Raw genomic sequence first — 144,179 nt, forward strand, 5'->3', positions numbered from 1 at the left:
GCTCATGCAGGTTTTATTGTGAATATAAACCATTGTTTTTTTGTTTTTTTACCTCAAAATGTATTTGAGGGCATCTACAGTAATATCTAAATGGTCATAATAAACTAGCGAATAATTTGGAAGACTTCATGTTCAGAATATTGTTTTTAATCAGTCCTTGCATGTCATTTGAAAATAAAGGAATATATCTCGTCATTAGCCACAGAAACAAATTCAGATTTATGTCTGGCTGATGACACCTGAAGATGAAGTGTCACTTAAGGGATAGAGGCAACACCACTTACCTGTGATCCCGTTACCTTGAAAAGGTATCCTGCTAAAAGCTAGAATAATACCATTATCACTTAAAGGTGATTAAGTGTCCTGAATGGTTTGGAGTGATTGATTTCAGGATGATTTTGGGAGCAAATGCTTGGAATAAACCCTCTTCGTTTCCAATAATATTATGATAGTTTACAGGAAGGCCAGCATGAGTCTAATTATAATGTAACTTCTCTCTCTGTCACACAACATGTGCCTTAACAAATGAATAACCTTTTTTTTTGTGCATGTCACGTAGAGTAGGCCAGAAGGCTAAACTGGATAACCTAACCTCTATCAAAAATAAAAAGATGGCGGAGCCGCAAAAGTTCTGTGCAAAGGTGTTTATTTACAAGTGATTCCGGAACAAAAAACAACAGTACTGCCATTAACGTCTACCTTATGGGACAGCTTAAAAACAATGCTGCCCCATCCACAGCTCAATCCAAAATGCCTCTCCCCATGACTGAAAGAGAGGCTCCCTTTTGTAGGGCTAGCCCCTCCCCTCAGAACAATTAACCCTCATGAATTAATCAATGAACAATACAAACCTACATTTTCCATGAACTAAACATACTAAAGGATATACATTGCAACACGGTTTTAAACAATATCACAACATAACATTTACAACATTACATCACTACTGACAATATCTTTCAATATGCCCATATGCATTAATGAGCCATTTGGGACAGGCACTATAAAGCCAACCCAATTCCCTTAGCTCGGGTCCTTTTCCAGCATACCCGGAAGCTACAGAGATGGAGAGAGAGGAACAGAACAAACAAACAATGCGCTCATCCACAACATCGACAAGTATAATAATTATTGTATCTCTCAAATATGAACATTGACAAGTGTGAAATGCATGCACCAAGACAGAAGTTAATTTGTGTGTCGACCCACATTGTTAACTTATGGTATAATGGCGCAGGGAGGAGTGATGAATATGTGTGTGCGTTAAAGAACCAAATGCTGCCCGTGGCCAGTGACGGATTTCTACGTCACAGTGCATCTTGACTTCTTCTGGCTTTTTAATTACAACCAATACTGTGTAGATTCTGTAAACCTGCAAAATTACCAATATCACTCCCAGCAACGGAACATGGATTAGAATGCTGGTACCATGTTGCTGCTGTCAGGTCAATCAAGAAAGAAGCATAAGATTTGGGCAACAAGTCACATGTAGGCCCTTTACTGATATCAAGCAGGGTCGTAGCCAGAGGCCCTTTACTGATATCAAGCAGGGTCGTAGCCAGAGGCCCTTTACTAACATCAAGCAGGGTCGTAGCCAGAGGCCCTTTACTAACATCAAGCAGGGTCGTAGCCAGAGGCCCTTTACTAACATCAAGCAGGGTCGTAGCCAGAGGCCCTTTACTAATATCAAGCAGGGTCGTAGCCAGAGGCCCTTTGCTAACATCAAGCAGGGTCGTAGCCAGAGGCCCTTTACTAATATCAAGCAGGGTCGTAGCCAGAGGCCCTTTACTAATATCAACCAGGGTCGTAGCCAGAGGCCCTTTACTAACATCAAGCAGGGTCGTAGCCAGAGGCCCTTTACTAATATCAAGCAGGGTCGTAGCCAGAGGCCCTTTACTGATATCAAGCAGGGTCGTAGCCAGAGGCCCTTTACTAATATCAAGCAGGGTCGTAGCCAGAGGCCCTTTACTAACATCAAGCAGGGTCGTAGCCAGAGGCCCTTTACTAATATCAAGCAGGGTCGTAGCCAGAGGCCCCTTACTAATATCAAGCAGGGTCGTAGCCAGAGGCCCTTTACTAATATCAAGCAGGGTCGTAGCCAGAGGCCCTTTACTAACATCAAGCAGGGTCGTAGCCAGAGGCCCTTTACTAATATCAAGCAGGGTCGTAGCCAGAGCCTGATGATGAGATGCAACGAGGGTCGTAGCCAGAGGCCCTTTACTGATATCAAGCAGGGTCGTAGCCAGAGCCTGATGATGAGATGCAACGAGGGTGTGCCTGCAACACACCAGGGTCATGAACTTGTGACTCTGCTGGGACATCTGTACACATTCTCCCACTGCGACTCCAGCACTCTCCTTGATATCAAGCCTAATGGTATAAAACCTTGCTTGGTCCTCTCCTCTGAAAGAATTTGGCACGCAGACAGAATAGGAAGTCCCAAAGGAGAGAACCCTCCTCGGTTAGGGACGGACAAGCCTTTTTGTTCGGAGACTCCCCGCAACAAACCCCAAAATATTTGTGGACATCTGCCCTGGGCTCATCTACATGCATAGCCCCAGCCTGGGAGAGGGGGTGGGGGTGACCTGCTCAGGAGACAATGGTGCTGCAGTCTGATCTATAGCCACTACTGCCTTTATATTCCAGCTCAAAGAACAGACTCTAAAAACTGGAAAGAGAGGGGACTAAGGGAATGTCAGGACCTCTTTCCAGGGAGGATTGATACAACTCGCATTTTGGTTTCTCCTCCCTCCAAGCCTCCCAGGAACGATCATTTTTCACCATGCAGGCGACCAGACCTTTGTCCATAAGTTGCCATTCAGGGGAACTTGGCGTTGTGAAGGACAGTGGACACAGAAAACAGGATGGATCCATCTGGATGAAAGGTGGATTTGGTGGTCCCAAAATTATCCACCAAATAGTGATGCTTTCAGCAATGCATGTTGAATTTAGATACCTTTTTAACATGTCAAATGTAAAAATATTGATTTATACAAATATTGTTTTTTTTGTGAAAAGCGCAATTTCATTTAAGATTGCTACTTTTCCCAGTGACTTCACAAAGCAATCACAAGTAATCCTGAGAAAAACGATCATCCTTAGCCCTGTTGACTCGTGTGTGTATAGTAGGAACAATAACACCATCTGCTGGTCTCAACATGAACTGTGTGTGTAAAGTGCATGCTCACAATAAGAGGGGGCTCTCAACACATTTATTTGTACCCATTCTCCTCCAGTAACATGCCAATATACACTGAACAAAAATAGAAAACTCAACATGCAACAGTTCATACAAAAAAAAAAGGGAATTCAAATAAATAAATTAGGTCTTAAATGGATGGATTTCACATGACTGGGAATACAGATATGCATCTGTTGGTCACAGATAGCTTTTTAGAAAGAGGTAGGGGTGTGGATCAGAAAACCAGTCAGTGTCTGGTGATCACCATTTAACTCAAGCAGCAGAATTTCCCCCCTTCACATAGAGTTGTTCAGACTGTTTGTGGCCTGTAAACTGTTGTTCCACTCCTCTTCAATGGCTGTGCGAAGTTGCTGGATATTGGCAGGAACTGGAACACTGTCGTACACACCGATCCAGAGCATCCCAAACATGCTCAATGGGTGACATGTCTGGTGAGTATGCAGGCCATGGAAGAACTGGGACATTTTCAGCTTCCGGGAATTGTGTACAGATAATTGAGACATGTGGCTGTGCACTATCATGCTGAAACATGAGGTGATAGCGGCAGATGAATGACACAATGGGCCTCAGGATCTCGTCACAGTATCTCTGTGCATTCAAATTGCCATCGATAAAATGCAATTGTGTTCGTTGTCCGTAGTTTATGCCTGCCCATACCATAATCACCCAGGGGGACTCTGTTCACAACATTGACATCAGCAAACCACACGACGCCATACAAGTTGTTTGCCATCTGCCCGAAGAGCACACTTCTCCAGCGTGGCAGTGGCCATCGAAGGTGAACATTTTCCCACTGGAGTTGGTTACGACGCCAAACTGCAGTTGGGTCAAGAGCATGGTGAAGATGAAGAGCATGCAGGTGAGCTTCCCCGAGACGGTTTCTGAGTTTGTGCAGGAATTCTTTGGTTGTGCAGGAATTCTTTGGTTGTGCAAACCCGGTTTAATCAGCTGTCCAGTCAGCATACCAATTGAGACATCTGTGGCATTGTGTTTTGACAAAACAGCACATTTTAGTGGCCTTTTATGGTCCCCCCCAGCACAAGGTGCATCTGTGTAATGATCCTGCTGTTTAATCAGCTTCTTGATATGCCACACGTGGATGGATTATCTTGGCAAAGGAGAAAATGCTCACTGACAGGGAAGGAAACACATTTGTTCACAACATTTGAGAAATATGTTTTCAGATAAACAAAAAACTTTTCTGGGATCTTTTATTTCAACTCATGAAACGTGGGAACACATTACATGTTGAATTTATATTTTTGTTCATTATACATCCAAGCAATGCAATTATCTGAACATCTGCATGGGAGGCATTTATTAAAAATGATCAACCAAACTCCTTTCTTTAGACACTTGCCCTAATATAATTGGTTTACGTTATTTCTTGTCTCTGCATCACAACAGTCGGGGAACCAATCAAAAGACCAGCATCTGAGAGGGATGTCGTCCTATGACTTCAACACAAATCAAAAATGTGTCTTGCACTTAACAAATTTAGCAAGACGAGTTATCAGAAAATATTAAAAACAAAACCAGGCATACAAAACTCCCTACATTCTCCAGACCCATTTATGGTTGGTTCCTCCTGGTACAGTACATTGGTTAAAATAAAGAGTTACAAGACTGTATGACTAAACATGAAAGCTTTAAAAAAAGAAAAGACAAAAAAAAAAAAAATAGCTGAAACATCCACTCTTGCGTTACAAACGAACTCTATCCAAGCGTAAACATTTCCAACACTTGTCATCATTCCTAAACAGGAGTCTTCGTCCCTGTGGTACTTTGAGCTTTGGCCTTCTCCTTTTCCAGATGTTTCTGAAAAAGAAAGAAAGAAAAAAGGACAGCATCTAGATTTCAGAACAAAATGTTTTTTCTGGATGCTGACAACTGTTTGCTACAAAGTGAGAGACGTATTGGTGTGTTTTGTGTCAGAGCTTTAAATGACTGCTTAAATCATTTTGGTATATCTGCTAATTGACTAAAATATTGTGTATGTTTACCTTGAGTTTTTGGTAGTGAGATTGACTGCTACAGTGAACCTTCTTGGCCGTCTCCTCATTGGAATAGAACAGGAAACAGACTCTACAGTAGTACCCCATCTTCACATATTCAACACCTGCAATCAGACAGAGTCACTATGATGTTTGGTTGGAAGAATTTCACAAAAAAAGGTCTACACCTGTTCTATTCAGGGCATGTGACAAATAACATTTGATTTGATGTATGAAATATGATATAATCTACATGGTCAAAAGTATGTGGACACCTGCTCGTTGAACATTCCCAAAATCATGGGCATTATTATAAAGTTGCCCCGCCCCCCTTTCACTGCTATAACAGCCTCCAATCTTCTGGGAAGGCTTTCCACTAGATGTTGGAACATCCATTCAGCCACAAGAGCATTAGTGAGGACGGGCACTGATATTGGGCGATAAGGCCTGGCTCGTAGTCGGCGTTCCAATTCATCCCAAAGGTGTTCGATGGGGTTAAGGTCAGGGCTCTGTGCAGGCCAGTCAAGTTCTTCCACACCGATCTTAACAAACCATTTCTGTATGAAACTTGCTTTGTGCACATGGGGCATTGCCATGCTGAAACAGGAAAGGGCCTTCCCCAAACTGTTGCCACAAAGTTGGAAGCACAGAACTGTCTAGAAAGTCATTGTATGCTGTAAGGTTAAGATCTCCCTTCACTGTAACTAAGGGGCCTAGGCCGAACCATGAAAAACAGCCCCAGACCATTATTCCTCCTCCACCAAACGTTACAGTTGGCACTATGGATTGGGGCAGGTAGCGTTCTCCTGGCTTCCACCAAACCCATATTTGATGTCGGACTGCCAGATGGTGAAGCGTGATTCATCACTCCAGAGAACGCATTTCCACTGCTCCAGAGTCCAAAGGTGGCGAGCTTTACACCACTCCAGCCGACGCATCTTAGGCTCGTGTGAGGCTGTTCTGCCACGGAAACCCATTTCAAGGAGCTCCCGATGAACAGTTCCTGTGCTGACGATTCCAGAGGCCATTTTGAACTCACAACCGAGGACAGACAATTTCTACGTGCTTCCGAACTCGGCAGCCCCGTTCTGTGAGCTTGTGCGCCCTACCACTTCGTGGTTGAGAAGCTGTTGCTCCTAGACGTTTCCACTTCACAATAACACTTACAGTTGACCTTGGGCAGCTCTAGCAGGGCATAAATTGAAAGTCACTGAGCTCTTCAGTAAGGCCATTCTACTGCCAATGTTTGTCTATGGAGATTGCATGGCTGTTTGCATGATTTTATACACCTGTCTGCAACAAAAAAAATGACTGAATCCACTAAATGAAAGGGGTGTCCAGATACTCTTGTCTATGTAGTGCATATATTTTTAATGCGTTGGACAAGACAAAAGTGGTCTGACATTTTTTTTATTTATTTTTTATATATGTTATAAATAAAAAAATAAAAAAGTATTTCTAAACACATAGAAAACCCATTTCCCCCTCGAGTATTAATCTGAGCATGTCCTTACCCACTGGGTTGTTAGACTCATAAGGCCCCAGAGGAACCGGGCTGGTTGATGAAAGCTTCCCCTCAGCCTGGGATGGTGTGCTGGCAGTCTCTCCATTCTCCTCAACGCTCCTCACACTCACTATGGAAATGGCCGTCTCGTTTTCCTCCATTTTGATGTTCTACGGCACAGGACAATAGAGAGTCAGTTCCTTAAGATACTACTTTTGGTTGACAAACTAAAACCGCCTGGGGTTACATCTCAGAATGGCGTCATATTCCCCATCAGATCATCATAGAGGGATTGCTGATGATGACCGCGAACTACGTTTGACCAAAGCCCCATAGGACTGTGATCCGTAGTAATACACTACAGTGAATATGGTGACATTGTCAACAACCTAAGCCAGATACACTTACCATGTCAGTGTCAATCTTGTGTACAGCTGAGGTCTCAGAGGGTTGACCGTGCTCGTGCTCTCCCTGTACCTCCTCCTCCTTCCTAACCTCTACCTCACTCTGCTCAGTGGGCGTCTCCACCATCTCCTCTCTGGACTTCTTGACTGGAGGTTCTTCATCCTGTTTGGCTGAGCTTTTGGCTGCGGAGCTCCTGTGGGAGCTCGTTTCACTGCCTGATCGCTCCCTCTTCGACGACCTCTTCTTCTCCTCAGAGTCAGGGGCAGGTGGTCGGTGTCTAGTGTGGGAAAAGAGTATTTCATCTTTAGTGTCGCCATCTTAGTAGTGACAGAAATAAGTTGAAGTGTACAACGCTCACAGCAAATACACCAACTGTTGTTTAGTTTAACTCACCCGTATTTGAGCTGTTTGAACTTCCTGTTCACGTACACCGTTAGCCGCTTGCCTTCGAATTTAGGGGGCGTGTCCTTGTAGGTCTCAGACATTCTCTCAGCGTCCTCTCCACGTTCCATCTCAATGAAACACTAGAAATGAAATAATTAACATACAATAGAAATCCACGTTTGTTTTGTATCCCACTCTTTCCAAGAAGCTCTGTAGCCGAAGAGAGAACAAAATATTTCATTACCTCATTGCGAGATCTGTTCAGGAAATAGCGTCTCACTTTGCCGAACGGTTCAGCAATTTTCAGAAGAGAGGCATCTGAGGATTTGAAGTGGGGAATCTGACCCACGTATACCACTCTCCCACTCTGCAAGAAGAACAAACAAACATTACAAACAACTTCTACAGTAGAAGGCTGGCAAACTGAATCTGCAGGTACGGAGCTCACCTGAATGGTAGCGTATGTCTGTGAATGGTAGATTTTCACAGACTTCCCACACACAGTCGGTGTTACATTCCCACTGTAGAAATTGACCATTGCTTTGGCCTCTTCTTCCGAATTGAGTTGCAGAAAGGCCTAGGTTCACCAACAAAGAAAATATACACAATAGTTCAAAGTTGACTTCATTATTTATTTATTTATTCCCCCCGCTTTTTAACTGTCAAATGAATCTATCAACCAACTTTACCTCAGGTCTCACGTCAAGCACCAGGTGCTGAACTACAGTACCGAAGGGTTTGGCCAGGGCCAAGATCTTGTTCAGAAAACCATAGGCTCGTTTAAATCCCACAACGTTGACCACTCTCAATCCCCCAATTTTCTTAGAGCTTCCTGCAATGAGAGGATGAGAGCGACAATTACACAACTGTTTACTTTCACCCAACAACAGTTGCTGTAGCTTACTTTTCATGTGGGCCGACACTGTAGCAATGGTTTTCAATTCCACAGACGCTAATCAATCAATCATCCTAAATTAAATGATCATACATCATGCTAGATAGAGGTGAAGTTAATGTTGTTTACCTGAAGAGGAGTACTTTACTTTGGATGAGGAGTCCTGTCTCTCCAAGTCCTCGTCCTCTGCCAGCTCATCCAGAGTCACAAAGTCATCCATGTTCTCTGGGAAGTCCTGTTCCATGCTGCCCTCCTCCTGACGGAATCGAACAACATGTTAGTTACATATTCAACATAAAGCACCAGTCAAAGGTTTGGACACACCTACTCATTCAAGGGTTTTTTCCTTTATTTTTTACTATTTTCTACATTGTAGAATAATTACTATAATTACTATAATTACTATAATTACACAACTATGAAATAACACATGGAGTCATGTAGTAACCCCCAAAAAGTATTAAACAAATCAACATATATTTGAGATTCTTCAAATAGCCATCATTTGCCTTGATGACAGCTATGCACACTCTTGGCAATTCTCTCAACCAGCTTCACCTGGAATGCTTTTCCAACAGTCTTGAAGGAGTTTGCACTTATTGGCTGCTTTTCCTTCCCTCTGCGGTCCAACCCATCTCAAACCGTCTCTATTGGATTGAGGTCGGGTGACTAGGTCTGATGCAGCACTCCATCACTCTTCTTCTTGGTCAAATAACCCTTACACAGCCAGAAGGTGCGTTTTTGGTCATTGTGCTGTTGAAAAACAAATTATAGTGGAACTAAGCCCAAACCAGATGGGATGGCGTATCGCTGCAGAATGCTGTGGTAGTCATGCGAGTTAAATGTGCCTTGAACTCTAAATAAATCAATGACCAGCAAAGCACCCCCACACCTCTTCCTCCATGCTTCACTGTGGAAATTACACACGCGAAGATCCTCCGTTCACCTACTCAGCGTCTAACAAAGACACGGCGGTTGGAACCAAAAATCTCACATTTGTACCCATCAGACCAAAGGACAGATTTCCACAGGTCTAATGTCCATCTCTCGTGTTTCTTGGCCCAAGCAAGTCACTTCTTCTTATTGGTGTCCTTTAGTAGTGGTTTCTTTGCGGCAATTCAACCATGAAGGCCTGATTCACACAGTCCCCTCTGAACAGTTGATGTTGAGATATGTCTGTTACTTGAACTCGGCGAAACATTTATTTGGGCTACAATTTCTGAGGCTGGTAACTCTAATGACCTTAGCCTCTGCAGCAGAGGTAACTCTGGGACTTCCTTTCCTCTGGCGGCCCTCATGACAGCCAATTTCATCATTGCGCTTGATGGTTTTTGCGACTGCGCTTTAATTAAGAAACTTTCAAAGTTCTTGAAATGTTCTGTATTGACTGACCTTCATGTCTTAAAGTAATGAACTGTTGTTTATCTTTGTGTTTTTGAGCTGTTCTTGCCATAATATGGTCTTGGTCTTTTACCAAAAAGGGTTATCTTCTGTATACAACCCCTACCTTGTCACAACACAACTGATTGGCTGAAACACATTAAGACAGAAAGAAATTCCACAAATTAACAGGAACACCTGTTAATTGAAATGCATTTCAGGTGACTACCTCATGAAGCTGGTTGACAGAATGCCAAAAATGTGCAAAGCTGTCATCAAGGCAAAGGATGGCTACTTTGAAGAATCAAACAAAATATATTTAGATTTGTTTAACACTTTTTTTTGGTTAGTGCATGATTCTGTGTGTTATTTAATAGTTTTGATGTCTTCACTATTATTATTATACAATTTTGAAAATCGTAAAAATAAAAACCCTGGAATGAGTAGGTGTCCAAACTTCTGACTGGTACTTTATGTCAACATATTATTTATATATTAAAAATACATTTCTACCACTCTAAATTCCAAGCATCTGCCTCTAACCCTAGGAAGCTCTTTGCCACCTTCTCCTCCCTCCTGAATCCCCCCCCCCCCCTCTGCAGATGACTTCGTCAACCATTTTGAAAAGAAGGTCGACGACATCCGATCCTCGTTTGCTAAGTCAAATGACACCGCTGGTTCTGCTCACACTGCCCTACCCTGTGCTCTGACCTCTTTCTCCCCTCTCTCTCCAGATGAAATCTTGCGTCTTGTGACGGCCGGCCGCCCAACAACCTGCCCGCTTGACCCTATCCCCTCCTCTCTTCTCCAGACCATTTCCGGAGACCTTCTCCCTTACCTCACCTCGCTCATCAACTCATCCCTGACCGCTGGCTACGTCCCTTCCGTCTTCAAGAGAGCGAGAGTTGCACCCCTTCTGAAAAAACCTACACTCGATCCCTCCGATGTCAACAACTACAGACCAGTATCCCTTCTTTCTTTTCTCTCCAAAACTCTTGAACGTGCCGTCCTTGGCCAGCTCTCCCGCTATCTCTCTCAGAATGACCTTCTTGATCCAAATCAGTCAGGTTTCAAGACTAGTCATTCAACTGAGACTGCTCTTCTCTGTATCACGGAGGCGCTCCGCACTGCTAAAGCTAACTCTCTCTCCTCCGCTCTCATCCTTCTAGACCTATCGGCTGCCTTCGATACTGTGAACCATCAGATCCTCCTCTCCACCCTCTCCGAGTTGGGCATCTCCGGCGCGGCCCACGCTTGGATTGCGTCCTACCTGACAGGTCGCTCCTACCAGGTGGCGTGGCGAGAATCCGTCTCCTCACCACGTGCTCTCACCACTGGTGTCCCCCAGGGCTCTGTTCTAGGCCCTCTCCTATTCTCGCTATACACCAAGTCACTTGGCTCTGTCATAACCTCACATGGTCTCTCCTATCATTGCTATGCAGACGACACACAATTAATCTTCTCCTTTCCCCCTTCTGATGACCAGGTGGCGAATCGCATCTCTGCATGTCTGGCAGACATATCAGTGTGGATGACCGATCACCACCTCAAGCTGAACCTCGGCAAGACGGAGCTGCTCTTCCTCCCGGGGAAGGACTGCCCGTTCTATGATCTCGCCACCACGGTTGACAACTCCATTGTGTCCTCCTCCCAGAGCGCTAAGAACCTTGGCGTGATCCTGGACAACACCCTGTCGTTCTCAACTAACATCAAGGCGGTGGCCCGTTCCTGTAGGTTCATGCTCTACAACATCCGCAGAGTACGACCCTGCCTCACACAGGAAGCGGCGCAGGTCCTAATCCAGGCACTTGTCATCTCCCGTCTGGATTACTGCAACTCGCTGTTGGCTGGGCTCCCTGCCTGTGCCATTAAACCCCTACAACTCATCCAGAACGCCGCAGCCCGTCTGGTGTTCAACCTTCCCAAGTTCTCTCACGTCACCCCGCTCCTCCGCTCTCTCCACTGGCTTCCAGTTGGAGCTCGCATCCGCTACAAGACCATGGTGCTTGCCTACGGAGCTGTGAGGGGGAACGGCACCTCAGTACCTCCAGGCTCTGATCAGGCCCTACACCCAAACAAGGGCACTGCGTTCATCCACCTCTGGCCTGCTCGCCTCCCTACCACTGAGGAAGTACAGTTCCCGCTCAGCCCAGTCAAAACTGTTCGCTGCTCTGGCCCCCCAATGGTGGAACAAACTCCCTCACGACGCCAGGACAGCGGAGTCAATCACCACCTTCCGGAGACACCTGAAACCCCACCTCTTTAAGGAATACCTAGGATAGGATAAAGTAATCCTTCTCACCCCCCCCCCCTTAAAAGATTTAGATGCACTATTGTAAAGTGGCTGTTCCACTGGATGTCATAAGGTGAATGCACCAATTTGTAAGTCGCTCTGGATAAGAGCGTCTGCTAAATGACTTAAATGTAATGTAATGAGTGACTTGAGGTATTTCCTCGATACAACAGACAGGTAAAAAACTAATGAAAAAAATAGACAAATAAGGACAATATTCTATTATTACCTGAATCACCATGAGTTCCTTGGACAGATAACAAGTGATTTGTTTCCCATGCAACAGCGCTGGGTTCTGCTGGTAGTAGCTCACCACATCCCTAGCTTCCTTATGAGTCTCCATTTCTAAAAAGGCCTGTGGGAGTAGGAATACGCATCATGAACCCTGTGCTACAGGACCAGTCATCGGGTGCTCTAATACAACAACGTCATCCGTTTACTTCTGTTAAAATGGGTAATAGGAGCAAGTCAAGTGTTTGAAAGAGTTTGCGTTTCCAGTTGTACTGTAATACGTTAGTTAATAAAGCAGAATTGATTAATACGTTGTAATAAGAGGAAAGTGGTGTGAAAACACAAAAAGGGGGTGGTTTCCTGGACACGCCAATTAAGAATCTTTACAGTCAATGACTGTGTGTGTGGGCACAACACAACAACAACAAAAAGACAACCTTGCGTGTGCGACAGTTTCAAGTTTGAACTTGAGGGGGAAAGCGTGCGTATTTCCACTCACTTCTCAAGACCATGGATTTGCAGAACTTCTAGTGGTTGATCAATTGCATTGCAAGCAAATATAGGTTTTTTTTTTTTGGAGGGGGGGGGGTGTAATTGAAGTGTTTGAGGCACGGGAATTGTAATTATGGTCGGCCAATATAAACAGAATGTAGGTCTGGTGTGAAAACAGATGTATTTGCAGTTGGGGAAGGAGATTGCATAGCAGCAAATTGACGGATATATTTCTATCATTTTTTATTTGGTCAGAAATTTTAGTTTAAAAAGTCACTGCAAATTATTAAAACATTCAGCCCACACCTCTACAGAAAAAAACTGTCACGACCCAGTTCTAGCATTTCTGAATCACACAGCAAACGAGGGTGGTTTTATTGTTTACATAAAAGGGTGAACGGAGGCTGTTTTCCGGGCGGGGCTGTAACGCTTGTTCACGAGTGCAGAAATACAGTATGGCTCTGATTTATCAAGAAAAAAATAAATGTTTTATAAATCCCATTAGTTTGTTGCGCACGCAAATCCTAGAATCTCCACGTACGCCCAGAATTGAACATGCCCCTGGCAAGGTGGCACAAAGTGTCGTGCTTTACCTTGTTCTTCAGTACCAGGTGTTCACAGAGAGTTCCAAAAGGTTCAACCAGGGCGAACAGGGCTTTGTTAGACAGAGGACTCCTGTCATATTTGGCCACCACGACTTTGCTTCTGATCTGAGGAGGAGAACAGTTCAGAACGATACAAAAACAAGTTGAATCCATGACTCTCACACCTAAGACATACCAGTAAAAATACATGTGTTTTTGATGAGGAGTTACCTGGTCACTGCATTGCAGTAAAAAGATTGTATTTGATCAAGATAATATGACAAATAAAACACATTACCTGTTTAAGTGCCATAGAGTGTTGATGTGGCTTGCCTGATCCAACATTAGATCCAGCACCACCACCTAAACAGACATAAGAGGTTCTATTTATATACACATACACAAGGTTTTATATATACACACACACAGGTTTTAATAAAAAAAAATATATATATATAAAAATAAAAAAATTCAAGGACTTAAATTACAACATGGCAGTAGCCAGCTAAAACATGGATTACTGTCTTCCTTTGTCCCTAGACTGATTACAGGGTCAGGAAGCCAATATGTCATTTAGTAATTTGGGTGAACTAGGCCTATCCCTTTAATGACAATGATAACATGGTAATGAATACAGAAATTACTCAGTAAGGTGACAGGAATAAGTATACATTGGCGGCATCCGGGGAAAAAAAGGCACCCTATTCCCTATATAGTGCACTACTTTTGGCCAGAGCCCTATGGAACCCTAATCAAAAGTAGTGCACTAAAAGGGAATCAGATTCCATTTCAGACACAATCTTTCACACAAACACAGCATTACCCCAACCGGAGCTCATGCGCCCTCCTCCAGCCTGCTGCCTTTCAGCCATGGGGATTGGTCCCAGAAGACCGGCTGATTGATTGGTGGTCTCCAGTAGATGAGACCCACCGCTGAAAAAGGGACAAACATGAGATTCAGTCGAATTACATAAGACTGATTCAGCTACGTATTTTAAAGTGCAACTTCACTTCCTGATTTGGCCTCGTTTTATATTTGGTTCATTAAGAAATGCTATTGTCCATGACTTAATTCAAACTCGAGTTGGTTTTGGGGGTGTGGTTGTCTCATGTGTGTGTGTGTGTGTGTTCGCAGTTGACAAGAGTTTTAAAAAATGATTTAGACAATTAACTTTAGCTGACTGGTATGCGACAGTGGTAAATTTGGTTTGAATTTGGATAGCCTATGCCCGGGGCTAGTTAGGGGCCATCAATAAATTACACAATGTAAATTAGATAATATTCTCATTCTTTTTTAGTTCTAAATAAATGCTTTCAATATTTGTAAATTAATTTATACAATTTATAGTTGGTTTGAGTTTAAGTCACTGAAATGTCAACATATTGTCCCATTTTATCGATGGTCCCTAACGAGCCCCATAGGGATATCCAAAGTCAACCCAAATTTACAGAAGGGATTCCAATCGGGTCGAGAGCAGCTCTGGATGTATAATTTCTAGTGTGATGCCAGCTGTCGGCAGGATTAAAACAAAGCCAGCCTTCGTTTATGTTGTGATGCAGTCAAGGACCACAAGTCTCAAAAAAGAAAATAACTCTGTTTTGGACAAGACGGACTTTATGACCAAAATGACCGTGTTTATACTTTGTAGTCAATGTTGACGTTAGATTAAATGTTTCACACTCATAGATGCCACATAGGCTGTTCTCTAAATGAGAAGTTTTTTTCTCTTTTAAAAAAAAAAAGTGTGCAGTTACTCTTTAAATTCAAAACACCTGAAAGGTTTCTTGTTAACTGGTGTATGTTCTTTATCAACTCTTGGGACTAATATTTGCAAACATGTTATAACAACTGGCGTGTGTGTGCGTGTGTGAGAAAGAGAGAGCGAGTGTGCACGTGTGTGTGTGTGTGAGAAAGCGAGTGTGCACGTGTGTGTGTGCGAGAAAGAGAGAGCGAGTGTGTGTGTGCGTGCGTGAGAAAGCATGTGTGTGCGTGTGTGAGAAAGAGAGAGCGAGTGTGTGTGCGCGTGTGAGAAAGAGAGAGCGAGTGTGTGTGTGTGCGCGCGTGTGTGTGAGAAAGAGAGAGCGAGTGTGCACGTGTGTGTGTGAGTGAGAAAGAGAGAGCGAGTGTGTGTGTGTGTGTGTGTGTGAGAAAGAGAGAGCGAGTGTGTGTGTGTGTGTGAGAAAGAGAGAGCGAGTGTGTGTGAGAAAGAGAGAACGAGTGTGTGTGTGTGCGAGTGAGTGTGCACGTGTGGGAAAATGAGACACATACCTTCTGCTTGTGGCCATGTGTGGATCCCATTCTGGGTACCTAATGGTCATGGGAGAACATTGGCAAAAAATCATTGATGGTTCACACAATTTTATTTTAAAATATTTATTTTTCCCTCTCTTCATGCTTTTTTTCAAGCAGGCAGGGTAAACGTTGTACACAGACGTTTCAGTGGGTATCTGAACTTTAGTCAAAACAACCTTGTTTTGCGAAAAGGTCTTTACATAACGTAGTGTGTTTGAAGAGGAAATGTAACTTACATTTGCAAGAGGAGCCGCTGGTTTTCTGTATGGCGTAATCCATCACGGGAAAGATCTGAATACCACCCTGGATCTCTTCCGCCACTGCCGTGGCCATAGTCGAGTTCGTACCTTCCAGCTGAAGTGTCTTGGATGGAATTGTAGCCCAAGTCTCCTTGCTGAGCGTGGGCCGAAGCTTGCCCCATGGAACCACCCAGTTTGCCAACACGCATGTCATCCCAGTCGTCTCTGCTGGCTCTGTATGAGGGCTCAGAGGAGAGCCCGGACAGGTCCCCTCTAGAGTTGCCTGCCATGCGTCTGTCAGAATCCACCTTCCGGTTCTTAAGCTGCATTATAAGGTGAGGCAAGGTCTCCACACTAATGTTGTCTTCTGGGATCTGTGCCAGCACGTCCAGGTCAGCGGGCGACAGGCCCAAGCTGGAAAACAGCTTTATGGAGTTGCCAATGTGACTGCTGCCGCCACCACGACGGGACAGCTGCGGGTCACACTCACCACCACCCATACCCGAGGACATGCCGTGCAACTGTCTGGCGGTTGAGCCATGATGGAGACTGTCTGAACGCTGTTCATTCATGCTGAAGTTGAGGGTCTCAGCAGCAGCCAGAAGCCCGCGTCCCACAGCAAAGCCTTTCTGAGAGCTATCAGATGGAATCTTCTGGGACATGGCAATCCTCAAAATGGCTGACGAGCTCTAAACTAACTCAATGTGAGATTACACAGCACAAACAGAATAAGGAAGCAGTTAAAGCGAGGGCCAATTTAGAAGTCTTTGAACGAAGAGAAGATTCGGTCAATTCAAAAACTGACAACGACGTGGCAACAAGTCAACGTGGATGAGGAAAAAGGAAAACTCTCCTCTTCATCTGATGGAATATTTCTGCAGAAACATAATGGTGAAAGTGTAGGGTGTAAGTTCTTGTCTGCCACCCTCCTCCACAGTTAGCATGGGGATATGGAGGTGAAAAACAACACTGTCTGCAGACAGGTTCAGTTAGCCTACAATGTACATAGAGCAAGTGTAGAGAGGACAGCCCAATTTAAATAGTCAATTGAACTGTGTTCAGAATCAGAATGTTAGGTTTATATGAAAGAAACAGGAAGAACCATTTATTAAAGCAATGAAGAGAGACCACTCACAGAAAATGAGGGAAATGTACAGTAAAGATTCAGACGTGAATTGACCTCATACGAAAGTAGAGGAAGATATACAGTAGCATTAACTGTATGTCATAGCCAGAAGAGAAGATATATCAAACATGGCTTCATCTTCATAGAGAAAGGGTAATGCACCAAGTGACCAACAAATTGTCCTAACTGCAGTTTGGACACAACTTGAAGAGCTTTTAAAAATGTTTAGTTACAAGGTTACAATGATTTTAAAAAAGGGAATTTGAATCCAGTCTCTGGATCAGAACACTGTTAGATCCTGCTATAGCAAAGACAACAGTATAGACAATGTATCGCAACATTAGCTATTCAAGTTGCTAACTAACACGAGATGCAGTTAACCGCAAAGAGCTGATTTTTTCCGCTTTTTGTCTGTGCTGCCAAAAACATATGTACTCAGTATGTGAATATTTGCTGAATGTTGTGCGTACAAGATATAACTAAAAACGTTTAGTTTGAAGCTGATAGTAGCCAACTAAAATGTTAATAGATAACAGCAGCATAACATATATTTGATGTGAAAGGCAAGGCCTCTGGCCTAGTTAGCTTACGAAGCTAATTTGATGGCAACGAGCTTGCATGTTTTCATCATGAGGTGTAATATTATGCTCCAAAAAAAATAAAGGAGCTCAATATAAACAAGATATATTCGTAATATGTAACGTTAGTTATTTTACAGTCAAACGAAGATTTCCCGAATGTAGTGAACTGAGGTTTATTGTCCTTACCTGCGCAGGGTGGGCTCACACGGCGTTGAAGCTCTATAAACGAGAGTCGCAGAGAGGATGCGCCCTGGTCACATGGGAAGGTCATACGATTCGTCCAATCGCTGACGCTCAACGTGTAAACAGCCTCAGCGGCCATTATTGCTCACTTGTCTTGGAAATAAAGAGTTGGAGAACAAAACAAAAGCAACAACGGACAGCTTTGAACCTTCACCTGGTAAGTTGACTTTTATGAAATATATCGTCACGTTATATTAACATTGATGTGGTCCATATAAAACAGAAATGTGTGTGCCTAGTTGCTGCTTTAAGCCTTTATAGCGAGTCGTCTTATGAAAGGTAGACAAGTTTCTTTAAATAAATATAACCTTTATTTAAATAGGCAAGTCAGTTAATTAAGAAGAAATTCTTATTTACAATGACAGCCTACACCCCAAACCCGGACGACGCTGAGCCAATTGTGCGCCTATGGGACTCCCAATCACGGCCGGTTGTGTTACAGCCTGGATTCGAACCAGGGTGTCTGTAGTGACGCCTCGAGCACTTAGACCGCTGCGCCACTCGGAAGCCCGAAACTATAACCACAGTGTTGCTATCATTTTGAACTGTACTGAGTTTTTTTTCCCGAGTTGTTGATTGTTTATTGCTGTGTCTTATTATTACTGTGTTCTGAAATATTGTAATTGTTCTTCTGTTGGTCTATTTTGGAAGATACAACTAACTTACCTCATCTTTGTTACAGCCAAAATGAAAGACCCAAGTCGCATCAACAACACCCCAAGCCTCAGCAACAGCGAACTTATCCTACATGGACAGTTCATCAATGATGACAATCCTTTTGCTGAATACATGTGGATGGAGAACGAGGAGGAATTCAACAGACAGGTACTCTACTTATTCTGCCTATTGATCAGTTACTATATTAGGTAGCTAGTTGATTTAATATTTAATGCCTATTCCACATACAAAGAAATAGCTGTTTTTGTAATAGCAATGTATCATTATTTCAATAATTTAGTGTTTTGCGAAGAGTGGGTGTCTAAATGATTTTGAATGCTTTGTCCCCAGATTGAGGAGGAGCTGTGGGAGGAGGAGTTCATTGAGCAGTGTTTCCAGGAGATGTTGGAGGAAGAGGAGAACGAATGGTTCATCCCAGCAAGAGATCTCCCTCTAACCCTCGGTCAACTCCAGAACCAACTCAACCTACTGGTCCTCTGTGACACAGGCATCGTCGACGGCCTGGCGGTAAATGTTTCAGTGATTTTTGTTTGTCCAGGTTTCCTTAAAGTAAAGTCTGTGGAAAGTAGCCATTTTAGTTGGCCTAGTCCTATTCTTGTGTAGGGAACCATTCAGGATCAGGTGGCTTGCCAGGCTTGTCTCATGTGGCCATCCTTCAAAATCTTGTCTCCGACTCATGAAAAGCCTGTGTTTCTGAGGCTAGCCTAGTCCCAGATATGTATGTGCTTTCTTGCCACCACATTTCAAGGTTTATTAGTCGTATGTCCAAAGGATACACCGTCCAACAAAATGTTTACTTGCATGTTCCTTCTTGACAATGCAACAACAATAAGAAATAATAAAAGATAAGAATACAAAACAAAGTATATTTCTCAGTAGAATAGAAGAACATTTTGAGCATACGTATGAAGTATGATGTTTGTCTTGTTTGGCATGAGGAGTTGGCAAGATAACACAGGTTGGAACATACTTTACTAAGAGTAGGCCTATAATATCTCTATTTGTTTGGATTGAATCATCTTTGTAAGCTTTGATTACATTTTCCCTCATGTTTTTTTCCCCTCTTTAGATCAACAGCAATTTGAACCCTGAAGCACAGGAATTCGTACCAGGGTTGAAGCACTGAGACTAGTCCTCTGATGAACGAATCATCTGTCCACACTGAAGCCAGTGTAGGAAGATCTGTTGGAGTTCTGTTACTCTGTTGCACTTAATGTGTTGCCAAAGTTTTCCAGCTAGCCCTGCATGTTTAACGTTTGAATAATGTTGTGTATATAAATCATATGTTTGTTGTAACTCTTCTGAATGTAAAAACAGGGTAGGAACCAGAATACTTTTTACTTGTATTTCTTATTTGAATATTATAGGCCTATGTTATGTAGGTTGTTCTAACATACCTGCCCAATCAAATAATACTTTTCTGTTCAATCAAAACTAGTGGTTCATCTCAATCACAAGATGTATTTTTCATTAGAACTTTGTTTGCGTTATGAATTCAGTAAGAAAGTGCAGAGAACATATTTCTTTATACAGTCTCATTTTGTTGAAATACAGTTTGCTATGAGATTAATATGTAATATCTTAGCCGGGTTTAAAGCTGGATGTTATAAATTAGATTACCTACTTTATAATATGGCTCTTATTTGTTTGTGTTCTACATTTTACTTTCTTTTCAGAGTCTGAAATGCCAGGCTTATTTGAGATTTTATTTTCATTGCACCTCTTCTTCCTGACATTATCTTTCAGAGCCTGGAGCTTGAAATCCTACTGCCATGTCGATGTTGACTTTAGTTTTTTTCTAAATGCACCTAAAAGGAAAACTACTGTATAAAAACTTACCAAAACTATTGTACAAAAATCTAAATGTTTTTTTCTTTAAGTATTTGAAAATAAATGTTGGACTATATATTTTGTGATTTCACACAACAAATCATGGCCCCTGATCAATTCATACTCTTGTTTTATATATAGCAAACAAACTGCACTCGATTCTTATGGGTGCGTTTGTAAATTCGCGCTGGCTCTATACTCCGATTTCATAATACTCTCGTCTGAGAGTGACAGAGCGCAGAATGATTTGTGAATTCACGCTCAACACCGGTAGAAAATGGTCGGTGTCAGTAAAATGTTGCCAGCAGCACAGTTACAGCCACCAACGCTCTGGATAACATGAAAACAGCTCTGCTATGGCAAATAAAATAGTCATTGAGGTGTTCTCTCATTTGTGTCTGGAAGTAGTTAGCTTGACTGCGATTGTGAGGTCCGACCGCTCGGCTCAACCCCACTCCTCGGCCAGAGCGTCCAGTGTACGCTCTGAATTGACATCCTGACAACGCTTTGAATGTACGAACGGCCAGAGCGCACTCTGGAAATGCAGATACATTTTTACGAAAACACACTACTTAAAAAAAAGTGGTTATTTCCGGTTCCGGTTTAGACGCCTGGGAAGCTAGCTAGCTACTTCGATACATGTTTCAGTAAGATACTTAACGAATTAACGTATATGCCGACATTTTATGTTTGTATGTATTCACAAATTATCTTTTAAAAAAATGCTAACGTGAGAGGAAGGTAGCTAGTTGACGTTAGCTTTGCTAGCTCAGCCACTGTCCGTTTCAAGTAAATGTAAACAGCAACGTTATGCTTTTAATAATTTCGATGACCTTTCCCAATAGCCTAATATTGAATCCATATTCCCTAGATTGCTTCTTTGACCCATCATCTCTTCACTGGCAACTTTCTCAACAGAGATTAGATACGTTTACGTTCCAGCATGTCTCACAACTACTCCTACAGACGACCACCACCAGCTAAAGGTCTAAGACCCAGCTCTTTCGACTCTCCAGATCACCTGCACCCTGGAGACCACATTCACAATGTTTACAGATCGTGCCAGGAGTCACCATCTCATTCCACAATACCATCCTACCCATACTCCTCATCCAGAGCCTCCGCTGCCACCGAGTCCCCTTACTCCTCCTCACTAAGCCGGTCAGACCAAACTCTCCTGAGCAGCTGTGGGCTCAAGCCCAAAGACTTATCTCTACTAGCCGAGATGCCTGAGGATCTCATCACCGTGGAGAACCTACCACATCTGGTCCTGGAGATCAAGAAGAAGAGGGCGACACATCAGTCACCATATCCAGCTATGATCTCTTACCCTCCTGCTGCCACATCTCGTCCCCCCTCTGTCCAAGTTGTGGACTACCACTATGGTAAAGAAACTCTCAGAAGTTACCAAACTCCTAGGTCCACTTACAACATGGCCCAAGGAGGAAGCAGCAACACCTGGAAACCCCCCAACTCGTCCCAACCAGCAGTAGATTACAGGTACCCACCAACTACAGACTACAGACCACGCCCAGACCAAGATGTCCCAGTTGTCACAATCAAGATGGCCACCTCTGGCAACACTCCCACCAAGAAGTCTGCTCTTGACTTCCATGGAGAAATCCCCCAAAAGTTTCCTCATACTTGCTCTCTCTGTGATATTACCGTGCTCTCTGAAAAGGTATGTATCTTACTTCCTGTTATTTCTGAGTCTGCATTATCTGGATCTCAGGTAGGTTCATGTGTGTGAAAAGGTCCAAAGTGTATCAATCTTACGCCTATTTGTTCCACTGATAATATACAGTTAATGCATAGGCTGTGTTTTAACATGCGTAGCAGTATCTTAAATATGAACAACGAGAGAAAAAATGTGATTTGCTTTTTGTTGCAGTTCTGGTTCACACACGCCAATGGAACTCAACATGCAGACGGACAGCTCACATTTCTTAAAATGTGAGTAATCACATATTCAAGTTGTTTTCCAGTTTTCCACCCACCAGCATGACATTTGAAACTCGTACTGTCAGTATTGATATTGTAATAGGCCTAGCTTAAATCGATTAAGTTCCTAAATTGTCCAGCTTTTTATCATTCCATCTCTTCTTCTTGTGCCTGTGTTTTAGGTATCCTGATTGGGATTGCCGGATGCAGACCACCAGAAAGTGAGTGCACATCTCTCCTTGTTTACACTACCGTTCACATCTCTCCTTGTTTACACTACCGTTCACATCTCTCCTTGTTTACACTACCGTTCACATCTCTCCTTGTTTACACTACCGTTCACATCTTTCTGCGTGTACACTACCGTTCACATCTTTCCTTGTTTACACTACCGTTCACATCTTTCTGCGTTTACACTACCGTTCACATCTCTCCTTGTTTACACTACCGTTCACATCTCTCCTTGTTTACACTACCGTTCACATCTCTCCTTGTTTACACTACCGTTCACATCTTTCTGCGTGTACACTACCGTTCACATCTCTCTGCGTGTACACTACCGTTCACATCTCTCCTTGTTTACACTACCGTTCACATCTCTCCTTGTGTACACTACCGTTCACATCTCTCCTTGTTTACACTACCGTTCACATCTCTCCTTGTTTACACTACCGTTCACATCTCTCTGCGTGTACAGAAGCAGGTTGTTACATTTACACACAGGTTATTCCCCTAACAGGTTATTCCCCCTAACAGGTTGTTCCCCCTAACAGGTTATTCCCCCTAACAGGTTATTCCCCTAACAGGTTATTCCCCCAACAGGTTATTCCCCTAACAGCACAATAACTTGCATTACCAGAAACAGTTACAAGCAATACAATTTGTAAGTCGCTCTGGATAAGAGCGTCTGCTAAATGACTTAAATGTAAATGTAAAATACAAAAATAAAAATCCTCCAATAAATGTTTAAAATGGGCGACAAGGGGACAAGAGTCTCAAGTTTAAGTGTATTCTGCAGGCTATTCCACAGGCAAGGAGCGTAACAGGAAAAGGCAGGCATACCCAACCAATCACATGGGCCTCAAGTATAATCCATGCTTGTGACCTGGTTTTAGTAATTCTAATGTTGATGAGTGATGACAAATAAGAAGGTAGTTTATTCAGAAGTGCTTTATAGACAAACACGAGAGCATGTTGTTTTCGTCTCATGGATAGCGAAGTCCAACCCACATTTTGATATAAAACACAGTGATGAGTTCTGTAGCTAGGACCTGTAATAAACCTAAGTGCGCAATGATAAGTAGCATCCAGCCATTTAAGTGTTGATGCCGTAGCATGTAGATAATATCCCCATAATCTATAACAGACATAAAAGTAGCTTTCACAATTTGTCTTCTATTTGTAGAGGACAAACATGTCCTGTTTCTATAGAGGAAGCCTAGCTTGATTTTTTGTTGTTGTTGCCGTTTACAAAGTTCGTCAACATGCTTTTTAATAGGCTGTTTATCATCCAATCATATCCCTAAATATTTATATGCAGAGACCTGATTCATTCAAGAGCCATCTAAGCTCGTAAGTGCAAGTGTATTTTCAACCATCTTTTTGAATCTATTAAGAAATGTCCTTGTTTTTTAAAGAAAAGCAAACATTTTTTTGTCCATTTAAAATAACATCAAATTGATCAGAAATACAGTGTAGACATTTTTTATGTTGTAAATGACTATTGTAGCTGAAAATGGCAGTTTGTTTTTTATGGAATATCTACATAGGCCAGCAACCATCACTCTTGTGTTCCAATGGCACGTTGTGTTAGCTAATCCAAGTGTATCATTTTAAAAGGCTAATTGATCATTAGAAAAGCATTTTGCAATTATGTTAGCATAGCTGAAAACTGTTGTGCTGATTTAAAGTTATGGACAGAGGAATCTTAAGTTTGAGGTGTTCGGATCACAAAGAAGAACATTCGCAGAATGAGAAGCAAATGTGATGGTCTGGGGGTGCTTTGGTGGTGGTAAAGTGGGAGATTTGTACAGAGTAAACGGGATCTTGAAGAAGGAAGGCTATCACTCCATTTTGCAATGCCATTCCATACCCTGTGGACGGTGCTTAATTGGAGCCAATTTCCTCCTACAACAGGACAATGACCCAAAGCACAGCTCCAAACTATGCAATAACTATTTAGGGAAGAAGCAGTCAGCTGGTATTGGGCCAGCACAGTCACCGGATCTCAACCCTATTGAGCTGTTGTGGGAGCAGCTTGACCGTATGGTACGTAAGAAGTGACCATCAAGCCAATCCAACTTGTGGGAGGTGCTTCAGGAAGCATGGGGTGAAATCTCTTCAGATTACCTCAACAAATTGACAACTAGAATGCCAAAGGGCTGTAATAGCTGAAAATGGAGGATTCTTTGATGAAAGCAAAGTTTGAAGGACACAACTATTATTTAAATTTAAAAATCATTATTTATAACCTTGTCAATGTCTTGACTATATTTCCTATTCATTTTGCAACTCATTTCATGTATGTTTTCATGGGAAAACAAGGTCATTTCTAAGTGACCCCCAAACTTTTGAACGGTGCTTTAGTATTCATGTAGAAAAGATCTTAACAACAGGCCTTTTTAATCCCTTCAGTGGTGATGACCGCACAAAGAGACCGAACGTTGAAGAGAAGACTGCTGGACCTTCCCATAGGTTGATTAACTACTTGGGTAAACTCACTGCATTAGTGTGCCTATTACGGTGCACTGGGAAATTATTCAGACTTTGACTTTTTACACATGTTTTTACCTTACAGCTTTATTCTAAAATTGATGAGAGGGGGGGGGGTGATTTAATCCAGTTACACACAATACCCCATAATGACAAAGCAAAAACAGTTTTTTTTATTTTTATGTTGCTAATTTATAATAATAAAAATAAAAAAGTACATTTACATAAGTATTCAGACCCTTTTCTCAGTACTTTGTTGAAGCACCTTTGGCAACGATTACAGCCTCGAGTCTTCTTGGGTATGATTCTTCAAGCTTGGCACACCTGTATTTGGGGAGTTTCTCCTATTCTTCTCTGCAGATCCTCTCAATCTCTGTCAGGTTGGATGGGGAGCGTCGCTGCAGGGCTATTCTCACGTATCCTCTGAGATGTTCGATAGGGTTCAAGTCTGGGCTCTGGTTGGGCCACTCAAGGACATTCAGAGACTTATCTTGAAGCCACTCCTGCATTGTCTTGGCTGTGTGCTTAGGGTCATTGTCCTGTTGGAAGGGGAACCTTCGCCCCAGTCTAAGGTCCTGAGCGCTCTGGAGCAGGTTTTCATCAAGGATCTCTGTGTACTTTGCTCCGTTCATATTTCACTCGATCCTGACTAGTCTCCTAGTCCCTGCCGCTGAAAAACATCCCTAGAGCATGATGCTGCCACCACCATGCTTCACCGTACGGATGGTGCCAGGTTTTCTCCAGATGTGACACTTGGCATTCTTGGCACTTGGAACTCAACGAGTTCAATCTTGGTTTCATCAGACCAGAACATCTAGTTTTTCATGGTCTGAGAGTCCTTTAGGTGCCTTTAGGCAAACTTCAAGCAGGCTGTCGTGCCATCTACTGAGGAGTGGCTTCCTTCTGGCCACTCTTCCATAAAGGCCTGATTGGTGAAGTGCTGCAGAGATGGTGGTCCTTATGGAAGATTCTCCCATTTCCACAGAGGAACTCTGGAGCTCTTTCAGAATGACCATTGAGTTCTTGGTCACCTCCCTGACCAAGGCCCTTCTCCCTCGATTGCTCAGTTTGGCCGGGCGACCAGCTCTAGGAAGAGTCTTGGTGGTTCCAAACTTCTTCCATTTAAGAATGATGGCCACTGTGTTCTTTGGGGACCTTCAGTGCTGCAGAATGTTTTTGGTACCCTTCCCCAGATCTGTGCCTCGACACTATCCAATGCTCTGACATGCACTGTCAACTGTGGGACCATTATATAGACAGGTGTGTGCCTTTCCAAATCATGTCCAATCAATTGAATTTACCACAGGTGGACTCCAATCAAGTTGTAGAAACAGGATGATCAATGGAAACAGGATGCACCTGAGCTCCATTTCGAGTCTCAAGGCAAAGGGTATGAATACTTATGTAAATAAGGTTTTTCTGTTTTTTATTTGTAACCTGTTTTCGCTTTGTCATTGTGGGGTATTGTGATGTCATTATGGGGTATTGTGATGTCATTATGGGGTATTGTGTGTAGATTGAGGATTTTTATTTAATCCATTTTAGAATAATGTGGGAAAAGGGGTCTGAATACTTGTGCTAGAGAGATTTACATGGGTATCAAAATGTCACGCCAAAGTAAGCCTACATGAAATACAGCCCTTATTTTAGGTGAAAATCGCCCATGGGAAATTTTGGTGGAAAAACAATTGGAACCATTTCCCGGTTTGCTTTAAAAAAATATATTTGACCTTTATTTAACTAGGCAAGTCAGTTAAGAACAAATTCTTATTTTCAGTGACGGCCTAGGAACAGTGGGTTAGTTAACTGCCTGTTCAGGGGCAGAACGAGGGATTTGAACTTGCAACCTTTCGGTTACTAGTCCTACGCCCTAACCACTAGGCTACCCTGCCGCCCCCAAGGTTTTATGGGTATTATAACACCTTCCCTATGGGGCTTTATTGTGTATAGGCCAGTGACAAGATATCTGTTTAATCCATTTTAAATTCAGGCTGTAACACAACAAAATGTGGAAAAAGTCAAGGGGTGTGAATACTTTCTGAAGGCACTGTATATTTAGCAGACTCTTTTCATACATTTTTCTTATTTTGAATTGAACCCACAACTCTGGCATTGTTAGCGCCGTACTCGACTAACTAATCCACACAGGACCATTTGCTGCGATTTATATGTACAATATTTTTTTTAAATTATTATTATTATAACGTGCCATTAACTTAGCTTTTCTATTGTCCTGTAGGTAAACCGTCAAGTAGCGGCTCTAGAGAAAGCATAGACTCTAAGACAAAGGTTAGTACGGTATTGTTGTTCTTCTTGCTGTTCTGGTGAATTACTTTTTTAATAAACATTTTAAAAAGTTTTCACAATGTCTGTTTACTTGCCTTTTTGTTTTCCAGGGGAGTGGCAAAGTGGTTTGTGCCCAATTTACCGCCCGGTGTCTCAACGAAGATGGTTTGAAGGACCTGATTAATCCGTTTGGGGAAGTTGTGAAAATCATCATGTTCCCTGCTTTGGTAAGAAGACTAGTAGCCTATTCATCCTGCCATCTATAGAAATAGCTAATATATGTGTTTTCAATTCCTATGAAATAGACTGAATTACAATAATACAAATCTTATAGTGATTAAAAGTAATGTTGAAAGGATAGAAATAGAATCGCCACCCATCATGGCCTCATTGACCAATAGGGATATCCATTCTAGTAATAATGTTGTCATGGTTCTTGTAATGCTGCATCTTCAGGCGTTTGTGGAGTTGGGCTCAACTGACCAGGCCGCCGATATTGTGAGATACTACCTCAGTAACCCAGTGATGGTGAAAGGAGGACAAGTCACCTTCTCTGTCTCGTCAACATTTAATTTCCTGCAGGTACATTTTTACAAGATAAATGAATTGGCATATCATTATAGTTAAGTTTGTTTAAAAGGGTAATTGTTTAAAAGGGATTTTCTCTAAAACAACCACACACACACACAGAATATTATTCAATGACTTAAATAAATCCATTTACGTCCGTATAGAGTTCCCGGGTGTTGAGTTTTTCCCCGGTGCCTCCTGGTAAAGAGTCATCCGCGTGGAAGAGACAGTTACTGGCCGCAGCTAAAAGATTTGGACCTGTGGAGCACTCTCTATTCTTACCTACGCAGGTATTAAACTGCATTTCGCTTTGACATATTTTTTTTTGTTGGTCTGTGTTATAGTCTATTATTTGCTTACAGTGTTCTGTCCTTTGGTAGGCATTTGTGGAAATGACAAATCCACTGGATGCACAGAAGCTGGTTGGACACCATACGTCCAAACCCCTGAAAATAGATGAGATTCATATTAAAGTGGCCTTCTCGTCAGAGTATAATACACTTCCGTAAGTTGATGAGCCCCCCTTGTTGTGCCATTACCTTTTGTTTTCATTGATTATGGCTTCTGAGTTCAGACTGTCAGACACTGTCACCATTATAACCATTGTTATTGAAGGAGAAATAGTTCATTTAGACTCTGTAAAAGCCAGAAACGTGGGAATAAAAGTGTTATCTGTGAACTTTCTTTCCATCCCATCATGCAGGACCATATCTGACAGGAAGTCTTCAGTCAGGAAGTCTTCAGTCAGGAAGTCTTCAGACAGGAAGTCTTCAGACAGGAGCAGGAAGTCTGAAGATAGATCTAAGAGAAAGAGAAGCCCAAGCCCCAGAAGGCGGAACCTCAGCCCCAGGAGAGATTCCCCAACCACCTCAAAGAGGAGGAGGAGTAGAGAGAGGTATAGCGACCGTCACAAAGAACGAGTGAAATCAAACAGTGGTGGTAAAGGCAGTCCAAGGTCCCCCAGCAAACAGATCTCCAGCCGGAACTCCAGAAGCCCTCGCAGGCCAAGGTCCCCCAGCAAACAGATCTCCGGCCGGAACTCCAGAAGCCCTCGCTCACATACTAAAGAGAGGGTCTCCAGTGAGAAGAAGACCCCAGGTTCTTGTAAAACAGACCCCAAGAAGAACAAGGTATCTCCCACTTCCACTCGCTCACAACCTCCCACCAAGGAAAAGACCCCATCCCTGTCCTCCAATGTGATGGCGAAGTCTGAAGAGGCTGTCGTCACGACTGACCAGAGCAAGAAAAAAACTGAGACTCAGGAGGATGGAGCCACGGAGGCCTGTGATATGGACAGTGACATCGAGGGGATGGCCGTGTATGGGGAGGATGGGGAGGAGAACTCTGACATGGGAGAGGAGGAAGAGGAAGAGGGGCAAGTAGGGGAGAAAGAGGGAGAGGTAGGGGAGGCAGAGGGAGTGGGGGAGAGGAAGAGGAAGTAGTGGAGGTAGAGAAGGAAGAGGTAGAGGAGGAAGAGGTAGAAGAGGAAGAGAGTGAGGAGGAGGGAGAGGTAGGGGAGAAAGAGGTAGAGGAGGAAGAGGTAGAAGAGGAAGAGGTAGGGGAGGCAGAGGGAGTGGGGGGAGAGGAAGAGGAAGAAGTAGTGGAGGTAGAGGAGGAAGAGGTAGAGGAGGAAGAGGTAGAAGAGGAAGAGAGTGAGGAGGAGGGAGAGGTAGGGGAGAAAGAGGTAGGAGAGAAAGAGGTAGAGGAGGAAGAGGTAGAGGAGGAAGAGGTAGAGGAGGAAGAGAGTGAGGAGGAGGGAGAGGTAGGGGAGGAAGAGGTAGAGGAGGAAGAGAGTGAGGAGGAGGGAGAGGTAGGGGAGAAACAGGAAGAGGGGCAAGTAGGGGAGGAAGAGGAGGGAGAGAAACAGCAGGAGAGTGCTGAGGACATGATCCAAGAGCTCTCAGCTACTGGGTCAGAACAGGGGGAAAAGAGAGATGGTGAAGACCAGAAAGCAGATGCTTCATATGTTGATGAGGTAAAGTTCATGCTCTGTCAGGTCTTTAACATGTAGTTCATCAATACATGATCTGTCAGGTCTTTAACATGTAGTTCAGCTATTTAATAAGTCAAATAACATAGTTACAATTTGTAAAATACAAGGTGTCATGTTTAATACGTGTTGTGTGTTTCAGTAAATCCTAAATCCTTATGTTTAGATGTTTGTTCCCTTCATTGTCACACAGGAGGAGCATGATTTCCCAGAGGGCCATGAGAACCATATCACTTTGGGTGCCCTAAAGCAGGATTCATCAGCTGATGGCCAAGGTGATTACTACTCAACACCTAGCTACTGGACCACAGATTACATTCAAACTTCAGCACTTTCAAAGAAAGAGTTAGATTGCTATGAAGGTCATTAATTGTATGTTTATCTTACATTGCAGATAACCAGTCAATATATGAGCCCAGAAGAAGGTCCAAGAGAAAGGTGAGCAAATGGTCTTTAAAAAAAATTATTGTTATTGATGTGTTCTGTGAGTCAGTTAGAATGTGTTTATTGAACCTCGTGCTATAAGCCTGGGTTTAAAGCAAAAGGTTAGTCTAGCACCATATATTATCTGGGTTAAGTTAACGATTGTCAATAAGGTTGTCACAACCACACGTGTGTAAAATATATTTATTTCAGCCCTCAGGACGTGATCAGACACCTGGTAGAGTGATCTACGTCAAAAACCTTCCCAGAGGCTTCTATACAGATAATGACTTCCTGAAGATTGTTAAAGGCTTCGGGAGAGTGCATCGCTATTACCTCCATGGCAATGGTGAAGAGGTATGTTCCTCACAGAAGGACATCTAAAATGGAGTCCATCCTAATGATGTACTACAAGTCTGATCACATTTGTTGTTTCAGTAACCCTGGTCTCTCTCTCCTCTCTCATCAATCTTTCAGGGCTTCATTGAGATGGAGAGGTCTTCGGATGCAACAAAGGCTTTAAGAGAGCTGCGTTATGATGGCTGTAAATTATACGGCCAGAGGGTGACCATCCTGCGGTCTCAGAAATACAAGAGATTAATAACAGGGTAGGTGTATGCTCTGCTAAACAGACTTTTAACACACTCTGTCCCATCCCTTGTGGGAACCACTGATAATTGATGTTTCTCTGTCTCTTCTGATAGAAAATATCCCTGTCTGATCATATTTTATGTACAGTGATTCTGCCTATCTGTCTTACAAGGTAAATGTTTCTAAACTTATAGTTCTGGACTAAAAAGGAATGATCTTATTTTGTCAGGTGGAAACCTGAATCAGACTCTGATTCTGAAAGTGATCAGAAGAAAGATCACAGGAATAGTAGAAGCAGCAGCAGGATAAGGAGATGGATCAGCAGTCACTCAAAGTCAGCAGCTAAGGACAAGGAGACGAAAGAGGAGGACGAGGAAACGAAAGAGGAGGACAAGGAGACGAAAGAGGAGGACGAGGAAACGAAAGAGGAGGACGAGGAAACGAAAGAGGAGGACGAGGAGACGAAAGAGGAGGACGAGGAGACGAAAGAGGAGGACGAGGAGACGAAAGAGGAGGACGAGGAGACGAAAGAGGAGGACGAAGAGACGAAAGAGGAGGACGAGGAGACGGCACGACAAGTACACTCCGAACAGCGTAGTAAACAATCGTCTGATCCAGCCAAACACTTTCACATGGACAGAGGAGCGTCTAAATTGAATACTGACAAATTCTCCAACAGTGAAGACCAAAACAATGCCCCTGTCTCTGCTGCTGAGGATGAGAAGCGGGCCTGTAGCACCGAGGACAATGTCGAAACCAAGATGGAGGATAATGTGGAAAGAGGACCAGATTACGTGAAGACTGGTATGGAGTCATCATTCCAGCCCAACAACCCAGTGGGTAAGTGTTTTGATGTGATTTATAGCCTCACTGCATTCTCATGGTAGCCTGGTCCCAGATCTATCGCTCCTTTTATAGCCTGGTCCCAGATCTGTTGTCTCCTGCTATAGCCTGGTCCCAGATATTTTGTCTCCTTCTATAGCCTGGTCCCAGATCTATTGGCTCCTTCTATAGCCTGGTCCCAGATCTATTGTCTCCTTCTATAGCCTGGTCCCAGATCTGATGTCTCCTGCTATAGCCTGGTCCCAGATCTGTTGTCTCCTTCTATAGCCTGGTCTCAGATCTGTTGTCTCCTTCTATAGCCTGGTCTCAGATCTGATGTCTCCTGCTATAGCCTGGTCTCAGATCTGTTGTCTCCTTCTATAGCCTGGTCTCAGATCTGTTGTCTCCTTCTATAGCCTGGTCTCAGATCTGTTGTCTCCTTCTATAGCCTGGTCTCAGATCTGTTGTCTCCTTCTATAGCCTGGTCTCAGATCTGTTGTCTCCTTCTATTCTATAGCCTGGTCTCAGATCTGTTGTCTCCTTCTATAGCCTGGTCTCAGATCTGTTGTCTCCTTCTATAGCCTGGTCTCAGATCTGTTGTCTCCTTCTATAGCCTGGTCTCAGATCTGTTGTCTCCTTCTATAGCCTGGTCTCAGATCTGTTGTCTCCTTCTATAGCCTGGTCTCAGATCTGTTGTCTCCTTCTATAGCCTGGTCTCAGATCTGTTGTCTCCTTCTATAGCCTGGTCTCAGATCTGTTGTCTCCTTCTATAGCCTGGTCTCAGATCTGTTGTCTCCTTCTATAGCCTGGTCTCAGATCTGTTGTCTCCTTCTATAGCCTGGTCTCAGATCTGTTGTCTCCTTCTATAGCCTGGTCTCAGATCTGTTGTCTCCTTCTATAGCCTGGTCTCAGATCTGTTGTCTCCTTCTATAGCCTGGTCTCAGATCTGTTGTCTCCTTCTATAGCCTGGTCTCAGATCTGTTGTCTCCTTCTATAGCCTGGTCTCAGATCTGTTGTCTCCTGCTATAGCCTGGTCTCAGATCTGTTGTCTCCTTCTATAGCCTGGTCTCAGATCTGTTGTCTCCTTCTATAGCCTGGTCTCAGATCTGTTGTCTCCTGCTATAGCCTGGTCTCAGATCTGTTGTCTCCTGCTATAGCCTGGTCTCAGATCTGTTGTCTCCTTCTATAGCCAGGTCCCAGATCTGTTGTCTCCTTCTATAGCCTGGTCTCAGATCTGTTGTCTCCTGCTATAGCCTCGTCTGTTTGTGCTCTTGTCAACTCCATGGCATGACAATCCCATAAACAGTTGGCAAGAGTGTAGAAACCAACAGGCACCCTGGTTACTGTCTTGGCCCCTTTCAAGAATAATGACTAAATTACCTTTTTAGACTTGTCTGGGCCACTTTCATCACTGAAACAACTTTTATTTGTTTGCTTTGAAAACACTACCAAGTGCAACAATTAACCGTAGTAAGAAGCATTGTCTTTATGAAGTACAGTACTATGTTTTCTAACAAATTTTTGTGTTTTTTACAGGAAGGGAATTCATTACACCTGTCATGGGCTATTTCTGCAACCTGTGTCAAGTAGCCTATGTCAATGAGGATGAAGCAAAGAACCAACACTGCAGCAGCCTCTGTCACTATCTGAAGTTTATGGTAAGTCACCAGAATCCTGTTGAATCTCATCAGAATCATCTCACTTTTGAGGCGGCAAGTAGCCTAGTGGTTATAGCGTTGGGTCAGTAACCGAAAGGTTACTGGATCGAATCCCAGAGTTGACAAGGTAAAAATGGTTATAGCGTTGGGTCAGTAACCGAAAGGTTGCTGGATCGAATCCCCCGAGTTGACAAGGTAAAAATCTGTCACTCTGCCCGGTAGACCGTCATTGTAAATAAGAATTTGTTCTTAACCTGTTGCTTCTACTCGGGACGCTTGCGTCCCAACTAGAGCTCTGGAAATGCAAATGCGCTACGCTAAATGCTAATAGTATTAGTTAAAACTCAAAAGTTCATTAAAATACACATGCAGGGTATCGAATTAAAGCTACACTCGTTGTGAATCCAGGCAACAAGTCAGATTTTTAAAATGCTTTTCGGCGAAAGCATGAGAAGCTATTATCTGATAGCATGCAACACCCCAAAAGACCCACAGGGGACGTAAACAAAATAATTAGCATTTCGGCGTTACACAAACCGCACAATAAAATAGAAAACATTCATTACCTTTCACCATCTTCTTTGTTGGCACTCCTAGATGTCCCATAAACACTATTTGGGTCTTTATTTCGATTAAATCGGTCCATATAAAGCCTAGATATCGTTATATGTAGACTGTGTGATAAACGAAAAAAACATTGTTTCAAAACGTAACGTCATTTTTTAAAATTCAAAAAGTCGACGATAAACTTTCACAAAACACTTCGAAATACGTTTGTAATGCAACTTTAGGTATTAGTAAACGTTAATAAGCGATAAAATTCATCAGGAGGCGATGTAAAGATCATTAGCTGTCCGTCTGGAAAAATGTCCGGCTAGAAACTCAACGAAAATATCCGGTCCTAGACCTAAGGAAATACGGTGCCCTGCATGTGTTTGACCAAGAAAAAACTCGAAGGGAAATGACAAGACTCTAGACACCCTGTGGAAGCTGTAGGTACTGCAACCTCAGTCAATTAATTGTGGTTCACGTTTATCATTGGGTTCAAGTAGCGCATGGATATATTTTCCCCATTTTCAGTGATCAGTTTTTCCTGTGCTTTTCGATGTAAATGCCGTTCTGGTAAAGCCACAGCAGTGATTTAACCAGTTTTTTAAACGTCTGAGTGTTTTCTATCCACACAGACTAAGCAAATGCATATACTATATTCCTGGCATGAGTAGCAGGGCGCTGAAATGTTGCGCGATTTTTAACAGAATGTTCAAAAAAGTAGAGGGTCGACTTAAGAGGTTAACTGACTTGTCTGGTTAAATAAATAAATAAAAACTTAAAGAGTTTTCTATGCATCTTTACCATAAGCATAGAAACAATGGTTTGCTCACTGCTCTTTACCATATAATGTAAATCACAGGTGTTTTGGGTTTGAAAAAAGTGAAGATCATTGCGGGTATTCTTTACATTTTTCAACCACCATTTCTGTGCAGTTATTTGCTGTGTACGTTACATGTTTACCTGGACGGTTACTGAGCTGTATGATTTGTTATCTCACAGGAACATTCAGCTAAAGACACAGCCTCTAGCTAAAAGATGTCCATCTCTGGAGGAAGTTGACAAGATGACAGTCTTAGACCCAATTTAACAGGAAGTGTTACCAGCACTTCTGGAGGAGTGTGAAGAATTTGGGATTTTGCCATGTCTTAACGCTCAGAAGAAAGCCACAGGTTTTACCTAATCCACAAGAGGCTCTTTGTGAAACTCATCCTAGAACAATAAATGGGATTGCAGATTACGTTAATCTGTATTGGTTTATATGAACAAATGTACAGCACCTACCTATATATATATTGTTAAGTTTGTGTTGTAATAGCTCAGATCTACTTCCGGTAACTTGGTTTGTTTGTCCTATGCTTGGAATTAAAGCTATTAGAAAACCCTATCTCGTTTGTTTTCAAGATGAGTTGAAATATAATTTCATTCTAAAATATTATGTGAATTAATATGCATTCATTTTTTGCATTTTTGTAATTTTAACATAATTCAAGCAACGATAACATCACCACCTATACTGAACAAAAATATGAATGCAACATGCAACAATTTTACTGAGTTACAGTTCCTATAAGGAAATCAGTAGATTTAAATAAATTCATTTGGCTCTAATTTATGGCTTTCACATGATTGGGAAAGGAGTGCAGTCATGGGAGGGCAAAGGTCAACCTACCTGCGCAAAGGTCAACCCACCTGGGCATAGGCCAACCCACTTGGGAGCCAAGTCCACCCATTGTGGACCAAGGCCCAACCAATCAGAATTTGTTTTACCCCACAAAAGGGCTTTATTACAGACGGAAATACTTCTCAGTTTCATCAGGTGGCTGGTCTGGGTGTGGCTTTCGTGCTTACTTGTGGTCTGCGGTTGTGAGGCTGGTTGGACGTACTGACAAATTCTCTAAGATGACAGAGGTCGGCTTATGGTAGAGAAATTATCATTCAGTTATTCATGTAATAAGGAATTCTCCTTGACCACACCCACACATTGGGGGGAAAACAAACATTCTTTCCTTTTGACCCCCAGTGTAAAAGAGCCAACTTTGTAGTCGATTTGTTGTTATAAAGAAATGACAAAACATGCCGAAAACCTGCTGTGTTATTCAATGTATATGTAACCAGGTCAAACATCCTGACCTATGGTTTGCAATGCTCCCACTTTGGGAAATAGGCTACCACAGTAGCTATGTGTGTGGAAAACATTTCATCACAGAAAATCCATGTAACCTTGTTTAGTTTAGTCAGTTTGTAACTCTACTTACTACTTATAGTTGTGTAGTTAAATTGTTTGTGTTAGCTTAATGTTCTAGTTGCTAGCTAGCGTTCACTCATGTGGCCGCTTAGCACCCTCATGAAAAGGGCATTTTTTAAAAACGTTTTTATTGAACCCTTATTTCCTGGCGTGAGGGAGGGAGCCCTACAATAGTATGTTTTTCTAAGGAACGAGAACTCACAGGAGCAGGCAACGCTGACAAGTAATCTTTAGATATGTTGTACTTTTCTTTAAATATAGTTTAGCAATTGACTAAAACAAACAAGACAACAAGAAAATGCGTCTTTTGAAAAAGGTCAAGTTTGTGCTGTGAGGCAAATGGGGGTATCCACAGGTTGTTTTCCTTTACAGACGGCCTAGAGGCCTCTAATCTGTGCTAGAGTCCTCTATAATCTGTGATAGAGGCCTCTGTAATATGTGCTAGAGGCCTCTGTAATATGTGCTAGAGGCCTCTGTAATATGTGCTAGAGGCCTCTATAATCTGTGCTAGAGTCCTCTATAATCTGTGCTAGAGTCCTCTATAATCTGTGCTAGAGTCCTCTATAATATGTGCTAGAGGCCTCTATAATCTGTGCTAGGGGCCTCTATAATATGTGCTAGAGGCCTCTATAATCTGTGCTAGAGGCCTCTATAATCTGTGCTAGGGGCCTCTATAATCTGTGCTAGGGGCCTCTATAATATGTGCTATAGGCCTCTATAATCTGTGCTAGAGTCCTCTATAATCTGTGCTAGAGGCCTCTATAATATGTGCTAGAGTCCTCTATAATCTGTGCTAGAGTCCTCTATAATCTGTGCTAGAGGCCTCTATGTAGCTCTATGGTAAAACAAACATGGCAGTGTCTGGTGAGTGGGAAATAGTTTTCATTAATGTGTAGACAAGTTGAGAAATGTAAATGTCTATAGTTGTTCATAATCGTATGTCATAATATGATTTTGGATATTTTTTTGAGCTTTCAAGATAATTGACTGGAGTAGGCTACTGTAAGCACGGGAGAAGTAACGTTATCTACTAGCTAGCTACTAGCTAGCTATGCTATCTAGCTAACGTTAGCTAGCTACAGTGAGTGACATTATATCAGCAGCAGCAATGTTGACAAAGATGTTTCTATCTGTGATGTTGATGTTCAAGCAAGTGTGCCAATCAAGACATTTTGGAAAAAAATCACTGTAAGCCTGTAGATAATTGATATTTGGACTAGTAACCGGAAGGTTGCAAATTCAAACCCCGAGCTGACAAGGTACAAATCTGTCGTTCTGCCCCTGAACAGGCTAACCCACTGTTCCTAGGCCGTCATTGAAAATAAGAATTTGTTCTTAACTGACTTGCCTGGTTAAATAAAGGTAAAATAAATAAATAAAATTCTTGCAGGAAAACATCCCATTGTATCATTTTGTTTTTGCTGTAATGTCGAATCTGCATTTAATAGCTATCTAACGTTAACGCCAGCTATGTCTTTAGATAGCTTCTGTAGCAGGTAACCTTCGTGTGCACACCAAAATGGCAATATTATCCTTATAGGGGCTCCCGTGTGGCGCAGCGGTCCAAGACACAGCATCTCAGTACTAGAGGCTTCATTACAGACCCTGATTCGATTCCAGGCTGTATCACAACCGGCCGTGATTGGGAGTCCCATAGGGCGGCGCACAATTGGCCCAGCGTCGTTAGGGTTTGGCCGGGGAAGCGCCATTGTAAATAAGAATATGTTCTTAACTGACTTGTGTAGAGAAATGCTATTTCTTATGCAGGTGACCAACCTATTGCTAATACAGGGCTACAACTCAAAGTAAAGCCTGTGGGGTCCCCTACAGGATAGCTCCCGCATTACACTGACTGACAAACCAGCGCACGCACATAGTCCCCTTTCTAGCTGAACATTGTGCGCCCGAAGAGGATTCTACGATGACGGACAGACAACTGAGCCAATGGCGGAAGACTACAGACTACACCCCAGCTGAACCAATCCAAAGATCCGATCTTCCAGAATCAACCTACTTTCTGTTCTGTATATTAGTGGTGTACTGATTGTAACGGTCTCTTTGCCTGCTGTTCCATACGAACTAACGCACTAGATATCTTCACACTGAATAAACTGTTACTTGTCATACAATTTACCACTTTGTCTGAATCGATCCTTGACCGGCTCACCCATCTACATATCCAATTACTAACACTTGCCTAGTTAAATAAATATATATTTATTTAACCAGGTAGGCCAGTTGAGAACAAGTTCTCATTTACAACTGCGACCTGGGCAAGATAAAGCAAAGCAGTTCAACAAAAACAACAACACAGAGTTACACATAAACAAACGTACAGTCAATAACACAATAGAAACATCTGTGTACAGTGTGTGCAAATGTATTAGAGTAAGGAGGTATGCAATAAATAGGACATAGAGGTGAAAATAATTACAATGTAGCATTAATACTGGAGTGATATATGTGCAAGTAGAGATACTGGGGTGCAAAAGAGCAAGAGGGTAAGTAATAATTTGGGGATGAGGGAGTTGGGTGTGCTATTTACAGATTGGCTGTGTACAGGTACGGTGATCGAGCTGCTCTGACAGCTGATGCGTAAAGTTAGAGAGGGAGATATAAGACTCCAACTTCAGAGATTTTTGCAATTCTTGCAATTCGCACTACATCTGACCGGAGCCCTATGCTTCCTGGTCAAAAGTAATGCACTATAGGGAATAGGGTAACAATTTGGGACACAATATTAGAGACGTCAAAGCCAAGGTTCCTTCCCTGTGGTTGTCCTCATGAGAGCCAGTTTCATCATAGAGCTTGATGGTTTTTGCGACAGCACTTGAAGTGATGTAAAAAAAAAAAGAACACAAAAAATCTCCGATTCCGTGTGGCCTTTGAATAGTGTTCGTTTAAACAGTGTGTACACCTCAAACGTTTGCACCTTGTTCTACTGATTTCAACGTGATATAGATGGAAGTTATAAAAAACAAATTAATTGCGTTACATTTGCCGCGTTGTCGACCCACTGGAATCAAAATACAACACTTCAAAATGTAGCTAGGTGTCTTCTATAAGTTATCCACTAACCGGTGATGTACATATTATTCCATGTGGGATTTGAACTGTTAGTTTTAACAGGACGTGCAACCTCGTCTCCCGCGTCGAGCTATTGATTTCAACCTGATAATCGATAGGAGTGATTGACAAAACCGTGTTGCGTTTCTCTTTCTGTTGATGACCCCCGTATCAAAATGCAACATTCCAAAATGTAGCTGACTGTCTTCTGCAGATTGTTCTCTAACCAGTGTTGGAAAATGATCTCCTACTTCCGTGTGGTTTTTGAGTTGTGGTAGTTTCAACAGTGCATTCAACCTGATTCCCCCCACACACTAATCGATACTAGTGATTTATCGTCAAAACAGCAGGGGTTTTGGTGCGTGTGCAATTTATTACTATTGTTGCACATTTGTGTAGATAATACATGCTATGTTTAGGTTTTCAATTGAGTTTTAGGAATATAAATGTAACTTTCATAATTAATTTCCAATGGTATTGGACTTAATTAGGTAAAAACTGCTGAATGAGTCAAAAAAAGTGCTGTGATTGATTTATGACGAAATAGGCTACCAGAAATCACCAAAACGGCTTTACCCTGCCTACTCATGTCATAGACCCATGGGTATATCATCTGCCAGCGGGCTACCATTTGCAAGTCTTAGATATGACCTTAACGACACATCTCAGTTGTCTTCCACACCACTGCAGGTCCTGTTCTACCTCAGCGGCTGGTATTTTGCTGCCTGCTTCCTTGCTGAGGGTCTGATGTTTGTTTACAAAGGTTTGTAGTCTACTCAAATGACCACACAAGAGACAAAAACTAATGTTTAATCAATCGCTCACTGCCTGATGTTTTTGCAAACCCAGTGTCAGGCTGAAAGCAAAACTATTGATTTCTAAATATGCCTTTGTATTTCCATCCACCAGCTAGTCTCACGTTGGACGTTGGGCTACTACTGGTCTTCCTTGGCCCTGGAGTCCCTCTGAATATTTTACAGTTTGTGTTTTGTTCAGCTGTATTCTGGGCTACCAGTATGCCTCTGTATCATCACATGGTGGAGAATGATGGGATGGGATGGGGATGGGATGGGATGGTTTGTGTTTTGTTCAGCTGTATTCTGGGCTACCAGTATGCCTCTGCATCATCACATGGTGGAGAATGATGGGATGGGGATGGGGATGGGATGGTTTGTGTTTTGTTCAGCTGTATTCTGGGCTACCAGTATGCCTCTGCATCATTACATGATGTAGAATGATGGGATGGGGATGGGGATGGGATGGGATGGGGATGGGATGGGATGGTTTGTGTTTTGTTCAGCTGTATTCTGGGCTACCAGTATGCCTCTGCATCATCACATGGTGGAGAATGATGGGATGGGGATGGGGATGGGATGGGATGGTTTGTGTTTTGTTCAGCTGTATTCTGGGCTACCAGTATGCCTCTGTATCATCACATGGTGGAGAATGATGGGATGGGATGGGATGGGGCTTGGGCTGGGTATGGGGATGGGATGGGATGGTTTGTGTTTTGTTCAGCTGTATTCTGGGCTACCAGTATGCCTCTGCATCATCACATGGTGGAGAATGATGGGATGGGATGGGGATGGGATGGGATGGTTTGTGTTTTGTTCAGCTGTATTCTGGGCTACCAGTATGCCTCTGCATCATCACATGATGTAGAATGATGGGATGGGATGGGGATGGGATGGTTTGTGTTTTGTTCAGCTGTATTCTGGGCTACCAGTATGCCTCTGCATCATCACATGATGTAGAATGATGGGATGGGATGGGGATGGGATGGTTTGTGTTTTGTTCAGCTGTATTCTGGGCTACCAGTATGCCTCTGCATCATCACATGATGTAGAATGATACATGTGTTAATGAAAATGAGATTCTTCACATTATGTAGCCTACATTGTGCTTATCATTTCTAATATTTATGGCCTTTATGGCATCTGTTAGTTCTATTTGGCACCTACTGTAGGCCTATGCTATTTGTCCTTCCTTTTTCTGTCCACACTTGTTACAGGTTGGAAGGGGAACTTAACAGAGAGTTCTATGGCCATGTCAGTGAGTGTGCTGGTTCTGGTGCCGTGCACAGTGCTGTCTGGGTACTACCTGACGCTGCAGACCTTCGTCCTGCACCTGGAGTTCATCCTTAATGCTGTGTTACAGTGCTTCTACAGTCTGGAGATGCTGCTGGGAATCATGTACATATCTGCTTTCTCCAGGTAGGAGAAACATCTCATGGCATAGCCTGGGTACCAGTGTCTTTCTCCAGTAGGATAAACATCACATGACATAGCCTGGGGACCAGTCTCTTTCTCCAGTAGGAGAAACATGTCATGCCTAGCCTGGGTACCAGTCTGTTTCTACTCTCTTGACAACTACTTATGGAATTTACATTTAAAGGGTTGACAAGAGAGAAGAAACAAACTGGCTCCCAGGCTAGGCATGACATGTTTCTCCTACTGGAGAAAGAGACTGGCCCCCAGGCTAGGCATGACATGCTCTTCTTTCTGGACTGGGGAGATTCCTTGGTTTTAGGCCTCATCAATAGTTGATTATTGATTAATTTACATATTATGCTTTCCTCTTAAACTGTGACCTTGCATAACGTTTCACTGTAAATTACATTTCCTATATCAGTGATGCTGGGATGTGACCTTGCATAACGTTTCACTGTAAATCCTATATCAGTGATGCTGGATGTGACCTTGCGTAACGTTTCACTGTAAAGGTCCTATATCAGTGATGCTGGATGTGACTTTGCGTAACATTTCACTGTAAAGGTTCTATATCAGTGATGCTGGATGTGACCTTGCGTAGCGTTTCACTGTAAATCCTATATCAGTGATGCTAGAAGTGACCTTGCATAGCATTTCACTGTAAAGGTTCTATATCAGTGATGCTGGGCTGTGACCTTGCGTAACGTTTCACTGTAAAGATCCTATATCAGTGATGCTGGATGTGACCTGATCTGCTCAGTGTTTCACTGTAAAGATCCTATATCAGTGATGCTGGATGTGACCTTGCATAGCGTTTCACTGTAAAGGTTATATAACAGTGATGCTGGATGTGACCTTGCGTAACGTTTCACTGTAAAGGTCCTATATCAGTGATGCTGGATGTGACCTTGCGCAGCATTTCACTGTAAAGGTCCTATATCAGTGATGCTGGATGTGACCTTGCGTAGCGATTCACTGTAAAGGTTCTATATCAGTGATGCTGGATGTGACCTTGCGTAACATTTCACTGTAAAGATCCTATATCAGTGATGCTGGATGTGACCTTGCGTAACATTTCACTGTAAAGGTCCTATATCAGTGATGCTGGATGTGGCCTTGCGTAGCTTTTCACTGTAAAGGTTCTATATCAGTGATGCTGGATGTGACCTTGCATAGCTTTTCACTGTAACGGTCCTATATCGGTGATGCTGGATGTGGCCTTGCGTAGCTTTTCACTGTAAAGGTTCTATATCGGTGATTGTTCTGTGGGATTGTTCTGTGAACATATTTTAATCCCACATGATATTGTTTATGTGTGTTTTTATATGATCTGTTAATAGCCTAATTTATATTTTTGTAATGATGAAATGTTACCTTTTTTTTATTTGTGTTTGTGTCAACTGTCAATCTTGTGTGTTACTTTGTGTGTTACTAGTGGAATTGTTTTATGAGGGTATTCAATCTGCTGTACTTGATAATGGAATATATTTGTATGGTTTTTTGTGTGTGGGGGGATTCAGAACACTGTATTTAATGATTTTCTTAATTAAAACAAATCCTTATTCATTCACCATATAACTTTTTTCCACAAGCGTACTATATATTTCTGATTTGCTGAATCCCACCAGCAGCCTATGGTTAAACTCAGATCCTAATTCCATAGAACAGGGCTATTGACCAAATTTGTGTTGTTGAGCATTCTAAGCAAAGATGTGAAATGAGTGTCAGTCTGCAGACAGATGGGCAATTATTATTATTGTTATTATAATAATTGTTTTTACATTTAGCAGTGAAGACTTTGAATTAAACATTTTAGCCTAATTACAATGCACAATCAAACTGAAAGGGTGGAGCTTTCATGCTCATCAGCAAATGTAGACGAATACGAGATGAGGATGCATGCGCAATAAACCCTGAGTAGTGGGGCGAAGGGAGGGGGGGACCGGGGACCGGGGCAGGCGATGCTGTCAGCGAAAGGATTCACTGTGCCTGAATAGAAGTAGCGGTCTTATCCATCCCATATAGACATGAAATGCTTTTTCTAAGACATCTCAGCGGACTTGCCAGTTGCTAGAAGTAGCCTAGTTATTTATTTTATTTCTATAATACGATATTATAAAGTCCAAGATATTAGTTTAGTTATCGACCGGGGTCATAATGCTACCGTCTTCATCATCGGGGCTGGTGCAGATGGAAGGATGTGGGGCGGAGGCGCGAGATACCCAAAAAATGCAGGTAATAGATGCTCTTCCGTTACATATTTGAGACCTTTTTCAACGATTGCAGAAGTAACATACTAGACATAACGAGGTCAAGGTGAGACGTTTTTATTTTTCCCTGCACATATTTGTGCCGGCCGGTTTTGGTGTAGGTAGGCTATGCTGTGTGAAATCAAAGGGCCGACCCCTCCCAAAATCTCGCTATTCTTGCCATTGATAGGAAAGCCCAGTGTCGGTGAGATATTGGCAGCTAAAATAATGATTGGATCTCAGTTGAACAAACCTGATTAGAGGTTTGGTTATCTGGTACGTCATCTTAGATTGTATATGTCATTTTGTCACTTTTTTTGTATTTATTTCAGCGCTACGTTGTTTCTAGAAATTCAATAATCTATGCACTATACATGAATAAGATCAGGCCTTGACTAAAGGGTCCCACCAAGTATGCCTATTTCATAAACCTTGGCATATTTTTAAATATCTAGAAAGAAAATGTTATTTCAAGCAAGATGACACGTTGGGCCTGTTTAAAACAGTGGGACTGTTGTTTTTTTGTATCTTTGGCAGAGCGCAGGTAGAAAGTGGGTGAAAGTGGGACACGTGCTGTAACAATAGGCTAGTCAAGGCAATTTCAGATCAGAACGTCCCTGGCATTGCACGGACGTCAGGGAAGAGCTTCCTGTAGCCGTTATAGAATAATTGGTAAGAAAATCTAAGTCTATCCTGCCCTAACGGATAATGACCCAATATAGGCCACATACTACCTATTGAATGTACTCTGAATTGTAGATGGACCATTGTTTTCCATGTACGCTATTACCAATATAATAAACCATGTAGAAGCAGCTCCCTTGTCTGTCCAACAAACTGAAACTATGGGGAGATAATCCCACAGCAGACCATAGGAGACTGAAACTATAGGGAGATAGTCCTATTGCAGATCATAGGAGACTGAAACTATAGGGAGATAGTCCCACAGCAGATCATAGGAGACTGAAACTATGAGGAGATAGTCATATAGCAGATCATAGGAGACTGAAACTATGAGGAGATAGTCATATAGCAGATCACAGGAGACTGAAACTATAGGGAGATAGTCCCACAGCAGATCATATGAGACTGAAACTATAGGGAGATAGTCCCACAGCAGATCATAGGAGACTGAAACTATAGGGAGATAGTCCCACAGCAGATCATATGAGACTGAAACTATAGGGAGATAGTCCCACAGCAGATCATAGGAGACTGAAACTATAGGGAGATAGTCCCACAGCAGATCATAGGAGACTGAAACTATAGGGAGATAGTCCTACTGCAGATCACAGGAGACTGAAACTATAGCAGATCATAGGAGACTGAAACTATAGGGAGATAGTCCTACTGCAGATCACAGGAGACTGAAACTATGAGGAGATAGTCATATAGCAGATCATAGGAGACTGAAACTATGAGGAGATAGTCATATAGCAGATCATAGGAGACTGAAACTATGAGGAGATAGTCATATAGCAGATCATAGGAGACTGAAACTATGAGGAGATAGTCCTATAGCAGATCATAGGAGTCCCGTGTGTCTTAGTTGGTAGAGCACAGCTCTTGCAATGCCAGGGTTGTGGTTTTAATTCCCACGGGGGACCATTATGAGAATGTATGCACTCAATACTGTCTAGGTTGCTCTATATAACAGTGTATTCTAAATGAGTAACATCTGTGTTGGAACAGTGTATTGACTGAAGGAAACTGTCTTAGTGTAGTGAGTCCAGTGTCCTATCCTTTCATACCCTACAACAACGAAGGACCATGGATTACTGTCATCAATTAACTACACTTAAATGGATTGTGCTTGCAGGTTTATTTTTTGACCTGCATATGATTGTATTGTAGAACGTGAACCCATTCCTTCCCTGTTTCCTCAGTGCATGAAACTGACTGAAGAGAGAGATGAAGCAGAGAGCCAGCTGAAACACATCAAGAGAGGTGAGTTCCAGACACTAACACACACACACACACACACACACACACACACACACACACACACACACACACACACACACACACACACATTTGATCAAATAACATTTTATTAGTGACATGCACTGGATACAACAACCTTACAGTGAAACGTTTACTTACGAGCCCCAAACCAACAATGCAGTTGAAAAAAAATACAGATAAGAAATAAAAGTAACAAGTAATTAAAGAGCAGCAGTGAAATAACAATAGAGACTATATACAGGGAGCTACCGGTACAGAGTCAATGTGGAGACTATATACAGGGAGCTACCGGTACAGAGTCAATGTGGAGACTATATACAGGGAGCTACCGGTACAGAGTCAATGTGGAGACTATATACAGGGAGCTACCGGTACAGAGTCAATGTGGAGACTATATACAGGGAGCTACCGGTACAGAGTCAATGTGGAGGCTATATACAGGGAGCTACCGGTACAGAGTCAATGTGGAGACTATATACAGGAGCTACCGGTACAGAGTCAATGTGGAGGCTATATACAGGGAGCTACCGGTACAGAGTCAATGTGGAGACTATATACAGGGAGCTACCGGTACAGAGTCAATGTGGAGACTATATACAGGGAGCTACCGGTACAGAGTCAATGTGGAGACTATATACAGGGAGCTACCGGTACAGAGTCAATGTGGAGGCTATATACAGGGAGCTACCGGTACAGAGTCAATGTGGAGACTATATACAGGGAGCTACCGGTACAGAGTCAATGTGGAGACTATATACAGGGAGCTACCGGTACAGAGTCAATGTGGAGGCTATATACAGGGAGCTACCGGTACAGAGTCAATGTGGAGACTATATACAGGGAGCTACCGGTACAGAGTCAATGTGGAGACTATATACAGGGAGCTACCGGTACAGAGTCAATGTGGAGACTATATACAGGGAGCTACCGGTACAGAGTCAATGTGGAGACTATATACAGGGAGCTACCGGTACAGAGTCAATGTGGAGACTATATACAGGGAGCTACCGGTACAGAGTCAATGTGGAGACTATATACAGGGGGTACCGGTACAGAGTCAATGTGGAGACTATATACAGGGAGCTACCGGTACAGAGTCAATGTGGAGACTATATACAGGGAGCTACCGGTACAGAGTCAATGTGGAGACTATATACAGGGAGCTACCGGTACAGAGTCAATGTGCTGGGGCACCGGTTAGTTGAAGTAATATGTACATGTAGGTAGAGTTATTAAAGTGACTATGAGTAGATGATAACAACAGAGAGTAGCAGCGGTGTAAGAGATGGAGTGGGGGGGGGGGGGGGGGGGGTAGGACCGTTACACACATTACCTTTCCTCACACCTCTCTACACACCCCTCTGGTGATGACCGCCTCTCCAAACCGGCTCCTGAATGGGTGTGTGTAAGAAGGTATCTCAGTTTCCATGACTACTCAGACCTTCGGCCAACCATAGTCATGGATTTGTGTTTTGGCGACCCTGCCCAGTTCTTCCTAGCAACATGTAATAAAATACCACAGTAGCTCCATTAACAATTGATTTGGTAAGGAACAAGGTTACAGGGTTGAGTTCTGGAGCGCTGACAGACTGCCTGATTTCATTATGCGAGGTAAGAAAGATAATAATCGCTCAACGTTCACAGCTACAGTATACTGTAGGTTTAAAGTGTTAGTATGACAGGGGTTGTTGTGCTATGTTCTCACAGCTTTCAGCTAGCTGTCTTTTGGCAATGTTGTATTATAGGCTACGTCATCGGCATTTTGTTCAGATGGTTGGCTGGATCGTTACCAGTCAAGGTCCCGAAATGCTCCTCCTTGATTCTCGTAGGATCGGTAAATCATGTAAGAAATGCTCCTGCTTGATTCTCGTAGGATCGGTAAATCATGTAAGAAATGCTCCTGCTTGATTCTCGTAGGATCGGTAAATCATGTAAGAAATGCTCCTGCTTGATTCTCGTAGGATCGGTAAATCATGTAAGAAATGCTTGATTCCTGCGGTAAATTGATTCTGCTTGATTCTCGTAGGATCGGTAAATCATGTAAGAAATGCTCCTGCTTGATTCTCGTAGGATCGGTAAATCATGTAAGAAATGCTCCTGCTTGATTCTCGTAGGATCGGTAAATCATGTAAGAAATGTTTACCTTTTGATGTGCTGCATTAAAACATTTTTCTTACATAACCTAATAAAGTTAGATGTTAGATGTTTGTCTCTCTCCTCAACCAAGCTGGGACCAATTCCGCTGACCGGTTTCAGCTTCCCAGACAGGTACAGACAGACTTTAAACAGAGACGTAACCTATTTCGTTTTGCTGGCCTTTAACCTAAACAATAGCTCATCAAAGACAGGTTGCTCTGAATTATGACTGTACACACCTAGACACCATAGGAGCCTACAGCCAGGGCCACGAGAACAATAGTGTCTAAAACGTGTTATTACCAGGTCTTATTATAATCATCAGGGGGACTGTGTCTCTCCCCTGTCCCCTGCTGTGGTCGGCATTCATTCATCTCCGATGAGAACCACAAGTCACCACGCCAACACCTCGTGTTATTTCGCTGCATTATTCAAATCCTCAATTATGAATGATTCATTACTAGAGAAAGAGAGGGGCTGCTCCTGTGTTCCAGTCTGGCATCTATTCTATTGTGGCCCTTCACTCAGAGTGATACTGTATATTTTATAGGTACATTATACTCAAGTCAATATGATATGGGGAAATAAGCTTTTAAAATATAATTTCAAGTTGACATGCACTTAAAACAAGAGATATTAGTAACTACAATTGATCATACAATTACCATTGGCTATATAATCTCTGAAGATTGAGATTATGTTCTATAGTCCTGAAAGTATAGGCTATAGCTATTTGCTTTGCTAGGACCAAAAGTTGGCTGATTTACGTTCAAACAACAATAATACTTACAAGACCTCGTCGCTGACAAACAAGCAGACTCAGGCCTGCAGCATTGGTTCTGTACTTCTCTGAGGCAGCGAGCTAGCATGACGCTGCAAATGTCCCTGCTGATTGGCCTAGCTTACCTCCTCTCCCACCTGACAGCGGTAAGTGCTTGGTGTCTGTAGGGGAAACGGGAAGCAGGCTCATATTTCCCCTACAGTACAATGTCTATGATAAGATTATGTTCCCTCTGTAGAGAAGCTCTTGAGTAAGTCACTGTCTGTGTCCCAAATGGCATCCTATTCCCAGGGTCCTGATCAAAAGTAGTGCTCGTTGTAGGGAATAGGTCCTATCTAAAGTAGTGCTCATTGTAGGGAGTAGGGCCCTATCTAAAGTAGTGCTCTATGTAGGGAATAGGGCCCTATCTAAAGTAGTGATCTATGTAGGGAATAGGGCCCTATCTAAAGTAGTTGATCTATGTAGGGAATAGGGCCCTATCTAAAGTAGTGCTCTATGTAGGGAATAGGCCCTATCTAAAGTAGTGCCTATGTAGGGAATATATCTAAAGTAGTGCTCTATGTAGGGAATAGGGCCCTATCTAAAGTAGTTGATCTATGTAGGGAATAGGGCCCTATCTAAAGTAGTGCTCTATGTAGGGAATAGGGCCCTATCTAAAGTAGTGCTCTATGTAGGGAATAGGGCCCTATCTAAAGTAGTGCTCTATGTAGGGAATAGGGCCCTATCTAAAGTAGTGCTCTATGTAGGGAATAGGGCCCTATCTAAAGTAGTGCTCTATGTAGGGAATAGGGCCCTATCTAAAGTAGTTGATCTATGTAGGGAATAGGGCCCTATCTAAAGTAGTGCTCTATGTAGGGAATAGGGCCCTATCTAAAGTAGTGTTCTATGTAGGGAATAGGGCCCTATCTAAAGTAGTGCTCTATGTAGGGAATAGGGCCCTATCTAAAGTAGTGCTCTATGTAGGGAATAGGGCCCTATCTAAAGTAGTTGATCTATGTAGGGAATAGGGCCCTATCTAAAGTAGTGCTCTATGTAGGGAATAGGGCCCTATCTAAAGTAGTGCTCTATGTAGGGAATAGGGCCCTATCTAAAGTAGTGCTCTATGTAGGGAATAGGGCCCTATCTAAAGTAGTGCTCAATGTAGGGAATAGGGCACTATCTAAAGTAGTGCTCAATGTAGGGAATAGGGCCCTATCTAAAGTAGTGCTCTATGTAGGGAATAGGGCCCTATCTAAAGTAGTTGCTCTAAGTAGGGAATAGGGTGCCCTTTGGGACACGATTACTTGCTCAGCGCTCCTCCACAGAGTATATGACACCATGTTAAAGGCAGGTTTTTGGAGTCAACATTCAGTTCATGGAGCATTAAGCATAGAGGAGTTATTGACCTAGAATCTCTACCACAATACAGACACACAGCCCCTCCAGCTCTGCTCTTCCTCTAGTCTCATTACAGAAATACTGGACGTGGAGACTATCCAGGGAGTCAGAGAGGAGTAGTTTAACCACAGGACAGCTATAGAGATCAGCCTGTAGTCATGTGTGTGTGCTGCAGAACTTTCCTACTGCTCCTAAGCGTAATAACAAGCAGAATCTTCGATCCCCTTTCCCAGAATACTCAGGGACTCATGCATGCTCAGTGTCAGACATCAGGGTTAGGATCGACCTACTGCTTTGCAAATATGGTGTAATCAAGCTGGGTATAATATGCAGAGGCATGTGTGTTCAGAAGGCATTAGAGCAAATGGGGCGGCAGGGTAGCCTTGTGGTTAGAGCGTTGGACTAGTAACCGAAAGGTTGCAAGTTCAAATCCCCGAGCTGACAAGGTACAAAGCTGTCGTTCTGCCCCTGAACAGGCAGGTAACTCACTGTTCCTACGCCGTCATTGAAAATAAGAATTTGTTCTTAACTGACTTGCCTAGTTAAAATGAATGAAAAGCATGAACATTTTGAATATTGCGTTAAGATGTTTTTTTTTTGTTGCAACGGAACAATATAGTACATGAATAAACACAGAGGGGGAGTTTAGCGGACTAGGTAGCGGACTAGGTAGCGGACTAGGTAGCGGACTAGGTAGCGGAGTAGGTAGCGGACTAGGTAGCGGACTAGGTAGCGGACTAGGTAGCGGACTAGGTAGCGGAGTAGGTAGCGGACTAGGTAGCGGAGTAGGTAGCGGACTAGGTAGCGGAGTAGGTAGCGGACTAGGTAGCGGACTAGGTAGCGGACTAGGTAGCGGAGCGGAGGTAGCGGACTAGGTAGCGGAGGTAGGTAGCGGACTAGGTAGCGGAGTAGGTAGCGGACTAGGTAGCGGAGTAGGTAGCGGACTAGGTAGCTAGGGACTAGGTAGCGGAGTAGGTAGCGGACTAGGTAGCGGAGTAGGTAGCGGACTAGGTAGCGGACTAGGTAGCGGACTAGGAGTAGGTAGCGGACTAGGTAGCGGACTAGGTAGCGGACTAGGTAGCGGACTAGGAGCGGACTCGGTAGCGGAGTAGGTAGCGGAGTAGGTAGCGGACTAGGTAGCGGAGTAGGTAGCGGACTAGGTAGCGGACTAGGTAGCGGAGTAGGTAGCGGACTAGGTAGCGGAGTAGGTAGCGGACTAGGTAGCGGACTAGGTAGCGGGTAGGTAGCGGACTAGGTAGCGGAGTAGGTAGCGGACTAGGTAGCGGACTAGGTAGCGGACTAGGTAGCGGAGTAGGTAGCGGACTAGGTAGCGGACTAGGTAGCGGACTAGGTAGCGGAGTAGGTAGCGGAGTAGGTAGGTAGGTAGCGGACTAGGTAGCGGACTAGGTAGCGGACTCGGTAGCGGAGTAGGTAGCGGACTAGGTAGCGGAGTAGGTAGCGGACTAGGTAGCGGAGTAGGTAGCGGACTAGGTAGCGGAGTAGGTAGCGGACTAGGTAGCGGAGTAGGTAGCGGACTCGGTAGCGGAGTAGGTAGCGGACTAGGTAGCGGAGTAGGTAGCGGACTAGGTAGCGGAGTAGGTAGCGGACTAGGTAGCGGACTAGGTAGCGGAGTAGGTAGCGGAGTAGGTAGCGGACTAGGTAGCGGAGTAGGTAGCGGACTAGGTAGCGGAGTAGGTAGCGGACTAGGTAGCGGACTAGGTAGCGGACTAGGTAGCGGAGTAGGTAGCGGACTAGGTAGCGGACTAGGTAGCGGACTCGGTAGCGGACTCGGTAGCGGACTCGGTAGCGGACTAGGTAGCGGACTAGGTAGCGGACTAGGTAGCGGAGTAGGTAGCGGACTAGGTAGCGGAGTAGGTAGCGGACTAGGTAGCGGAGTAGCGGACTAGGTAGCGGAGTAGGTAGCGGACTAGGTAGCGGAGTAGGTAGCGGACTAGGTAGCGGACTAGGTAGCGGACTCGGTAGCGGACTAGGTAGCGGACTCGGTAGCGGACTCGGTAGCGGACTAGGTAGCGGACTAGGTAGCGGAGTAGGTAGCGGACTAGGTAGCGGAGTAGGTAGCGGACTAGGTAGCGGAGTAGGTAGCGGACTAGGTAGCGGACTAGGTAGCAGACTCGGTAGCAGACTAGGTAGGCTGTTGTATCCCTAGTTGGATTGGTGTCACGATGAAACGGATGAAACCAGATTCTCCCTTGAGGGGCCAGTTGTACTGTAGTAGTATAGACACTGTAAACTAAGGAGCATTTCAATAGTTAACAAATGATGGACATCTGGGTGTTCTGGGTGTGCCAATATGCAATGTGTATGTGCATATGGGAGAATGATTGCACCTCTTTTCCTGACAACAACAGCAACCCCCCCAAACAAATCTAAGAGCATTTTAAGCACTGTAGCCTTTGTTTTGAAACAAAAAATTACCACTGGCACAAATGCAGGATAAGCTTACATTTTCAATGGAACCACATGGACCTTAGTTAATCTGATTTAGAGTATTTAGTAGCCAAAGGAAATACTAATGATTTACAATGAAAAAAGAGCCGGAGCCTTCCTGGTCTCCAATGCAACACGATCTGGCTACATTAGCATGTCACATGGACCCTGTTACAGTTCTGTCTGTAGACAGAGGGAAACTGAATAGCTCAGTAGGGAGAAGGGGAAATAGAGGGAAACTGAATAGCTCAGTAGGGAGAAGGGGAAATAGAGGGAAACTGAATAGCTCAATAGGGAGAAGGGGAAATAGAGGGAAACTGAATAGCTCAGTAGGGAGAAGGGGAAATAGAGGGAACTGAATAGCTCAGTAGGGAGAAGGGGAAATAGAGGGAAACTGAATAGCTCAGTAGGGAGAAGGGGAAATAGAGGGAAACTGAATAGCTCAGTAGGGAGAAGGGGAAATAGAGGGAAACTGAATAGCTCAATAGGGAGAAGGGGAAATAGAGGGAAACTGAATAGCTCAATAGGGAGAAGGGGAAATAGAGGGAAACTGAATAGCTCAGTAGGGAGAAGGGGAATAGAGGGAAACTGAATAGCTCAGTAGGGAGAAGGGGAAATAGAGGGAAACTGAATAGATCAATAGGGAGAAGGGGAAATAGAGGGAAACTGAATAGCTCAATAGGGAGAAGGGGAAATAGAGGGAAACTGAATAGCTCAGTAGGGAGAAGGGGAAATAGAGGGAAACTGAATAGCTCAGTAGGGAGAAGGGGAAATAGAGGGAAACTGAATAGCTCAGTAGGGAGAAGGGGAAATAGAGGGAACTGAATAGCTCAGTAGGGAGAAGGGGAAATAGAGGGAAACTGAATAGCTCAGTAGGGAGAAGGGGAAATAGAGGGAACTGAATAGCTCAGTAGGGAGAAGGGGAAATAGAGGGAAACTGAATAGCTCAGTAGGGAGAAGGGGAAATAGAGTAACACAATAGACATGTTTCCTCTCATTCAGTCAGTCATTTATTCAGTCAGTCATTCATTCTTTAAAATAGGAGTCAAATCGTACCATAAAACAATAAAACTAACTGCAATGTAATGTTTTTTGTATTCCAGTTTCCCAAATGGTGATCGAGGAGGTGAGCGTTCTGCAGACTCAGCTGGAGATAGAAAAATCCTGCAGAGAAAATGCTGAGGCCCTTGCCACCAAGGTAAGAGACTGACACTGCTTGGCTTAGTAGTTGAGGCCCTTGCCACCAAGGTAAGAGACTGACACTGCTTGGCTTAGTAGTTGAGGCCCTTGCCACCAAGGTAAGAGACTGACACTGCTTGGCTTAGTAGTTGAGGCCCTTGCCACCAAGGTAAGAGACTGACACTGCTTGGCTTAGTAGTTGAGGCCCTTGCCACCAAGGTAAGAGACTGACACTGCTTGGCTTAGTAGTTGAGGCCCTTGCCACCAAGGTAAGAGACTGACACTGCTTGGCTTAGTAGTTGAGGCCCTTGCCACCAAGGTAAGAGACTGACACTGCTTGGCTTAGTAGTTGAGGCCCTTGCCACCAAGGTAAGAGACTGACACTGCTTGGCTTAGTAGTTGAGGCCCTTGCCACCAAGGTAAGAGACTGACACTGCTTGGCTTAGTAGTTGAGGCCCTTGCCACCAAGGTAAGAGACTGACACTGCTTGGCTTAGTAGTTGAGGCCCTTGCCACCAAGGTAAGAGACTGACACTGCTTGGCTTAGTAGTTGAGGCCCTTGCCACCAAGGTAAGAGACTGACACTGCTTGGCTTAGTAGTTGAGGCCCTTGCCACCAAGGTAAGAGACTGACACTGCTTGGCTTAGTAGTTGAGGCCCTTGCCACCAAAGAGACTGACACTGCTTGGCTTAGTAGTTGAGGCCCTTGCCACCAAGGTAAGACTGACACTGAGGCCCTTGCCACTGCTTGGCTTAGTAGTTGAGGCCCTTGCACACTTGGCAGGCCCTTGCCACCAAGAGACTGACACTGCTTGGCTTAGTAGTTGAGGCCCTTGCCACCAAGGTAAGAGACTGACACTGCTTGGCTTAGTAGTTGAGGCCCTTGCCACCAAGGTAAGAGACTGACACTGCTTGGCTTAGTAGTTGAGGCCCTTGCCACCAAGGTAAGAGACTGACACTGCTTGGCTTAGTAGTTGAGGCCCTTGCCACCAAGGTAAGAGACTGACACTGCTTGGCTTAGTAGTTGAGGCCCTTGCCACCAAGGTAAGAGACTGACACTGCTTGGCTTAGTAGTTGAGGCCCTTGCCACCAAGGTAAGAGACTGACACTGCTTGGCTTAGTAGTTGAGGCCCTTGCCACCAAGGTAAGAGACTGACACTGCTTGGCTTAGTAGTTGAGGCCCTTGCCACCAAGGTAAGAGACTGACACTGCTTGGCTTAGTAATTAAGTAGTGGTAAACCATTACTTCCTGGGCCCTGCCAAGAGGTGGTGATTCAAAAAGACAAGCATTTTTACATGTTTGTAGGTATAATGTTTATTTCCATAAGCCATTGACGTGTAGGCTACAGTACATACATATCTTACAATATAACAGTCAACATGCCAAATCAGTGTATGTTTCTGTGTGCTATTGGCCTCTGTTATCAGCTGTACATAATTTGTCTTTATCATATATAATCCAGTGTGTGTTGTTTGTCCCACAGTTGAACAGTGAGAACAGGAAGCTGAAGTATCTGAGCCTGTCGTCTCGACCCTGTCTGGATGAGATGCTACCTAGTATCACAGACTGCATACCTCTGGAAGAGGAGACGGACACACAGGACACCAGCCCTGACCCGTACAGCCAGTACCAACAGCAGGGTAAAGGTACCAGACCAGTACACAGACAGTACCGGGTAGCTACCAGACCAGTACACAGACAGTACCGGGTACCTACCAGACCCGTACACAGACAGTACCGGGTACCTACCAGACCAGTACACAGACAGTACCGGGTACCTACCAGACCAGTACACAGACAGTACCGGGTAGCTACCAGACCCGTACACAGACAGTACAGGGTAGCTACCAGACCAGTACACAGACAGTACCGGGTACCTACCAGACCAGTACACAAACAGTACCGGGTACCTACCAGACCAGTACACAGACAGTACCGGGTAGCTACCAGACCCGTACACAGACAGTACCGGGTAGCTACCAGACCAGTACACAGACAGTACCGGGTACCTACCAGACCCGTACACAGACAGTACCGGGTACCTACCAGACCCATACACAGACCGGAACACAGGACACCAGCCCCGTACACAGACAGTACCGGGTAGCTACCAGACCCGTACACAGACAGTACCGGGTAGCTACCAGACCCGTACACAGACAGTACCGGGTAGCTACCAGACCTGTACACAGACAGTACCGGGTAACTACCTGACCCGTACACAGACCGGAACACAGGACACCAGCCCTGACCCGTACACAGACAGTACCAACAGCAGGTCAACACTATATCCGACCCTTTGTCTCAATTTGTCTTGACGGGGTAATGGACTGAATGCAATGAAATTATGTTGTGCCTGTACAGCATATTAGGTTTCATCTTTCTGTTGTTGTTTTCTAATGGTATTTCCAGTAGCAAGATAAACCATGTTAAAATGTTAAAGTAACAGAGCTGTATGTCAGAATATTAGATGTAGTGAAGAGATGTCATCACATCGTGTCACCCAGGAACCTCTTTCTTCCCCTCCAGAGCTGCAGGAGACAGTGAGCACTCTGCTGGAGGAGAAGAAGTGGCTCGCCTGTCAGGTTCAGGAGCAGCAGAGACAGATTGAAGAGCTAACAGCCCTGGTGAGTATCCACTACCAGGCCTGGAAATCAATACCTCTCACAGGAGGACAGTCTCAGACAGGCACAGAAAGTGTCTCTGTCTGCTTGGGGCGGGATTCTGAGGGCTGCTGAGAGGTCTTGTATTATACTATGTAAGTTTGAATGCAGAATATCTGTCTAGATTTTTCATAATTTTGATATGTACACTGAACAAAAATATAAATGAGTTCATATAAGGAAATCAGTTAATTGAAATACATTATTTGGGCCTTAATGTATGGATTTCACATGACTGGGAATACAGATATGCATCTGTTGGTCACAGACACCTTAAAATAAAAGGTAGGAGCGTGGATCAGAAAACCAGTCAGTATCTGGTGTGACCACCATTAGCCTCATGCAGCGTGACACATCTGCTTCACTTAGAGTTGATCAGGCTGTTTATTGTGACATGTGGAATGTTGTCCCACTCCTCTTCAATGGCTGTGCAAAGTTGCTGGATATTGGCGGGAACCGGAACACGCTGTCGTACACGTCGATCCAGAGCATCCCAAACATGCTCAATGGGTGACATGTTTGGTGATTAAAATGCAAACCCACAGTTTCATCAGCTGTCCGGGTGGCTCGTGTCAGACCATCCCGCAGGCGAAGCTGGATGTGGAGGTCCTGGACTGATTTGGTTACACTTGGTCTGCAGTTGTGAGGCCGGTTGGACGTACTGCCAAATTCTTTAAAACGACATTGTAGGCGGCTTATGGTAGAGAAATTAACATTGAATTATCTGTCAACAGCTCTGGTGGACATTATTTTAGTCAGCATGCCAATTGCACGCTCCCTCAGATCTTGAGACATATGTGGCATTGTTGTGTGACAAAACAGCACATTTTAGAGTGGCCTTTTATTGTCCACAGCACAAGGTGCACCTGTGTAATGATCATGCTGTTTAATCCATTTCTTGAAGTCAGGTGGATGGATTATCTTCGCAAAGGAGAAAAATGCTCACTAACAGGGATGTAAACAAATTTGTGTACAAAATTTGAGAGAAATAAGCTTTTTGTGCAGTATGGAACATTTCTGGGATGTTTTATTTCAGCTCATGAAACATGGGACCAACACTTTACATGTTGTGTTTATATTTTTGTTCAGTGTATTATATTCTCAGTCGTGTTGAAGCACCATAAATCTGGATTTTTCTGTTTGACCAGCCTTTCTGCTTCACTCTGAATGTTTTTGTAGACTGAGAAGGAGCAGGCTGAAATGAAGGAGCTTCACAAAACCATGGAGCAGCAAAGCAAGACCATCAAGAGGTTCAATAGAGGTGAGTTACATGACGGTCTACCCACGACCCACTGTGTTCATATCAGTACATGACAGTCTACCCACGACCCACTGTGTTCATATCAGTACATGACAGTCTATACACGACCCACTGTGTTCATATCAGTACATGACAGTCTATACACAACCCACTGTGTTCATATCAGTACATGACAGTCTATACACGACCCACTGTGTTCATATCAATAGAGGTGAGTTACATGACAGTCTACCCACTACCCACTGTGTTCATATCAGTACATGACAGTCTACCCACGACCCACTGTGTTCATATCAGTACATGACAGTCTACCCACAACCCACTGTGTTCATATCAGTACATGACAGTCTACCCACGACCCACTGTGTTCATATCAGTACATGACAGTCTACCCACAACCCACTGTGTTCATATCAGTACATGACAGTCTACCCACGACCCACTGTGTTCATATCAGTACATGACAGTCTATACACGACACACTGTGTTCATATCAGTACATGACAGTCTATACACGACCCACTGTGTTCATATCAGTACATGACAGTCTACCCACAACCCACTGTGTTCATATCAGTACATGACAGTCTATACACGACCCACTGTGTTCATATCAGTACATGACAGTCTATACACGACCCACTGTGTTCATATCAGTACATGACAGTCTACCCACGACCCACTGTGTTCATATCAGTACATGACAGTCTACCCACAACCCACTGTGTTCATATCAGTACATGACAGTCTATACACGACCCACTGTGTTCATATCAGTACATGACAGTCTACCCACGACCCACTGTGTTCATATCAGTACATGACAGTCTATACACGACCCACTGTGTTCATATCAGTACATGACAGTCTATACACGACCCACTGTGTTCATATCAATAGAGGTGAGTTACATGACAGTCTATACACGACCCACTGTGTTCATATCAGTACATGACAGTCTACCCAAGACCCACTGTGTTCATATCAGTACATGACAGTCTATACACGACCCACTGTGTTCATATCAGTACATGACAGTCTACCCACGACCCACTGTGTTCATATCAGTACATGACAGTCTATACACGACCCACTGTGTTCATATCAGTACATGACAGTCTATACACGACCCACTGTGTTCATATCAGTACATGACAGTCTACCCACAACCCACTGTGTTCATATCAGTACATGACAGTCTATACACGACCCACTGTGTTCATATCAGTACATGACAGTCTACCCACTGTGTTCATATCAGTACATGACAGTCTACCCACGACCCACTGTGTTCATATCAGTACATGACAGTCTATACACGAACCACTGTGTTCATATCAGTACATGACAGTCTACCCACGACCCACTGTGTTCATATCAGTCCATGACAGACTATACACGACCCACTGTGTTCATATCAGTACATGCCAGTCTATACACGACCCACTGTGTTCATATCAGTACATGACAGTCTATACACGACCCACTGTGTTCATATCAGTACATGACAGTCTACCCACGACCCACTGTGTTCATATCAGTACATGACAGTCTATACACGACCCACTGTGTTCATATCAGTACATGACAGTCTATCCACGACCCACTGTGTTCACATCAGTACATGACAGACTATACACGACCCACTGTGTTCATATCAGTACATGACAGTCTATCCACGACCCACTGTGTTCACATCAGTACATGACAGTCTATACACGACCCACTGTGTTCATATCAGTACATGACAGTCTATACACGGCCCACTGTGTTCATATCAATAGAGGTGAGTTACATGACAGTCTACCCACGACCCACTGTGTTCATATCAGTACATGACAGTCTATACACGACCCACTGTGTTCATATCAGTACATGACAGTCTATACACGACCCACTGTGTTCATATGTTTCTGGTTGGCTGCTGTTCATCATATGTAGTGCAGAATGTATAGACCAGGGAATGTGGTGTAGTAGCCTTCGGGACAGTTACATTTAATACCAGTTATACTGTATATAGAGGGATACATTGTGTGCATTGATTTATATGCATCTGTGAGGCGCTGCCACAAGAGCTGTACTAAACTCCTGTCAGCTTTCTATAAGGTAATATATGTGGGGGTGGCTGTGTAGCTGGCAGCTGGCTGTCTTCCTGTAAAGACCAGGCCCTCCCAACACACACACACACACACACACACACACACACACACACACACACTGCTCACCATCCTTAATCAACTGTCGAGGGCATGCTACTGCTCCACGGTCTCCCCCTCAGAGACTTCATCCTGGTAGAGAGGGGGCTACACAGCAGATGGCCCTCTTCTTTCTCCTCTGCTGTTACTATATTACAGTGATCTGGGAACAGCTTCAGGCTTTCTATATTTTATTGTTTTACTGTGGTTATGCTTTAATCCCTATTTCTCTCTCTCATCTCTCTCCTCTCTCTCTCTCTCTCTCTTCAGTGTCTGTGATGGCTACTACAGAGTTTGAGGAGATGAAGGAGCAGCTGGATTTGGAGCAGAGCCTGAGGGTGAAGGCTGAGACGTATGCCCACGAGGTAGACAGACAGACAGACTGACTGACAGACAGACAGACAGACAGACAGACAGACAGACAGACAGACAGACAGACAGACAGACGGACAGACGGACAGACAGAGGGACAGACAGACAGAGGGACAGACAGACAGACAGACAGACAGACAGACAGACAGGCACAGGCAGGCAGGCAGGCAGGCAGACAGACAGACAGACAGACACACAGAGGGACAGACAGAGGGACAGACAGACAGGGACAGACAGACAGACAGATAGAGGGACAGACAGACAGGCAAGGGAAGGGAAGACTGGGACAATGACACTGTACTGTGCCATTATCTTAAATCACCATGTTAATAAATTACTTGTACAAATGTTTGTTGTCTTTGGCCACGTGTGATAGCTAACAACTCCAAATGTTTGTTGTCTTTGGCTACGTGTGATAGCTAACATCTCCAAATGTTTGGAGTCTTTGGCTACGTGTGATAGCTAACATCTCCAAATGTTTGGAGTCTTTGGCTACGTGTGATAGCTAACATCTCCAAATGTTTGTTGTCTTTAGCTACGTGTGATAGCTAACATCTCCAAATGTTTGTTGTCTTTGGCTACGTGTGATAGATAACATCTCCAAATGTTTGTTGTCTTTGGCTACGTGTGATAGCTAACATCTCCAAATGTTTGGAGTCCTAGTCTGGGGACTGACAGCAGCATCAACAGTATTAGTCCTAGTCTGGGGACTGACAGCAGCAACAGTTTTAGTCCTAGTCTGGGGACTGACAGCAGCATCAACAGTATTAGTCCTAGTCTGGGGACTGACAGCAGCAACAGTATTAGTCCTAGTCTGGGGACTAGCATCAACTCCTAGTCTGGGGACTGACAGCAGCATCAACAGTATTAGTCCTAGTCTGGGGACTGACAGCAGCAACAGTATTAGTCCTAGTCTGGGGACTGACAGCAGCATCAACAGTATTAGTCCTAGTCTGGGGACTGACAGCAGCATCAACAGTATTAGTCCTAGTCTGGGGACTGACAGCAGCAACAGTATTAGTCCTAGTCTGGGGACTGACAGCAGCATCAACAGTATTAGTCCTAGTCTGGGGACTGACAGCAGCATCAACAGTATTAGTCCTAGTCTGGGGACTGACAGCAGCAACAGTATTAGTCCTAGTCTGGGGACTGACAGCAGCATCAACAGTATTAGTCCTAGTCTGGGGACTGACAGCAGCAACAGTATTAGTCCTAGTCTGGGGACTGACAGCAGCAACAGTATTAGTCCTAGTCTGGGGACTGACAGCAGCAACAGTATTAGTCCTAGTCTGGGGACTGACAGCAGAAACAGTATTAGTCCTAGTCTGGGGACTGACAGCAGCATCAACAGTATTAGTCCTAGTCTGGGGACTGACAGCAGCAACAGTATTAGTCCTAGTCTGGGGACTGACAGCAGCATCAACAGTATTAGTCCTAGTCTGGGGACTGACAGCAGCAACAGTATTAGTCCTAGTCTGGGGACTGACAGCAGCAACAGTATTAGTCCTAGTCTGGGGACTGACAGCAGCAACAGTATTAGTCCTAGTCTGGGGACTGACAGCAGCAACAGTATTAGTCCTAGTCTGGGGACTGACAGCAGCAACAGTATTAGTCCTAGTCTGGGGACTGACAGCAGCAACAGTATTAGTCCTAGTCTGGGGACTGACAGCAGCAGCACAGACTCAGCAATGCTTTGAAGGACACACATTTTCTTGGGGGAACCACAGCCACAGTAGTGGTGTGTACTGATACGCTGCTTGGCCTGAGGCTGGAGAGGGGGGTTCTCTGGAGAATGCTGGCTGTGGTTGTTGACCATTTATATAAAAACAACGCATGCTTACTTCCTGCTTCATGCTACAGTCTACTGCTTCCATATCCTGTTTCATGCTACAGTCTAATGCTTCCATATCCTGCTTCATACTACAATCTAATGCTTCCATATCCTGCTTCATGCTACAGTCTAATGCTTCTATATCCTGCTTCATACTACAGTCTACTGCTTCCATATCCTGTTTCATGCTACAGTCTACTGCTTCCATATCCTGCTTCATGCTACAGTCTAACTCTTCCATATCCTGCTTTATGCTACAGTCTTATGCTTCTATATCCTGCTTCATGCTACAGTCTAATGCTTCCATATCCTGCTTCATGCTACAGTCTAATGCTTCTATATCCTGCTTCATACTACAGTCTACTGCTTCCATATCCTGTTTTATGCTACAGTCTACTGCTTCCATATCCTGCTTCATGCTACAGTCTAACTCTTCCATATCCTGCTTTATGCTACAGTCTAATGCTTCTTTATCCTGCTTCATGCTACAGTCTAATGCTTCTATATCCTGCTTCATGCTACAGTCTAACTCTTCAATATCCTGCTTCATGCTACAGTCTAATGCTTCTTTATCCTGCTTCATGCTTCAGTCTTATGCTTCTATATCCTGCTTCATGCTACAGTCTAACTCTTCCATATCCTGCTTCATGCTACAGTCTAATGCTTCTTTATCCTTCTTCATGCTACAGTCTAATGCTTCTATATCCTGCTTCATGCTACAGTCTAACTCTTCAATATCCTGCTTCATGCTACAGTCTTAACTCTTCTATATCCTGCTTCATGCTACAGTCTAATGCTTCTATATCCTGCTTCATGCTACAGTCTAATGCTTCTATATCCTGCGTCACACTACAGTCTAATGCTTCTTTATCCTGCTTCATGCTACAGTCTAATGCTTCTTTATCCTGCTTCACGCTACAGTCTAATGCTTTGATATCCTGCTTCATGCTACAGTCTAATGCTTCCATATCCTGCTTCATGCTACAGTCTAATGCTTCTATATCCTGCTTCATGCTACAGTCTAATGCTTCCATATCCTGCTTCATGCTACAGTCTAATACTTCCATATCCTGCTTCATGCTACAGTCTAATGCTTCCATATCCTGCTTCATGCTACAGTCTAATGCTTCTATATCCTGCTTCATGCTACAGTTTAATGCTTCTATATCCTGCTTCATGCTACAGTCTAACTCTTCAATATCCTGCTTCATGCTACAGTCTAATGCTTCTTTATCCTGCTTCATGCTACAGTCTTATGCTTCTATATCCTGCTTCATGCTACAGTCTAACTCTTCCATATCCTGCTTCATGCTACAGTCTAATGCTTCTTTATCCTGCTTCATGCTACAGTCTTATGCTTCTATATCCTGCTTCATGCTACAGTCTAACTCTTCCATATCCTGCTTCATGCTACAGTCTAATGCTTCTTTATCCTTCTTCATGCTACAGTCTAATGCTTCTATATCCTGCTTCATGCTACAGTCTTAACTCTTCTATATCCTGCTTCATGCTACAGTCTAATGCTTCTATATCCTGCTTCATGCTACAGTCTAATGCTTCTATATCCTGCTTCACACTACAGTCTAATGCTTCTTTATCCTGCTTCATGCTACAGTCTAATGCTTCGATATCCTGCTTCATGCTACAGTCTAATGCTTCCATATCCTGCTTCATGCTACAGTCTAATGCTTCTATATCCTGCTTCATGCTACAGTCTAATGCTTCCATATCCTGCTTCATGCTACAGTCTAATACTTCCATATCCTGCTTCATGCTACAGTCTAATGCTTCCATATCCTGCTTCATGCTACAGTCTAATGCTTCTATATCCTGCTTCATGCTACAGTCTAATGCTTCTATATCCTGCTTCATGCTACAGTCTAACTCTTCAATATCCTGCTTCATGCTACAGTCTAATGCTTCTTTATCCTGCTTCATGCTACAGTCTTATGCTTCTATATCCTGCTTCATGCTACAGTCTAACTCTTCCATATCCTGCTTCATGCTACAGTCTAATGCTTCTTTATCCTTCTTCATGCTACAGTCTAATGTTTCTATATCCTGCTTCATGCTACAGTCTAACTCTTCAATATCCTGCTTCATGCTACAGTCTTAACTCTTCTATATCCTGCTTCATGCTACAGTCTAATGCTTCTATATCCTGCTTCATGCTACAGTCTAATGCTTCTATATCCTGCTTCACACTACAGTCTAATGCTTCTTTATCCTGCTTCATGCTACAGTCTAATGCTTCGATATCCTGCTTCATGCTACAGTCTAATGCTTCCATATCCTGCTTCATGCTACATTCTAATGCTTCTATATCCTGCTTCATGCTACAGTCTAATGCTTCCATATCCTGCTTCATGCTACAGTCTAATACTTCCATATCCTGCTTCATGCTACAGTCTAATGCTTCCATATCCTGCTTCATGCTACAGTCTAATGCTTCTATATCCTGCTTCATGCTACAGTCTAATGCTTCTATATCCTGCTTCATGCTACAGTCTAACTCTTCAATATCCTGCTTCATGCTACAGTCTAATGCTTCTTTATCCTGCTTCATGCTACAGTCTTATGCTTCTATATCCTGCTTCATGCTACAGTCTAACTCTTCCATATCCTGCTTCATGCTACAGTCTAATGCTTCTTTATCCTGCTTCATGCTACAGTCTTATGCTTCTATATCCTGCTTCATGCTACAGTCTAACTCTTCCATATCCTGCTTCATGCTACAGTCTAATGCTTCTTTATCCTTCTTCATGCTACAGTCTAATGCTTCTATATCCTGCTTCATGCTACAGTCTAACTCTTCAATATCCTGCTTCATGCTACAGTCTTAACTCTTCCATATCCTGCTTCATGCTACAGTCTAATGCTTCTATATCCTGCTTCATGCTACAGTCTAATGCTTCCATATCCTGCTTCATGCTACAGTCTAATGCTTCCATATCCTGCTTCATGCTACAGTCTTAACTCTTCTATATCCTGCTTCATGCTACAGTCTAATACTGCCATATCCTGCTTCATGCTACAGTCTTAACTCTTCTATATCCTGCTTCATGCTACAGTCTAATACTTCCATATCCTGCTTCATGCTACAGTCTAATACTTCCATATCCTGCTTCATGCTACAGTCTTAACTCTTCTATATCCTGCTTCATGCTACAGTCTAATACGTCCATATCCTGCTTCATGCTACAGTCTAATGCTTCTTTATCCTTCTTCATGCTACAGTCTAATGCTTCTATATCCTGCTTCATGCTACAGTCTAACTCTTCAATATCCTGCTTCATGCTACAGTCTTAACTCTTCCATATCCTGCTTCATGCTACAGTCTAATGCTTCTATATCCTGCTTCATGCTACAGTCTAATGCTTCCATATCCTGCTTCATGCTACAGTCTAATGCTTCCATATCCTGCTTCATGCTACAGTCTTAACTCTTCTATATCCTGCTTCATGCTACAGTCTAATACTGCCATATCCTGCTTCATGCTACAGTCTTAACTCTTCTATATCCTGCTTCATGCTACAGTCTAATACTTCCATATCCTGCTTCATGCTACAGTCTAATACTTCCATATCCTGCTTCATGCTACAGTCTTAACTCTTCTATATCCTGCTTCATGCTACAGTCTAATACGTCCATATCCTGCTTCATGCTACAGTCTAATGCTTCCATATCCAGAGAACCTGGGTCTGTTGTCTTTTAAAACACCTGCTCATTCCCTCACTCCCTCCCCTCCTCCCTTCCTCACTCTCTCCCCTCCTCCCCTCCTCCCTCCCCCTCCTCCCCCTCCCTCCCTTCCTCACTCCCTCCCCTCCTCCCGTCCTCACTCTCTCCCCTCCTCCCTCCCTCCCCCTCTCTCCCTTCCTCACTCCCTCCCTTCCTCACTCCCTCCCCTCCTCCCTTCCTCCATCCCCTCCTCCTCCCCCCTCCCCTCCCTCGTCCCCTCCTTCTCTCTCCTCCTCCAGATGTTGGTGAAGCAGAAAGAGGCTAACAGACAGAGTATGATCCTGCTGCAGAACGCTGACCCCAGCCTTCAGCTGATCAAGGCTCTGGAGGACGTGGCTAATGTTACCAAGACTCTGGAGCAGGAGAGACTGCAGCATCACCAGAAGGTAGGTCTAGGTCCCACTGTCGCAGTATGACTATCCTACCCCCACTATGAGTCCCTGACTCACTCATAGAGATAGATACAGTATATATCTAATGTTACCAAGACTCTGGAGCAGGAGAGACTGCAGCATCACCAGAAGGTAGGTCATGGACGGACGGACTGTCTGTCTGTCTGTCTGTCTGACTGACTACCTCCCTCCCTCACAGGACTACTACAGTTATAGGTAGCATCACCAGACGGTAAGCCTCACAGTCCCAGTCTGACTCCTAGATAGATACAGTATATATCTCTATGGTCTGACTACCCTCACTGGTTTCCCATGCAGCAGTTGCTGTACTGCAGCTGTGGCCAAACCTGCAAAGTCATCACCTCTCAGATCTCCACCCCCAGTACCCACAACACGACATGGGGCTATGATGGGTGTTTGTTTGAAGCTGTCCAGCCCACAGGATTCCTCCCTAATTAATCTGGCAGCGATCATAAACTACCATCTTCCCCTCTCTGACAGTATATTATATTTTCCTACAGACCAACCAACAGACAGACAGACAGCAGGCTACATTACAGACATATGTCTGACAGATCTAGCTTCTGTAACTGATCTTTCTCAGCACCATGTAGACAAGCTGATCTTTATTACAAACAGAAACAGTCCTCGGCACTCCCCCTCAGACCATTCCGAAGGTGAAGAACACGGATATGGAAGTCCTGGGCTTATAGTGTAGAAATTAACGTTAAATTCTCTGGCAACAGCTCTGGTCGGCATTCCTGCAGTCAGAATGCCAATTGCATGCTCTCTCAGTGGCATTGTGTTGTGTGACAAAACTGGACATTTTAAAGTGGCCTTTTATTGTCCCCAGCACAAGGTGCACCTGTGTAATGATCATGCTGTTAAATCAGCTTCTTGATATGCCACACCTGTCAGGTGGATGGATTATCTTGCCAAAGGAGAAATGCTCACTAACAGGGATGTAAACACAATATTTGAGAGACAAGCTTTTTTTGGGTGCAAGGTGATTTTGTAAATCAGTGATTCTGCGCAGTCCAACTGACCGGGAGGTCCGTGGGGCAACGCACAATTGGCCCAGCGTCGTCCGGGTTAGGGAGGGCTTGGCCGGTAGGGATATCCTTGACTCATCGCGCACCAGCGACTCCTGTGGCGGGCCGGGCGCAGTGCACGCTAACCAAGGTTGCCAGGTGCACGGTTTTTCCTCCGACACATTGGTGCGGCTGGCTTCCGTGTTGGATGCATGCTGTGTTAAGAAGCACAGCTGGCGCTGCAGTACAGCGCCCTTAACCACTGCGCCACCCGGGAGGCCCCAACTGAAATATATTCAATCTGGATCTCCATTCATATCCATGTAGGTGAAGGCTCTGGAGGCTGAGCTACAGGAGTACTCTCTGAAACAGCAGATAGCAGAGCTGCAGAGCCAGCTGGAACTGATGGAGGAGGAGAAGAGAGAGACAGAGGGATGTCTGCAGGAAGTAGAGAAGAAGAACCGTGACCTAGAGAAAAGAGGTGAGGAAGACACCTACGGGCTGTCAATCACATCACACTGTGGGTTACCCACAGATTTGATTCCTATAGCTTTGTGAAAGAATACGTCTACAGCAGTACCAGTGGAATAGATAGTTGTCCATCTTCTCATGTTAAAAGACTGGTGACCCAGGCTTCATCTAACACTGTCTTTTATATCTTTAGTGCAAGAGCTGCTGCAGGTCCAGAAGAGCACTGAGCCCTCACCAGGCCCTGAACCAGGGATCGCCCCACCCCCCGCCCCTGTCCCCCAGCCGCCTCCACCCCCACCACCACCCCCTCCCCCTCCTCCACCCCTCCCCCATCGCGATGCAACCCCCTCAGGTAAGACAATAGGCTATTATTATGTTGTGTACAGGCTTGCATGGAGGGATGAATGCTCCAACCACCGATCTGTCTAATCATACTGAGTTTAATTGACTCTTTTCATTCAATAGCTCACTGATTGCAATCATGAGGAAATCATCCAAGGGTTCAAAGGGAGGATCCCCGAAGTTGGAACAAACTCCTGGTAGGTTTCAAATCACTGAGAATCAAATCTGCACATGCCAGAATAATATAGAACACAGAGAATCAAATCTGCACATGCCAGAATAATATAGAACACAGAGAATCAAATCTGCACATGACAGAATAATATAGAACACAGAGAATCAAATCTGCACATGACAGAATAATATAGAACACAGAGAATCAAATCTGCACATGACAGAATAATATAGAACACAGAGAATCAAATCTGCACATGACAGAATAATATAGAACACTGAGAATCAAATCTGCACATGACAGAATAATATAGAACACAGAGAATCAAATCTGCACATGCCAGAATAATATAGAACACAGAGAATCAAATCTGCACATGCCAGAATAATATAGAACACTGAGAATCAAATCTGCACATGACAGAATAATATAGAACACAGAGAATCAAATCTGCACATGACAGAATAATATAGAACACAGAGAATCAAATCTGCACATGACAGAATAATATAGAACACAGAGAATCAAATCTGCACATGACAGAATAATATAGAACACAGAGAATCAAATCTGCACATGACAGAATAATATAGAACACAGAGAATCAAATCTGCACATGACAGAATAATATAGAACACAGAGAATCAAATCTGCACATGACAGAATAATATAGAACACAGAGAATCAAATCTGCACATGACAGAATAATATAGAACACAGAGAATCAAATCTGCACATGACAGAATAATATAGAACACAGAGAATCAAATCTGCACATGACAGAATAATATAGAACACAGAGAATCAAATCTGCACATGCCAGAATAATATAGAACACAGAGAATCAAATCTGCACATGACAGAATAATATAGAACACAGAGAATCAAATCTGCACATGACAGAATAATATAGAACACAGAGAATCAAATCTGCACATGACAGAATAATATAGAACACAGAGAATCAAATCTGCACATGACAGAATAATATAGAACACAGAGAATCAAATCTGCACATGCCAGAATAATATAGAACACTGAGAATATGATTCAGATAATCATTCATAATTGAGGAATTTCTTATTTTAAAATCACACATCTTTACAATATTATCCATCTCTCCTTGTCTTGTAGAAGGAGGTGAAGGAGGTGCAGAAGGAGGTACAAATGACGTCAAAGTGAAGGCAGTCAATGAGATGATGGAGAGGATTAAACATGGAGTGGTTCTGAGGCCTGTCAAGGGAGGAGATACTAAGGTGAAGAGGTCAACAGTTCATGTTTTGTTTAAATAATTGTCTTGGAAAAGTGTGGAAATATAGACTCTACTTAATGTTCTCACACTGTGGAAATATAGACTACGTAATGTTCTAAAACTGTGGAAATATAGACTCTACTTAATGTCCTCAAACTGTGGAAATATAGACTCTACTTAATGTTCTCAAACTGTGGAAATATAGACTATGTAATGTTCTCAAACTGTGGAAATATAGACTACGTAATGTTCTCAAACTGTGGAAATATAGACTACTTAATGTTCTCAAACTGTGGAAATATAGACTACGTAATGTTCTCAAACTGTGGAAATATAGACTACGTAATGTTCTCAAACTGTGGAAATATAGACTCTACTTAATGTTCTCAAACTGATTACTCCCTTATTTCTCCAACCATGTCATGTTTTTTAATCAACTGACTGTCTCCCCAAAGAGAGTTGCCGTAAAAGTGAGTATATTGACTTTTACATCAATTTTGTGAAAGGGAAGTCTCTCGGGATCCTAAAATCACAACAAAACAGCATGCTAACCCCCACATCACAGGGATAATCCACATCATATGGTACTAGAGTGAGATGGATTATAGCAGTTCTGTTATTAATCTCTCACTAAAACCGGTCCTCATGTTTGGCTTTTGGCATGGGGCTATTTCTCTTTGTGTAACATTGTCCATGGATTACCTCACAGTGTAGACTGACAGACACCACATGGCTGCCGCTTTCATTTCATTTACCGGTATATTCTATTGATTGACAAAATCACCATGACAACTTGCAGGCTCCGAGGGGCTATGAGGGGAAAATCAATAAAAAATGGCCTCCAGCTTTCAAATATAGACCAGCTATGTGATAAAAGCTACCACCAGCTGCCAGGCCCGAGGTGTGCGTGAGCACCAATGTAAAATGTGTGTCCTGTTTATTAACTTAGTTGATGTATTAATAGCATTCTCTCAACCCCTAGCAACCTCCAGTAATGGAAGAAAAGTTGCCACAGGAGAGTGCCATGGAAGAACTGAAAGGCATTCTGGTATGTTATTATTATTTATTTTTTTGCCTTGTTATAAGACATTATAAAAGCTCATATATGCTTTTAATAAGTGACAACAACCTATATATCTGTTACCAACAGTAAAACATGTTGTATGTGTTTCTGGACCCCCAGGAGACGGTGAAGAAGAGTCCCAGTCGGGGGTCTCAGGAGTCGGTCCCACTCCCCCCAGGGAAGAGCCCTGTCAGCAGTGAGCTGGAGGTCATCCTCAGGAGGAGACGTAAACAGGCCTGTGACTCCAGAGATGGAGGTAGCACCACCATTCGTCTGTTTATTTACATTTCTTTCATTCTCCTAAAATAGCTATGAATAGACTATTTGAGTGGTGTGCCGAAATAGCCGTGACTATTCTACATATCCCCACCAGAGGGCTCAATACACTCTGTCGTGATCATTTGCATACAGTAGTCTAATGGTTCAACTATAGACCAGGGCATGCATGATGTCACTGTTCATTAGTGGTGAGCCACATTCACATGTTGTGAATTATATAATAATTATACAGTGTGGTCTTTGTAACCTGTTCTTAGACAATCAACAGTGTGTTATCTTTGCCTTTTGAATATTGTCCAGGGACAACCAAGTATCAGGAACCAGTTTAGATGTCAGGCCTACAGTGTGGTCTTTGTAACCTGTTCTTAGACAATCAACAGTGTGTTATCTTTGCTTTTTGAATATTGTCCAGGGACAACCAAGTATCAGGAACCAGTTTAGATGTCAGGCCTACAGTGTGGTCTTTGTAACCTGTTCTTAGACAATCAACAGTGTGTTATCTTTGCCTTTTGAATATTGTCCAGGGACAACCAAGTATCAGGAACCAGTTTAGATGTCAGGCCTACAGTGTGGTCTTTGTAACCTGTTCTTAGACAATCAACAGTGTGTTATCTTTGCTTTTTGAATATTGTCCAGGGACAACCAAGTATCAGGAACCAGTTTAGATGTCAGGCCTACAGTGTGGTCTTTGTAACCTGTTCTTAGACAATCAACAGTGTGTTATCTTTGCCTTTTGAATATTGTCCAGGGACAACCAAGTATCAGGAACCAGTTTAGATGTCAGGCCTACAGTGTGGTCTTTGTAACCTGTTCTTAGACAATCAACAGTGTGTTATCTTTGCTTTTTGAATATTGTCCAGGGACAACCAAGTATCAGGAACCAGTTTAGATGTCAGGCCTACAGTGTGGTCTTTGTAACCTGTTCTTAGACAATCAACAGTGTGTTATCTTTGCCTTTTGAATATTGTCCAGGGACAACCAAGTATCAGGAACCAGTTTAGATGTCAGGCCTACAGTGTGGTCTTTGTAACCTGTTCTTAGACAATCAACAGTGTGTTATCTTTGCCTTTTGAATATTGTCCAGGGACAACCAAGTATCAGGAACCAGTTTAGATGTCAGGCCTACAGTGTGGTCTTTGTAACCTGTTCTTAGACAATCAACAGTGTGATATCTTTGCTTTTTGAATATTGTCCAGGGACAACCAAGTATCAGGAACCAGTTTAGATGTCAGGCCTACAGTGTGGTCTTTGTAACCTGTTCTTAGACAATCAACAGTGTGTTATCTTTGCCTTTTGAATATTGTCCAGGGACAACCAAGTATCAGGAACCAGTTTAGATGTCAGGCCTACAGTGTGGTCTTTGTAACCTGTTCTTAGACAATCAACAGTGTGTTATCTTTGCCTTTTGAATATTGTCCAGGGACAACCAAGTATCAGGAACCAGTTTAGATGTCAGGCCTACAGTGTGGTTGGTAAAAAATCTGCATCACTGTTTACTTTGTAAAATGCCAGTCAAAATATGTTATTGTTTATGCTCCTAGATCATATAGTAATCTAGTGCAGATAATAACCCACAGAGAGAGTGAACATGCTGTTCTCTTACATCATGTCCCTACTAACCCCTTTGTCTCGCTCCCTCAGATGAGAGCAGGGATGGACAAATAAGCAAGGTCTCCTCCTCTGACAGCCTGAACGGGAGGCACAGCCAGAGCTCCCACAGCTCCGACAGCTCAGGCAAAGAGCCAGAGGGGCCTACAGGACCAGGGCCTGGGCAGAGCCCCAGAGAGCCAGCCTCCCCCAGCGGAAGAGGCCCTGGCCCAGCCGTAGCAGCCAGGCGCAGGTCAGACTCTGGCCAAGAGCCCCAAGCAGGGTCCTGGCAGGACAGGAGGTCCCGTACTTCTTTGTCTGAGAAAGAGGCCTACTCCGAGACGCCGGTAACCAATGGATGCATTGTCAGGTAATGTACATCCATTATGGTGACTATCATCATGTTAATTATTTCAGCTAAATTGGCTCACATATCATTGGCACAACTACGAAATGTCTCTGGTTTGAATACCCTAGACGACAAAGTGAAACACCTGTCGATGTGCCCTTGAGCAAGGCACTTAACCCAAATTTGCTCCAGGGGCGCAGGACTACTGTGGCAGACCCTTATAAACAACACATTTCACTGCACCTATCCGGTGTGTAACAATAAAACATATATATATATATATATTTTTTAAACGTTTTATTTTATTTTTTTAAACAAAATTATTCTATTAAATACTTTGTTGGGGTATCTTTTTGTTGGTGCAGAATACATGTATGAAAATAAGAAGGACTTTTGAAAGAGGGCTCACCCTTGTTGTTGTGTTCCAACAGTGGGGAGGAGCCTGAGAAGGAGAAGCCTGAGAAGGAGGAGCCTGAGAAGGAGAAGCCTGAGAAGGAGGAGCCTGAGAAGGAGAAGCCTGAGAAATGGGCACCACCACAGACCAACGGAATCAGCCACCTTAACCCTAGTCTGACTGTGGAGACAGACACGCATGCCACACTCTCTCCCAGCCTCTCCGCAGTGCCCAACCCACTCAGCGGGAATGGGAGTACAGATGCAGAGTGTTGAAGGTCGGCTCCAGAGGTCCCTGGGCAAACAGGAAGGCAGGCGTGCTGAGGAAAGCTGCACAATTTGCACAGAATCTCAGTTATCTGCAGTTAGAGACACTTCATAAAAAAAAAGTGTTAGGTTATTTTATTTGATGCGCAAACGATCTCAATCGGATGTGTCTTTGTGTCATCATCTGATGAAATGCACTGTTTTAGAATCCAACCTTTTTTGATCAGTTCTTTCTCTTCTTCCTCACATCCTGTTATAGTGAACAGGAATTGAATGATACTTCTAATCTACAGTATAGCACAAGCTTATTTGATGCAAGTTCTGCTTCTCCCTTACTTTTCCTGAATCTAAAGAAGACACTATCCGACAACCGTAAGACTTTCAGTACAGTCACTGCTTACTTTATGCAGTAGAACGGCCACCTAAACATCGATACAGAACTATGTTTACCATCTGGGTCATCATTAGCAAATAGGATACAGATATTGCACATTACGAAGGTACTTTTGCTATTTCAAACTGTTTCAGTTTGTGAACTATCTTTAATGTGTAATCGATGCAACTACAGCGTAGGGATGCAAATGAAAGCCGTGCACATGTTTCAATCAAAAATAGCCTGACGTCCTTGAGGAATTAGGTGCTTGTGTACTCAGTCTACCTCGTATTAGACACACTTGCCTCTTGACTATCCTAGCAATGGCACAACATTTGTAAATGACTTCCACCTACATTCCCAAGCTGTATAAGGTGCTTTGTTCATATTTGCTGGGATACTCCCATTGTTTCATTACGGCTGTAACCAGATTTCATCCTGTGTGTCTTATCCCACCTGTATTATGTTAGTAGGTCATGCTTTCAGATATATAGTACAACCTAAAACAACTGGATTAAACAGTATGCAAACTTAACTGATACAGCAACTTAATCTAAGAAATAAATACATTTGAAGGCTCATAGGACAGTCACTCTCACACCCATCATGACATTGTAAATGTTTTCTTAAAGATACAGAAACGACATTGAGAGCATTGACTCTATTTTAAGTCATTTCCTTCTTTCATGTTTTCCAGATGCAATTGTTTACTAAGTCTTAAACCTGTCACCATTTTCAAGCAGCTGACGAACAAGGAAATAACTGGACTGAGTTTGTGTGAATCTGTTTGGGATTTGAAAATGAAGTGTTTATGTTTTTGTTTTCTTAAACATTTACATTGATATTCATTTTTCAATTGTATGAAATAAAATGAGCCAATAAAAACAACAAGACTTGTACTTGTATCTATTTTTCCATCTGTATGTGTGTAATATATGACTCATGTTAGATCATTATTTGCCGAACTGAACTCCATTTCAAACATAACCTGAGATGGCATTATCGGCATAGAAACTGAACCACAGAGTGTTGTACTGTGCTGTGTTTGACTGAGCCTTTAATACCTAAATGTAAGGTGTGTAATTGTTAAGAGTGTTGAACCAATAAAGTTAGACAGCGTTTAAATGGATTGGTTCACTTTAATGCCCATTTCGTATTTTGTTCAATAAAAGTTTAAAAAAATTATTATAGCTAATTCAAAACCATTTAACTATTTAGACAATGATGATATATTTAAGCAATAAGGCCTGAGGAGGTGTGGTATATGGACAATATACCACGGCTAAGGGCTGTTCTTATGCACGACGCAACGTGGAGTACCTGGACACAGCCCTTAGTCGTGGTATATTGGCCATGTATCACAAACCCCCGAGGTGCTTACCAACGTAATTAGGACAGTAAAAATAAATGTTTCGCCATACCCGTGGTATGCAGTCTGATATACCATGGCTGTCAGCCAATCAGCATTCAGGGTTTGAACCACCCAGTTTATAATCTTTTATAATCCACGATTTATCCATGATAATACAAAAAACACAATACAGGACTGTAGCTAGATCCCACCCCTCAAGATATTGGAAGGCCAGCAATGTGTAATCGGGGCTAACAAGTTTTTGGCGGTGTTGTCAACCAGCCACTTTGGTGCTTTGGGCCAATGCCAAGTGAACTAGAGTGCAAGGCGCTATCAGAGTGTACCAAGAGAAAGCTCAAGGTCTTCCACTGTGACGAGGAATAGAACACAGTTGAGTTTGGTGGTCGTATTTTCTGTGTGTGGCTACTTCTCATGCTCTCAAAATGTTGGCGCCTGGAGACGACACGTTTTCCAAGGTGAGCAGAACAATTATGAGTTGGAGTCAGGAGAGCAGGAATATTAGGACAGGCCAGGGACACAGAAAGGTGGAGTCAGGAGAGCAGGAATATTAGGACAGGCCAGGGACACAGAAAGGTGGAGTCAGGAGAGCAGGAATATTAGGACAGGCAAGGGACACAGAAAGGTGGAGTCAGGAGAGCAGGAATATTAGGACAGGCCAGGGACACAGAAAGGTGGAGTCAGGAGAGCAGGAATATTAGGACAGGCCAGGGACACAGAAAGGTGGAGTCAGGAGAGCAGGAATATTAGGACAGGCCAGGGACACAGAAATGTGGATTTCTGAAGAGGAATGGAGAGGAAAGAGGAAGAAGAGGTCGAGTAGGAGTGACATTTTTGGAGAAAGTGGATCCTTGCCTTTTGGTAGATCCATTTGTGATTTCAGGGTGGGTAGGAAAGGAGTTGGGTACAGTTGAATCAGTGAAGGTAACCTGTACTGGACTTGTGATATTTGTTTGTGTTTCTTCTGACCAGAGGGAGCTGGCGCATGAGCATTTGAAGTTGAAGATTCCTGGTGTTTGTGATGTCCGTTGTTTGGTGAAAATCAGACCTGGTGGTGAGCGTGGTCCTCTTGAGTTTTGGGTCAGAGTCTCTACCAGACAAAATCATGTCAGGATATATCAGTTATCCTGTTAGAGGTTTTGTGCCGAATCCACTGCACTGTGTCAGGTGTAACGTTTATGGTCATGCCGTAGCAGTTTGTAGGAGAAAGATTCCAAGATGTGGGATGTGTGCAGGAGGGCATGGGATAGAGGATTGTGTAGTTTTGGTGAATAAAGTTGTCTGTGTCAACTGTAAGGGGGCTCCATGTTGCTGGGAGCAGTGCAGAAGGTGTTGTATGCTGAGGCAGTGAAGAAAGTAGAGGTGAATGGGTCGAGGGTGAAGGATCCTGAGAGTATCCCTGTGAGTAATAGATCTGTGCCAGCACAGAATGATAGGCCAATGAGTGATATATGCTTCAGTAAGGTTGTCTTCTTTAGCGTTCATAGCAATGGTTATCAACTGTATCACAGAAATGGAATGTAAATAACAGAAAATAGATGTTGTGGTGGCAGCTGCAGAGAAGTATTTGGGTATATGAGATTTGACTTCAGAAGAGTTACAGGGTGTGTTGAGTGGTGGTGTCTGGTCTTCCAAGGCTGTTGGCATGGTGCAGGAGGAGATAGGGACAAAGTAGTGGAATGGGGTAGTGGGTTTTTAATGACTATAGCGTTAGTTGAAGTGGGTTAATTTTTTTTTTGTTATCACAAAGTATAATGGATTTACATCATAGTCCAGTTGGGGGCGGTAATGCAACATATTGGATGCCAACCGCCGTTAAACTCCAAAGAAGAAGAAGAAGAAGACCCCCCCCACCCCCTGTAGCGACATAACGTGGTAGTATCTTCCAAAATGGCGTCCAAATATTATCAAGAGATGCAAGAGAGTTTTAGAAATAACAACAAAAGCAGGGAATTCCCTGCGCATAGCGCTAAAGTCCATTCAGTAGCATGGAGTTGCGACGGCAGGAGGTTGGCATCTGGATCTTTTGATAAAACAGCAAGCGTATTTGTCTTGGAAAAAGACCGTTTGGTACGTTGCTAGCATGTTAATAGACGCAAGTTAACATTACATAAATGAACCACGCATGCTAGTGCAAGGCTCATAACACAACTCTCAAGTCTTTTATTGTAATATTCAGGCACACCAAATTATACACTCACTTTTATATCTAGCAGATATCTATTAATTTGTTAACTATGATCAGATCGGGAAGAGCCTGCTAACTAGCTAGATGCTATGTTATGTGCTGAACCAGCTAGCCGAGACAACTGGCTAGTTAGTTACTATTTGTAGTAGCAACCTCCACTTTAGCACACAGCTAGCTATCTTGTTGTTTTTACCTATTTCTACCCCTTACAGGTGAAGGAGAACAACTACAGAGGCCACGGAGACAGTGTTGATCAGTTGTGTTGGCATCCTACCAACCCAGACGTGTTTGTCACTGCATCAGGGGACAAGACCATACGCATCTGGGACGTCAGAACAACAAAGTGCACGGCTACTGTCAACACTAAAGGTACCTTCCAATTAGAACAACAACGTGCACGGCTACTGTCAACACTAAAGGTACCTTCCAATTAGAACAACAACGTGCACGGCTACTGTCAACACTAAAGGTACCTTCCAATTAGAATAACAACGTGCACGGCTACTGTCAACACTAAAGTTAAACCCATTTTGTACAGCGATGCAAGCGATACATCTGCTGTGTCTTAAGCCAAAAACAATACATTAGCATTGTACTGAAGTGCAAGACTTTACAGAATGTGCCATTTGTAATGTTCTGTTGCATTCATTCTGATCTGTGCCGACCAAAAGTGCATGATCTACCTGCTATGTTTGTTTGCAGGGGAAAACATCAACATCTGCTGGAGTCCCGACGGCCAAACGATAGCCGTTGGGAACAAGGATGATGTGGTTACCTTCATCGACGTCAAATCACACCGGTCACGGGCTGAGGAGCAGTTTAAGTTCGAAGTCAACGAGATCTCGTGGAATAATGACAACAACATGTTCTTTCTCACCAATGGAAACGGGTGTATCAACATCTTGAGGTAAGATCTTGGTCCCTTCCAAAATAGAACCCTAGGTTATTCCCTATTTAGTGCACTACTTTTGGCTTGGACCCATATGGTGCTGGTATAAACCAGTGCACTATTTAGGGAATAGGGTGTCATTTCCCCCATACCCCATTACTCAAGTATTCACAATCCTGTCCAAACTAGAATGTGTAGTTTATGTCCTGTGATGTAGCTTATGCCTATTGCTGCTGCACATGAAAATGGATATGACTTGAAGTAGTAGATAGGTTCATAATTAGCCTAAGTTACGGCCTCCCTGACTTTGACATGTTGTTTTCAGTTACCCCGAGCTGAAGCCCATCCAGTCGATCAACGCCCATCCCTCCAACTGCATCTGCATCAAGTTTGACCCCACGGGGAAGTACTTTGCCACAGGAAGTGCAGATGCCCTGGTCAGTCTGTGGACCGTTGAAGAACTGGTCTGTGTTCGTTGTTTCTCCAGGTGAGTGAGTCTACATTGAACACAAGTAAATATGGACAGATAGTGCAAATCCCTCATCACCATCATCAGCTAAACCCTAGTAGCCCATTAAGCACCCAAACAACGATCTGTGTTTCTATCACTTGACATTCATGCTTTTGCAATGTATACATACATTGAGTCTGATTGTCTTGCTTCAGGTTGGACTGGCCAGTGAGAACATTGAGTTTCAGCCATGATGGGAAGATGCTGGCTTCAGCCTCAGAAGACCACTTCATAGACATAGCAGAGGTTGAAACAGGTTAGTTGGAGAGAAAAAAAAGTCAAACAAACTTTTTGTTGACACATAAGAAACACAATGAGCAAAAACACAAAATAGTTAAAATAATTTAATGTGCAAGAATAACCCCCCCACTCCCCGTGGACCGTACGGCCTACAAAACAAACCCACACTATGCCGCATAGTCCTTGGCAAGAATATAGTCCTCATTAATTTGAGTTCATCATTCAGAGTATCTTCTGTTTTGTGTTTTTGCAGGAGAGAAGCTGTGGGAGGTCCAGTGTGAGTCTCCTACGTTCACAGTAGCCTGGCATCCTAAGAGACCGCTGCTGGCATACGCATGTGATGACAAGGAAGGGAAGTACGACAACAATAGAGAGTCTGGCACAGTCAAACTGTTTGGATTACCTAATGATTCCTGAGTGGGATAGCAAGGCAGGCACAGTCAAACTGTTTGCATTACCTAATGATTCCTGAGTGGGATCTAACACACTGTATTTTGATTCACTCTTTAAACCGAGTTGATACGGATGATTGGCCCTACTTCGTGGAGTCATGTTACCTATCCCTGTGCTGTAACACTTCTTCTCTATGTTCAATACAACATCCTTGTCTTTTGGTCCATTAAAACATTGCCAGAAAGGAATGCCTGTTTAAATGGCTATATCATGTAAACTGATATTTGTCTTAAGTCGTATGCTCAACTTTCTTCTACTGTTTTTGTTTATAGAAAGTGTGCCGTCTTTGATGTAAAATGAGATGTTTATGAGATGATAAAACAAGATTTACTCTCCGTAGTGAGGGGGAAAAAACATTCAACAGTTCTTCCTCTTTACAACCACCAGATGGCACTGCATCCTAATTATCAACATGTTTCTTGTACAGTTTCTCCGTAAGGTTTGCATTACACACAGTGCAGTACCATATTTTTGTTAACTTTAAATTGATTTTTGTTTTTATATTAAAAGAACATTCTTGTTTACTTATTTGTCTTGGTTGGACATATCAAGGTGTAAAACGAATACGGTGCAGGGTATGCCTTCTGTCTAGATTTTAGTGGGTTATTTCAATACATTTAAAATATATATATATTTAACCAGGTAGGCCAGTTGAGAACACCTTTATTTAACCAGGTAGGCCAGTTGAGAACACCTTTATTTAACCAGGTAGGCCAGTTGAGAACACCTTTATTTAACCAGGTAGGCCAGTTGAGAACACCTTTATTTAACCAGGTAGGCCAGTTGAGAACACCTTTATTTAACCAGGTAGGCCAGTTGAGAACAAGTTCTCATTTACAACTGCGACCTGGTCAAGATAAAGCAAAGCAGTGCGACAAAAGACAGCAACACAGAGTTACACAAACAAACGTACAGTCAATAACACAATATCTCAGTATCTCAGCCAGAAAATGGTGATTCATTGCAGGCTATGGCATTAAGATGATGTGCAACTATGTAATGTACACAAGAAGTGACGATATGTGAGATTTTGGACTTGATATGGTAGACCTGCCTGCCCTCTGTAGCACAGCTCCCACACACCAACCACCACAAGAACATATGATGTTAAGTGTGTGAATATGACGCCCTGCCAACTAAGTACAGTATACAGTCAGGTCCAACATTATTGACACTATTGATAAAGATGAGCAAAAAAATACTGTAAAATCAATAACACAATGCTGAGCTATATTGCATGCAAAAAAAATATGAAATTATATTATTTTATACTAATACAGAGAAGGAGGAAGAGATTTGGTTTAATAAGTAATACTTAAAAATAAATAAATTAGGGGTCAAGTATTTGTGTGCGTGGCCAAAGAGCTCTATTTTTTTTTATGCCATCCAACAAATGAAAACGGCAGGTGTTTGCACTTGGATTGGAACTGATTTGATGACATGAAAATAGAGCTCTTTGGCCGTGCACACCAGTGGTGGGTTTGGTGTTGAAAAGAGGGATCATATGGAGTAAAGAACCCCACACTTACTGTAAAATATGGTGTTGAAAAGAGGAATCACATGTAGTAAAGAACCCCACACTTACTGTAAAATATGGTGTTGAAAAGAGGAATCGTATGTAGTAAAGAACCCCACACTTACTGTAAAATATGGTGTTGAAAAGAGGAATCACATGTAGTAAAGAACCCCACACTTACTGTAAAATATGGTGTTGAAAAGAGGAATCACATGTAGTAAAGAACCCCACACTTACTGTAAAATATGGTGTTGAAAAGAGGAATCGTATTAAAGAACCCCACACTTACTGTAAAATATGGTGTTGAAAAGAGGAATCGTATGTAGTAAAGAACCCCACACTTACTGTAAAATATGGTGTTGAAAAGAGGATTCGCATGTAGTAAAGAACCCCACACTTACTGTAAAATATGGTGTTGAAAAGAGGAATCGTATGTATTAAAGAACCCCACACTTACTGTAAAATATGGTGTTGAAAAGAGGAATCGTATGTAGTAAAGAACCCCACACTTACTGTAAAATATGGTGTTGAAAAGAGGAATCACATGTAGTAAAGAACCCCACACTTACTGTAAAATATGGTGTTGAAAAGAGGAATCGTATGTAGTAAAGAACCTCACACTTACTGTAAAATATGGTGTTGAAAAGAGGAATCACATGTAGTAAAGAACCCCACACTTACTGTAAAATATGGTGTTGAAAAGAGGAATCGTATTAAAGAACCCCACACTTACTGTAAAATATGGTGTTGAAAAGAGGAATCACATGTAGTAAAGAACCCCACACTTACTGTAAAATATGGTGTTGAAAAGAGGAATCGTATGTAGTAAAGAACCCCACACTTACTGTAAAATATGGTGTTGAAAAGAGAAATCATGTATTAAAGAACCCCACACTTACTGTAAAATATGGTGTTGAAAGAGGAATCGTATGTAGTAAAGAACCCCACACTTACTGTAAAATATGGTGTTGAAAAGAGGAATCGTATTAAAGAACCCCACACTTACTGTAAAATATGGTGTTGAAAAGAGGAATCGTATGTAGTAAAGAACCCCACACTTACTGTAAAATATGGTGTTGAAAAGAGGAATCACATGTAGTAAAGAACCCCACACTTACTGTAAAATATGGTGTTGAAAAGAAGAATCGTATGTATTAAAGAACCCCACACTTACTGTAAAATATGGTGTTGAAAAGAGGAATCGTATTAAAGAACCCCACACTTACTGTAAAATATGGTGTTGAAAAGAGGAATCGTATGTAGTAAAGAACCCCACACTTACTGTAAAATATGGTGTTGAAAAGAGGAATCATATGGAGTAAAGAACCCCACACTTACTGTAAAATATGGTGCTGAAAAGAGGAATCGTATGTAGTAAAGAACCCCACACTTACTGTAAAATATGGTGTTGAAAAGAGGAATCGCATGTAGTAAAGAACCCCACACTTACTGTAAAATATGGTGTTGAAAAGAGGAATCACATGTAGTAAAGAACCCCACACTTACTGTAAAATATGGTGTTGAAAAGAGGAATCACATGTAGTAAAGAACCCCACACTTACTGTAAAATATGGTGTTGAAAAGAGGAATCGTATGTAGTAAAGGACCCCACACTTACTGTAAAATATGGTGGTGTATTTTTTTAACACTATGGGGCTGTTTTTCTTCCACTGGTCCTTGGGGCCCTTGTTGAGGTCAACGGGCATCATGAACTTTACTCAGTACCAGGACATTTTAGCCCAAAACCTGGTTGCCTTTACCACGAGGCCTAAACTTGACCACAAGTGGATCTTCCAGCTAGACAATAAGCCTAAGCACACATCAAAATCCACAAAGAAATGGTTTATTAACCACAAAACTAACATTTTGTAATGGCCATTTCAATCTCCGGATACCCCAGGCTGTATCACATCTGGCTGTGATTGGGAGTCCCATAGGGCGGTGCACAATTGGCCCCTGCGTTGTCCAGGTTTGGCCGGGGTAGGCCGTCATTGTAAATAACAATTTGTTCTTAATTTACTTGCCTAGTTAAAGGTTACATTTAAATTAAACAATTGTAAACCTGCTGTTTGAGTTATAGGGCAGTCCATGAGTGCAGATAAAGGATATCAACAGTCTGGAAAGATTCTGTTTGGAGGAATAGTCTATTAACCCTTCTAATATGTTCTCCAATCTGATACAACTTTTTCCAAAAAAAGGCTCAGTGTTGGTATTGAAAAGTATTGACAGGTATTGAAAAGTATTGAAAGGTATTGACAGATATTAAAAGGTATTGACAGATGATGAAAGGTATTGAAAAGGCATTGACAGATATTAAAAGGTATTGACAGAGGTATTGACAGATATTAAAAGGCATTGACAGATATTGAAAGGCATTGACAGATATTAAAAGGTATTGACAGATATTAAAAGGCATTGACAGATATTGAAAGGCATTGACAGATATTAAAAGGTATTGACAGATATTAAAAGGTATTGACAGATATTAAAAGGTATTAAAAGGTATTGACAGATATGAAAAGGTATTGACAGATATTAAAAGGTATTGAAAGGTATTGACAGATGTTAAAAGGCATTGACAGATATGAAAAGGTATTGACAGATATTAAAAGGTATTGACAGATGTTAAAAGGCATTGACAGATATTAAAAGGTATTGACAGATATTAAAAGGTATTGACAGATATTAAAAGGTATTGACAGATATTAAAAGGTATTGACAGGTATTAAAAGGTATTGACAGATGTTAAAAGGTATTGAAAGTTTTATTACTTAAACTCTTTTCTTTCCATTTGTATAAAATATACTTTTTTGGAATATAGTGTGTTTTGGAACACGCTATAGCTCAGTATTCATATTTATTTTATACAGTCTTTTTTCCCCTCATCTTTAGCAAGAGTGCTAATCATTTTGGATCTGACTGTAAGTGTTTCATATGAATGTATGTAATGTGCACGTATGTTTGCAGTCATGTCATAGTGAAGATACGACGAAGTGGTTAATATATGATAAGTGATTAACTTAACTTCCAACTAAGCACTTATCACGATGAGTGATTATTGTATAAGACAACAGCTTCTGTAGCGTTTGTGCCTTAGCTGAGGAGGAGGTGGGAGACACAGCTTGTTTAGATGGAAGCACAGCCTGTTTTTTCATACGGTTCTAAGAACACCAGGAGCCTGTTTTTTCATACGGTTCTAAGAACACCAGGAGCCTGTTTTTTCATACGGTTCTAAGAACACCAGGAGCCTGTTTTTTCATACGGTTCTAAGAACACCAGGAGCCTGTTTTTTCATACGGTTCTAAGAACACCAGGAGCCTGTTTTTTGATACGGTTCTAAGAACACCAGGAGCCTGTTTTTTCATACGGTTCTAAGAACACCAGGAGCCTGTTTTTTCATACGGTTCTAAGAACACCAGGATGCTTCCAGAATGGAACAGTTTCCTTGTGTCTGACAACAAAGGAGAAGGTGAGCAATGGGTTGGAAAGAAAACAACAGTTGTCTTGTGTCTGATAACAAAGGAGAAGGTGAGCAATGGGTTGGAAAGAAAACAACAGTTTCCTTGTGTCTGACAACAAAGGAGAAGGTGAGCAATGGGTTGGAAAGAAAACAACAGTTTCCTTGTGTCTGATAACAAAGGAGAAGGTGAGCAATGGGTTGGAAAGAAAACAACAGTTTCCTTGTGTCTGATAACAAAGGAGAAGGTGAGCAATGGGTTGGAAAGAAAACAACAGTTGTCTTGAGATTGGGAGTGAGGGAGTGTGAGGCCAGTCACACTCCCTCTCGGGAATCACCCTGTGTGACTAGAGATTAGACATGGTGTCCATTCCTCGTTCATCTTCCCAGCGAGAGTCGTCTCGGTGCCCAGATCAGGAAACTTCTAACTGGGCCGGTGACAGCTGTCCTCTCCCATCTCTCATGCTTCTGAGCAGCGGGCTCCAGGATATCTCCTTTTGCAGCTTCCTATTCGTAGCAGGGATGGAACAGGCATCCCCTGACCACTCCCTAATTTCATTTATATCCTGGCATCCTGTTTCTGTTCTAGGATCTAAAATCTGCAGATCACAACATTGTTATCTACTGTATGTTTCTCTCTCCTTCCTGTCATTAACAAATGCACAGTTTTCATATTGTACTTCCATTGTAAGAAAATGTTTTGCATTGTCAGCCATCATCAATCATATGTTAATAAATTACTATTGTTATTTAGTGGGCTGGGCTTAAGGGGAAAAACCAAATTGATGTGAAATCCCCTTTAGAGGACAACAGGGTTTATGTCTTTCAATTGTTCCTTTAGGTAAATCACCATGCCACTAAAAAAAATAATTGTTCCTCTGTTTGATGAGCTCAGATCACAGAGCATGACATCTGCATAAGTATTGATCTATCATCTGCTACACCGATGTCCTTTTGAAAAAACACAAAAAAACATGTTCAATTCATAACGTCTGATCAACATTGTATTGCTTTCATTATTTAGTTACAGTACACTTCATATTTTTTGTTTTGTTTTTGCAGAGGGTATTAGAAATGAAATTCTGTAAGATAGAAACTAGAAACCCGTACAAAGGCCACATAACGGTTTGATAAACAACTTCACAAAATTTGAGACATGTCTTTTATATACATGGATGTGGTGATCTCAAGCTGTTGGTTAAAGAGGAGCTGCCAGCGTTTAGATCAAAGATGTGTATCGTTCCCTCAAGGTCCTATCTTATGTCTGATGAACAGGGCCAGGTCCAGACATCTAAACATCACTAGCAAGGTCAGCAGGAAAGGCTCGCTACCTCCATGTCAGCATGATGGCCATAGATATGAATGCTGATCACTCTATTGTGAGACGGTGCTACCAGTCATGGAGAATATGTGTGTGTGTGTCAGTTAAACATACACACAACAAGTAGAGATAAGATAGTCATTCAAAAATCATGTTAAACACTATTATTGCGCAGAGAGTCTGTGCAACTAATTATGTGACTTGTTAAGCAAATGTTTACACCTGAACTTATTTAGGGTTTCCATAACAAAGGGGTTGAATACTTATTGGCTCAAGACATTTCAGTTTTTCCTTTTTTAAATTAAATTGTAAACATTTAAAACAAATATTATTAATAATAATTCCACTTTGACATTATGGGGTATTGTGTGTAGACCAATGAGAAAACAAATCTAAATTTCAATCAATTTTAAATTCAGGCTGTAACACAACAAAATGTGGAAAAGGTCAAAGGTTGTGACTACTCTGAAGGCACAGTAGGAACATTTGGATTTAGGTTTACTATTTGAATTGACCGGAATTGAAATGTAATCGACCCCAACCATGCAACTCACGACTACCTACTGATCTCTGATAGTTAGGGTTATCTAATACCTTCAGCGTAGCCTTGGACACCATGCTCTTCACAAAACAACATTTGAAAGGAAAAGCTCCGCCAGACTAAACTACCCCCACCCCCGATTCACCATTCTCTCACTAGCTACTAATCATGATAAATCGAAATATAACTCACAACCCCCAGCCTCCTCAACCCTTCCAGACACGACACAATTACCAAATAAAGCCTTTGGTCTGCTCTCAAGATGGACGATGATTGATTCCAGTAATATGATTGGAAGAAAACAGAATGACCTTTGTACATTCTAAATAGCATCTGGAGGTTAGATAGATATTGGTTTTGTTTAGACGCGTGTGTATACATTTAAATGTATGGTGTGAGCCAGGTGGTCTGCTTCAATCAATACATCAGGTAACAGGCATTCAAGATGATGTGACAGAGCATGACTGTGTTGTGTACTTGGAACTGATGTTTTACAGGAAATGTGTGTTTCTTTTCTTTTGGATAGTCTGCATTGAGCATCATGCTTTTCAGTCCGGGAATAGGCCTAATCTGGATTTAGAAAACCGTCCCTATGCTTCTTTAACAGTACATTTTTCAACACAAAAACCTTCTTTAACAGTACATTTTTCAACACAAAGACCTTCTTTAACAGCAGTTGAATTGGATGATTACTGAGCACTGACTGTTTTCCTCCATCTTCCCAGCTAGCACGTGGTTCCTTTGAAGTTGTGGGAACATACGTTTTTTTGGTTTCCCATTGGTTATGGGAACAAAGCCATACGTTTCCTGACCGGTAAATGTTCTGAGAACGTGGATCTTTCAACAAGACAATAACCCCAAACACACATCAAAATACACAGATAAATGGTTAATAGACTACAAAATCAACATTCTGCAATGGCCATCTCCTTCTCTGGACTTGAACCCCATTGAAAACCTGTGGTTTGAATTGAAGAGAGCCAGTCCATAAACGCAGACGAATGATATCAAGGATCTGGAAAGATTCTGTGTGAAGGAATGGTCTAAGATCCCTCCCAATGTGTTCTCCAATCTCATAAAATATTTTTGAAAAAGGCTCAGTGTCGTTATCCTCACAAGGGTAGGGTGCTGAAATACTGAAAACAGGGATGCCAAATATTGGCACTTATCTTTTTGAGTATTTAAAAAATATATATATTTGCTTGTTAAACTCAATCTATTTCTCTGAGCAATTATATTAGTATTAAAATAATATATTTCCCCCATGTTTTTGAGCATGCAATATAGATCAGTATTTGAATTATTTATTTTATCCAGTATTTTTTTCTCGTCTTTATCAATGTGCCCAAAATGATGGACTTGAGTGTTACATCCATGAGCAGCAGATTCACAGTAACAGTAGAAGTTACAACGATCTGGACGAGGTAGTTACAGCAAACCCTTGTGCAACCTCTCTATACTTTATACCGCTATTGCTGTTTTCCTGCAAGAAAATATAGGCATAGGGATTTCTTAGTTAGTTGGCTGAAATATGAAGGCCCTTACTAATTACTATGCTAATGCCTTGTATGTATGGTTTTATTGTGAGAAATTAATTTGTTAAGCCACTTTCAACTGTCCATCATTCAAAGCTGTAAAACAAGGAAGGATGTGGGTTTCTGAACACAATACAGACACTAATCCATGTATACAGAGCATTCGGAAAGTGTACTGACCCCATGTATTTTTCAACATTTTGTTACGTTACAGTCTTATTCTAAAATGGGGTAAGTAAAAAAAAACCTCCTCAGCAACACAATACCCCATAATGACATCACAATACCCCACAATGACATCACAATACCCCATAATGACATCACAATACCCCATAATGACATCACAATACCCCATAATTGTCATGCCCTGACCTTAGATATCTCTGTTTTCTATATATTTTGGTTAGGTCAGGGTGTGACTAGGGTGGGTACTCTAGTTTGTTTTTATGTCTAGCATTTGCCACGTTGCGCCTTGGTCTCACTCATACGACGGATCGTGACAGAAGATCCCACCACAAAAAGACCAAGCAGAGTGTTCTAAGAGGAGCGGATATCCTGGGCTCGGGTGAAAGGTGAGTGGAGGACATCATGGACATGGGAGGAAGTTATGGGAGGAAGTTATGGCAGGGGACAAGACCCTGCCATGGAAGCAGATGGGGGCAGCGAAAGAGGAACGGCGATGACACGAGGTGTCACGTATAAGCTCCAAAAAAACGGTAATATCAACAACAAAAAAATTGTGGGAGGGGGGGGGGGTGGCACAAGGGGAGATTGGCAGAGTCAGGGGTTAGACCTGAGCCAACTCCCCGTGCTTACCGTGTTACGCAGTGATGCGCACGGTGTCTCCAGTGCGCCTCCACAGTCCAGTACGTCCTGTGCCTCCTCCACGCACTCGCCCTGAGGTGCGTGTCTTCAGCCCGGTGCCACCTGTACCGCGGTCCCACGCATCAGGCCTCCAGTGCGCCTCCACAGACCAGAGCTTCCGGCGACAGTTCCCAGTCCAGAGCTTCCAACGATGGTCCACAGTCCGGAACCTCCAACGACGGGCCACAGTCCGGAACCTCCAACGACGGTCCACAGTCCGGAACCTCCAACGACGGTCCACAGTCCGGAACCTCCAACGACGGTCCACAGTCTGGAACCTCCAACGACGGTCCACAGTCCGGAACCTCCAACAACGGTCCCCAGTCCGGGGTCTCCGGCGACGGTCCCCAGTCCGGGGCCTCCGGCGATGATCCACGGTCCGGTTCGACAGAAGCGGAGGGATCAGTGTAAGAAGGGGGGGGGGGGGCTGCGTCCTGAACCAGAGCTGCCACCGAGGGTAGATGCCCACCCGGACCCTCCCCTATAGGTTCAGGTTTGCGGCCGGGAGTCCGCACCTTTGGGGGGGGGGGGGGGTACTGTCACTGGGGACCGTCGCTGGAGACCCCGGATTGGGGACTGTCACGATTGTGACAATAATGACATCACAATACCCCATAATGACAAAGCAAAAACAGGTTTTTAGACATTTTTGCAAAAGGGAAGGGGTCTGAATACTTTCCGAATGCACTGTACGTTTCTAATGCTGGATGGTGCTGGATGTTAAAATCAACAGCTTCTGTACCATCACATTAATTGCAGGGATTTTGTATTTGAATTGTATGTAATTAATGAGTAACTGTTGGCACTCTCTAGAAATTAAGTAAAAATGAACTGGCTTGTGGCTAAATTAATCTCCATATTAAACATTTCATAATTGCAGAACTTTTTCTGAATATCAATTCATTTCCGTCTAACAGCTAAGTACCTTACTATGATTGTCATCAATTAAAATAGCAATTTCTGAAGCAAGAATTTTGCTAGGTCTGAGTGAGGAAGAGAAAGCTGAAAACTAAGTGTTATTGGCAGAGACGTTTGGAACTCTCTTATTGGTCTTATTAGCTCATTTGCCACCTGGTGATGTCACCAGGCAGGCCAGAACTCCATCCCATCAAAACAGGCTGAATTTCAGGCTGTCCTTTCAATCACCTCTTATAATAAAAGGACATTATCCTAATTTTCACAATTTTACAGTATTATTCCAACCTCATATATATATATATATGAATGGAGTGGAAATTACTGTAAGAACATAACAAATCCCTCTGAATCTCTCCTTTAAATCTCTCTTCAACTGATAAAAGTACTGTTGTCCTCCTTCATCAGACTCTAAGCAGGGGGGAATAGGTAGCAAGTAAATAGGTAGAATATACACTATGCAGCTGAGTAGGTAGCCTAGTGGTTGGCACGTTGGGCCAGTAACCGAAAGGTTGTTGGATCGAATCCCCGAGCTGACAAGGTACAAATCTATCGTTCTGCCCCCGAACAAGACAGTTAACCCACTGTTCCCTGGTAGGCCATCGTTGTAAATAAGAATTTGTTCTTAACTTGCCTAGTTAAATAAAGGTTCAATTTAAAAAAAAATCTAAATGAGTAATTCAAATTAATACAAAATCTACAAATTCTGTTCGCTCATAATGAGAAGAATCTTCAAATTCATCCAAGAAGTTTTTTTTGAAACACTTTTATTTGTTATGCATTTTAATTTCCCAATGATGAGTCTATAGTGATGTGGTTCCACATAAAAAGAGTATATGACATGCAGATAAGGACATTATAATGTTTTACATTCTCATCCTGAATGTAGTATTCAGAAGGAAAAAAAATCCTCAAACTGACAAAAATGATCCTGATTTTTATTTCCCTTATTTAGAACATCAATGCCAGTCACATTGAAACAACAACGATGAGCCACATAGAGAATGTTCTTAAAGGCAGGTTGACACAATGACCGATCTCACAGCAGTTTCTCTCCATAGGGAAAGTTAGAAGATATTTTAGTGCAAATATCAAAACATTGGAAAGTATTGAAGGTTTAGCGTTCGGTCACCCGTTCACACTAGCGTTAGTTGTACATCCTCCGTCAGGCAGATCGTAATACAACTGGAAATATGGCTGAAATGGAACCCTACAATCGCTTGGTGCTATCTAGAAACTAAAAGGGTTTTTACACCTCTCCCCATACGAGAACCCTTTGAAGAACCCTTTTTAGTTCAAGTTAGAACCCTTTTGGTTGCAGATTAAATTTGTTTGGGTTCCATGTAGAACCCTTTTTACCAGAGGGTTCTACTTGGAACCCGAAATGGTTCTACCTGGAACCAAAAAGGTTTATTTTATGTGGACAGCCGAAGAACCCTTTTGGGAACCCTTTTTACGAAGAGCGTAGGGCCCCATTTTTGACCAGTAATAGGGTACCATAGCACTAACAGGCAGGGGCCATTTTCTCAAGACTGGACTGCATGCATGGTGGGATTCTTTCTGTGCTTTGTTTCACACCCGTATACGGCAGGACAACAGTGCGGCTCGTTACAAAATAGCTACCAGGTGTTAAGAAACATCAGAGAGATGTAACAGCAGTCCAGTCATTCAAACAAAGTCACACATCAATCTCAATAACGGCTACAGTTTGACAGACAATAACGTTGATAGGAGTGCACTATTTGAAAGGTTTATTCTGAAACAGGATGTGTGATCTGATCTTAAAACCTGACCACACTAGACATCTCCCCATATGATTGCATGAACATCTCTCCCAAAATGATTATTATTATATATACATTTTTTAAAATCTATCTTTCAAACAATTATGTATCTCTCTGACACTAATTATACGTTTTATATTAGTTAAAAAATGATCACTTTATTTTTAAAATATCACCATACCCATGTTCATCGTTTTGACAGAAACATGATGTGATGTAAAACACTCATTCTGTCTTTGGACAAAGTGAGCCCATGACAGTTAAGGTTTTGGAATGTTTTGGAATGTATCCCATTTATTTAGAAATTGACTAAACAATCCAGTCTTTCAATATCAGACCTTTGTTACCTCAGACCTGATATTGTTTGTATTTTCCATCAACTCTGAGGGAGTAATCCTGAACCCTAATCCAAAGACTACTGTCAAGGTGCAAGTAATATACAGGAGAAAAGTTATAATTCTGCTGTTTTTCCACCTTTTCAAGTTAAATGAATGCAATCGAACATTTCACCAGGGCAGGGCTCAATTCCATTTCAAAAATAGGAATGTTCTTGTGTAATACCAGAGGACACATATCTATATTGTTAAATCACTCCATCTGAGAGCTTCATTAATGAGTCTTGTGTTCCTGGCCTTGCTAATATTATAGGTCAGAAGGACAATAATAAATATTATTTCCACACCATTTCATGCAACCAAAATAATGAAATACCTAGTAAACATTACCAGAACAAGCATTGTTTGTGACAGATGTACTCATCTATGTGAAAATTAAATGATAATAGCCCTTTGCAAAAAGGCAGTTCACATCATGCTGTGGTGCCTTGAGAATATGTCAGAGAGAGAGAGGGAGTGGAAGAGAGAGAGAGAGGGGGGAAGAGAGGAGAGAGAGGGGGGAAAGAGGAGAGAGAGGAAGAGAGGAGAGAGGGAGAGAGGGGGAAGAGAGGAGAGAGAGGAAGAGAGGAGAGAGAGAGAGGGAGAGGAAGAGAGAGAGGGAGAGGAAGAGAGAGAGGAAGATAGAGAGAAAGGGGAGAGAGAGAGGAAGAGAGAGAGGGGGAAAGAGGAGAGAGAGGAAGGAGAGAGAGAGAGAAAGGGGAGAGAGAGAGGGAGAGGAAGAGAGAGAGGAAGATAGAGAGAGAGAGAGAAAGGGGAGAGAGAGGGGGAGGAGAGAGGGAGAGGAAGAGAGAGAGAGAAAGGGAGGAGAGGAGGGGGAGAGAGAGGGGGAAGAGAGAGAGAGAGAGGGGGGGAGAGACGGAGAGAGAGAGAGAGAGAAAGGGAGAGAGAGAGAGAGAAGAGAAAGGGAGAGAGAGAGGAGAGAGAGAGGGGAAGAGAGGAGAGAGAGAGAGAGAGAGAGAAAGGGGAGAGAGGGAGGGAGAGAGAGGCAGGAAGAGAGAGAGAGAGGGAGGAAGATAGGAGAGAGAGAGAGAGAGAGAGAGAGAGAGAGAGAGAGAGAGAAAGGGGAGAGAGAGGGAGAGAGAGAGGGAGAGAGAGAGGAAAAGATATATAGAGAGAGATAGAGTGAGAGAGGAAGAGAGAGAGAGAAAGAGATATAGAGAGAGAGATAAAGAGAGAGGAAGAGAGAGAGAGAGAGAGGAAGAGAGAGAGAGAAAGAGATATATAGAGCGATAAAAGAGAGAGAGAGAGGATAATAGACAGATGAAATATGGCTATTTTTCCTGTTTGACAAACCCTACTCTAAACAATTACAGGAGGAAAGTGTGAGTATCGCAGTTGAAGTTTGGACACAGATTTATGCCCCAGCCAGGGACAATCACCCAAACATCATATATCACTAATATGCAGCAGCAAGACAGAGAAATATGCATTATAATTGTAAAGCCAAATTGGAACCACTCATACATGTTCCATACATTACCGTAATTACAAGAGTATGTTTACAACTGGGGCAGAGGTATGAGCTGTATGCTGCTTGGAATACATGCTATCATCAATATACACAGATGTTTGATTTACTGCATATAGTACGTCCCCAGCAGAATATGTAGAGGAAACATATATGTATCTGAACTACAGGTATTGGGATGAAGACAACAAAAAAAAAACGTTAACAGCTTCTTTGACCAAAATGGAAACATATTGTTAAAATGGTCTGTAATAAGGAGAGCAAATCTGTATGGCAACACATCCTGTCTGGACTTTACTTGGGCAGTGGCATATTATCTCTGTGTTATATAGTTCAGGATATGAGAGGATATATATATGGGGTGGCAGGGTAGCCTAGTGGTTAGAGTGTAGAGGTGGCAGGGTAGCCTAGTGGTTAGAGTGTAGAGGTGGCAGGGTAGCCTAGTGGTTAGAGTGTAGAGGCGGCAGGGTAGCCTAGTGGTTAGAGTGTAGAGGTGGCAGGGTAGCCTAGTGGTTAGAGTGTAGAGGTGGCAGGGTAGCCTAGTGGTTAGAGTGTAGAGGTGGCAGGGTAGCCTAGTGGTTAGAGTGTAGAGGCGGCAGGGTAGCCTAGTGGTTAGAGTGTAGAGGTGGCAGGGTAGCCTAGTGGTTAGAGTGTAGAGGTGGCAGGGTAGCCTAGTGGTTAGAGTGTAGAGGTGGCAGGGTAGCCTAGTGGTTAGAGTGTAGAGCGGCAGGGTAGCCTAGTGGTTAGAGTGTAGAGGTGGCAGGGTAGCCTAGTGGTTAGAGTGTAGAGGTGGCAGGGTAGCCTAGTGGTTAGAGTGTAGAGGCGGCAGGGTAGCCTAGTGGTTAGAGTGTAGAGGCGGCAGGGTAGCCTAGTGGTTAGAGTGTAGAGGTGGCAGGGTAGCCTAGTGGTTAGAGTGTAGAGGTGGCAGGGTAGCCTAGTGGTTAGAGTGTAGAGGTGGCAGGGTAGCGTAGTGGTTAGAGTGTAGAGGTGGCAGGGTAGCCTAGTGGTTAGAGTGTAGAGGTGGCAGGGTAGCCTAGTGGTTAGAGTGTAGAGGTGGCAGGGTAGCCTAGTGGTTAGAGTGTAGAGGTGGCAGGGTAGCCTAGTGGTTAGAGTGTAGAGGTGGCAGGGTAGCCTAGTGGTTAGAGTGTAGAGGCGGCAGGGTAGCCTAGTGGTTAGAGTGTAGAGGCGGCAGGGTAGCCTAGTGGTTAGAGTGTAGAGGCGGCAGGGTAGCCTAGTGGTTAGAGTGTAGAGGCGGCAGGGTAGCCTAGTGGTTAGAGTGTAGAGGTGGCAGGGTAGCCTAGTGGTTAGAGTGTAGAGGTGGCAGGGTAGCCTAGTGGTTAGAGTGTAGAGGCGGCAGGGTAGCCTAGTGGTTAGAGTGTAGAGGCGGCAGGGTAGCCTAGTGGTTAGAGTGTAGAGGCGGCAGGGTAGCCTAGTGGTTAGAGTGTAGAGGCGGCAGGGTAGCCTAGTGGTTAGAGTGTAGAGGTGGCAGGGTAGCCTAGTGGTTAGAGTGTAGAGGTGGCAGGGTAGCCTAGTGGTTAGAGTGTAGAGGTGGCAGGGTAGCCTAGTGGTTAGAGTGTAGAGGTGGCAGGGTAGCCTAGTGGTTAGAGTGTAGAGGTGGCAGGGTAGCCTAGTGGTTAGAGTGTAGAGGCGGCAGGGTAGCCTAGTGGTTAGAGTGTAGAGGCGGCAGGGTAGCCTAGTGGTTAGAGTGTAGAGGTGGCAGGGTAGCCTAGTGGTTAGAGTGTAGAGGTGGCAGGGTAGCCTAGTGGTTAGAGTGTAGAGGTGGCAGGGTAGCCTAGTGGTTAGAGTGTAGAGGTGGCAGGGTAGCCTAGTGGTTAGAGTGTAGAGGTGGCAGGGTAGCCTAGTGGTTAGAGTGTAGAGGCGGCAGGGTAGCCTAGTGGTTGGTTGGCAGGGTAGCCTAGTGGTTAGAGTGTAGAGGCGGCAGGGTAGCCTAGTGGTTAGAGTGTAGAGGCGGCAGGGTAGCCTAGTGGTTAGAGTGTAGAGGTGGCAGGGTAGCCTAGTGGTTAGAGTGTAGAGGCGGCAGGGTAGCCTAGTGGTTAAAGCATTGGACTAGTGGTTAACCGTAAGGTTGCAGGGTTCATAGTGGTTGACAAGGTGGCAGGGTAGCCTAGTGGTTAGAGCCCACTGTTCCTAGGCCGTCATTGAAAATAAGCCTAATGGTTCTTAACTGACTTGCCTAGTTAAATAAGGTAAAGGTGGCAGGGAAGCCTAGTGGACCAGTTAGAGGCAGCATGTGGTTAGAGTGTAGAGGTGGCAGGGTAACTAGTTGTGTCCCCAGTTTGGGGTTAAGGCGGCAGGGTAGCCTAGTGGTTGAATATAGAATTATATAATTCTGATGGTTTATAAAGGTCTCAGCCTAGTGGTTAGAGTTAAAGCCATCTTCTGTAAATGTTGTTTTGTCATAGAAATGGTTAGAGTGTAGCATCATCACATGAGAGGGCAGGTCTGGTTAGAGCAAACAGCGGAATAGCCTAGTGGTTAGGATGTTATAGGGTAGCCTAGTGGTTGTTAGAGGTGGCAGGGTAGCCTAGTGGTTAGGATGTTAGGGTAGCCTAGTGGTAGATGTTATAGAGTGGTGTTAGAGGTGGCAGGGTAGAGTGGTTATAGCAGTAGAGGTGGCAGGGTAGCCTAGTGGTTAGAGTGTAGAGGCGGCAGAGTAGCCTAGTGGTTAAAGCATTGGACTCGTAACCGAAAGGTTGCAAGTTCATATCCCCGAGCTGACAAGGTCCCCGAGCTGACAAATCTGTCGTTCTGCCCCTGAACAGGCAGTTAGCCCACTGTTCCTAGGCCGTCATTGAAAATAAGAATTTGTTCTTAACTGACTTGCCTAGTTAAATAAAGGTAAAATATAGGAGAAACCTGTCGACCATCACCGTTAGAGGCAGCATGTCAATAAGTCAACGCATAACTGTTGTGTCCCCAGTTTGGGGTTAACATACAGTACGTGTCGTTGAATATGAATTATATAATTCTGATTGTTTATAAAAGTCTCAGTAAAGGTAGAGTTAAAGCCATCTTCTGTAAATGTTGTTTTTGTCATGAAATGAATTGCATCATCACATGAGAGGGCAGGTCTGGTTGAGCAAACAGAATGAATAGCATCTGCGGATGTTATAGGGCCTGGTGTTATAGCAGTAGGATGTTATAGCAGTAGGATGTTATAGGGCCTGGTGTTATAGCAGTAGGATGTTATAGCAGTAGGATGTTATAGGGCCTGGTGTTATAGCAGTAGGATGTTATAGGGCCTGGTGTTATAGCAGTAGGATGTTATAGGGCCTGGTGTTATAGCAGTAGGATGTTATAGGGCCAGGTGTTATAGCAGTAGGATGTTATAGGGCCTGGTGTTATAGCAGTAGGATGTTATAGGGCCAGGTGTTATAGCAGTAGGATGTTATAGGGCCTGGTGTTATAGCAGTAGGATGTTATAGCAGTAGGATGTTATAGGGCCAGGTGTTATAGCAGTAGGATGTTATAGCAGTAGGATGTTATAGGGCCTGGTGTTATAGCAGTAGGATGTTATAGCAGTAGGATGTTATAGGGCCAGGTGTTATAGTACTAGGATGTTATAGCAGTAGGATGTTATAGGGCCTGGTGTTATAGCAGTAGGATGTTATAGCAGTAGGATGTTATAGGGCCTGGTGTTATAGCAGTAGGATGTTATAGCAGTAGGATGTTATAGGGCCAGGTGTTATAGCACTAGGATGTTATAGGGCCTGGTGTTATAGCAGTAGGATGTTATAGGGCCTGGTGTTATAGCAGTAGGATGTTATAGGGCCAGGTGTTATAGCAGTAGGATGTTATAGGGCCTGGTGTTATAGCAGTAGGATGTTATAGGGCCAGGTGTTATAGCAGTAGGATGTTATAGCAGTAGGATGTTATAGGGCCTGGTGTTATAGCAGTAGGATGTTATAGCAGTAGGATGTTATACCCAAACTCTTATAGCTAGGATGTTATAGCAGTAGGATGTTATAGGGCTGGTGTTATAGCACCCAAGGATGTTATAGCAGTAGGATGTTATAGGGCCAGGTGTTATAGCACAGGATGTTATAGCAGTAAACTCTTATTCTGTATGTTATAGGGCCAGGTGTTATAGCAGTCTGTCATCAACAGGACTCTTATTTATAGGCCAGGTGTTGGCCATCACAGAGCTGAGAATCTACAACAACCCAAACTCTTATTCTGTCGACACAGGCCATCACAGAGCTGAACCCAAACTCTTATTCTGTATGTGATCGACACAGGCCATCACAGAGCTGAGAATCTACAACAACCCAAACTCTTATTCTGTATGTGATCGACACAGGCCATCACAGAGCTGAGAATCTACAACAACCCAAACTGTTATTCTGTATGTGATCGACACAGGCCATCACAGAGCTGAGAATCTACAACAACCCAAACTCTTATTCTGTATGTGATCGACACAGGCCATCACAGAGCTGAGAATCTACAACAACCCAAACTCTTATTCTGTATGTGATCGACACAGGCCATCACAGAGCTGAGAATCTACAACAACCCAAACTCTATTCACACAGGCCACCCAAACTCTTATTCTGTATGTGATCGACACAGGCCATCACAGAGCTGAGAATCTACAACAACCCAAACTCTTATTCTGTATGTGATCGACACAGGCCATCACAGAGCTGAGAATCTACAACAACCCAAACTCTTATTCTGTATGTGATGAGGCCATCTACAACAACCCAAACTCTTATTCTGTATGTGATCGACACAGGCCATCACAGAGCTGAGAATCTACAACAACCCAAACTCTTATTCTGTATGTGATCGACACAGGCCATCACAGAGGAATCTACAACAACCCAAACTCTTATTCTGTATGTGATCGACACAGGCCATCACAGAGCTGAGAATCTACAACAACCCAAACTCTTATTCTGTATGTGATCGACACAGGCCATCACAGAGCTGAGAATCTACAACAACCCAAACTCTTATTCTGTATGTGATCGACACAGGCCATCACAGAGCTGAGAATCTACAACAACCCAAACTCTTATTCTGTATGTGATCGACACAGGCCATCACAGAGCTGAGAATCTACAACAACCCAAACTCTTATTCTGTATGTGATCGACACAGGCCATCACAGAGCTGAGAATCTACAACAACCCAAACTCTTATTCTGTATGTGATCGACACAGGCCATCGTTTGTGTTGTTGTATTTGGTGTGAATTCCCCCCCTATGTTCCTATGGCGATGTGAAAGGAATGTGTTAAGTATTTCTTTAGACATATGGCACAACCAATTGGAGCCTGGTTAGAGTTTGTGCACACAGGATTCATGGACACTTATAAACAAGGACTGTATAAATCAACAACATGATATATCACGTCACTATAGAAAGACACAGATATTGTATAAACATACAAACATACATACATTACATGTACTGTAGTAGTACATAGACATCATTACAATGACTTCTTCGTTTTCTCCTCGTCTTTTCTTTGCGTATACACGTGTGTATTGTACACATTAGGATACAGTTGGTGAGAAAGGTTTAGACAAATAGGTAGATAGTGTAACAGAACTACACTTTTTTTCTTTACAGGAAAAAAAATAATTAAACATTGAATTATAATTGTTATAGTTATTTTTTTTGTGTGTGTGTGATTATTACAGTCTAAACAATATGCTTTTACCTAGTGAAAAACCCCTATCAGACCTAAAAAAAAAAGAGAACATTTACAAATAATTCATTCATAACATGTGATTATTTAAATGTTTATTTTAGTTTTTTGTCTCTCGAATATATCAATCTTCAATGTCATGTAGCCATGTACGTTATATGAAAAATATGAGAATTTCTGACAATTAAAACTTCACAGGGTTTGGTCTTTGGAAAGTGTATCCCAAAATGACATCAATGTCTACATAAAAACTATATGTTGCCAGCCTATTCCTACTGAAATCAACAAGACTGGACCACTTCCTTAGTTCTGGACAATTTCCTTAGTTAGTGGGGACAAAATAAATAAATCATGTTTTTTCAAGTATCTTTGGATATTAATGATTCAAACACTACCAATGCGATTGTCTCTCAGGATAACATGGAATTTATGAAGGAATTTATTTAGGTCAATTTATAAACTATTAAATAAATGAAATTCCATTTAACATTTCTTACTATTTCATAATAGCCTCCAAAAGAATGAGTTAAACAAGTACCTTGTGTAAAACAGACATGTGGTTATGGGAGTTGGGTAGTGAAAGGTTGACATACGCAGTATCGGCTTCCTTCACTGTAATGCAGTGCTCATGTTTGATTGTCTTTGGACTGCACTAACCACCAACTGTTAAATATGATGTTGACTAAATCATTTCTATGGATAATCTGAGTGTATAATGTTGAATGTGAATCTGTTGTATTCTATGGATAATCTGAGTGTATAATGTTGAATGTGAATCTAGTGTATTCTATGGATAATCTAAGTGTTTAATGTTGAATATTAATCTGTTGTATTCTATGGATAATCTGAGTGTTTAATGTTGGATGTGAATCTGTTGTATTCTATGGATAATCTGAGTGTATAATGTTGACGGGGTGAATCTGTTGTATTCTATGGATAATCTGAGTGTATAATGTTGACGGGGTGACCTTTGTTTGAGCAAAAATGGTTTCTCTCACAAGATGCAGTCTGTCAGGCTGATAATCTCCTATATTTAATCTGGGAAAATGAGAGATGTTTTATTATTAGTCAGGAATGTAAAGGGAAATCAAATATTCCACTTGCCTTAGTTGTTTCATAGCATTAAGAAGGCATTGGATCAGCTCTATTCGTACAGCCAGACTAACATTAAATACATACGTCATAATGTGGCATGTTTGCATCCTTTGAAGACAAACAGCGTATTACAAAGATAAATGATATCATCAAACGACTTCAACGAGACCATCATTAACAGTTCCCCTGTTGGAGGAAGTCCTACGAAGGCACAGTCTAAACTAACTAAACTGCTGATCTCAAAAAGACCGAGAATAGAATATCCCCTTCCCATACAGTTACAGTAGCTTACTTACTATAAAAATAGAAAAAGCCAGTGAATTAAAAAAAGAAAAAGAAAAAGCGCTCCATCTTCAGATACGTGTTGGCAGTGCTTTTCAACCACATGAGCAGGAATTGCCCATTGAAGTGTCCATTGGTATGATAGATTGAACCCTGCTCTCTAATGCATGGCTGGACAGAAACTCCTTACCCCAGTTAATACCAATGGCCAACCAATCCAAATGCATCTACCTGGTGCGGTGAATCTATATACCAACGTTGGAATGTTAGATAAGTGGGGAAAAAACCAAACATAAACTCAGTCGGCAGTTGAGAGACCGACGAGAAGCTGTGGTAGATATATAACCACATTGTGTCTAGTCAGAGTAAGAAAACAACAAATACTTCTTTAAAGGCAGTGAATGGCCGTTTGGCAAGAACCCCTTCTACCCAAATCCCCAGTCCCAGATCTCTCCTCCCCTCCCCCAGTCCCAGATCTCTCCTCCCCTCCCCCAGTCCCAGATCTCTCCTCCCCTCCCCAGTCCCAGATCTCTCCTCCCCTCCCCAGTCCTAGATATCTCCTCCCCTCCCCCAGTCCCAGATCTCTCCTCCCCTCCCCAGTCCCAGATCTCTCCTCCCCTCCCCAGTCCCAGATCTCTCCTCCCCTCCCCCAGTCCTAGATATCTCCTCCCCTCCCCCAGTCCCAGATCTCTCCTCCCCTCCCCCAGTCCCAGATCTCTCCTCCCCTCCCCCCAGTCCCAGATCTCTCCTCCCCTCCCCCAGTCCCAGATCTCTCCTCCCCTTCCCCAGTCCCAGATCTCTCCTCCCCTCCCCCAGTCCCAGATCTCTCCTCCCCTCCCCCAGTCCTAGATATCTCCTCCCCTCCCCCAGTCCCAGATATCTCCTCCCCTCCCCCAGTCCCAGATCTCTCCTCCCCTCCCCTCCCCCAGTCCCAGATCTCTCCTCCCCTCCCCCAGTCCTAGATATCTCCTCCCCTCCCCCAGTCCCAGATCTCTCCCCCTCCCCCAGTCCCAGATCTCTCCTCCCCTCCCCCAGTCCTAGATCTCTCCTCCCCCTCCCCCAGTCCCAGATCTCTCCTCCCTCCCCCAGTCCCAGATCTCTCCTCCCCTCCCCCAGTCCCAGATCTCTCCTCCCCTCCCCTGGCTGGACCGAACCATGTGTTGTTGTTGTTGATGTGTTCATTACTTCTTGAACATGTCCTTTAGAGGTCCAGGGAGGAACTTGAGGACGGTGTCCAGAATGCTCTCCTCATCCTCGTCTTCCTCGTCTCCGCACCCGGCTGGGATGGCCTTCTTGGCGCGCGTCAGAGACCCCTCACAGGCCTGCTCCATGGCTGCCTTCTCCTCCGCCTCCTTCTCCTCCTTCTTCTTCAAGCCATACTGCGTGGATAAAGGGCACAGAGATAACAATATATGAGGATGTCACTTTCATAAGGAGTAGCACCCCCACACCTCCCATCTTGAGATCAAATGGAGTTCCACAAAGGCTTGATTCTTGCACTTACAGTGCCTTCAGAAAATATTCACACCCCTTGACTTTATCCACATTTTGTTATGTTACCGTTTGTTATTAAATATTGTTAAATATTGTTATTTTACTGCTGTTGTTTAATTATTAGTTATTTTTATTTTCGATGTTCGATTTTTTGTTGTTGTTAGCAATTCTTTTACTTCTTAAAGCATTGTTGGTTATTGGCTTGTAAAGTAAGCATTTCACTGTAAGATCTACACCTGTTGAATATTCGGCGCATGTGACAAATAAAATATGATTTGATACAGCCTGAATTTAAAATGGATACAATGTAGATTTGTCTTCTCTTATTGGCCTACACAAAATAGCCATAATGTCAAAGTGGAATTATGTTTTTAGATTTTAAAAAACAAAACAGATTTAAAATGATAAGAAGAAATGTCTTGAGTCAATACGTTTTCAACCCCTTTGCCATGGCAACCTAAATAAATCCTGGAGTAGAAATATGCTTAAAAAGTCACAATAAGTTGCCTGGACTCACTCTATGCAATATTAGTGTTTAACATGATTTTTGAATGACTACCTCACCTCTGTACCCCACACATACTATTATCTGTAAGGTCCCTCAGTCAAGCAGTGAATTTCAAACACAGATTCAACCACAAACACCAGGGGGGTTTTCCAATGCCCCACAAAGAAGGGCACCAATTGGTAGATGGGTAAACATTTTAAAAAGCAGCCATTGAATATCCCTTTGAGAATGGTTGTTGTTAATGGTAGTTGTTAATTAAACTTAAAGTCACTACAAAGATATAGGCGTCCTTCCTAACTCAGTTGCCGGAGAGCAATGAAACTGCTCAGGGATTTCACCATGAGGCCAATTTAAAACAGTTACAGAGTTTAATGGCTGTGATAGGAGAAAACTGAGGATGGATCAACAACATTGTAGTTACTCCACATTACTAAATTGACAGAGTGAAAAGAAGAAAGCCTGTACAGAATACAAATATTCCAAAACATGCATCCTGTTTGCAACAAGAAACCACTGCAAAAAAATGTGTAAGAGTAATTAACCTTTCGTCCTGAATACAACGTTTTATATTTGGAGCAATACAACACATTACTGAGTACCACTCTCCATATTTTAAAGCCAGGTGGTGGCTGCATCACGTTATGGGTATGCTTGTAATCGAGAAGGAATGGGGACTTCTTCAGGATAAAAAATAAAACGGAATGGAGCTAAGCACAGGCAATATCCTAGAGGAAAACCTGAATCAGTCTGCTTTCCACCAGACACTGGGAAATTTATTCACCTTTCAGCAGGACAATAACCTAAAACACAAGGTCAAATACACACTGGAGTTGCTTACCAAGGAGAGTGTTCGGAGCTACAGCTTGGACGTAAATCTACTTGAAACTCTATGGCAAGACCTGAAAATGGTTGTCTAGCAACAACCAATTTGACAGAGCTTGAAGAATTTTGAAAAAAACAAATGGGCAAATATTGTACAATCCAGGTGTGGAAAGCTCTTAAAACCTTACCCAGAAAGACTCACAGCTCTTAGAGCCTTACCCAGAAAGACTCACAGCTGTAATCACTGCCAAAAGTGCTTCTACAAAGTATTGACTCAGGGATGTGAATACTTATGTAAATGAGATGTTTTTGTATTTCATTTTCAATAAATTTGCTAACATTTAAAAATGTGTCATTATGTGTAGATGGGTGAGGGGAAAAAAATTGATTGAATCAATTTTGAATTCAGGCTGTAACTCAACAAAATGTGGAACAAGTCAAGGGGTGTGAATACTTTCTGAACTAACTGTATATTATTCATAGTTTACATTAAAAGGGCAATCTGCGATTCAAAGAATTATACAAAGTACTTTTTTAGGTGTAGTATACAGCTGAAGGTTGGGGCTGGAGTAATGTAATGGTTTTATAACGGGGTACATTGAATGTAAAATAGTTTCTGAGTCATTTGTGGACTGCTGCAGTGCTCACCTTGTCCCTGATGGACTGTCGTACGACTTCTCTTTCTGCCTCCATTTTCCGGTGCTTATCCTTCCGCTCCTCCTCCTGTTGTCTCAGTGCCTCCTGTCTCTCCTCCTCTTCCTCCTTCTTCTTCTTTGCGGCCTCTGGATCCTTCTCCTCCTCTCCGCCTAACATTTTCCCCATGTCTTTAGTGGCCCCTGGAGGAAGCAGGAACACACACAGAGCCTGAAGTCATTCAGTTAAAAGACAATACAATACACTTCTATTTGTCCATCTGCTACCAACCCAAATCCTACAGCCACAACCTGCCACCTGTCTCACTGGTCTATATGACATACTGTATCAGCAGCCCAACCCTGTCTCACCAACCTGTCTCACAAATCATCAAGGAACCCACCAGGTACAACCCTAACTCTGTAAGCAAGGGCACCCTCATAGACGTCATCCTGACCAACTGGCCCTCCAAATACACCTCCGCTGTCTTCAACCAGGATCTCAGCGACCACTGCCTCATTGCCTGTATCCGCTACGGTGCCGCAGTCAAACGACCACCCCTCATCACTGTCAAACGCTCCCTAAAACACTTCTGTGAGCAGGCCTTTCTAATCGACCTGGCCCGGGTATCCTGGAAGGACATTGACCTCATCCCGTCAGTTGAGGATGCCTGGTCATTCTTTAAGAGTAACTTCCTCACCATTTTAGATAAGCATGCTCCGTTCAAAAAATGCAGAACTAAGAACAGATACAGCCCTTGGTTCACTCCAGACCTGACTGCCCTCGACCAGCACAAAAACATCCTGTGGCGGACTGCAATAGCATCGAACAGTCCCCGCGATATGCAACTGTTCAGGGAAGTCAGGAACCAATACACGCAGTCAGTCAGGAAAGCTAAGGCCAGCTTCTTCAGGCAGAAGTTTGCATCCTGTAGCTCCAACTCCAAAAAGTTCTGGGACACTGTGAAGTCCATGGAGAACAAGAGCACCTCCTCCCAGCTGCCCACTGCACTGAGGCTAGGGAACACGGTCACCACCGACAAATCCATGATTATCGAAAACTTCAACAAGCATTTCTCAACGGCTGGCCATGCCTTCCGCCTGGCTACTCCTACCTCGGCCAACAGCTCCGGCCCCCGCAGCTCCTCGCCCAAGCCTCTCCAGGTTCTCCTTTACCCAAATCCAGATAGCAGATGTTCTGAAAGAGCTGCAAAACCTGAACCCGTATAAATCAGCTGGGCTTGACAATCTGGACCCTCTATTTCTGAAACTATCCACCGCCATTGTCGCAACCCCTATTACCAGCCTGTTCAACCTCTCTTTCATATCGTCTGAGATCCCCAAGGATTGAAAGCTGCCGCAGTCATCCCCCTCTTCAAAGGGGAGATACCCTGGACCCAAACTGTTACAGACCTATATCCATTCTGCCCTGCCTATCTAAGGTCTTCGAAAGCCAAGTCAACAAACAGGTCACTGACCATCTCGAATCCCACGGTACCTTCTCCGCTGTGCAATCTGGTTTCCGAGCCGGTCACGGGTGCACCTCAGCCACACTCAAGGTACTAAACGACATCATAACCGCCATCGATAAAAGACAGTACTGTGCAGCCGTCTTCATCGACCTTGCCAAGGCTTTCGACTCTGTCAATCACCATATTCTTATCGGCAGACTCAGTAGCCTCGGTTTTTCGGATGACTGCCTTGCCTGGTTCACCAATTACTTTGCAGACAGAGTTCAGTGTGTCAAATCGGAGGGCATGCTGTCCGGTCCTCTGGCAGTCTCTATGGGGGTGCCACAGGGTTCAATTCTCGGGCCGACTCTTTTCTCTGTATATATCAATGATGTTGCTCTTGCTGCGGGCGATTCCCTGATCCACCTCTACGAAGACGACACCATTCTATATACTTTCGGCCCGTCATTGGACACTGTGCTATCTAACCTCCAAACGAGCTTCAATGCCATACAACACTCCTTCCGTGGCCTCCAACTGCTCTTAAACGCTAGTAAAACCAAATGCATGCTTTTCAACCGATCGCTGCCTGCACCCGCATGCCCGACTAGCATCACCACACTGGATGGTTCCGACCTTGAATATGTGGACACCTATAAGTACCTAGGTGTCTGGCTAGACTGCAAACTCTCCTTCCAGACCCATATCAAACATCTCCAATCGAAAATCAAATCAAGAGTCGGCTTTCTATTCTGCAACAAAGCCTCCTTCACTCACGCTGCCAAGCTTACCCTAGTAAAACTGACTATCCTACCGATCCTCGACTTCGGCGATGTCATCTACAAAATTGCTTCCAACACTCTACTCAGCAAACTGGATGCAGTTTATCACAGTGCCATCCGTTTTGTCACTAAAGCACCTTATACTACCCACCACTGCGACTTGTATGCTCTAGTCGGCTGGCCCTCACTACATATTCGTCGCCAGACCCACTGGCTCCAGGTCATCTACAAGGCCATGCTAGGTAAAGCTCCGCCTTATCTCAGTTCACTGGTCACGATGGCAACACCCATCCGTAGCACGCGCTCCAGCAGGTGTATCTCACTGATCATCCCTAAAGCCAACACCTCATTCGGCCGCCTTTCGTTCCAGTACTCTGCTGCCTGTGACTGGAACGAATTGCAAAAATCGCTGAAGTTGGAGACTTTTATCTCCCTCACCAACTTCAAACATCTGCTATCTGAGCAGCTAACCGATCGCTGCAGCTGTACATAATCTATTGGTAAACAGCCCACCCATTTTCACCTACCTCATCCCCACAGTTTTTATTTATTTACTTTTCTGCTCTTTTGCACACCAATATCTCTACCTGTACATGATCATCTGATCATTTATCACTCCAGTGTTAATCTGCAATATTGTAATTATTCGCCTACCTCCTCATGCCTTTTGCACACATTGTATATAGACTCCCCTTTTCTTCTACTGTGTTATTGACTTGTTAATTGTTTACTCCATGTGTAACTCTGTGTTGTCTGTTCACACTGCTATGCTTTATCTTGGCCAGGTCGCAGTTGCAAATGAGAACTTGTTCTCAACTAGCCTACCTGGTTAAATAAAGGTGAAATAAAAAATAAAAAAAATAAACTGATCTATATGATATACTGTATCAGCAGCCCAACCTGTCTCACTGATCTATATGATATACTGTATCAGCAGCCCAACCTGTCTCACTGATCTATATGACATACTGTATCAGCAACCCAACCTGTCTCACTGATCTATATGACATACTGTATCAGCAACCCAACCTGTCTCACTGATCTATATGACATACTGTATCAGCAACCCAACCTGTCTCACTGATCTATATGACATACTGTATCAGCAACCCAACCTGTCTCACTGATCTATATGACATACTGTATCAGCAACCTGTCTCACTGGTCTATATGACATACTGTATCAGCAACCCAACCTGTCTCACTGATCTATATGACATACTGTATCAGCAACCCAACCTGTCTCACTGATCTATATGACATACTGTATCAGCAACCCAACCTGTCTCACTGATCTATATGACATACTGTATCAGCAACCTGTCTCACTGGTCTATATGACATACTGTATCAGCAACCCAACCTGTCTCACTGATCTATATGACATACTGTTTCAGCAACCTGTCTCACTGATCTATATGACATACTGTTTCAGCAACCTGTCTCACTGATCTATATGACATACTGTTTCAGCAACCTGTCTCACTGATCTATATGACATACTGTATCAGCAACCTGTCTCACTGATCTATATGACATACTGTTTCAGCAACCTGTCTCACTGATCTATATGACATACTGTATCAGCAACCCAACCTGTCTCACTGATCTATATGACATACTGTATCAGCAACCTGTCTCACTGATCTATATGACATACTGTTTCAGCAACCTGTCTCACTGATCTATATGACATACTGTATCAGCAACCCAACCTGTCTCACTGATCTATATGACATACTGTATCAGCAACCCAACCTGTCTCACTGATCTATATGACATACTGTATCAGCAACCTGTCTCACTGATCTATATGACATACTGTTTCAGCAACCTGTCTCACTGATCTATATGACATACTGTATCAGCAACCCAACCTGTCTCACTGGTCTATATGACATACTGTATCAGCAACCTGTCTCACTGATCTATATGACATACTGTTTCAGCAACCTGTCTCACTGATCTATATGACATACTGTATCAGCAACCCAACCTGTCTCACTGATCTATATGACATACTGTTTCAGCAACCTGTCTCACTGATCTATATGACATACTGTATCAGCAACCCAACCTGTCTCACTGGTCTATATGACATACTGTATCAGCAACCCAACCTGTCTCACTGGTCTATATGACATACTGTTTCAGCAACCCAACCTGTCTCACTGGTCTATATGACATACTGTTTCAGCAACCCAACCTGTCTCACTGGTCTATATGACATACTGTTTCAGCAACCCAACCTGTCTCACTGGTCTATATGACATACTGTTTCAGCAACCCAACCTGTCTCACTGGTCTATATGACATACTGTTTCAGCAACCCAACCTGTCTCACTGGTCTATATGACATACTGTTTCAGCAACCCAACCTGTCTCACTGGTCTATATGACATACTGTATCAGCAACCCAACCTGTCTCACTGGTCTATATGACATACTGTATCAGCAACCCAACCTGTCTCACTGGTCTATATGACATACTGTTTCAGCAACCTGTCTCACTGATCTATATGACATACTGTTTCAGCAACCTGTCTCACTGATCTATATGACATACTGTATCAGCAGCCCAACCTGTCTCACTGACATACTGTATCAGCAACCCAACCTGTCTCACTGATCTATATGACATACTGTATCAGCAACCCAACCTGTCTCACTGACATACTGTATCAGCAACCCAACCTGTCTCACTGGTCTATATGATATACTGTATCAGCAACCCAACCTGTCTCACTGGTCTATATGACATACTGTTTCAGCAACCTGTCTCACTGGTCTATATGACATACTGTTTCAGCAACCTGTCTCACTGGTCTATATGATATACTGTATCAGCTACCCAACCTGTCTCACTGGTCTATATGATATACTGTATCAGCAACCAAACCTGTCTCACTGGTCTATATGACATACTGTATCAGCAACCCAACCTGTCTCACTGATCTATATGACATACTGTATCAGCAGCCCAACCTGTCTCACTGATCTATATGACATACTGTATCAGCAACCCAACCTGTCTCACTGATCTATATGACATACTGTATCAGTAACCCAACCTGTCTCACTGACATACTGTATCAGCAGCCCAACCTGTCTCACTGATCTATATGACATACTGTATCAGCAGCCCAACCTGTCTCACTGATCTATATGACATACTGTATCAGCAACCCAACCTGTCTCACTGATCTATATGACATACTGTTTCAGCAACCTGTCTCACTGGTCTATATGATATACTGTATCAGCAACCCAACCTGTCTCACTGGTCTATATGACATACTGTATCAGCAACCCAACCTGTCTCACTGGTCTATATGACATACTGTATCAGCAACCCAACCTGTCTCACTGGTCTATATGACATACTGTATCAGCAACCCAACCTGTCTCACTGATCTATATGACATACTGTTTCAGCAACCTGTCTCACTGGTCTATATGATATACTGTATCAGCAACCCAACCTGTCTCACTGGTCTATATGACATACTGTATCAGCAGCCCAACCTGTCTCACTGATCTATATGATATACTGTATCAGCAGCCCAACCTGTCTCACTGGTCTATATGATATACCGTATCAGCAACCTGTCTCACTGGTCTATATGATATACTGTATCAGCAGCCCAACCTGTCTCACTGATCTATATGATATACTGTATCAGCAACCCAACCTGTCTCACTGATCCATATGACATACTGTATCAGCAACCCAACCTGTCTCACTGATCTATATGACATACTGTATCAGCAACCCAACCTGTCTCACTGGTCTATATGATATACTGTATCAGCAACCCAACCTGTCTCACTGATCTATATGACATACTGTATCAGCAACCCAACTGTGGGTCTGTAAAGTTCCAGTAGAGTACAGTAGAGTAAGGATGAAATATAGAGAAATTCCCATTGTGCATAGACTTCAGTTGTAAAACTAGTGTGTGCACCAGCCAGTCCAGTTGAAAAGGCCTGTGTCATCTGGTAATCAGTAATGACTGAAATGTCCTGACTCGTAGCACGTGGCAGCTCTCTGGTGACTATAACACAACGATTTCTCCCAGCATATTGATATTGTTGTTGTTACCAGAGTCAGATCAATAATAAACAGAGCATCACCTGAGTGACTATGAATTATGTATATAACAGCAGAGTTAAAACTTTATCCTGGAATTGATCTACTGTTCTGACACTAGATGAGGCTGGCCGCAGGCCAAGTTACTGCTCTGAAACAGGAAGTTACTGCTCTGAAACAGGAAGAGGCTGGCCACAGGCCAAGTTACTGCTCTGAAACAGGAAGTTACTGCTCTGAAACAGGAAGAGGCTGGCCACAGGCCAAGTTACTGCTCTGAAACAGGAAGTTACTGCTCTGAAACAGGAAGAGGCTGGCCACAGGCCAAGTTACTGCTCTGACACAGGAAGCGCCAAGGTACTGCTCTGAAACAGGAAGAGGCTGGCCGCAGTCCAAGATACTGCTCTAACACAGGAAGAGGCTGGCCGCAGGCCAAGTTACTGCTCTGACACAGGGCCAAGTTACTGCTCTGAAACAGGAAGAGGCTGGCCGCAGGCCAAGTTACTGCTCTGACACAGGGCCAAGTTACTGCTCTGAAACAGGAAGAGGCTGGCCGCAGTCCAAGATACTGCTCTAACACAGGAAGAGGCTGGCCGCAGGCCAAGTTACTGCTCTGACACAGGGCCAAGTTACTGCTCTGAAACAGGAAGAGGCTGGCCACAGGCCAAGTTACTGCTCTTAAACAGGAAGAGGCTGGCCGCAGTCCAAGTTACTGCTCTGAAACAGGAAGAGGCTGGCCGCAGGCCAAGTTACTGCTCTGAAACAGGAAGAGGCTGGCCACAGGCCAAGTTACTGCTCTTAAACAGGAAGAGGCTGGCCATAGTCCAAGTTACTGCTCTTAAACAGGAAGAGGCTGGCCATAGTCCAAGTTACTGCTCTTTTTTTTTTCAATTTAAAGTTTTATTAAGTTCTTGTTTTTCAATCAACCAACAAAACACATTCCACATTCACAGATGTGACAGGCTTTAAAAAAATAAAAAGTCAAAAAATAATAATACATTTGAAAAAATTAAAATACAATTAAAATGAATGATAAAGTCAAATAAAAGCATTTATTTTTCTTAATCTATATATTTTCCTTGGTACCTGTATATACATACATACATACATACATACATACATACGCACATATACATACACACACACATACGTACTCAAAAACTAAATTAAAATAAAAACACACACACAAAAAATAAAAACCATACCACTTGCAGCAGCACTATCAAGGTTCTTATCAGCTATTTCAAGCATTCGCTGAGACGATGGGCCAATAATTCGTTTTTAGGTTTTACAGTACCTTACACAAAATGTATCTGCGCATTTCCCTAGTCACCCCGTTCACTCTGTCCAGTTTGAAATATAGTTGAATAGTGGGGACCAGAGTCTATCAAACTTGGGCTGTCTCTTGTGGAGGTCATAAGTGAGCTTTTCAAGAGGAAGAAAGTCAACAATCTGGTCAATCCACATTTTAAATGTAGGGGGGGTATTAGAGGCCCACAATAGAAGAATACATTTCTTAGCAAAGTATGTAATAGTCATAAGCAAATTTTCTCTGTCAGGTTCAAGAACAAAGTCCTGCTGGGCATTAAGAAGATAGATACATGGGGTCATATCAAACTGTACCTCTAGTATTTTCTGTGCAGCGGTATGTACAGATTGCCAGAATCTGGTACACTGGTAGAGGAGCAGTATACCCTGTCGCAAACCTCCGCCCATAACTCATCACTAATAGTCAGACCAAGGTCCTTTTCCCAGATTATTTTCAAAGGAGTAAAGGAGGAGCTTCCTTTCTCAGAAAGGAGTCTATAGATGCAAGATATTTTGCCTTTAATGGATTGTGCTGTGACAAGAAGGGTTTCAACTTCGTTCAACTGAGTTCTAAACCTCCTCTTGGAGGTAAATGAGGAAATTACATGTCTAATTTGAAGATATTTAAAAAAAATGGGATCTTGGCACGTCGAATTCACTGCAGAGCTCTTGAAAGGATTTCAGTGTAGTGGTTTTCTGATGAAATAGGTCTGAAAAGGTCCTGATTCCTAGAGTATGCCAAAGATTAAAGTTGGCATCCCTCAGGGCTTTTGGCAAGTCTGGGTTACCTACTATAGGCGAGTGAGAACATATTTGGGAGGAAATGCCCAGGTATTTCTTACAGTCCCTCCACGCTAGTAGGGTGCTGTAAATCACAAAGGATTTGGCTATGTTGCCCACTTCACTAAAGTTATTAATGAATATAATTGAGCTTAAGGGCAATGAACCACAGGATTGGGCTTCTATCTGAATCCACGTTGACTCTTGTCTGTTTGTGATCCATGTTAGCATGTTGCGGATTTGGGCAGACCAGTAGTACAGTTGAAGGGAGGGTAGGGCAAGACCACCCTTAGATTCAGTTTTCGATAGAGTGGAGAACTTGATCCTAGGTTTTTTATTGCCCCATATAAATTTGGTGATGCTTTGGTTAGTTGTTTTGAAGAAGGAAACTGGAAGATAGCATGGGAGCATCTGAAATAAGTAGTTCAGTCTAGGGAGGACGTTCATACGGATTACATTAATTCTTCCTACTAAGCTAATTGGGAGGGAGATCCAGGTTTGGAGATTGTTCTTGATTCGATCCAGGAGTGGAAGATAATTTTCCTTAAAAAGGCTATTCAGATCTGGTGTTATGAAGATCCCGAGGTATTGAAACCCCTGTGTTTTCCATTGGAAAGGACAAAGTGTCTTCATAGAGCTGGTGAGTGTAATATTGAGAGGGCAGACAGTGGATTTGTTAAAATTGATCTTATAACCTGAGAACTTGCCATACTGGGCAATTGTGTCTAAAATGAGAGGGAGGGATTTCTCAGGGTTGGATATGTAGAGCAAGACATCATCCGCGTAAAAGCGAAATCTTGTGCTGCAGGCCACCTGCAGAAACACCCATAATACTTGGATTGCTCCTTATCAGCTCTGCCAGAGGCTCCGCCCCCAACAAGTAGAGCAGCGGGGACAGCGAGCACCCTTGTCTTGTGCCCCGCTCCAGAGGGAATCTGTCAGAGTTCAGTCCATTAGTAGTCACCATGGCATTTGGATGAGAGTATAGTGATTTGATCCATTTAATAAAATTTGGGCCCATATTGAACTTTTCTAAGACTGAAAACAGAAAGCTCCACTCCATCCTGTCAAACGCCTTCTCAGCATCCAGTGAAGCCAGCAGGACAGGGGTCTTTTGTGCGTTTACTTGATCAATAATATCAAAAAGACGGCGAATGTTATCAGAAGAGTATCTGTCTCTAATAAATCCAGTTTGGTCCGCTTTTATTATTTTGGGAAGGAGAGTGTTTAGTCTTATGGCGAGCAATTTGGTAATTATTTTATAGTCGAAATCCAACAAGCTTATGGGCCGGAAGGACGAGCAGGATAGGGGGTCCTTGTCCTTTTTTAGCAACACTGTAATGCGAGCTGTGTGCATTGAGTCTGGGAGAACTCCGTTTTTGCAAAAATCCTCCAGCATTGGCATGAAGATAGGGCTGAGCTGGGGCCAAAAAGCTTTATAGAACTCTCTGGGGAATCCATCTGCGCCTGGGGACTTATTAGGTGGCATGGAGGTAATTGCCTCCAGGATCTCCTCAGGAGTGAAGGGGGAGTTGAGATCTTCCTGGTCGGTCTCTGATAGTTTAGGTAGCGAGATTCCCTCTAGGAAAGAGTGGAGTTCTGCCTCCGTGTGTTTTCTCTCAGAGGTATATAGTTTGCAGTAAAAATCATGAAAAGTTAAATTGATCTTTTTTGGGTCATATGTGACCTCGTCCTCTGCTGTTCGGATAGCCATGATTGTACGCTCTGACTGCTCCTTTTTTAATTGGTAAGCAAGCAATCTACTGGGCCTATTGCTATACTCATGGTATTTCTGTTTAGTAAAGAAAACTTTTTTTTTTATCTCCCGAGTGTAGTCCAAATTCAGTTTGGCTTTGAAACAGGGGAATCTTTATTGTCTTGTGTGTAGTTGTCTATCCATGTAGTTACTAATGTATGGAACTCGTCATTTGATAGCATGGAGGTGTTGAATTTCCAGCTCTTTGACCTCGGGATGTTTTTGCAGAGGTCAAAGCGGAGGTGGACAAAGGCGTGATCTGAAAGTGCTATGGGTCCGATTGTACAAGTGGCTGAATTTATGAAACTCTTTGGGATAAAAATGTAATCTATACGGGAGTAGGTGTTATGGACATTAGAGTAGTATGTATAGTCCATAGATGAGCTATTATTCTCTCTCCAGATATCTATCAGCCCCATCTCTTTAGTAAGAGAGTTCAACATCTTTGCAGATCTAGGATTTGTGGTGGGGACTTGAGATGATTTGTCTAGGGTTGGGTTAAGGGTACAATTAAAATCTCCGGCCACCACACCAAAGGAGACACAATGCTCATTGAACAGGGTTATAATTTTTGACATGAAGGCAGGAGTATCTGTGTTAGGGGCGTATATGTTTAATATAGTAATTGGTTGACCATATAGTGACCCAGTTATCAAAATAAATCACCCCTCCGGATCAGATATGTTTTTGTCTATTATGAATGGAACATTTTTATGGATAAGTATGGCTGTGCCTCTACTGTTTGATTTGAAAGATGAGAAATACACCTGTCCCACCCAAGCTCTGCGGAGTTTGGCATGTTCAGCATCACAGAGGTGTGTCTCTTGTAATAGCGCAATGTCTGCTTTTTCCTTTTTTAGAGCACATAGTATCTTTTTCCGTTTTATTGCATGCCCTAGACCATGGCAGTTCCATGTCAATAGATTTAAGGTACTAGTCATCGTCATCGAGCAGTAATCGAACTTTAGTGCAAGTCATTGCTGGGTAAAAGTGGATAGTAATTACAGCTGCGTTCACATAAAAGGAAAATAAATGGTGCACATAAAATAATAATCTCTGAACACCCCAGCCGAGTTCCCAAACAACTCGACACATCCCGTTGGATCTATTACCCCCCGCTCAGTCTCAATTCTGTGTTCCGAATAAAACAAAAACCGGGAACAGTTAGCAACGCACAACGTCTCCCTCTCCCCACCAAAGAAATGCCTCATCCTCTCCACCCCGCATTGAGTAAGTAACACAGTTGCCCTCGTCCAGACCTCAGTAAAAGAGGGGAGAAAAATAAAATCAATAGCCCAGCCTACATATACCTCCCCCAAGGGACATAGGGAACCCCAGGTAATAATAGCAACAACAACAAAAAACAGGGAAATAAAAGTAGGCTGAAACATTAGTAGGCCTAGGTTAGGCTATACAGCCCATCCCTCTCAGTTAAAGGAAAATAAATATAAATTGGACGGCTGTAATGACATTTAGGGGGTGGGTCTCTGGATATCGGCTATATGTCGTCTTACCTCCTTTAGTAATGGCATTAATCGCATTTAGTCATTGGTCTGTTTCTCATTGGCCAGGATTGTCTTTCAAAAAACGTTTTGCCTCTTCGGGAGTTTTGAAGTGTCGCAAGGCTCCTTGGTGAAGAATCCTGAGCTCGTTTGGGTATTTGAATCCCCTGAAGATGCCTCGGTCAATGGAGTATTTCTTCACTTCGTCAAATTCTCGGCGCTTTCGGCGTATTCCAGCTGACAGGTCCTGGTGTAAAGCGAGTTTGGCGTTTCCCACTGTGATGGTGTTGTTTTTCGCCGCCTGTAGGACTCGTTCCTTGTCGGTGAATCTCAGGAAACGTATGGTGATTGGGCGCGGTGGTTGTCTGGCTGCTGGTGGGGGCCTCAGTGCTCGGTGAGCTCTCTCGAGTTCTATGGGCCTGTCGGTGGGCAGGTGGAGCCACTCAGGAAGTTTGTCTTGCAGGTAGCGGATCAGTGGCATGTTTCCCTCTTCTTTTTCGCCCAGATTGAATAGAACACAATTATTCCTTTGCCCCCTGTTTTCCAGGTCCTCTGTTTTCTCTTCCAGATGCTCGATTTTCTTTTTAGCATATGCTATTGTTTCCATGGCATCTGTCAATAAGTTTTCCATGGATAGGATTCGCCCCTCTGCCTCGTCCAGGTGCCCCGCGTTTATGGTTATCTTGTTGTTGATGTCAGGCAATGCGTTTTCCAGGATTGTCACCTTGCCCCCTATCGCACTGAGCTGAGAGTTAATGGCATCTAATTTGGTGTTTAGTTCTGTACGCTGGGATCTCAACTCAGAGAGGATGTCTTCGACAGAGTGCGAGGTTGGCATTCGTTGTGCCTCGTGGGGGAGCGGGTTCTCTTGCTCCTGGCTAATGGCGCGTTTTTTCTGAAGCTAGCTTCTTCTTGGAGGCTTTTTCCGTCGCTAATACTCGAGTCCGGGTAAAAATGTCACCTGTAGTGTCGCCTTTTGTAGCCGCCATGACTTTTTCTTACTAAAGCTAAATGAGTGTGAACTTGGAATGGAGGTAAGATTAGGAATTGGAAACTACTTGTGCGGAGCTCTTAGCTCACGCGGCCATCTTGTTCAAGGGTCACGTGATCCCCCCCAAGTTACTGCTCTTAAACAGTAAGAGGCTGGCCGCAGGCCAAGTTACTGCTCTTAAACAGGAAGAGGCTGGCCGCAGTCCAAGTTACTGCTCTGAAACAGGAAGAGGCTGGCCGCAGTCCAAGTTACTGCTCTGAAACAGGAAGAGGCTGGCCGCAGGCCAAGTTACTGCTCTGAAACAGGAAGAGGCTGGCCACAGGCCAAGTTACTGCTCTTAAACAGGAAGAGGCTGGCCATAGTCCAAGTTACTGCTCTGAAACAGGAAGAGGCTGGCCACAGGCCAAGTTACTGCTCTTAAACAGGAAGAGGCTGGCCACAGGCCAAGTTACTGCTCTTAAACAGGAAGAGGCTGGCCATAGTCCAAGTTACTGCTCTGACAGGAAGAGGCTGGCCGCAGTCCAAGTTACTGCTCTGACACAGGAAGAGGCTGGCCGCAGTCCAAGTTACTGCTCTGACACAGGAAGAGGCTGGCCACAGGCCGAGTTACTGCTCTGACACAGGAAGAGGCTGGCCACAGGCCGAGTTACTGCTCTGACACAGGAAGAGGCTGGCCACAGGCCGAGTTACTGCTCTGACACAGGAAGAGGCTGGCCACAGGCCGAGTTACTGCTCTGACACAGGAAGAGGCTGGCCACAGGCCGAGTTACTGCTCTGACACAGGAAGAGGCTGGCCACAGGCCGAGTTACTGCTCTGACACAGGATGAAGCTGGTCGCAGTCCAAGTTACTGCTCTGACACAGAAAGAGGCTGGCCGCAGGCTAAGTTACTACTCTGACACAGGAAGTTACTGGCCACCAGGAGCCAATAGATGCCACTGGAGAGCAGGGTTAAAGGTCACTCTGGAGCACCTGGAGAGCAGGGTTAAAGGTCACTCTGGAGCCCCTGGAGTGCAGGGTTAAAGGTCACTCTGGAGCACCTGGAGAGCAGGGTTAAAGGTCACTCTGGAGCCACTGGAGAGCAGGGTTAAAGGTCACTCTGGAGCACCTGGAGAGCAGGGTTAAAGGTCACTCTGGAGCCCCTGGAGAGCAGGGTTAAAGGTCACTCTGGAGCACCTGGAGAACAGGGTTAAAGGTCACTCTGGAGCACCTGGAGAGCAGGGTTAAAGGTCACTCTGGAGCACCTGGAGAGCAGGGTTAAAGGTCACTCTGGAGCCCCTGGAGAGCAGGGTTAAAGGTCACTCTGGAGCCCCTGGAGAGCAGGGTTAAAGGTCACTCTGCGCACTGTTAGCGCCCAACTGCTTTCAAATCTATAGCCCCCACGGACTATGGCACTATTACCCCATGATAAATGTAAACAACTGTCATGTCTACTCCCTCTCCCCCTCTCTGGTGCTCGTTGTCACCAGTGCTCTCATTATTACGCATACCTGTCACTATTGTTACGTGCACCTGTGCCTCATGACACTCACCTGGACTCCATCCCCTTCCTGATTACCTCCCCTATATCTGTCACTCCCTTTGGTTCTTTCCTCAGGCGTTATTGGTTCTGTTTTTGTTTCATGTCTGTACGCTTTTCCTGTTTCTTGTTTTGTTCCACGTTCGTATATTTCTTAAATGATTCACTCCCTGAACTTGCTTCCTGACTCCCAGCGTACACGTTACAGGATAACGCCTCACCCAATGGGAAGCATCAGGGAGTGTTTTTTTGTTAGTGTAGGTGACATCGGGTACGGGTGTCGCTACCGTAGCAACCGGGGATGCCTCAGCTGGCTCGTCAGGCTCCCATGCCTCCTGGTCCCCGGGACCTTCCCTTTGGTCGGTGTTCTACAGCTGGAGCCGCGCGTCAGGGAGGGGGTACTGTCACGTATCCTCCCTCTCCGGCACGCCAGGTCACCAGGCTGCTCATTATTACGCACATAGTTACACGCACCAGCGCCTCATCAGACTCACCTGGACTCCATCACCTGCCTGATTAACTTCCCTATACAGTGGGGCAAAAAAGTATTTAGTCAGCCACCAATTGTGCAAGTTCTCCCACTTAAAAAGATGAGAGAGGCCTGTAATTTTCATCATAGGGAAAAAAAATCCAGAAAATCACCTTGTAGGATTTTTAATGAATTTATTTGCAAATTATGGTGGAAAATAAGTATTTGGTCAATAACAAAAGTTTATCTCAATACTTTGTTATATACCCTTTGTTGGCAATGACAGAGGTCAAATGTTTTCTGTAAGTCTTCACAAGGTTTTCACACACTGTTGCTGGTATTTTGGCCCATTCCTCCATGCAGATCTCCTCTAGAGTAGTGATGTTTTGGGGCTTTTGCTGGGCAACACGGACTTTCAACTCCCTCCAAAGATTTTCTATGGGGTTGAGATCTGGAGACTGGCTAGGCCACTCCAGGACCTTGAAATGCTTCTTACGAAGCCACTCCTTCATTGCCTGGGCGGTGTGTTTGGGATCATTGTCATGCTGAAAGACCCAGCCACGTTTCATCTTCAATGCCCTTGCTGATGGAAGGAGGTTTTCACTCAAAATCTCACGATACATGGCCCCATTCATTCTTTCCTTCCTTTACATGGATCAGTCGTCCTGGTCCCTTTGTAGAAAAACAGCCCCAAAGCATGATGTTTCCACCCCCATGCTTCACAGTAGGTATGGTGTTCTTTGGATGCAACTCAGCATTCTTTGTCCACCAAACACGACGAGTTGAGTTTTTACCAAAAAGTTATATTTTGGTTTCATCTGACCATATGACATTCTCCCAATCTTCTTCTGGATTATCCAAATGCTCTCTAGTAAAACTTCAGACGGGCCTGGACATGTACTGGCTTAAGCAGGGGGACACGTCTGGCACTGCAGGATTTGAGTCCCTGGCGGCGTAGTGTGTTACTGATGGTAGGCTTTGTTACTTTGGTCCCAGCTTTCTGCAGGTCATTCACTAGGTCCCCCCGTGTGGTTCTGGGATTTTTGTCTCACGGGGTGAGATCTTGCGTGGAGCCCTAGATCGAGGGAGATTATCAGTGGTCTTGTATGTCTTCCATTTCCTAATAATTGCTCCCACAGTTGATTTCTTCAAACCAAGCTGCTTACCTATTGCAGATTCCCAGCCTGGTGCAGGTCTACAATTTTGTTTCTGGTGTCCTTTGACAGCTCTTTGGTCTTGGCCATAGTGGAGTTTGGAGTGTGACTGTTTGAGGCTGTGGACAGGTGTCTTTTATACTGATAACGAGTTCAAACAGGTGCCATTAATACAGGTAACGAGTGAAGGACAGAGGAGCCTCTTAAAGAATAATTTACAGGTCTGTGAAAGCCAGAAATCTTGCTTGTTTGTAGGTGACCAAATACTTATTTTCCACCATAATTTGCAAATAAATTCATTAAAAATCCTACAATGTGATTTTCTGGATTTTTCTTCTTCTCATTTTGTCTGTCATAGTTGAAGTGTACCTATGATGAAAATTACAGGCCTCTCATCTTTTTAAGTGGGAGAACCTGCACAATTGGTGGCTGACTAAATACTTTTTTTGCCCCTCTGTATATGTCACTCCCTTTGGTTCTTCTCTAGGCTTATTGTTCCGTTGTTTCATGTCTGTACGCTACTTGAGTTTCTTGTTTTGTTCCTTGTGTTTATTAAAGTCACTCCCTGTTCTTGCTTCCCAACTCTCCGTGATACATTACAGAATAACGCCTCACCAAGGGGAAGCATCAGGGATTTTATCATTTACATTTTTATTTTATCTTACTGGTGACGTCAGGTCCAGGTGCCGCTGCCGAAGCAACCGGGGATGCCTCAGCTGGCTCGTCAGGCTTCCATGCTCGCCAAGCCTCGCCAGGCTCGCCAAGCCTCGGCCGGCTCGCCAAGCCTCGCCCGGCTCGCCAAGCCTCGGCCGGCTCGCCAGGCCTCGCCCGGCTCGCCAAGCCTCGTCCGGCTCGCCAAGCCTCGCCAGGGTCCCGCGCCTCAGCCGCTCGCCAGGCCTCGACAGGCTCGCCAAGCCTCGTCCGGCTCGCCAAGCCTCGCCAGGGTCCCGCGCCTCGGCCGGCTCGCCATGCCTCGCCAGGTTCCCGCGCCTCAGCTGGCTCTATAGGTTCCCGCGCTTTAGCCGGCTCTATAGTTTCCCGCGCTTTAGCCGGCTCTACAGTTTGAGATTTGTTCTGAACGTTGCACCCTAATGGAATTATTATTCATGACTTTAATACTGCTTGGGTCACATATACTGCATGATCATCTCTCCAAGTAAAGGTCTTGATCTTGATTTAATGAAGAGTGGTGAATTCCCTTCTTAGCACGCAAATGGTACTTTCAAGTTTCAAGAATGAGATATTAATCAATTAGGCCTATGCTAATTCAGTTAAGGTCCATTTATGTCTTTAAAGTAAAAAGAGAGGGTGGTCATAGTGAGATTCCCATAAACTGTGGCTATGAATGCAATGTGTATTGTATACAGTACAAATAAAGATGTTGTTCCACCATTCTTAAAGGACCAGTGCAGTCAAAAATGTGATTTTCCTGTGTTTTATATACACTGCTCAAAAAAATAAAGGGAACATTAAAATAACACATCCTAGATCTGAATGAATGAAATATTCTTATTAAATACTTTTTTCTTTACATAGTTTAATGTGCTGTCAACAAAATCACACAAAAATGATCAATGGAAATCAAATGTATCAACCCATGCAGGTCTGGATTTGGAGTCACACTTAAAATTAAAGTGGAAAACCACACTACAGGCTGATCCAACTTTGATGTAATGTCCTTAAAACAAGTCAAAATGAGGCTCAGTAGTGTGTGTGGCCTTCACATGCCTTTATGACCTCCCTACAATGCCTGGGCATGCTCCTGATGAGGTGGCGGATGGTCTCCTTAGGGATCTCCTCCCAGACCTGGACTAAAGCATCCGCCAACTCCTGGACAGTCTGTGGTGCAATGTGGCGTTGGTGGATGGAGCGAGACATGATGTCCCAGATGTGCTCAATTGGATTCAGGTCTGGGGAACGGGCGGGCCAGTCCATAGCATCAATGCCTTCCTCTTGCAGGAACTGCTGACACACTCCAGCCACATGAGGTCTAGCATTGTCTTGCATTAGGAGAAACCCAGGGCCAACCGCACCAGCATATGGTCTCACAAGGGGTCTGAGGATCTCATCTCGGTACCTAATGGCAGTAAGGCTACCTCTGGCGAGCACATGCAGGGCTGTGCGGCTCCCCAAATAAATGCCACCCCACACCATGACTGACCCACCGCCATACCGGTCATGCTGGAGGATGTTGCAGATAGCAGAACGTTCTCCACGACGACGCTAGACTGTCATGTCTGTCTCATGTGCTCAGTGTGAATCTGCTTTCATCTGTGAAGAGCACAGGGCGCCAGTGGCGAATTTGCAAATCTTGCTGTTATCTGGCAAATGCCAAACGTCCTGCACGGTGTTGGGCTGTAAAGCACAACCCCCACCTGTGGACGTCGGGCCCTCATACCACCCTCATGGAGTCTGTTTCTGACCGTTTGAGCAGACACATGCACATTTGTGGCCTGCTGGAGGTCATTTAGCAGGGCTCTGGCTGTGCTCCTCCTGCTCCTCCTTGCACAAAGGCAAAGGTAGCGGTCCTGCTGCTGTGTTGTTGCCCTCCTACAGCCTCCTCCACGTCTCCTGATGTACTGGCCTTTCTCCTGGTAGCGCCTCCATGCTCTGGACACTACGCTGACAGACACAGCAAACCTTCTTGCCACAGCTCGCATTGATGTGCCATCCTGGATGAGCTGCACTACCTGAGCCACTTGTGTGGGTTGTAGACTCCGTCTCATGCTACCACTAGAGTGAAAGCACCGCCAGCATTCAAAAGTGACCAAAACATCAGCCAGGAAGCATAGGAACTGAGAAGTGGTCTGTGGTTATCACCTGCAGAACCACTCCTTTATTGGGGGTGTCTTGCTAATTGCCTATACTTTCCAACTGTTGTCTATTCCATTTGCACAACAGCATGTGAAATGTATTGTCAATCAGTGTTGCTTCCTAAGTGGACAGTTTGATTTCACAGAAGTGTGATTGACTTGGAGTTACATTGTGTTGTTTAAGTGTTCCCTTTATTTTTTTGAGCAGTGTATATTTCCACACTATAAGGTTGGAATGATACTGTGAAATTGTGAAAATTATGATAATGCCCTTTCAGTGCTTGAAAAAAAAGACTGACATTTCTGCCTTTTTTGGTGGGATGAAGTTTTGGCCTGTCGGGTGACATCACCAGTCGGTAAATTTAGTTAATCGACCAATCAGAAAGAGAGTTCAAAACTTCTCTGCCAATAACAGCTAGTTTTCAGTTTTACCCTCCTCACTCAGACCACTCCCAGACAGTCCTAGCAAAATTATTGCTTGAGAAATTGCTTTCTGCTAAGAAGCTATTTTTGTTTATTTTTGACCATTTTATATGAAAATAATCACAGTAAGGTTCATCACTGTTACCCAGAAATGATTTGATATTGAGATTAAAACGGCTGTATTGGGCCTTTAGATAAAGGTGTAGCTGTGGTGCTACGTGGGTATGTCAAATGTACTTTTATTTGAACCTTTATTTAACTAGGCAAGTCATTTAAGAACAAATTCTTATTTTCAATGACGGTCTACCCCGGCCAAACCCGGACGACGCTGGGCCACTTGCGCGCCTCCCTTGGGACTCCCAATTACGGCCGGTTGTGATACAGCTTGGATTTTGAACCAGGGTGTCTGTAGTGACACCTCAAGCACTGAGATCCAGTGCCTTAAACTGCTGCGCCACTCGGGAGTCCTAAGGTAAACATGTTATCATTAAATTAGACTGTTAAGAGAGACAGTCTCTCTCCATTGGATATCACTGTCATGTGTCATCTTCCCCGTCCCATGTGTCCAGCTTGTCCTACAACATTACATTAGTAGTTGGGTCACTTGTTTTCCTTGCACACAATTAATGCATTTTTGGTGCTAGAGTGGCCTCCCTCCCTCCCTCCCTCCCTTCACTCTTTGCTCTTGATGGTCAATCCTTTATTATATAATCTCACAAAGCTCTTGTTTGATACATTCAGAGGATGGTTTGTCCCAGACTGGATGTCACCTCTTATGAATCACCATAAGTAACCCTTAGACAACGTGTTTTGTCTAGTCTAGTGAGAGACAGAGAGAGAGAGAGAGAGAGAGACAGAGAGAGAGAGACAGAGACACAGAGACAGAGAGAGAGACAGAGAGAGAGAGAGAGAGAGAGAGAGAGAGAGAGAGAGAGAGAGAGAGAGAGAGACAGAGAGAGACAGAGAGAGACAGAGAGAGAGAGAGAGAGAGAGAGAGAGACACAGAGAGAGAGAGACACACAGAGAGAGAGACACACAGAGAGAGAGAGAACATCAGCGCCACAGGTAACTTCCACAAAGCTGTGAACGATCTGAGAGACAAGGCAAGAAGGGCATTCTATGCCATCAAAAGAAACATAAATTTCAACATACCAATTAGGATTTGGCTAAAAATACTTGAATCAGTCATAGAGCCCATTGCCCTTTATGGTTGTGAGGTCTGGGGTCCGCTCACCAACCAAGACTTCACAAAATGGGACAAACACCAAATTGAGACTCTGCACGCAGAATTCTGCAAAAATATCCTCAGTGTACAACGTAGAACACCAAATAATGCATGCAGAGCAGAATTAGGCCGATACCCACTAATTATCAAAATCCAGAAAAGAGCCGTTAAATTCTACAACCACCTAAAAGGAAGCGATTCACAAACCTTCCATAACAAAGCCATCACTTAAAGAGAGATGAACCTGGAGAAGAGTCCCCTAAGCAAGCTGGTCCTGGGGCTCTGTTCACAAACACAAACACACCCTACAGACCCCCAGGACAACAGCACAATTAGACCCAACCAAATCATGAGAAAACAAAAAGATAATTACTTAACACATTGGAAAGAATTAACAAAAAAACAGAGCAAACTAGAATGCTATCTGGCCCTACACAGAGAGTACACAGCGGCAGAATACCTGACCACTGTGACTGACCCAAAATTAAGGAAAGCTTTGACTATGTACAGACTCAGTGAGCATAGCCTTGCTATTGAGAAAGGCCGCCATAGGCAGACATGGCTCTCAAGAGAAGACAGGCTATGTGCTCACTGCCCACAAAATGAGGTGGAAACTGAGCTGCACTTCCTAACCTCCTGCCCAATGTATGACCATATTAGAGAGACATATTTCCCTCAGATTACACAGATCCACAAAGAATTCGAAAACAAATCCAATTTTGAAAAACTCCCATATCTACTGGGTGAAATTCCAGTGTGCCATCACAGCAGCAAGATTTGTGACCTGTTGCCACGAGAAAAGGGCAACCAGTGAAGAACAAACACCATTGTAAATACAACCCATATTTATGCTTATTTATTTTATCTTGTGTCCTTTAACCATTTGTTGAAACACTGTATATATATAATATGACATTTGTAATGTCTTTACTGTTTTGAAACTTCTGTATGTGTAATGTTTACTGTTAATGTTTGTTGTTTTTCACTTTATATATTCACTTTGTATGTTGTCTACCTCACTTGCTTTGGCAATGTTAACACATGTTTCCCATGCCAATAAAGCCATTGAATTGAATTGAATTGAGAGAGAGAAAACAGGGAACATGGCCCATCGGCTTCCACAGTCTGCTAGTTGGAACACTGACGCTGCTGAATAATTTGTTAGAGATTGGGGGGGAACTCATTTGAATAATGGATGGCCCTCATTGGTAAATCATGCTCTCGTATGTCAAAAGTAAACTTAAATGTTGGACACTTTGGGATGAACTTTTAAAAATGATCACCAGTATCACGAAGAGCTCATGAAGATGTACTGTAGTTAGGGGCACCCTATTTCTTACATAGTGCACTTCTTTTGACCAGAGACTTATGAGACCTGGTCAAAAGTAGTGCACTATATAGGGAATAGGGTTCCATCTGGGACACCTACAGTGCCCTCAGAAAGAGTTCAGACCCCTTGACTTTCTCCACAGTTTGTTACGTTACAGCCTTATTCTAAAATGTATTCAATAAAACATTTAAAAAGCTCAATCTACAAAAATGCCCCATAACGACATCACATTGCCCCATAATGACATCACAATGCCCCATAATGACATCACAATGCCCCATAATGACATCACATTGCCCCATAATGACATCACAATGCCCCATAATGACATCACAATGCCCCATAATGACATCACATTGCCCCATAATGACATCACAATGCCCCATAATGACATCACAATGCCCCATAATGACATCACAATGCCCCATAATGACATCACAATGCCCCATAATGACATCACAATGCCCCATAATGACATCACAATGCCCCATAATGACATCACATTGCCCCATAATGACATCACATTGCCCCATAATGACATCACAATGCCCCATAATGACATCACATTGCCCCATAATGACATCACATTGCCCCATAATGAAAAAGCGAAAACAGGTTTAGAAATGTTTGCAAATGTGCAAAAGTAGAGGTATTCAGACCCTTTACTTAGTACTTTGTTGAAGCAACTTTGGCAGCGATTACAGCCTTGTGTCTTCTTGGGTATGACGCAACAAGCTTGGCACACCTGAATTTGGGGAGTTTCTCCCATTCCTCTCTGTAGATCATCTCAAACTCTGTCAAGTTGGATGTGGAGCGTCGCTGCACAGCTATTTTTAAGTCTCTCCAGAGATGTTAGATCGGGTTCAAGGCTCTGGCTGGGCCACTCAAGGACATTCATGGACTTGTCCCGAAGCCACTCCTGCGTTGTCTTGGTTGTGTGCCTTAGGGTCGTTGTCCTGTTGGAAGGTGAACATTTGCCCCAGTCTGAGGTCCGGAGGTCCTGAGTGCTCTGGAGCAGGTTTTCATCAAGGATATCTCTACACTTTGCTCCATTCATATTTTCCTCGATCCTGACTAGTCGCCCAGTCCCCGCCGCTGAAAACCATCCCCACAGCATGATGCTGCCACCACCATGCTTCACCGTAGCAATGGTGCCAGGTTTCATCCAGACGTGACACTTGGCATTCAGGCCAAAGAGTTCAAGCTTGGTTTCATCAGCCCAGAGAATATTGTTTCTCATTGTCTGAGAGTCTTTAGGTGCCTCTTGGCAAACTCCAAGGCCTGATCAGTGGAGTGCAGCAGAGATGGTTGTCCTTCTGGAAGGTTCTCCCATCTCCACAGAGGAACTCTGGAGCACTGTCAGAGTGACCATCAGGTTCTTGGTCACCTCCTGGACCAAGGCCATTCTCCCCTGATTGCTCAGTTTGGCCGGGCGACCAGATCTAGGAAGAGTCTTGGTGGTTCCAAACTTCATCCATTTAAGAATGATGGCCACTGTGTTCTTTGGGGACCTTCAATGCTGCAGAATGTTTTTGGTACCCTTCCCCAGATCTGTGCCTCGACACTATCCAATGCTCTGACATGCACTGTCAACTGTGGGACCTTTATATAGACAGGTGTGTGCCTTTCCAAATCATGTCCAATCAATTGAATTTACCACAGGTGGGCTCTAATCAAGTTGTACAAACATCTCAAGGATGATCAATAGAAACAGGATGCACCTGAGCTCGATTTTGAGTCTCATAGCAAAGAGTCTGAATTATTTATTTGAAGACACATATTGATGCCATAAGTCAATGGTGCCACCAATGATTTTAGAAGGCGAGATAATGATGATTTAAAGGTTTTCACCTCCAGAGGTGGTCAGGAAGATCTGATCACAATCAGATCATAATGCATCTTTTAAACATCTACACCTGTCTGAAAATGTGTCCACAATCAGAATGTGGATGAGTTCAGGACAAAGGATGCATGTTAGACCCAGATATAAACAGGGCTTTAGTCTTCTCTCCATGTTATGACCTGCTGTAGTTACTGCTCGGCCACCTGTCTGTCTGTCTGGAGACTGATTGAAACAGGCACGCAAATAGCACTCCCTGCTAATCTATTGTGGTCAGTCAGAGAGCCCGATGAACCAATATCTAATTAACTATGCAGCGATGCAAAGCAATCCCATGCCAGAGGCTAGGATCCATACGGAGATCTGTGTGAGATGGTGGATGCAAGCAACACATCACATCCAGTTTATTTCCAATGATATATGTCAAAGCTAAATGTGATAGAGAAGTGGGAAAATAGGACTTTATGTTATTGCTCAGAATGTACTATTTAGAATGTACTATTTAGAATGTACTATTTAGAATGTACTATTCAGAATGTACTATTCAGAATGTACTATGCAGAATGTACTATTTAGAATGTACTATTTAGAATGTACTATTTAGAATGTACTATTCAGAATGTACTATTCAGAATGTACTATTTAGAATGTACTATTTAGAATGTACTATTTAGAATGTACTATTTAGAATGTACTATTCAGAATGTACTATTCAGAATGTACTATTTAGAATGTACTATTCAGAATGTACTATTCAGAATGTACTATTTAGAATGTACTATTTAGAATGTACTATTTAGAATGTACTATTTAGAATGTACTATTTTGACATTGAGATCTTGGGACTAAAAGGTTATATTTGCAAAATGATGAATCTGAGATAATTGGCTTTAAATAAAAATAAAAATATATCTAGGCAAGTCAATTAAGAACAAATTCTTATTTACAATGATGGCCTACACCGGCCAAACCCGAACGACGCTGTGCCAATTGACGCACCGCCCGATGGGACTCCCAATTACGGCCGGTTGTGATAGAACTTGGATTCGAACCAGGGTGTCTGTAGTGACGCCTTTAGCACTGAGGGACAGTGCCTTAGACTGCTGCGCCACTCAGGAGCCCATTGGTTTGAATGGTGTCAGTAATTTTTATATTGTATTCTTTTGAACTTAACAACATGAATTAAGGTATTTAGAGTACTATATACTGTAGGAGGAGAACATTGAACAGAAAATGGTTATGTCAATAACTTCATTTTGACAAAAATGTAGATAGAACCTTATAGTACCTAACTCTCCATTTAGAATATTTTCAAGTCTTATCTGAAGAAAGCCCCCCAGTCTCCCGGCCCCCCAGTCCCCCAGACCTCCAGCACAACCCCAGCCACCCAGTCCCCTGGCCCACCAGTCCCCCATCCCCCCAGTCCCCAAGCCCCTCAGTCCCCTGGCCCCCTAGTCTCCCAGTCCCCCAGACCTCCAGACCCCCAGCACAACCCCAGCCATCCAGTCCCCCGGCCCACCAGTCCCCCATCCCTCCCAGTCCCCAAGCCCCTCAGTCCCCTGCCACACCAGTCTCCCAGTCCCCCAGACCTCCAGCACAACCCCAGCCACCCAGTCCCCCATCCCCCCAGTCCCCAAGCCCCTCACTCCCCTGCCCCCCAGTCTCCCAGTCCTCCCAATCCCCCAGACCTCCAGCCCCACAGCACAACCCCAGCCACCCAGTCCCCGGCCCACCAGTCCCCCATCCCCCCAGTCCCTAAGCCCCTCAGTCCCCTGGCCCACCAGTCTCCCAGTCCCCCAGACCTCCAGCACAACCACAGCCACCCAGTCCCCCGGCCCACCAGTCCCCCATCCCCCCAGTCCCCAAGCCCCTCAGTCCCCTGGCCCACCAGTCTCCCCCAGACCTCCAGCACAACCCCAGCCACCCAGTCCCCCATCCCCCCAGTCCCCAAGCCCCTCACTCCCTGCCCCCCCCAGTCTCCCAGTCCTCCCAATCCCCAGACCTCCAGCCCCACAGCACAACCCCAGCCACCCAGTCCCCGGCCCACCAGTCCCCCATCCCCCAGTCCCCAGCTGCAACCTCAGGCCCCCATCAATCCCCCATTCCCAGCCCAATGAAATTACATTCTGCACCCAGGCCAGACCAACCAAATGAAAGGTCACCGCATGGCCACAGCCTCTTCCAGAAAGGCAATTTGCTCCAAGCCTGTCAGAGGAGAGGGGGGATTAGGATTGACAGACGAGGTATACTTTTAATTTGACTACCCATAGTCATGCCACCGATTAATCCCAATCAGGATGTTGATTTAACAATGCATTGACCTTTAGCCAGAGTTCATCCACAGTGACAAGTTAATCTACATAGCATATAGATATAAACGATGGAGCTGTATCGGAGGTTGAGATGACTATAAATATAAATGATGGAGGAGTATCTGAGTCTATAGGTTGAGTTGACTATTGCTTCCCTCTGAGACCTAAAACCAGAAACTGGTCATAAATTGTGACCGTTTAATTCCTTGATAGTGATCATTGCTTTACATTATAGTATATGGTCTACAATAAGTTTACCAGGCAGCTTGTTTGATTTGTTTATAGTTTAGCAGTTCTTCCAAATCCAAATTCAGTTTGTATTTTCTAGAGCAATACATTTGTACTTTGATACAAAGATCAAGATGTCAAGAGGTACGTGCTCCCCTGAGTACAAACATCAGATCGCATGGCAAACAGATGTTCAGTCCATAATATTGACACGTTCATATAGCAGCGTATACAGTACTTACCACCTAAGGCTTGCTTCATCACAAAATTCATGGTTCCTTCTGATACTCTCGTCTTCTACAGACAAACACAACTGTGCATGTAGCCGCCCCTTCTTTACCAGATCTCTGTTGCCTTCCTCAGTCTGTGTGAGTGTTTACTTCTTGATCCAAGCTGTGGAGAGAGGAGAGATAGGAGAGATAGGAGAGAGAGGAGAGAGAAAGGAGAGAGAAAGGAGAGAGGGAAGGAGAGAGAATGTTAACAAGGAGAATGATGTTAACAAAGGATATGGAGAGTGGCTATGTATGGTTGAGGCGGTAGGGTGTGTGTATGTGTGTGTGCGTGTGTGTGTGTGTGTGTGCGTGTGTGGTTGTAGAGCATAAAGATGTATCAATCTCTATGTTGTGGAGTCTACATCTATGTAGAACAGAGTAGATTTCCTGCTACAGTATCTCATCACTGAGCTCTATTAGAACAGAGTAGATTTCCTGCTACAGTATCTCATCACTGAGCTCTATTAGAACAGAGTAGATTTCCTGCTACAATATCTCATCACTGAGCTCTATTAGAACAGAGTAGATTTCCTGCTACAGTATCTCATCACTGAGCTCTATTAGAACAGAGTAGATTTCCTGCTACAGTATCTCATCACTGAGCACTATTAGAACAGAGTAGATTTCCTGCTAAAGTATCTCATCACTGAGCTCTATTAGAACAGAGTAGATTTCCTGCTACAGTATCTCATCACTGAGCTCTATTAGAACAGAGTAGATTTCCTGCTACAGTATCTCATCACTGAGCTCTAGAACAGAGTAGATTTCCTGCTACAATATCTCATCACTTAGCTCTATTAGAACAGAGTAGATTTCCTGCTACAGTATCTCATCACTGAGCTCTATTAGAACAGAGTAGATTTCCTGCTACAATATCTCATCACTGAGCTCTATTAGAACAGAGTATATTTCCTGCTACAGTATCTCATCACTGAGCTCTATTAGAACAGAGTAGATTTCCTGCTACAGTATCTCATCACTGAGCTCTATTAGAACAGAGTAGATTTCCTGCTACAATATCTCATCACTGAGCTCTATTAGAACAGAGTATATTTCCTGCTACAGTATCTCATCACTGAGCTCTATTAGAACAGAGTAGATTTCCTGCTACAGTATCTCATCACTGAGCTCTAGAACAGAGTAGATTTCCTGCTACAATATCTCATCACTGAGCTCTATTAGAACAGAGTAGATTTCCTGCTACAGTATCTCATCACTGAGCTCTATTAGAACAGAGTAGATTTCCTGCTACAGTATCTCATCACTGAGCTCTATTAGAACAGAGTAGATTTCCTGCTACAGTATCACATCACTGAGCTCTATTAGAACAGAGTAGATTTCCTGCTACAGGAAACCATTGGCGCTGCTGGATATTTCACCTCCTAGATGTCCCTCTGGTCCCCCCTTTGAAAGACAATCCCATTCCCCAGAACAGCCAGGATCAATACTAAGGTACTCTCCTGTGTTAAAATACTAAAGAATACTCTATGTTTGAGACCCAGGGAGGTTAAGGGTGCTTGAGACCCAGGGGGGTTAAGGGTGCTTGAGACCCAGGGGGGTTAAGGGTGCTTGAGACCCAGGGGGGTTAAGGGTGCTTGAAAACCAGGGGGTTAAGGGTGCTTGAGACCCAGGGGGGTTAAGGGTGCTTGAAACCCAGGGGGTTAAGGGTGCTTGAGACCCAGGGGGGTTAAGGGTGCTTGAAACCCAGGGGTTAAGGATGCTTGAAACCCAGGGGGGTTAAGAGAAGAGCCTCATGTCCATAAACACACAGTTGTCTTGATTAGCTCCAGGCAACAGATGTAGAGATGTAGGCTTGCGTCCCAAATGGAACCTCATTCCCTATACAGTGCACTACTGTTAGGGCTCTGATCAAAAGTAGTGCACTATGTAGGGAATAGGATGCCATTTGGAACGTAACCATATTCTATAGGGCATCAGCACTGAGCTGAGTGCTTTCAGTGCATTAGCCCCTGCTACTAGTCATCTGGACACGGTATCTCCTTAAAATAGCAGTCAACAGAAATTTTTTATAACTAGTGTAGTGCCAACAGCCAACTACATTAGAATAGAGGGCTTTTCATGTTCTGCTTGCTTGTTGATATAGAGTAGAACTCTATGCAAGTGTAGATGGTTGTTGACTGTACAACCCCAGGAAGTTAATCCCTACCATATTAATAGTTTCCTTATTTAAAAAAAAAAATATATATATATATATATATATATATATATATAATGTCAAACTTGATGACTCTAAAATGTTTCACGTTGATAGGCCCTTGTGAAGTGGATTTACAAAGGATTTAAATGGACACGTAAAATTTGATTTGTTAATTTATCAATAACTCAGTCATCTCTTAAACCAATCCCTTAGCTTTGGTATCAATTTGAATTTATGGTTCATGAAAATACATCGTATTTTTAAATTTTTTTATATCCAAGATGGAGGAAAATCTATCCTAATGGACCCACGCGGACTGTAGGCAAATCTGTTCAGCATGAGGAAAGACACCTACATACAAAGTTTTAAGTCTGTTGGTGGTGTTCAAAGTCAGGGGTCGCAGAGGGACTGCAGTGGGGTCGTAAAATACAGTATATACACTATATATACAAAAGTATGTGGACACCCCTTCAAATTAGTGGATTTGGCTATTTAAACAACACTCGTTGTTGACAGGTGTATAAAATCGAGCAAACAGCCATGCAATCTCCCTGGAAAATCATTGGAAGTAGAATGGCATGTACTGAAGAGCTCAGTGACTTTCAATGTGACACCATCATAGGGTGCCACCTTTCCAACAAGTCAGTTTGTCAAATTTCTGCCCTGCTAGAGCTGCCCTGGTCAACTGTAAGTGTTGTTATTGTGAAGTGGAAACGTCTAGGAGCAACAATGGCTCAGCTGCGAAGTGGTAGGCCACACAAGCTCACAGAACAGGACCGCAGAGTGCTGAAGCGCGCAGCACGTAAAAATTGTCTGTCCTCGGTTGAAACACTCACTACCGAGTTCCAAACTGCCTCTGGAAGTAATGTCAGCACAAGAACTGTTCATCAGGAGCTTCATGAAATGGGTTTCCATGGCCGAGCAGCTGCACACAAGCCTAAGATCAACATGCGCAATGCCAAGCGTAGTGGAGAGAGCAGTGGAAATGGGTTCTCTTGCGTGTTGAATCACGCTTCACCTTCTGGCAGTCTGACAGACAAATCTGGGTTTGGGGGATGCCAGGAGAACGCTACCTGCCTGAATGCATAGTGTAAAGTTTGGTGGAGGAATAATGGTGTGGGGCTGTTTTTCATGGTTCGGGTTAGGCCCCTTAGTTCCAGTGATGGGAAATCCTAATGCTACAGCATAGAATTACATTCTAGACGATTCTGTGCTTCCAACTTTGTGGCAACAGTTTGGGGAAGGCCATTTCCTGGCCCCGTGCATAAACCTCATCGAACACCTTTGGGATGAATTGGAACGCCGACTGCGAGCCAGGCCTAATCGCCCAAAATCAAGCCCGACCTCACTAATGTTCTAGTGGCTAAATGGAAGCAAGTTCCCTCAGCAATTTGTCAAATTTCTAGTGGAAAGCCTTTCCATAATAGTGGAGTGGTTATAGCACCATATTAACGCCCATGGTATCCACATACTTTTGGCCATGTAGTCTATATATTTTATTTAGGAACAAAAAAGTAAGAGTACAGATTATTGTAATGGACAATCTATAAAAGTTTGAGATACTTAGACAAATAAAATGTTACTGTTACTGATAAAAAAATAGGAAAATTAATTGAAGGTTATTTGTTGATGAAAAAAATCTACATTGACTGATTTAAAGGTTGTGTCATTAAATGGGTTTGTGTGTAATTCTGGGGGAATGGGAATGGAGTCCCTTACTGAAAAAGTACAAATATCACTGGTCTAGGTGAAATGGGGTGGTGGATATTAAGGTTTATAGGCTGTGAGACTACGTATGACAGCGCCCCCCTATAAGCCAATCGGTGTCATTTATAGGGACTAATTTACTCATGGTCTCTAGTTTCTATGTGCTAGTGGGATGGGCTTCTTGGCTTCTTGACAATGTTCACAATCAATCTAATTCAATCAAATGTATTTATAAAGCCCTTTTTACATCAGCCGATGTCACAAAGTGCTGTACAGAAACCCAGCCTAAAACCCCAAACAGCAAGCAATGCAGAGGTAGAAGCACGCTGGCTAGGAAAAACTCCCTAGAAAGGCAGGAACCTTAGGAAGAAACCTAGCGAGGAACCAGGCTCTGAGGGGTGGCCAGTCCTCTTCTGACTGTGCCGGGTGGAGATTATAACAGTACATGGCCAAGATGTTCAAACGTTCATAGATGACCAGCAGGGTCAAATAATAATAATCACAGTGGTTGTAGAGGGTGCAACAGGCCAGCACCTCAGGAGTAAATGTCAGTTGGCTTTTCATAGCCAATCATTCAGAGTTAGAGACAGCAGGTGCGGTAGAGAGCGAGTTGAAAACAGCAGGTCTGGGAAAGGTAGCACGTCCGGTGAACAGGTCAGGGTTCCATAGCCGCAGGCAGAACAGTTGAAACTGGTGCAGCAGTACGACCAGATGGACTGGGGACAACAAGGAGTCATCAGGCCAGGTAGTCCTGAGGCGGACCATGCCTCAGGACTACCTGGCCTGATGACTCCTTGTTGTCCCCAGTCCACCTGGTCGTGCTGCTGCACCAGGTCCTCCAAGAGAAGCGAAAGAGAAAGAGAGAGAGAGAAAGAGAGAGAGAATTAGAGGGAGCATACTTAAATTCACACAGGATACCGGATAAGACAGGAGAAGTACTCCAGATAAAACAGACTGACCCTAGCCCCGCGACACAAACTATTGCAGCATAAATTCTGGAGGCTGAGACAGGAGGGGTCAGGAGACACCGTCTGACTATATCCCCGGACAGGGCCAACCAGGCAGAATATAACCCCACCCAGAATATAACCCCACCCTGTTCCCAAGAAAGCTAAGGTAACTGAGCTAAACGACTACCGCCCCGTATAACTCACTTCCGTCATCATGAAGTGCTTTGAGAGACTAGTCAAGGACCATATCACCTCCACCCTACCTGACACCCTAGACCCACTCCAATTTGCTTACCGCCCAAATAGGTCCACAGACGATGCAATCTCAACCACACTGCACACTGCCCTAACCCATCTGGACAAGAGGAATACCTATGTGAGAATGCTGTTCATCGACTACAGCTCAGCATTTAACACCATAGTGCCCTCCAAGCTCGTCATCAGGCTCAAGACCCTGGGTCTCGACCCCGCCCTGTGCAACTGGGTACTGGACTTCCTGACGGGCCGCCCCCAGGTGGTGAGGGTAGGCAACAACATCTCCACCCCGCTGATCCTCAACACTGGGGCCCCACAAGGGTGCGTTCTGAGCCCTCTCCTGTACTCCCTGTTTACCCATGACTGCGTGGCCACGCACGCCTCCAACTCAATCATCAAGTTTGCGGACGACACAACAGTGGTAGGCTTGATTACCAACAACGACGAGACGTCCTACAGGGAGGAGGTGAGGGCCCTCGGAGTGTGGTGTCACACAAATAACCTCACACTCAACGTCAACAAAACTAAGGAGATGATTGTGGACTTCAGGAAACAGCAGAGGGAACACCCCCCTATCCACATCGATGGAACAGTAGTGGAGAGGGTAGTAAGTTTTAAGTTCCTCTGCGTACACATCACAGACAAACTGAATTGGTCCACCCACACAGACAGCATCGTGAAGAAGGCGCAGCAGCGCCTCTTCAACCTCAGGAGGCTGAAGAAATTTGGCTTGTCACCAAAAGCACTCACAAACTTCTACAGATGCACAATCGAGAGCATCCTGTCGGGCTGTATCACCGCCTGGTACGGCAACTGCTCCGCCCACAACCGTAAGGCTCTCCAGAGGGTAGTGAGGTCTGCACAACGCATCACCGGGGGCAAACTACCTGCCCTCCAGGACACCTACACCACCCGATGTCACAGGAAGGCCATAAAGATCATCAAGGACAACAACCACCCGAGCCACTGCCTGTTCACCCCGCTATCATCCAGAAGGCGAGGTCAGTACAGGTGCATCAAAGCTGGGACCGAGAGACTGAAAAACAGCTTCTATCTCAAGGCCATCAGACTGTTAAACAGCCACCACTAACATTGAGTGGCTGCTGCCAACACACGGACTCAACTCCAGCCACTTTAATAATGGGAATTGATGGGAAATTATGTAAAATATATCACTAGCCACTTTAAACAATGCTACCTAATATAATGTTTACATACCCTACATTATCCATCTCATATGTATACGTATATACTGTACTCTATATCATCTACTGCATCTTTATGTAATACATGTATCACTAGCCACTTTAACTATGCCACTTTGTTTACATACTCATCTCATATGTATATACTGCACTCAATACCATCTACTGTATCTTGCCTATGCCGCTCTGTACCATCACTCATTCATATATCTTTATGTACATATTCTTTATCCCCTTACACTTGTGTCTATAAGGTAGTAGTTTTGGAATTGTTAGCTAGATTACTTGTTGGTTATTACTGCATTGTCGGAACTAGAAGCACAAGCATTTCGCTACACTCGCATTAACATCTGCTAACCATGTGTATGTGACAAATAAAATTGGATTTGATTTGATCTTCAACCACCAACTTACTACCCTGAGACAAGGCCAAATATAACCCACGAAGACCTCCCCATGGCACAAACCCGAGGGGGGTGCCAACCCGGACAGGAAGATCACGTCAGAGACTCAACCCACTCAAGTGACGCACCCCTCCTAGGGACGGCATGAAAGAGCACCAGTAAGCCAGTGACTCAGCCCTATAATAGGGTTAGAGGCAGAGAATCCCAGTGGAGTGAGGGAAACCGGCCAGGCAGAGACAGCAAGGGTGGTTCGTTACTCCAGTGCCTTTCAGTTCACCTTCAAACCCCTGGGCCAGACTACACTCAATCATAGGACCCACTGAAGAGATGAGTCTTCAATAAAGACTTAAAGGTTGAGACCGAGTCTGCGTCTCTCACATGGATAGGCAGATCGTTCCATAAAAATGGAGCTATAGTCCTGCCTCCAGCTGTTTACTTAGAAATTCTAGGAACAATAAAGAGGCCTGCGTATTGTTACTGTAGCGTACGTGTAGGTATGTACGGCAGGTTCAAATCAGAGAGATATGTAGGAGCAAACCCATGCAATGCTTTGTAGGCTAGCAGTAAAACCTTGAAATCAGCCCTAGCCTTGACAGGACGCCAGTGTAGGGAGGCTAGCACTGGAGTAATATGATCAATTGTTTTTGGTTCTTGTCACAAGAGCAGCTGCTCACCGATTTGACAGCTCCCAACACAGTTACACCTCCGACACCGCCAAAACATCAGCTATGTGGGTGATCTGATTGAATCTAGGCCTAAGAAGAACAATAGCTTTGCTGTGAAACCCTAATTAAAGCTAGTATGGAGTCCAGCTATGCTCTCAACATCCCCATCCCTTCCACTGACACTTTTCCCAGGATTTATTCATATGGGGTCTATGGTGATAAATGATGCCCTCAGCCTCTAACTGGTAGGAGAAGATTACATGGTTCCATTACATTTTTCATTGGAAATAATGAGCCTGGGATATTACGGTCTCATTTGGGTGGCGACTCAGAACGTAGAAAATGTATAGCATGTAAATAAAATATGTGATTTAATAAATTATTGCAAGTAAAGTAATAGGCACTGCATTCTAAATCAATTAAGCATATTTTTACCATAGAGATCCTATAATTCTGCATTCTATGTAATTCTGGGGCTATTACGATATGAATAGGGCATCTGTTCATATGAGTTTCTATTCACCATAGAAGGAGCTGAGAGTAATTAAATTCTGCAAAACACCAAATATTCAATTTAATTCAAGTAAAATTGTGCATTGGGCTCTTTCAATGCAGATAGAATTTCCATTTTCCAAACATGAAATGTAATTGGCTTCAACAAAACATCTAAAGACACGGAATCGATGCAGCGTTTGTAAGTGTAAGTAAATGTCATGTCGGGTAACTGTATTTTTACTAAATTGCTCCCTGTGTCAATATTGCTCCCTTTCATAACATAAGTAACGACAGAAATAGAAGAAAGGATGCCGTCTCTGCTCTCTCATGTATACCAGGAGGGAATAGATGATGGTACGCAGACCCACAAGCCACTGCGGCCCCTCATGATGAGTTCTGTTTTTCTTGTGGTCCCCACCCCCATTCCATGTTGCCCAAGTTGGTGAGTGTAGATGGAACAGGGATATTGTTATTCACGTCGGCACCAACAATGTTAGGATGAAACAGTCAGAGGTCACCAAGCGCAACATAACTTCAGCGTGTAACTTTGCTAGAAAGATGTGTCGGCATCGAGTAATTGTCTCCCAGTTAGGGGAGTGATGAGCTCTACAGCAGAGTCTCTGGCCCCCTCCCAGTTCGGGGGAGTGATGAGCTCCACAGCAGAGTCTCACAACTCAATCACTGGTTGAAAACTGCCTGCCAGTTTAGTGGGGTCTGCCACTAGCACAGACAGTGTAGTCAGCTCTGCTATCCCCATTGAGACCATGTCTGTGCCTCGATTTAGGTCGGGCAAAACTAAACATGGCTGTGTTCGATTTAGCAATCTCACTGGAATCAAGACCTCCTCCATTCCTGTCATTATTGAAGAGATTGGATAATATCTCACATCTCAAAATATACCTACTTAAATGTTAGATCCCTCACTGCCAAGGTAGTCATAATCAATTAACTAATCATAACCTTAATGTGATTGGCCTGACTGAAACATGGCTCAAGCCTGATGGATTTACTGTGTTTAAATGAGGCCTCTCCTCCTGGATACACTAGTGACCATAGCCCCACTGCATCCCACAAAGGCAGAGGTGTTGCTAACATTTACGATAGCGAATTTCAATTGATGGAGGAAAAAAAGACTGTGTTTTCGTCTTTTGAGCTTCTAGCCTTGAAATCTATGCAGCCTACTCAAACACTTTTTATAGCTGCTGTTTACAGGCTTCCTGGGCCAATATTCACATGGAAAAGTCCAACAGACCCAGTCCAAAAGGCTTTCGGCGCCATCATCGACTCATTGGGTTTTGTCCAAAATGTCTCCAGCCTTACGCATTGTGTCACGTTCTGATCATCGTTCTTGTGTGTTTTCCTTGTTTCAGTGTTGGTCAGGACGTGAGCTGGGTGGGCATTCTATGTTGTGTGTCTGGTTTGTCTATTTCTATGTTTGGCCTGATATGGTTCTTCTTAGTCATTGTCTCTGATTGGGAACCATATTTAGGTAGCCTGTTTTGTGTTGGGTTTTGTGGGTGATTGTTCCTGTCTTTGTGTTTGTGGCACCAGATAGGGCTGTTTCGGTTTTTTCACGTTTCTTGTTTTTGTAGATTGTTGTATTTTCATCTTTATTAAAGATGTACAAAAATAACCACGCTGCATTTTGGTCCGCCTCTCTTTCACCAGAAGAAAACCGTTACACATTGCCACAGTCATAACCTGGATATAGTTCCCGTGGAATAAATATTGTGGATCTAATTGTTTTTCCTAATAATCCTGAACTATCGGACCACTATCTAATTATGTTTGCAATCGCAACAAATAATCTGCTCAGACCCAAACCAAGGATAATCAAAAGCCACACCATAAATTCTCCGACCAACCCAAAGATTCCAAGACGCCCTTCCAGACTCCCTCCTTGGCCCTCCCAGACCCCCTCCTTGGCCCTCCTAGACCCCCTCCTTGGCCCTCCTAGACCCCCTCCTTGGCCCTCCTATGTTGAACATAATAAACTGCACCCTATCCTCCAGATGTGTACCAAACTCACTAAAAGTGGTAGTAATAAAGCCTCTCTTGAAAAAGTCAAACTTTGACCCAGAAAATTTCCAAAACTATCATCCTATATCGGATCTCCCATTCCTCTCAATTTGTTTCAAAAAAGCTGTTGAAGACAAAGTTGTATACGAAACGCCCCAGTCTGGTTTTAAAACCCCATCATAGTACTGAGACTGCAATTGTGAAGGTGGGAAATGACCTTTTAATGGCGTCAGACCAAGGCTATGCATCTGTCCGGGTGCTCCTAGACTTTAGTGCCGCTTTTGACGCCCTCGATCACCATATTCTTTTGGAGAGATTGGAAACCCTAACTGGTCTACACGGACAAGATATTGCTTGGTTTAGATCTTTTCTGTCAGAAATATATCAAAAGTTTGTCTCTGTGAATGGTTTGTCCTCTGACAAATCAATGGCACGTTTTGGTGTTCCTCAAGGTTCCATTTTAGGACCACTATTATTTTCACTCTATATTCTACCTATTTGTGATATCATTCGGAAACACAATGTAAACATTCACGGCTATGTGGACTACACACAGCTGTACATTTCGATGGAACATGGTGAAGCCCCAACATTTCCTTCCTTGGAAGCATGTGTTTCAGACATAAGGAAGTGGATGGCGGCACATTTTTTACATTTGAACTTGGACAAAACAGAGATGATAGTTCTAGGTCCCAAGAAACAAAGAGATCTGCTGTTTGATCTGACAATTAATCTTGATGATTGTACAGTCGTCTCAAATAAAACGGTGAAGCACCTCGGCATTACTCTGGACCCTGATCTCTCTTTTGACGAACATATCAAGAATATTTCAAGGGCAGCTTTTTTCCATCTTGGTAACATTCGGAATAGAAACGTTTTGTCCAAAAATGATGCAGAAAAGCTAATCCCTGCTTTTGTCACTTCTAGATTAGACTACTGCAATGCTCTACTCTATGGCTACCCGAATAAAGCACTCATCTAACATCCGTTAGTGCTAAACACGGTGGCTAGAATCTTGACGAGAACCAAACAATTTGATCATATTACTACAGTGCTAGCCTCTGTTAAGGCTAGGGCTGACTTCAAGGTTTTACTGTTAACCTACAAAGCATGGGCTTGCTCCTACCTATCTCTCCGCTTTGGTCCTGCCGTACATACCTACACGTACGCTACGGTCACAAGACACAGGCCTCCTTATTGGCCCTAGAATTTCTAAGCAAAAAGCTGGAGGCAGGGCTTTCTCCTATATTCTATCCATGTGAGAGACGCAGACTCGGTCTCAACCTTTAACCTGTTGAACCCTAACCCTAAGTCCTACTGAAGACTCATCTCTTCAGTAGGTCCTATGATTGAGTGTAGTCTGGCCCAGGTGTTCGAAGCTGAAAGGCAAGGCACTGAAGTGACCCTGTTACGGGGGCTGAGTCGCTGGCTTACTAGTGCTCTTCCATGCCGTCCCTAAGAGGGGTGCATCAATTGACTGGGTTGAGTCACTGATGTGATCTTACTGTCCGGCTTTGCGCCCCCCTCGGGGTCGTGCGGTCAGTGGTGGAAAAAGTAACCAATTGTCAGACTTGAGTAAAAGTAAAGATACCTTAATAGAAAATGACTCAAGTGAAAGTCGCCCTGTAAAATACTACTTGAGTAAAAGTTAAAGTATTTGATTTTAAATATACTTAAGTATCAAAAGTAAATGTAATTGCTAAAATATACTTAAGCATCAAAAGTTAAAGTATATTTTCAAATTCCTTATATTATTAAGCAAACCAGGCAGCACCATTTGACATTTATTTTTAATTTACAGATAGCCAAGGGCACACTCCAACACTCAGACATAATTTACAGATAGCCAAGGGCACACTCCAACACTCAGACATAATTTACAGATAGCCAAGGGCACACTCCAACACTCAGACATAATTTACAGATAGCCAAGGGCACACTCCAACACTCAGACATAATTTACAGATAGCCAAGGGCACACTCCAACACTCAGACATCATTTACAAAGGAATCATGTGTTTAGTGAGTCCACCAGATCAGAGGCAGTAGAGATGACCAGGGATGTTCTCTGTTTAGTGAGTCCACCAGATCAGAGGCAGTAGAGATGACCAGGGATGTTCTCTGTTTAGTGAGTCCTCCAGATCAGAGGCAGTAGGGATGACCAGGGATGTTCTCTGTTTAGTGAGTCCTCCAGATCAGAGGCAGTAGAGATGACCAGGGATGTTCTCTTGATAAGTGTGTGAATTAGACAATGTTTCTGTACTGCTAACCATTGAAAATGTAACAAATACTTTTGAGTGTCAGGGAAAACGTATGGAGTATAAACTACATACTTTTCTTTAGGAATGTAGTGAAGCAAAAGGAAAAGTAGTAAACAAATCTAAATAGTAAAGTAAAGTACAGATACCCCCAAAAAACTACTTCAGTAGTACTTTAAAGTATTTTTTACTTAAGTACTTTACACCACTGCTGATTGGTTGAGGAGATCTTTCATGGGCTATACTCATCCTTGTCTCAGGGTAATAAGTTGGTCGTCTGTTGATATCCCTCTAGTGGTGTGGGGGGCTGTGCTTTGGCAAAGTGGGTGGGGTTATATCCTGTCTGGTTGACCCTGTTCGGGGGGTATCGTCAGACAGGACCACACATTAGATTTGATCCCTGCTCTATAGGTTTACGGAGACTGTGAGCTGTCAAGAGAAAATGTATCCACGCTGTCCTACTGTACTGAATCCGTTCAGACCAGTACAGTATCTCTCAACCAGAACATAGAGAATGCGTCCCAAATGGCACCCTATTCCCTTTATAGGGCCTATAAGGTAGGGGTTAAAAGTAGTGCAGTATATAGGGAAGAGGGTGCCATTCGGGAAGAACACCATGGCTAGCTGCAGGGAGGGGACGGGACAAACTTTTTGCTCAAGGAGCATTGAGACGACGGATGAAAGATGACATTTACTAAAAGCAGATTGCACAGAGTTGTGTAATTAATGGATGAGGGCATCAGCAGACATACAAGACATATCTATTACTATTTCCTGTGAAGTACCATCTGGTCGCCAACAACGACATTATGGAGAAAAACATGCTTCACTTCTACTTTTGAAAAAAAATGAAATACAATAAATTTCACACAAAGAGCCCTTGGAAAAGATCGCTGACCTGTTTCACAGCAGAGTTTCTAAACCCAGAGGCCCAACATCACAAGACTTCCAGGAACGCTTGCGTAGCACACTGGGCATACCAGACTGGGGTTTGGCAAGCCAATGAGATAAGTGAAAAATGAGTCCTTTAGTTGTAAATTCTCTAAATCTAAAGGAAAAACCTAGATTCGAGCCAATGTCCCAAGTAGCTGAAACTGACATTTACTGCAACCTTGTGAAAGTGATAATCTGACACAATTCAATGTTTTTTCTTCTCAAAAACAACTTCATATCGAAAGAAATGCCTACCATTAGTCATCACCTCTACACATTATACAGTTCACTACCATTAGTCATCACCTCTACACACATTATACAGTTCACTACCATTAGTCATCACCTCTACACACATTATACAGTTCACTACCATTAGTCATCACCTCTACACATTATACAGTTCACTACCATTAGTCATCACCTCTACACATTATACAGTTCACTACCATTAGTCATCACCTCTACACATTATACAGTTCACTACCATTATATCACCTCTACTACCATTATAGTTCACTACCATTAGTCATCACCTCTACACACATTATACAGTTCACTACCATTAGTCATCACCTCTACACATTATACAGTTCACTACCATTAGTCATCACCTCTACACATTATACAGTTCACTACCATTAGTCATCACCTCTACACATTATACAGTTCACTACCATTAGTCATCACCTCTACACACATTATACAGTTCACTACCATTAGTCATCACCTCTACACACATTATACAGTTCACTACCATTAGTCATCACCTCTACACACATTATACAGTTCACTACCATTAGTCATCACCTCTACACACATTATACAGTTCACTACCATTAGTCATCACCTCTACACACATTATACAGTTCACTACCATTAGTCATCACCTCTACACACATTATACAGTTCACTACCATTAGTCATCACCTCTACACATTATACAGTTCACTACCATTAGTCATCACCTCTACACATTATACAGTTCACTACCATTAGTCATCACCTCTACACATTATACAGTTCACTACCATTAGTCATCACCTCTACACATTATACAGTTCACTACCATTAGTCATCACCTCTACACATTATACAGTTCACTACCATTAGTCATCACCTCTACACATTATACAGTTCACTACCATTAGTCATCACCTCCATTACACATTATACAGTTCACTACCATTAGTCATCACCTCTACACATTATACAGTTCACTACCATTAGTCATACCACCTCTACACATTATACAGTTCACTACCATTAGTCATCACCTCTACACATTATACAGTTCACTACCATTAGTCATCACCTCTACACATTATACAGTTCACTACCAT

The 144,179-nt window shown here is 43.5% G+C and overlaps 8 protein-coding genes across 10 annotated transcripts in view; 6 read left to right on the plus strand and 2 right to left on the minus strand.

The window, feature by feature from the left end:
- Window positions 1-4,396: 4,396 nt before the first annotated feature.
- LOC135571752 (matrin-3-like) lies at window positions 4,397-17,864 on the minus strand. Its single transcript, XM_065018333.1, has 16 exons — window positions 17,790-17,864; window positions 15,894-16,771; window positions 15,634-15,672; window positions 14,188-14,297; window positions 13,663-13,727; window positions 13,374-13,490; window positions 12,287-12,412; window positions 8,514-8,640; window positions 8,179-8,321; window positions 7,938-8,066; window positions 7,734-7,856; window positions 7,499-7,629; window positions 7,109-7,382; window positions 6,711-6,870; window positions 5,206-5,321; window positions 4,397-5,020 (listed from the first exon to the last, which is right to left on the minus strand). The coding sequence occupies exons 2-16, from the start codon at window positions 16,556-16,558 to the stop codon at window positions 4,958-4,960; spliced, it is 2,388 nt and encodes a 795-aa protein (XP_064874405.1). The 5' UTR covers window positions 16,559-16,771; window positions 17,790-17,864; the 3' UTR covers window positions 4,397-4,957.
- A 33-nt stretch (window positions 17,865-17,897) lies between these two features.
- On the plus strand, window positions 17,898-20,430 carry LOC115129178 (polyadenylate-binding protein-interacting protein 2-like). Its single transcript, XM_029659270.2, has 4 exons — window positions 17,898-18,003; window positions 18,529-18,671; window positions 18,855-19,031; window positions 19,594-20,430. Exons 2-4 carry the CDS (start codon window positions 18,534-18,536, stop codon window positions 19,648-19,650), a joined length of 372 nt encoding a protein of 123 aa, XP_029515130.1. The 5' UTR covers window positions 17,898-18,003; window positions 18,529-18,533; the 3' UTR covers window positions 19,651-20,430.
- A 514-nt stretch (window positions 20,431-20,944) lies between these two features.
- On the plus strand, window positions 20,945-29,305 carry LOC115129121 (matrin-3-like). Of its 2 annotated transcripts, none has more exons than XM_065018335.1 (11): window positions 20,945-21,001; window positions 21,273-22,035; window positions 22,246-22,307; window positions 22,478-22,516; window positions 24,930-25,006; window positions 27,247-27,296; window positions 27,404-27,520; window positions 27,750-27,875; window positions 28,028-28,153; window positions 28,244-28,368; window positions 28,567-29,305. In XM_065018335.1, exons 2-11 carry the CDS (start codon window positions 21,298-21,300, stop codon window positions 29,303-29,305), a joined length of 2,199 nt encoding a protein of 732 aa, XP_064874407.1. In that variant the 5' UTR covers window positions 20,945-21,001; window positions 21,273-21,297. The 2 variants fall into 2 exon arrangements, with proteins under 2 accessions (XP_064874407.1, XP_029515086.2); XM_029659226.2 differs by having other exon boundaries at window positions 20,947-21,001; window positions 21,226-22,035.
- Window positions 29,302-37,541, plus strand: LOC115129182 (matrin-3-like). Its single transcript, XM_065018336.1, has 8 exons — window positions 29,302-29,838; window positions 30,047-30,128; window positions 30,248-30,291; window positions 30,490-30,633; window positions 30,754-30,884; window positions 31,097-31,707; window positions 33,226-33,347; window positions 34,899-37,541. The coding sequence occupies exons 1-8, from the start codon at window positions 29,749-29,751 to the stop codon at window positions 34,929-34,931; spliced, it is 1,257 nt and encodes a 418-aa protein (XP_064874408.1). The 5' UTR covers window positions 29,302-29,748; the 3' UTR covers window positions 34,932-37,541.
- A 2,269-nt stretch (window positions 37,542-39,810) lies between these two features.
- On the plus strand, window positions 39,811-41,427 carry LOC135571753 (transmembrane protein 216-like). Its single transcript, XM_065018337.1, is given in 4 exon segments — window positions 39,811-39,978; window positions 40,101-40,163; window positions 40,165-40,189; window positions 41,222-41,427. Coding segments are annotated over 4 exon segments (462 nt in total).
- Window positions 41,428-43,378: 1,951 nt separating this feature from the next.
- Window positions 43,379-74,493, plus strand: shtn3 (shootin 3). The gene is given in 18 exon segments (XM_065018338.1): window positions 43,379-43,655; window positions 45,556-45,616; window positions 53,480-53,574; window positions 55,038-55,200; window positions 56,084-56,181; window positions 57,397-57,478; window positions 59,944-60,038; window positions 65,854-66,000; window positions 67,365-67,518; window positions 67,702-67,827; window positions 67,830-67,860; window positions 67,974-68,047; window positions 69,166-69,281; window positions 69,733-69,747; window positions 70,260-70,325; window positions 70,461-70,596; window positions 72,261-72,576; window positions 72,987-74,493. Coding segments are annotated over 18 exon segments (2,091 nt in total). The 5' UTR covers window positions 43,379-43,577; the 3' UTR covers window positions 73,225-74,493.
- An 833-nt stretch (window positions 74,494-75,326) lies between these two features.
- On the plus strand, window positions 75,327-79,762 carry LOC115129183 (THO complex subunit 3). 2 transcript variants are annotated; one of them, XM_029659274.2, is made up of 6 exons: window positions 75,327-75,415; window positions 77,358-77,514; window positions 77,848-78,052; window positions 78,360-78,521; window positions 78,701-78,801; window positions 79,039-79,762. In XM_029659274.2, exons 1-6 carry the CDS (start codon window positions 75,383-75,385, stop codon window positions 79,200-79,202), a joined length of 822 nt encoding a protein of 273 aa, XP_029515134.1. In that variant the 5' UTR covers window positions 75,327-75,382; the 3' UTR covers window positions 79,203-79,762. The 2 variants fall into 2 exon arrangements, with proteins under 2 accessions (XP_029515134.1, XP_029515133.1); XM_029659273.2 differs by lacking the exon at window positions 75,327-75,415 and adding an exon at window positions 76,816-77,027.
- Window positions 79,763-101,232: 21,470 nt separating this feature from the next.
- Window positions 101,233-144,179, minus strand: part of cplx2b (complexin 2b) — a 60,605-nt gene continuing 17,658 nt past the window's right edge. The window contains exons 2-4 of the mRNA XM_029660694.2: window positions 129,758-129,908; window positions 103,563-103,750; window positions 101,233-101,469 (exon numbers count right to left, since the gene is read on the minus strand). Of these exons, the coding sequence (XP_029516554.1) occupies window positions 101,272-101,469; window positions 103,563-103,750; window positions 129,758-129,788 (417 nt within the window). The 5' untranslated portion in view covers window positions 129,789-129,908 and the 3' untranslated portion in view covers window positions 101,233-101,271. The remainder of the gene's footprint in view (window positions 101,470-103,562; window positions 103,751-129,757; window positions 129,909-144,179) is intronic.

This window comes from Oncorhynchus nerka, linkage group LG5, assembly GCF_034236695.1.
Source record: "Oncorhynchus nerka isolate Pitt River linkage group LG5, Oner_Uvic_2.0, whole genome shotgun sequence".
NCBI classification, from domain to species: domain Eukaryota; kingdom Metazoa; phylum Chordata; class Actinopteri; order Salmoniformes; family Salmonidae; genus Oncorhynchus; species Oncorhynchus nerka.

What these genes read in the sequence shown, in the direction of transcription:
- LOC115129183 (XM_029659273.2), top strand. Translation starts at nt 76,848, where the DNA reads ATGGCGTCCAAATATTATCAAGAGATGCAAGAGAGTTTTAGAAATAAC. An exon ending in TCTTGGAAAAAGACCGTTTG is followed by an intron (nt 77,028 to 77,357) that starts GTACGTTGCTAG and finishes TACCCCTTACAG; the next exon opens with GTGAAGGAGAACAACTACAG. An exon ending in GGGTGTATCAACATCTTGAG is followed by an intron (nt 78,053 to 78,359) that starts GTAAGATCTTGG and finishes TGTTGTTTTCAG; the next exon opens with TTACCCCGAGCTGAAGCCCA.
- LOC115129182 (XM_065018336.1), top strand. Translation starts at nt 29,749, where the DNA reads ATGATCCAAGAGCTCTCAGCTACTGGGTCAGAACAGGGGGAAAAGAGA. An exon ending in TTCATCAGCTGATGGCCAAG is followed by an intron (nt 30,129 to 30,247) that starts GTGATTACTACT and finishes CTTACATTGCAG; the next exon opens with ATAACCAGTCAATATATGAG. An exon ending in TCCATGGCAATGGTGAAGAG is followed by an intron (nt 30,634 to 30,753) that starts GTATGTTCCTCA and finishes TCAATCTTTCAG; the next exon opens with GGCTTCATTGAGATGGAGAG.
- LOC115129121 (XM_065018335.1), top strand. Translation starts at nt 21,298, where the DNA reads ATGTCTCACAACTACTCCTACAGACGACCACCACCAGCTAAAGGTCTA. An exon ending in CAGCTCACATTTCTTAAAAT is followed by an intron (nt 22,308 to 22,477) that starts GTGAGTAATCAC and finishes CCTGTGTTTTAG; the next exon opens with GTATCCTGATTGGGATTGCC. An exon ending in CGGATGCAGACCACCAGAAA is followed by an intron (nt 22,517 to 24,929) that starts GTGAGTGCACAT and finishes TAATCCCTTCAG; the next exon opens with TGGTGATGACCGCACAAAGA.
- LOC115129178 (XM_029659270.2), top strand. Translation starts at nt 18,534, where the DNA reads ATGAAAGACCCAAGTCGCATCAACAACACCCCAAGCCTCAGCAACAGC. An exon ending in AGGAGGAATTCAACAGACAG is followed by an intron (nt 18,672 to 18,854) that starts GTACTCTACTTA and finishes CTTTGTCCCCAG; the next exon opens with ATTGAGGAGGAGCTGTGGGA. An exon ending in GCATCGTCGACGGCCTGGCG is followed by an intron (nt 19,032 to 19,593) that starts GTAAATGTTTCA and finishes TCCCCTCTTTAG; the next exon opens with ATCAACAGCAATTTGAACCC.
- LOC135571752 (XM_065018333.1), bottom strand. Translation starts at nt 16,558, where the DNA reads ATGTCCCAGAAGATTCCATCTGATAGCTCTCAGAAAGGCTTTGCTGTG. An exon ending in ACCTGGTACTGAAGAACAAG is followed by an intron (nt 12,413 to 13,373) that starts GTAAAGCACGAC and finishes CTACTCCCACAG; the next exon opens with GCCTTTTTAGAAATGGAGAC. An exon ending in TGAGTCTAACAACCCAGTGG is followed by an intron (nt 5,322 to 6,710) that starts GTAAGGACATGC and finishes GTCTGATTGCAG; the next exon opens with GTGTTGAATATGTGAAGATG.